The sequence below is a fragment of the Nuphar pumila genome, chromosome 12 (assembly GCF_984573655.1).
Source record: "Nuphar pumila chromosome 12, dmNupPumi1.hap1.1, whole genome shotgun sequence".
In the NCBI taxonomy this organism is placed as follows: Eukaryota; Viridiplantae; Streptophyta; class Magnoliopsida; order Nymphaeales; family Nymphaeaceae; genus Nuphar; species Nuphar pumila.
The window spans coordinates 100,801,184-100,945,362 of record NC_143260.1 but is presented as its reverse complement, the minus strand read 5'-3'; the positions used below and the strand labels follow the sequence as shown (position 1 = coordinate 100,945,362).

The 144,179-nt window shown below is 38.4% G+C and overlaps 4 protein-coding genes across 6 annotated transcripts; 2 read left to right on the top strand and 2 right to left on the bottom strand.

Annotated features, from left to right (window-relative positions):
* Window positions 1-1,995: 1,995 nt before the first annotated feature.
* LOC149821329 (uncharacterized) lies at window positions 1,996-5,426 on the top strand. The gene is made up of 3 exons (XM_089983504.1): window positions 1,996-2,314; window positions 4,393-4,609; window positions 4,701-5,426. The coding sequence occupies exons 1-3, from the start codon at window positions 2,138-2,140 to the stop codon at window positions 5,183-5,185; spliced, it is 879 nt and encodes a 292-aa protein (XP_089839630.1). The 5' UTR covers window positions 1,996-2,137; the 3' UTR covers window positions 5,186-5,426.
* Window positions 5,427-35,022: 29,596 nt separating this feature from the next.
* LOC149821328 (golgin candidate 6-like) lies at window positions 35,023-88,917 on the bottom strand. Its single transcript, XM_089983770.1, has 19 exons — window positions 88,447-88,917; window positions 86,342-86,397; window positions 84,803-84,930; window positions 84,666-84,718; window positions 79,229-79,375; window positions 79,046-79,119; window positions 78,891-78,960; window positions 59,342-59,395; window positions 59,158-59,253; window positions 49,970-50,020; window positions 49,811-49,900; window positions 49,532-49,645; window positions 49,386-49,457; window positions 41,340-41,525; window positions 39,057-39,160; window positions 38,641-38,689; window positions 37,709-37,774; window positions 35,968-36,753; window positions 35,023-35,661 (listed from the first exon to the last, which is right to left on the bottom strand). Exons 1-19 carry the CDS (start codon window positions 88,489-88,491, stop codon window positions 35,131-35,133), a joined length of 2,772 nt encoding a protein of 923 aa, XP_089839896.1. The 5' UTR covers window positions 88,492-88,917; the 3' UTR covers window positions 35,023-35,130.
* Window positions 88,918-100,568: 11,651 nt separating this feature from the next.
* On the top strand, window positions 100,569-102,399 carry LOC149821327 (heavy metal-associated isoprenylated plant protein 22-like). 2 transcript variants are annotated; one of them, XM_089983331.1, is made up of 3 exons: window positions 100,569-100,652; window positions 100,840-100,900; window positions 102,107-102,399. In XM_089983331.1, the coding sequence occupies exons 1-3, from the start codon at window positions 100,569-100,571 to the stop codon at window positions 102,397-102,399; spliced, it is 438 nt and encodes a 145-aa protein (XP_089839457.1). The 2 variants fall into 2 exon arrangements, with proteins under 2 accessions (XP_089839457.1, XP_089839456.1); XM_089983330.1 differs by having other exon boundaries at window positions 100,825-100,900.
* An 8,897-nt stretch (window positions 102,400-111,296) lies between these two features.
* Window positions 111,297-129,950, bottom strand: LOC149821326 (uncharacterized). 2 transcript variants are annotated; one of them, XM_089982334.1, is made up of 8 exons: window positions 129,513-129,950; window positions 128,459-128,507; window positions 127,965-128,022; window positions 127,062-127,156; window positions 126,861-126,964; window positions 119,336-119,464; window positions 113,445-115,433; window positions 111,297-111,504 (listed from the first exon to the last, which is right to left on the bottom strand). In XM_089982334.1, exons 1-7 carry the CDS (start codon window positions 129,656-129,658, stop codon window positions 113,465-113,467), a joined length of 2,550 nt encoding a protein of 849 aa, XP_089838460.1. In that variant the 5' UTR covers window positions 129,659-129,950; the 3' UTR covers window positions 111,297-111,504; window positions 113,445-113,464. The 2 variants fall into 2 exon arrangements, with proteins under 2 accessions (XP_089838460.1, XP_089838461.1); XM_089982335.1 differs by having other exon boundaries at window positions 129,552-129,932.
* Window positions 129,951-144,179: the final 14,229 nt, after the last annotated feature.

Below are 144,179 nucleotides of genomic sequence, written 5' to 3'. Positions count from 1 at the left end.
CGCTGTGGGATCTGATTTAGATTCAGATCCTAATCCATTCTCCAATAGTTGAATACGTGATCGGGTCAAACTTGATCCCACCAGTTTGCATCCCATAATCATGTTCGGAATCTGCCTCTCTCGTGGCCCCAGCTATCCAATAGTAAAAAAATATATACAAAAAATATGAACTATTAAGTGCAATTAGGGGTGTCAACGGGTTTGGATCGGACTCAGGTGAAACCAGACTTAGATCAGATTTTTGGGTATGGTATTGGGTCTAGACTTGAGTATAATCAGATTCACTATAAGAAAAACTATACCTGAACCTGATAAGAACTACATAAATCAAACTCGGATCATACCTGGTAAAACCATATTTTATATCATTTTTATATTAAAAAATTATGGGTCTTAATCTGAACTTGGGTCGGGTTTGGGCCTGGTATAAAATTTCACAAACTATACCCGAGCCCATGTATTAATGGGACCTTCGAATCCAGACTCGGGTCTTCTTATTTATCACCATACCAGGAACCTATAGAGTTTGGTTCAGGTCGGATCCGGGTAAACCAGGCCCGTTGACACCCGGAAGGTGGGGAGGCGGGGAGCGGAGGGACTCCGTCAAATTCGGCGGACGTGGACAATGGAGATGACATGCCTGACACGTCATCGCCTTTGGACCAAAACCTCTCGCCCACGAAAAACTATAATTCCCAAAAGAGCCCCCGCGTTTGCCGGGTAGGTCTTATCGCGAGTAAAGTTACATAAATACCCTCATTAAAGACAGAATTCCATCTGCGTCTCCGGCGGTTCCAATTCCAAGAGTGAACGCGATTTATTGGTTTGAGTTGGTTTAAGACTCGAAAGAGGCTATTAAATATACAATCTATTCGTTCAGTATTCAAGGACCAAATCTACCGATGATCAAGTTGTGAAGCTTGCATCTCCACCGTCAACTTGACTAGCGCCCTTGAAGATGTTTCAAGGATGCATATGCAGAAAGAGCAGTAGCTGGTAACATACTCAAAGACAGTTTCTATGCTTGGGAGCCTTGCAATGGGATGGAAACACCATTTATTGTTTGGCTAACTTGTGATGTTGAGAGATGGAGTTGCCAAAAACATCCTCTCATAGAAGGTGTTGAAATGTGGTGTTGGGTCCAAAAGCATTGTCTTATGTCATTGCTCACAAACAAGTATGAGAGCATAGTGAAAACTACAACACAAACTCCGATTCAAGGCTCCCAAACATGGCCTTATCAATTTAGTTTTTCATGGTTTCATAGTGCCTTCATGATATTTATTTCATGGTTCTTGGCAAACATACGACTGTAGTTATCCAGTCAAGGTTCGATTTTCATGGGTGTCGCCTCTTTGCACAAGCCAGGCCAATGCATATCATGAGCCCGGGGCAAGGGTCTTAGACTCAAAAGTTTTTAGGCTGCCGGCATGAGGCTGAGCCAGCACGATCATGTCTTAGTGCATGGCCTTGTAAGGGCACGTAGGGCATATAAAAAAAATGCAAGGGCAAGCAACGGACTTATACACGCGTCAGTTTTGGAATCCCTGAGGACAGTTTCCCTTATCCAACCCCAAGATCCTCGCCTATATAATGCCCGGGGGCTCCGTCGTCTTCCCCGTCCGTTGGGTTGCAGGTTTTCCGCCACCCTCTGGATCATCGCCATTTCCCTTCTTCTTCTTCTCCCCCAAAGAAAAACTTAGAAAAGCCCAAAAAAGAGAGAAAATTACAGGAGTTTTCCGCTACTTAGACGAATTAGGGTGTCTGAATTCTGTCTCTCTCCCTCTCTCGATCGATTTCCTGGAGGATTCGTAAAAGAATATTCCAAATTTCGATTTTTCCACCGTCTTTTGCCAAAAGAGGCGGAGGTGAATTAGGGTTTTCTCGTTTCGAGGGTGGAAATTTGATTTCTTGGCCTCTATATTCATCTGGGAGACGGAATTCTTCGGAGAAAGGAAGCGAGGGTTTCGTTTTGAGTTTTTGAGGAAGGAAGAGAGCGGGGGTTTCTTTTTGGGTAAAGCTGGGGACGTGGGACTACGGGAGGAGGGCCGCCTCTGGCGGAGGAGGGCGGAGGAATGAGGGAAGGGGTGGCGGAGCCGCCGGTGGCCGTCGCAGGCTTTGGAGCCTGGCGGGCGACATGCGGGTCGGGATGGACGGGCGGTGCGGCGACGGTTTCAGCCATGAAAGCGAGCACGACTTGGCGATCTTAGTGAGGGATTTCGTGGAGAACGCAAGCCCCGGGGCGGAGTCTTGGTGCAGCAGCGACAGTGATTCCGGATTCGTCGATCTCGCGCAGTGTGCGAAGAAGATCCGCGTGAGTCCTTCTAGCGCTGTTTTTTTTGTTTTGAATTTTAGGTGACGTTGTCTTTTGAAATCATGTGTTTCTTTCCTTTATTCAATTCAATTTATGAAACTTAAAAAGTAAGTCGATTTTAATGGTAAAACGTTTGTGTGGTGTGATCATCTTATGCATTTTGTTCCTCTAACCTTTTTGCGTGGTAAATTTTGTAATTTAATATCCGAAGATTATGATTGTTGTTGGTCTGAGGTAAGAAATGGTTTTCTTTAGATTTGCCATCTAAATGGTTTCGATAATTGTCCAATAATTTGGTGTCCTTGGCTTCAGGGGCGTAGCTAGGATTCATGTGAGGGGGGGGCAAACAGAGGTGTAGAAAGAAAAATGTATTTGTGTGATAGTCGGGGGTTCGGGGGCAGCGCCCCCGAAATTTTTTTTTTGAGATAAAATAAAAAATGGCTAAAATTATTAATAAAAATCTATTTCATATGGACAAATCAAACTATTTGCTGCAGTCAGGGCTGGGCTAAAAAATGGATAAAAATCTATTTCATATGAAATCAGGGCAGGGCTAGGACTGGGCTTTTAAAAAAAAAAAATTAACTGTTTGGGGAGGCAGGACTGGGCTACAGCCCAGTCCTGCCCCCCCCTAGCTACGCCCCTGCTTGGCTTGGTGATGATGATTGCATTTAAATCCCATGACTTAATTTTCCGATAAGTTGGGTTTTTTTGTTCGGTTCATTATTGCGTTGATTGCATTTGTATGTTTTATGAAGCACCTTTATGGTTGGTATTTAATGGATTATAAATGTTTGTTCACTATTATTAATTGTTGTTGTTATTGTTGTTACCGCTATCTGTTTGCCATGGTTAATTTAAAATATCAACTGCGGAAATTAGTTTGGGAACAAATCAGTAGTTTCTTCATGATTATGGCCTTCCTTACTTGGAAAGATGTATATTGAAATCTATGGAGTGATATTTTTTTTGAGAGTCTATGGCGTGATATAAATGAATTGACCATTAAATTTGGACTATCTGTTTCTTCCTTGTTTCATTAGGAGCACTGGGTTGCATTCATGAATTTAGGGATGACACAAGTATGTTGAAATCCAGGGGAAGTTGGGATTCTTTGTTGGGTGAATGGCATGTTCTAATTAGGAATACATCCAGAGACCACGTTACTAAATTGAAAATTTATGTCTCTTGAGTTGCTCTGTTGATATGGATGAAGTTTGTCAATGAAGGAAGCATTCATGAATTTAACATAGCCGTATAGTTTTGTTTAGACTAATAGAACTTGCATGATGTTTTGGGTAGGAGACTGGAGAGTCGTTTAGCACCACATTGGTAAATGAATGTTGTGTTCTCGTGTCATTCAGATTCAGAAGGAATATCAGGTATGAAGTGTGCCACCAAAAAGCGTCATTTGTCAATGCGGTGATAGTGGATTTGTAACCCCAATTTTCCAAGGAAGTTGGTTGCTTGCTATGTTGGCTGTGCATTCCTTAATTGCATAATCATGTGCTGTGAAATCTATGCGTCATGTCTGTCATTAACTTTTAAAGGATTCTTGGGGGAAAAGTTTGTCACCAAGTGGTCCATTGCATTGTGTGCTGCATTTATATAGAGAAGCAATCTCAAGATTAGTTGTGACTAAAAATTTTGCCTTTTCAGATGACTGAAGGGTGAAAGAGCATGGTTTTGGTCCCCCTGTATTTCTGTTCTCATGAGTCGCTCAGTTGTCTCTCAATAAAGCTCACGCAATGCATGTCTTTTCTTTTATTTGAGTCATTTTAGTTCCAACTAACCTTTTAATTACCAAGAGTAACAAGCTTTTGTGCCTTGGGATTTTAAATTAGTTGATGCATGGCTTTTAGAAAAATGTGGTTAGGGAAATTATTGGACCTCTTTGTTTTCTGTTTTCCAATGCGCGATGGAATGATCCTCCTCCTCCTCTTTGTAATGAGGATTGCAGAGTGCATTAGTTTAACAGTCTCTATCTGTCTCAAAAGTATTTGTGAAATGGATAACATGCTCCCCTTTGTAATATCGATTGCTGACTGCATTTTTTTTTACGTTGTGTATGATTGCAGTACTTGAGGCATTCAGCTGATCAGTCTGAAGATGATTTGTCAAAAACAACAAGTTTGCTCATTCTTTCTATTGGTGAGATAGAACTTCAGCATATGAAAGCCAGTCCATGCAATTGCAGCTGCATTCTTTGGTCACTCGTTAATCTTCTGAGACTTTCTGGGTATGATGCGGGTATATGTATTTCCAAATGGCAAGGCTCTGATAAAGTTCCTGGAGGTATAATTCTCTTCTCATGGACCACCTTTGATTCCCTCTACAATGATATTGGTTTTGATTTGCAGCATCCCCTCGGCACTTTTTTTTTCAGGCAGTCACGAATATATCGATGTGGTTTTAAATGGGAACACCAGGAGCTCTGAACGGATAATCATAGATATTGATTTTCGCAGCCACTTTGAGATTGCAAGAGCTGTTGAGTCATATGATACAATGTTGAATGCTCTCCCTGTGGTTTATGTTGGCACTCTCTCCAAGTTAAAACAGTTTCTCCATGTCATGGTTGATGCTGCAAAGTTCTCCTTAAAACAGAGTTCCATGCCTTTTCCACCTTGGAGGTCTCTTGCTTATCTTCAGTCAAAATGGCAGTTGGTGTATGAGAGAAAACTTCATCCCCATGACCGAATTGCTCGTGATTCATGCTTCCATGATAACCAGTGTGTGGAGCATCTGAGAAGGCTAAAGGTTTTTCTGCAATCAGAAGCAGAGGTAGAGCGTGTGTTCAAGCCTCTCATCAATGACAATAACCGGAGGCCGAAAATTGATGGCCGGAGGCATCCTGTTTATGTTTCCTGATGAATATACAGGTTTAGACATGATACACGTACAAATTAGTTTGTTTGTTTATTTGTTGAGAAGTGGTGGTTGGGGGATTTTTTCTGTGGAACGGATGCCCCCTGCCTCAAATAAGGCTTAATCCAAAAGCTAAAACAGACTAACTGATTGCCACTTATCGTGTGGAGTTGAGACATCATTTGTTTTTCCATTCAAACACCGAACAGGAGAAGCTATCCTGAAACCTGGAGTTCTGTTTTTCCCTCGTCTAATTTCAGTTGAGATGCGGCAGTAAGAATTTTGCTTGATCCTGCTGCGCGTTATTATTTACCATTAAAAGATTTTGGATGTATTCTTTTGAGGAAAGTTTGGCTCTGTCTATGAACGATGGAGTTGGATTTTTGGTTTGTTTGTATTTTTCATGATAGTGGAATGAATAAATGGTTTATACTTTTTTTGATGAACAGTGAAAAATGTTGCATGTGTTGTTCTTTTGTTGCTACACATTAACCTATCTTTTGATGTGATATTTACTTTGTCAATCTGCTGGCCAGAGGGTCAGAGACCTAGCTGCCCTGGCTCTGCCTGCCATATGTAAATGATCATTGTCCTAACAACGTAAAACTTCATATGGGCGTAATTGCCTCTTGCCCCAGAGAGCCACCGTGCTTGGGCTTGTGCAAAGAATGACGCCCATGGGTTTCTGCTGGAACCTTTCCCATGGTGGGTTGGAGGAAAACGAGTTCTGATTCCCTTCCCATCGAATGGAGCCTATGTTTATGACACAAATTCCCAGCAATTTCCACAACCAAACATTGCCTTTGAAAAGTTGTATATTTGATTTTTCTTTCCTTTACTTTTATATGGTATTGAAAAATTTGTTCATAAAGAATAAAGAAAGGTAATTCAACAATACTGGTTACCAAACTCTAGGTGGTGGGCTGGTCACATCCTACCCACTAGTCAAAAACTTCATCGATCTAGTTTTTGATGACTCTAAGCCACGTATATGGGCAGCCTGCTAAGATAGTGACTTTTATTTTATTTTTCGGATGATAGGGAGAATTTTAAGGAATAGAACATGGGCAAAAGTTTAGTTAGTTTAGCAATAATCTTGTTGGCCGTGAAGGAAGAAACAGTAATGGGCTCTCCTCCTGGTAAGTGCCCTAGCTCGCAAAAGACACCCACCAAGTTAGGATCGGGGTCAGTTAACAGCCCCCCCTCTTAGATGGAAAACCCAAGTAGACAATACACATGAGGACCTAAGGGTAGGCTTATCAACGGGTCGGGTTTACTCGAACCCAACCTGAACCAAACCCTATAGGGTCCGAGTATGCTGATAAATAAGAAGACCTGATTAAGACCTGGGTCTGGACCCGAAGGTCCGATTAATACATGGAGCTCGGTATAGTTTGTGAAATTTTATACCAAAACCAGGCCGGACCCGAATTTCGATTAAGACCTTCAATTTTTCAATGTAAAAATGATAAAAAAATATTATTTTATTGGGTATGGCCCAAGTCTGGTTCATGTAATTCTTATCAGGTCTACTTATGGTTTCTCTTATGGTGGGTCTGATTAGACCCAGGTCCAAACCCTATATTATACCCAAAAATGAGGGTCTGGTTTCACCTGGGTTCAAAGCAAACCTGTAACAACCCAAACCGGGGCCTCTCGAACCCGAGTTCATGGACGTTAATTCTTAGAGAAAAAATACCAAAACAACCTCAAAAACTCAACCATAAATTTTATATATATAACAAGGTCTCAATATCACTATAAAAAACATTTCACATCACATGTCAAACCATCTATATTTATTAACTAAAGAGATCAAATACATGCTTATAATAGAAAATGCATAAATAAAATGAAGTACTTCATAATACTTCAGGTCACTCGTAGCTGAGTCCAAGTTCACGAATTAAGTCCTCCTTTTCACAATGTTTTTTGATTCTATAGTCGTAACTAAGCGGGTATGAGTCTAAAACTTAGCAACATTTCTTCATTTACAAATATAAGACACATCTGTTACAACTGTACTGAGTTCTATGCTCCTAGTTTATGTTTAGTTCTTTAACTAGCACACATGTTGTTTACATATTTTATTACTTATTTTTATTTTTATTTTCTTACCTTTCCTGAAATCATCCTCATTCCTAGAATAAAAAATCACAATGTTGTACTCTACATTAATCAGCTATTTCGGAAATAACCTTCCGGGACGTAACAACCCATGTGGACAACTTCAGAGTCTACGATTGTTGGTCAGACATATGAACCACTTTACAACAACATAGTCCAAAATTGGTCCATACTACGGACTTTCAATCACTGTAACTTTGCTTATCTATTGCAAGGCAAAGAGCCCAATATGTATATCGATAGCTAGTTGAAGAGCCTGAAAAGCTATACTTACCCCATGGTGTTCGAGGAGCTATACCTGCCCCCAAGGTTTATGATTCATGATACTTCATATATGTGTCTAATAGGCTATATTTTTAATCCCTAAGGATTACCAAGCAACCACTTTGAGATTGCAAGAGTTGTTGAGTTATATGATGCGATGTTGAATGCTCTCCCTGTGGTTTATGTTGGCAATCTCTCAAAGTTAAAACAGTTTCTCCATGTCATGGTTGATGCTGCAAAGTTCTCCTTAAAGCAGAGTTCCATGCCTTTTCCACCTTGGAGGTCTCTTGCTTATCTTCAGTCAAAATGGCAATTGGTGTATGAGAGAAAACTTCATTCTGATGACCGAATTGCTTGTGGTTCATGCTTCCATGATAACTAGTGCGTGGAGCATCTGAGAAGGCTAAAGGTTTTTCTGCAATCAGAAGCAGAGGTAGAGCGTGTTCAAGCCTATCATCAATGACAATAACCGGAGGTCAAAAATTGATGGCTGGAGGCATCCTGTTTATGTTTCCTGATGAAGATACAGGTTTAGACATGGTACACGTATAAATTAGTTTGTTTGTTTATTTGTTGAGAAGTGGTGGCTGGGGGATTTTTTTTGTGGAACGGATGCTCCCTTCCTCAAATAAGGCTTAATCCAAAAGCTAAAACAGACTTACTGATTGCCATTTATCATGTGGAGTTAAAAAATCATTTGTTTTTTCATTCAAACACCGAACAACAGGAGAAGCTATCTTGAAACCCGGAGTTCTGTTTTTCCCTCGAAAAATTTCCCTTGTCTATTTTCAGTTGAGATGCCGCAGTAGAAATTTTGCTTGATCCTGCTGCGCATTGTTATTTACCATGAAAAGATTTTGGATGTATTCTTTTGAGGAAAGTTTGGCTCTATCTATGGTTGGTTCATGGTTGAGTGGATTTTTGGCTTGTTTGTATTTTTCATGATAGTGGAATGAATAAATGGTTTATACTTTTTTTGATGAACAGTGAAAAATGTTTCATGTGTTGTTCTTTTGTTGCTTCACATTAACCTATCTTTTGATGTGATATTTACTGTCAGTCTGCTGGCCAGCATTAAATGAGACCTCATCATTGATGCCATTCTAGGCTATTTGATTATACATTTGTTGTTGGATTTGGGTTCCCTCCATGTGGAGGACCCGGTCCAAGGAAGGTGAAGGGACACTTCACCATGCGTGTTTTTTTTTAGGCTTGAAAAAGGAGGAAAATAGCAAGAAGTGAGGGACTAAAATTGAAAAAGTGAAAAAGAAAGAAAAAGGTGAAAAGAGGGCATGGTGGTATGCTTGGGGAGTCCCTTTGGTTTTTTGCTCTTTGAAGAAAAGAGAGAGAAAGAAAGGGAAAAGGGTTTCTTCCTTTTGTTTTGTGTGGGGCTTCCACAAGATTGTGAGAAAGAGAGCGGGAGAGAAAGAGAAAGTAATAAGAAAAGCTTTGGTTGGTGTTCTTCATATTCTTTTTATTCTCTTCTTGTTTTGTAAATATTAGGGCAAGAGAAGGAGGACTTTTATTCTGGGAAGGTCATCACTATTGATTAGGTGATATTCTTTCACTTCCACCTTTTATTTGCTTTGATGTTTTTCTATTATGGTGATTTGTGGGCTTATTGCGGGTAGGCATTGTGTATGCCCATTTATAGTCATTCTTTATATCACATAGTGGAGTTGTTGGGTTGCTCTCAATCCCATGGTTTTTACTTCTCATTTTAGAGGATTTTTCACGTTAAAATAGGTGTGTACCTCTCTCTTATTGTGTTCTTTATTTTCTTTATTATCTCTTGCTCTTGTGAATCAAAGTATATATATTTTTGTGGTATCCCTTGGATGATAAGGGTTTTATTTTGGAGCTTGGGTGGAAGGAGTTATTCTATGTGTTATGTGCAAGACATAGAAGTGTTATTCTTTTAGGCACTTTGTTGTCATCGCCTCCGTTTGAAAAGTGGTTGCATTCGGTTTGCGCTTCTTTTTCTCAACATCAGTGGTATCAGAGCCTCAGGTTCAAGAATAGATATAAGCACAAGTCGGATGATTAGTTTGAATGACACAAATTATAATTTATAGAAGAACAAGATGAAAGATCTTTTGTTTATTAAGGCTATGCTTCTTCCTTTGTTTGCTACTCAAAAACCCGAATCTAAAAGTGATGAAGAATGAAAATTTGAGCATGAGCAAGTGTGTGGTTTTATTCGGCAATTCGTTGATAAGAATGTCTACAATCATATTCAACATGAGAATCATGTAAGGACATTGTGAACTAAGCTTGAAAATTTGTATGCTTCGAAGACCGACAACAACAAATTATATTTGCTTAGATGGATAATGCAACTCAAGCATAAAGAAGGGAGCTCTATAGCTGACCACTTGAATGAGTTTCAAGGGCTTATTAATCAGTTGTCTGACATGGATATTAAATTTGAAGATGAAGTTGTAGGGCTTTGGATGCTTGCTACTCTACAGGATTCATGGGAGACATTTAAGGTCCCACTTACAAACTCCGCTCCTAATGGTGTTGTTTCTATGAAGCTTGTTAAAGTCGATGTCCTCAATGAAGAGATGAGAAGAAAATCTCAAGGCTATTCTCCACAGTCAGAGGCATTTGTCACTGAGAATAGGGGAAGAAGTAAATTTAAGGGTGAGAAGGGTAGAGATAAAAGCCAAAGCAAATCAAGGATAAAATAAAAGAATATAGAGTGTCATCATTGCGAAAAAAAAGAGCACATTAAGAAATATTGTTTTCAGTTGAAGAGAGAGAACAAGAATTGTGAAAAGAAGAAGAATGAGAATGGTGATTGTGTCACCACGACTACTTCGACTGAGTTAGTTATTGTCTATGATGATGATGTGGTGAACTTGACTAGTCATGATACTAGTTGGGTGATAGACAGTGGTGCCTCTCTCCATGTTACTTCAAATAGAGAGTTCTTTGCTACTTATACTACAGGTGACTTTTGAGTGTTGAGAATGGGCAATGATGGTTTGTCTAAAGTTGTTGGTGTTGGTGATGTAAATTTGCAAACCACCAATAAAACTATGTTGATGCTTAAAGATATTAGGCATGTGTCAGATGTTCGCTTGAATTTAATTTCAGTGGAAAAGCTTGATGATGAAGGCTTTTGTAGTACATTCAATGATGGACAGTGGAAGCTCACTAGAGGCTCATTGGTTATTGCTCGTGGAAAGAAGTGCAACAATTTGTATGTTTTGCAAGTATTGATTTCAAAGGATATCGTGAATATAACTGAAAATGAGAATTCAGTTGAATTGTGGCACAAGAGGTTGAGTCATATGGGCAAAAAGGGCATTAAATGTTTGATAAAGAAGAATCTACTTCTTGGAGTGAAGAAAGAAAAGTTAAAAAGATGTATTCATTGCTTGGTTGAGAAACAAATGAGAGTATCTTTCAAGAGTCATCCTCCATCAAGAAAGAAGAAAATTTTAGAATTGGTTTACTCAGATGTATGTGGTCCTTTGAAAGAGAGTTCACTTGGAGGTGCACTTTATTTTGTGACTTTCATTGATGATCATTCAAGAAAGTTGTAGGTCTATGCTTTGAAGAGAAAAGACCAACTGTTTGATGCATTCAAGCAATTTCATGCTCTTGTTAAGAGACAGACAGAAAAAAAGTTGAAGTACATTCGAACTGACAATGGAGGTGAATATTTGGGACCATTTGATGAGTATTGTAAGATACATGGTATAAGGCATCAAAAGACTCCTCTTAAGACTCCTCAGTTGAATGGTGTAGCTGAGAGAATGAATAAAACTATTGTTGAAAGAGTTAGATATTTGTTGTCAGAGGCAAAGTTGTTAAGACCATTTTGGGGTGAAGCATTATGCACAGTGGCTCATGTTATTAACTTGTCTCATCATGTTCTTTTAGATGGTGATGTTTCTGACAGAGTTTGGTTTAGAAAAAATATTTTTTATGACCATTTACATGTTTTTGGGTGCAAAGCTTTTATGCATATTCCTAAAGATGAAAGGACAATGTTGGAAGTAAAGACATGACAGTGTATATTATTGGGATATGGTCAGGATGAGTTTGGGTACAGGTTGTATGATCCTATTGAAAAGAAGTTTGTCAGAAGCAGAGATGTTGTCTTTGTTAAAGACCAAATCATTGAAGGCATTAAAAAAGTGGTGAAGAAAAAATCTCAGAGCAGTGACAACTTGATTGATATAGATCTTGTTCCTTTGTTATCTTTTCCAAATTCAGTTGAAGATGTCACACATGAGGATATTGAAGATTCACAACAGAATGTTGACAGGTCAGATATGTCTGATGGTGATGATGTTGAGCAGCATGAGACAGATTCTTCTTCAGCTGCAGAGCTGCTTTGCAAATCTACTAGAGAGAGACAACCATCCACTAGATATCCTGCACATGAGTATGTCTTGTTGACTGATGGTGGAGAACCTGAGAGCTATGATGAAGCTATGCAAGATGTGCAGAAAGAGAAGTGGATTGAAGCAATGAAAGATGAGATGCAATCTATTTATGATAACCATACGTTTGAGCTTGTACAGTTGACTAAAGGTAAAAAGGCTTTGAAGAATCGTTGGGTTTTTAGAGTGAAGTGAGATGAGAACTCGTCACACTCACAATATAAAGCTAGGTTGGTTGTAAAAGGTTTTAGTCAGAAGAAAGGTGTTGATTTTGAAGAGATCTTCTCGCCAGTTGTTAAAATGTCTTCTATTAGAATTGCTTTGAGCTTGGCAGCAAGTCTTGATTTGGAAGTTGAACAGGTGGATATGAAGACATCCTTTCTCAATGGTGATCTTGAGGAAGAAATATACATGGTGCAACCTGAAGGGTTTGAGAAGAAAGGAAAGGAAAACTATGTTTGCAGATTAAGAAAGAGCTTGTATGGTTTGAAACAAGCTCTTAGACAGTGGTATAAAAAGTTTGAGTCTTTTATGGGGGAGCATGGCTACAAGAAGACTTCAGACCATTGTGTTTTTGTGAAGAAATTTTCAAATGATGATTTTGTCATTTTGTTGCTCTATGTTGATGACATGCTCATTGTAGGCAAGAACACTTCAAGAATTGGGTAAATCATTTGCCATGAAGGACTTGGGAGCCGCAAGTCAGATTTTGGGCACAAAGATTGTTTGTGATAGAAAGGTAAAGAAGTTATGGCTATCACAAGAGAAGTACATTAAGAAAGTACTTCAAATATTCAACATGGATAAGGTAAAGGCAATGAACACCCCACTTGGAGTACAGTTCAAGTTGAGTGTGAAGCAGAGTCCTTCTACAGATAAAGAGAAAGAGGATATGCAAAAGATTCTCTATGCTTCAGCAGTTAGCAGTTTAATGTATGCAATAGTGTGTACGAGGCCAGATATAGCTCATGCAGTTGGGGGTGTTAGCAAATTTCTCTCAAATCCTTGTAGAGAGCATTGGAATGCTGTGAAATAGATTTTGAGATATCTTTGAGGCACAAGCAATTTGTGTCTTTATTTTGGTGAGCAGAAACCTACTTTAGTCGGTTATACAGACTTAGATATGGTAGGTGATGTTGATTCTAGAAAGTCTATAACTGGATATTTGATTACTTCAGTAGGTGGTGCAGTATCTTGGCAGTCGAGACTTCAGAAATGTGTGGCACTATCGACTACATAGGCAGAGTTCATTGCAGTGACAGAGGCCAGTAAAGAGTTACTGTGGATGAAGAAATTTATGCAAGAACTTGGTTTTACTCAAGAGAAGTATGTTTTGTATTGTGACATCAAAGTGTGATTCATCTTGGCAAGAATTCTACTTTTCATGCAAGGTTGAAGCACATTGATGTGAGGTATCATTGGATACGTGATGTGTTAGATGCAAAGCCACTTGAGCTTGAGAAGATTCATACAAATGATAATGGTGCAGATATGATGACAAAGGAGTTGTCTCGTGGTAAGCTTGAAGTATGTTGCTCTATCGCCGATTTGGGGAAGTCCTCCACATAGTCGGTGAGGGGGAGATATGTTGGATTTGGGTTTCCTCCATGTGGAGGACCCGATCCAAGGAAGGTGAAGGGACACTTCACCATGCGTGTTTTTTTAAGGCTTAAAAAGGAAGAAAATAGTAATAAGTGAGAGACTAAAATTGAAAAAGTGAAAAAGAAAGAAAAAGGTGAAAAGAGGGCACGATGGTATGCTTGGGGAGTCCCTTTGGGTTTTGCTCTTCAAAGAAAAGAGAGAAAGAGAGAGAGGGTTTCTTCCTTTTGTTTTGTGTGAGGTTTCCACAAGATTGTGAGAAAGAGAGTGGGAGAGAAGGAGAAAGTAAGAAGAAAAGCTTTGGTTGGTGTTCTTCATCTTCGTTTTATTCTCTTATTGTTTTGTAAAGATTAGGGCAAGAGAAAAAAGGACTTTTGTTATGGGAAGGTCATCACTATTGATTAGGTGATATTCTTTCACTTCTACCTTTTATTTGCTTTGATATTTCTCTATTATGGTGATTTGTGGAGTTATTGTGGGAAGGCATTGTGTATGCCCATTTATAGTCGTTCTTTATATCACATAGTGGAGTTGTTAGGTTGCTCTCAACCTCGTGATTTTTACCTCTCATTTTGAGAGGATTTTTCACGTTAAAATTGGTGTGTGCCTCTCTCTTATTGTGTTATTTATTTTTTTTATTATCTTGCCCTTGTGAATCAAAGTATATATATTTTTGTGGTATCCCTTGGATAATAAGGGTTTTATTTTTGAGCTTAGGTGGAAGGAGTTATTTTATGTGTTATGTGCAAGACATAGAAGAGTTCTTCTTCTAGGTACTTTGTTGCCATCGCCTCTGTTTGGAAAGTGGTTGCATTCGGTTTGCACTTTTTTTTTCAACATTTGCGACAAAGAACTTTTGCTATTTATGCTAAGCATAACAGTATTAAACATTTAAATCTGCAAAATTTGACCCCACGTCCCTGGCAGGCACACTAGAGAAGAATTCCCCGCCTCTTTTTTTTATTAACGCGAAGAAACTGTCTCCAGGGTCAGAGACCTAGCTGCCCTGGCTCTGCCTGCCATATGTAAATGATCATTGTCCTAACAACGTAAAACTTCATATGGGCGTAATTGCCTCTTGCCCCAGAGAGCCACCGTGCTTGGGCTTGTGCAAAGAATGACGCCCATGGGTTTCTGCTGGAACCTTTCCCGTGGTGGGTTGGAGGAAAACGAGTTCTGATTCCCTTCCCATCGAATGGAGCCTATGTTTATGACACAAATTCCCAGCAATTTCCACAACCAAACATTGCCTTTGAAAAGTTGTATATTTGATTTTTCTTTCCTTTACTTTTATATGGTATTGGAAAATTTGTTCATAAAGAATAAAGAATGGTAATTCAACAATACTGGTTACCAAACTCTAGGTGGTGGGCTGGTCACATCCTACCCACTAGTCAAAAACTTCATCGATCTAGTTTTTGATGACTCTAAGCCACGTATATGGGCAGCCTGCTAAGATGGTGACTTTTATTTTATTTTTCGGATGATAGGGAGAATTTTAAGGAATAGAACATGGGCAAAAGTTTAGTTAGTTTAGCAATAATCTTGTTGGCCGTGAAGGAAGAAACAGTAATGGGCTCTCCTCCTGGATAGTAAACCTTGGGTAAGTGCCCTAGCTCGCAAAAGAAACCCACCCAGCAAGTTAGGATCGGGGTCAGTTAATGGCCCCCACTCTTAGATAGTAAACCCGAGTAGACAATAGACATGAGGACCTCAAGGATAGGCTTGTCAATGGGTCGGGTTTACTCAAACCCAACCTAAACCAAACCCTATAGGGTCAGCTGATAAATAAGAAGACCTGATTAAGACCTAGGTCTGGACCCGAAGATCCGATTAATACATGGAGCCCGATATAGTTTGTGAAATTGTATACCAAAACCAGGCCGGACCCAAATTCTGATTAAAAGCTGCAATTGTTCAATGTAAAAATGATAAAAAAAATATTATTTTATTAGGTATGGCCCAAGTCTGGTTCATGTAATTCTTATCAGGTCGTATGGTTTCTCTTATGGTGGGTCTGATTAGACTCGGGTCCAGACCCGATATTAATTATACCCAAAAATCAGGGCCAAGTCTGGTTTCACCTGGGTTCAAAGCAAACCTGTAACGACCCGAACCGGGGCCTCTCGATCCCGGGTTCATGAACATTAATTCTTAGAGGAAAAATACCAAAAGAACCTCGAAAACTCAACCATAATTTATATATATATATATATATATATATATATATATTACAAGGTCTCAATATCACTATAAAAAACATTCAACATCACATGTCAAACCATCTATATTCATTAACTGAAGAGATCAAATGCATGCTTATAATAGAAAATGCATAAGTAAAATGAAGTACTCTACAGCTTCAGGTTACCCATAGCTGAGTCCAAGTTCACGAATTAAGTGCTCCTTTTCATAGTGCTTTTTTATCTTACAATTGTAAATAAGAGGGGGCGAGTCTAAAACTTAGTAAAATTTCATTTACAAATATAAGACACATCTGTTACAATTGTAGTGAGTTCTACGCTCCTAGTTTAAATTTAGTTCTCTAACTAGCACACATGTTGTTTACATATTTTATCTAGCTTTTTTATCTTTTTTCTTACCTTTCCTGAAATCAGCCTCATTCCTAGAATATAAATTCTCAATGATATACTCTACATTAATCAGCTATTCCAAAAATAGCCTATTGGGGTATAACAACTCATATGAACAACTTTAGAGTCTACGATTGTTGGCCAAACATATGAACCACTCCATAACAACATAGTTCAAACTGGTCCATACTACAAACTTTCAATCGCTACAACTTTGTTTATCTATTGCAAGACGAAGAGCCCAGTATGTCTATCGATAGCTAGTTGAAGAGCCCGAAAAACTATATTTGCCCCTATGGTGTCCGAGGAGCTATGCTTGCTCCCAAGGTTTGTAATTCATGCTACTTCCTACGTATATTTAATAGGCTATATTTTTAACCCCTAAGAGTTACTAAAGAAATTCTCAAAATTTTCAGGCACAAACAAGGTACACACACCTCTAACAAAGCCTTAGACCATGTCCTTCCTAGTAGAGTTATTTATCACTCTATGTGTTATTACCCTAAGTGCATTTTTCTTTTTCTTTTTCTTTTTCTTTTTCTTTTTCTTTTTCTTTTTCTTTTTCTTTTTGGTGTTAATGTATTATATAATTTTAAATGTATGTTCACTAACTAATATTCAGCATGTAATAACATATACATGTCATAGTTTTAGCGTTAACAATCCATCACATAAACACATTATCAATTAATTGTGTCATGACACTTACAATACCCTCCCAAGGTAAAAGCGTAACATTCTTAGAATAAATCATTTTTCAAAGAACTTTGAAACTCTACTTCCGTTTCTCAAAGCATAGTATTAATTTGCACTTTCTACAACATATTACATGTATTCAATCATTGTTCTCATTTTCACAACAAACACAATCATGATACAAGTCATATCATCTGTTAACATTTACATGACATGATCAAGTACCAAAAAATAAACATGTAATATATACCACAATCTGCATGCATCTTATTAAAAGCATCATAAATATATATTCATAAGCATGCAATTCTATAAAACTATTCATACACATAAAATAATTAGTATACTTATAAAGTACATAAAATCACATAACAAGATGCATTTATGAAAAAACATGTATCTTATTTATCTAGGGAGTTATTTGCAAATGTTCACTTACTTCAAATAACCTAAATATCAAACTAAGGATCAACCTTAGTCTTTTTGCAAATCTTGATCTGAAACGAGCAGAAAATCCCAATAATCAATATCATTAAAGTCCCAAAATTACAAAAATACTCTTAAATTTGTTTGCCAAACTCTTAGAGTTTGTCATCTTCCCCTATGCCAATGGATCCTTCTCAATGAGAGAAGTTCAGAGGTCCAAAAATCACCTGAATCCGATATTAGGGTGAAGAGTTATGCTCAATTTACTGATTGGGCATAACAAGGGCAAACCAATTTTTTTACCTCTCAAACGAGTCTAGATCTGTACACCAGGATTCATGAGGGATCTTGCCAACCCTCTTGATCTGATTATCGAATTTCAGGTCAGATCTTACTCGGATTTGAATTATGTGTGTGTGTGTGTGTGTGTGTGTGTGTGAAATATATTTGGTCTCCTTGGCCAACTGGACCAGGTTGGCCTACTGGTAAGGGATAGTTTCCTTTTTATGAGAGGTTAGGGGTTCAAACCTTAACCACAACCTTTCATACTTTTATTTTTCTTTTTGATACTTTTGAATTCATTGATCCTAACCCAGACCCAACCTGATCTGGGCTCAGTTCTAAACTAAACTCAAATAAGTTTAGTCTGTGTTCCTTTCTCAATTTAAGCAGACTAGATCTATATCCAGTCTAATCTTTTTGGGTCCAAACCAGACCTGAAATAGAGGTCCAATCTTTGTTTCCTATTCAAGATTTGATTTGATTGATCCGAACCCAGTTCATATCAGGTTTGGTACCTAACAGACCAAAATCCGATCTAATATAGATTTGGATTTGGATTCGAATTGGATCCAAATCATACATAAATTTGGATATGGTCCAAATAAGGACCCGAACCCAGACCCGTCTTCTTGTAACAAGAAACCGAGACAACTATTGTCTCAATTTTTCTTCATAATATATATTTCAATATATATATTATCCAATATATCTATATGTTTTAAACCCATACCCGGTCCGAATTTTACCCAGACCAAGCTTGTTTGGGTTTACACCCAAACCGAGGGTCTTGACTGACTCGTTCTGGTTCAAACTCAGATCGAGTCAGTCCAAGGTCCTCATGAACCAAGACACAAAGAGAGATCTCAATCCCTCTCTCGTGTTAGATTGGACCCAGACCAAGTCGGTCTTCCCATCAAGATCGGGAGCATCAGACCATACTCGGTTTGATCTTGACCCACCTGAGCCGAGACAGAGAGTGTTATCTTGACCAGATCCAAACCAAGTCATTCTGTGAGTAGACCGAGATAGAGGTCTAACGTTCTCTGTCTCACACCATATATGACTGGACACCCAAACTGAGTCAGTCTGTCTGCATACTGAGATAGAGAGAGAAAGCCTTGACCAGACTCAGTTTGGTTCTTCACCCAGACTGAGTCGGTCAATAAACAAGCTAAGACAGAGAGCTTTCACTCTCAGTCTTGCCCTTTGTCTTGACTTAGAGAAGTTAGCTTTTTTGTCTCGCCCTGTGCCTGTGATCGAGCTCGTGAAACTAGGCTGAGTCAGTCTGAAAATTTCTAGCAGGGTTGAGACATGTCTTGTCCTTTCATACCCTACTTGGTCTGATTTACCCACATCAAGTCGGTCTAAGCCTACTGTCCACACCGAGACAGAGAGTTGTGTTTTCCCCTATTCCCAGTCGGGGTGTTGGCTAGCCAGGCTGAGACAGAGAGCCTTGGTTCTCCATCCCGACCTTCACCAGACCAGGCCAGCCTGGTGGCCTGCTCACAACCGGCCGAGACAAAGAAAACTGACTCTGCCTCACTCAACTGTGAGCAGGCCACTAGATCATTTCACTATTCTCATTTCAGAACATTACTTCTCATGCCCTACGAGGAGATCATGTCACTAGAGCTTTCACAACATAATGTGACGATGAGATCATTTCAATTTTGTCACATAAGTAGCTTGGCAATTTATATGTGCCTTTATCCTACAAGTCAATATTTGGTGCTATTGAAGGCATGAAACCATTGATTACAAATCACCTTCTTTCAAAAAAATTAGATTTTTTAAAATTTTATAGGTCAGACCTTATGGATGTGATTTACATGGTTTGTTTAATAGAAAATGAGTTTTGAATCATGTGGTAAACAAGTTTCTTGAAGGGCAACAGCCCATAATGCACTAAAATTTCACAATTCAGAAAATCATGATCAAAATAACACTATTCAATGTTTAATCCTTAACAAACCAACCATGCTGAACCCGTTTATTCAAAATAATAATTTTGCATGCCTTCGAATTGAGTCAATAAAGCTTAAACCTATGATTGCATAAGTACCAACAAATTTCCTATTGTATCCTACACTTCTCTAGCCTGAGATGGAAAAACCCTTGCCGATAATCCTGTTGGTCTACCTACTGCAACCAATGGAGTTGTTGAGTGCCGTTTCTACATAGAAAGAATTATTTGATGGCCAGGGGAAGCCATAGAGATAAACTTTTTAAACTGCTACTTAGCAGCAGTGAAAATATAATTGTCATGTTTTTATTAGCAAAATCTTGGCAAATATAAAATACATTAAAAAAATTGAGTTATAATGAAAAAGAACAAAAACTATCATATGCAAAAAAATAAAATAGACGACATTCTTATAAGTGGGTTCAAGAGAATGCCAACCATGGTCAGAAATTTCATTCCTAGTATGTTTCTCAGCAAGAGAAAATAGAGTGATAAGTTTATTTTTTCGCTCTTCTCAGTAAAGTATCTCAGAATCCAGCATACATGCATAGTTAAAAGTGAGTTTTGGTGCGCCTAACATGAGCACACCCATAATCAGTAAAAGGAATTTAGTTTCTAAGTGTCTGATTGCAGTACAGTTATAATCAGATAAGAACTAATTTGTGTGACAAAATTTTGCATACAGAGACGAGAAATTTGATGTGCCTACCGAATACTGAACTTTGGTATTCAAGGCTCCAGCCAACGAGAAACCAAAGAACACAAATATCTAAGGCAGTATCAATTCATATCTGGTATAATCTGGTTGAATTAACCACACTTTTCAAAAGCTAAGAGTCCTGTGATTACAAGTGAATAGTCAAGACTCATATCATAGTAGACAAAAATATTTGAAATTCTAAAAACAAACATATACATCTTACCAGACCATATTGATAAAAGCTAATATCAAAGAAAATTTGAAAGAACTGATGTTAATACAAGGATTTTAGAACACCCACCATAGTGACTCAAATGAGGATTCATATATACAAGGGTTTGTTGTCATTTCAGACGCATCGATTGAAACATAAAAAGAAAGACATACCTTCATAACTATTAAATCAAACTTATGTTAAAATTTAGAAGCGTAATTGATATAAGTTCATAACAGAAATTCTTTTCAGAGTCTATAAATTAGATTACAACCTCTGTTTTAAGATCTCAATCCCCAAATTCATCAAATAATAAACACAGCTTCATAACAGGTTGCATATCTTATTGCCAATAGAAATTAAAACACACTGCAGAGTTCAAATGCACAGGTCAGAGATTCTCATATTAAATATATATACAGAATATTTTCTAAAACAAAATACGCATATCAGAAATTGAAAATACTTCAGGATATTTCCAACGCACACACGTAGATCAGAGATCTAATCGTATTATCCAAAGACCAAAACGCAGATCAGAAGTCTGGACTTACTACAAAATTCCTTTCAATATTTGACATGCATATTAACCATATTTTTATTTCACAGTTAGCAGAAAAACAATTTCAAATCCAAAGCACGCCGATCAAGGTTTTTAATATATATTCCAAAGCTCAAAACCAGCAGATTAGGAATTTTGAACAGTCCAAGTTCACGCCTATAGGTCGTGAAGCAACACATTGCATGCATGGAATGAAATACACTACAAAAATCATAATAATCCTACATTTTTTGCATCTTGTTGTCATGATTTCGTGAAGCCCTTGCGGGAGTGCCTGCGTGAACCCTTTTTCTCAACCGTGAAGGAGAGAGATAAAATTTCGATGTCAAAGATCCAAATAAAGCATTTTGGATCCAGATTTTTCGGATAATAATTTTTGGGACCCAAACATCCGGTAAAATATTATGAATCTGAATACAATGCTATGGACTCCATATTAAATTTTTCTCCTCCAAGATTCAATTTAACCTTCGTGGATCCACATAATATTCTTTGGATCCAATATCAAATCTACTTATGATATCAAGGATATGAACAATTATCTGGAATCTACTATTAGATATCCAATTAAGATATTCAGGATCCAATATAAAAAATCCAAATAGGATATCCGGGATCAAATATCGAAGATCAAAATGGGATATCTGGGATCTTATATAGATCAAAATAAAATAAGTGAATATATTCTCGTACTACAATTTGGCCATGAAATTCAAGTCTATTTAGCCGATAAAATTTTTAAGTGTTACAGACAAGACCTAAACGAGCTAAATAAGATATGATAAAAACATTTATTTTTTAACCTTTAAAATCAAGCAAAATTTGAGCAAAATTTAAGTGAAATTTGAGCAAAAATTGGAGGCAAAATTCAAGTTATACAACATTAGATACGCCTCAAAATACTGAATTCAACGATATTTTATTTTCCTGAATTCGGGCTATAGTTGGCTCAAAAATCCTATTTTTTTCAAAAAAGGCCCATCTCGTTGGGACTAGGTTTGGGTTGGATCAGACCAGATCTGATTTGTATGATCCAAGTTAATATGGATCCGGATTCAGTCCAAGACCCATATTAATTAGGAGTTGATCAAGTTCAATATTCATATGAATATTGGATATGAATTTGGATATTAGATTCAGATCCAGACCCAAAATTCAAATCCAACAAAATTAAAGTTGTAAAATCAGTTTAAAGATTTAATTTGAAGATATTTAATGTTAAAAAGATTCCCAGAGGGATAAGGCGACCTCTAGAAAATTTTGGGTAATTATTAAATAATTAATTATTAATTATTTTAATATTTAAAAATTAATAAATTTTTAGATAATAGAGATTATGGTTTCTAGAGGGGATGTCACCCTCTAGAAGGATCCAATAGATAATTAGAAAAGAAAAAGAAAGTAAGTAAATAAAGAAGATAATGAAGCAAAAGGAAAGTGATAAAATTAAAAAAGTCAACACGAAATCTTGAGAGATAAGAGATAGACTCTCATATGGGAATTTTTATTTCTAGCCCATATGGGACTCCTTAGGCGAGGGGGGGGGGGGGCACTCTCTAGAGGCCTCCTTATTATAAAAACTCAAAAAAACAAAAAAAAAAGAGAGGAAGAGAGAGAGAAGAGAAGAAGGAGGAGGCACTTTCTTCCTCTCCGACCATCTGAGACTTTTTTCGATCATTTTTTAGTTTCGAAAAAGTTACAGGTTTCTCTTTTGATTCGGATGGGGAAAAAAGCCTAAATCAGATTTATGTGATATTTTTGAAGAAAACCATGAATCTGATTTGGTTTTTCATGTTTAACTTATGAAAAATCGATATATTCATGGATGGTAATGTGTATACATTTATATACATGTGCGTCAATGACTAAGTGTGTGTGTGTATATATATGATACTCGGTTAAGGTGGGATGCACTTGCGGTTTGGGCCAGATTTGACTCAAATCGAGCTTGCTGCAACATTCCACACACACACACACACACACACACACGCATATATATATATGGAGGGGGGGGGAGGGGGGTCTTCAACCAGGGTTAACCATAACTCGCGACGGGCTGGTTTGAATCAGGTCAGATCCAAACCAGGCCTGCTAGGCTGATTCACTCATAACAACATGGATTCTTTAAAAAAAAAAAGAATGTCATGCTGATTATAACATACATTGAAACAGAACTCATGTGTCACACTCCAATCGACTGCAGTTAGTTGGGGGTGAACTAAAACTAATATATATATATATATATATATATATATATATATATATATATATATATATATATATATATATATATATATATATATCACATGTCAAAGGCTTAAGTTTATACATGTTAATGTGTAAATTTTTTTACATACCAAACGCCTAGGTTATACATGTTAATGTGCAGACTTTTACATGTTAATTTCTTAGGTGTATACATGTTCAAATTGCAGCTTTCTACATGTTAGATATTTAGATTTACATGTACATGAGTATGTCCAGATTTACATGTTCATGTGTATGCATGTTAAATGTTCATATTTGTGTCCAGAATTACATATGTTAAATGTTCATGTTTATGTCAAGATTGACATATACTAAATGTCCATATTTATACATGTTTAATGTTTGGATTGATACATGTTTGATGTGCAGATTAATATGTTTCTGTTATGCATGTCTTCATGTGACTGTTGGGCATGTGTTTATGTGATTACCAAGCATGTGTTCATGGGACTTTTCAAGAGTCTTCAAATTTCCCTAAGATTTTAAGCTTTAGTGTTGCAACAAAGTACTACATATATGCATAAAATAAAGTGAGGCTACAGATGGTCATCGGTTAGGGCGGAGATGGTTTTACCTAAGCCCCAACCAATTCCGAATGAAGTCATAGTGTTGTCTCGTGTGCAAGGTAGCACAATTTCGAGCTCGATAATTATGTGTTATAGCCAAGTTGCTCGATTTTGACAAAAGTAATGGTTACATTCATGATCATGCAAATCTAACACAATAATAGCATAAATGTTCCTATTATGAACACTTGAATTTTTAAGTTGCTTACTGTTGCATCATCAATATGCATGCATGAATGAAATGCATGAGACAAAATATGATAACAAGATGTGTATTCCAAGCATGTGTTCATATGCATATGAAATTGTTATACATGTACATTTTTATTATGTATGCATGAATGTGAATTTGTGAGCATATTGATCGATTACATAAATTGCATGCTGATTGTAGTTTTTGCATGTGATGCATGGGTGGTCAAAAGGTGCACCATTGTAGGCCATGTGGGCCGCAAGCAGCTATTGCTCTAAGATTTATTGAATGCATTACAAAATCTATAAAAAATTATTAATTTTCTAAATTAATTACATTGTTAAATACTATAACAGGCCAAGGTCCCGTGTTGTGTTTTGCATATTGATTTGCAAAACGAATATTGTGTAAAGATTCATTCTTTTGATAAAAAGATAAAAGAAACCAAAATAGTGTAATTAATGTTTCTTTCTGGATGACCCTTTCACAATGTGGGAATCCTGGATGATAGTTTTGGAAAATTGTGTGGATACTAAACTCCGTGTGTGATTGTGCCCTTGAACCCGATATAGTGGTTCACCTCCCAGTCATGGTTTTAGAGAGTTTCTGCCACTTTGTCTGGGGGTAGTGTGTAGAAACAGTTGTTGTTATTGGTATACAAAGAAAGTGGCATCAATGAATGTTGATTTCCTTGGTGTCTTGGCATTAGATGTTGATTTCTAATATTTCGATGAATGATATTGATTTCTGATATCGGCCAAGGGCCAAGTTTAGAACCGAGTAATAAAATACAAATTGTGTGTTAACCCATAACTAGGAACTTAACTTGAACTTGAGAAATTTGTTGTGCCCGTTTTGAATATCCGCAGATTTTAATGGAAAGTAGAACTAAACTTGTGTGCATTTAATAGGGACATGCATATAAAGAAAACTCTAATAATAACTTAATAAGTTATTCAATTATGTGCACTGATATCATGCATATTTATTGTTCTGCATTAGTTCTTGTATATTTACCTATCCTTTTACATGTGATATATTGATTGTTGCATGATAATTGTTCTCAAATGCATGAATGGTTATTTGAATATTGAAATTGTTGTAGTTGTATTCCTCTAAAAATGTTACATGAATTTGATTTATGCTTTTCTTGTCTATTTGAATTTTTAAAGGAATTCGTACGCAGGATCTATGATTCTAACCCCGTATTTTTTATATTTTTCAAAGTCTCTAAATCCTAGTGATGAGACCAAGTACTATAGGGAGTCAATAAGGACTGCGTTACTGCTTTGACGTTTTACCCTGGGACAGTGTGGCTCTATTTTTATTAATATGCATTTGAATAGTGTTCTCAAACTCTAGTTAATGATGAATAAAGTAATTTTAGTTGGTTGATAGTTACTGTAAGATCCATAGTGGTGTGGATTGTGATTATGTCTGTAAGGCCCCGTGTAAAGCCCCAAAATTTTAACCCAGATTTATGTGGATTTTTTTTTATAACAGTGGAAAGAATAAGCAACATAGGGTTAACCATTTCGGAACATTGCTTTTGAGAGAAAACTCAACACATGTATTTAATTTTCTTATGATATGAATATTTAACTTACCATAAACTCAAGGAATCACTGGAACAGTAAATCAACAATCGTGATCCAATGCCTAATCCCACAACCGCTCATAAGTCTACTCGTTTACCTGAAAATGGTAAAAATTATAGGAATTAGACTATCACGTCTAAGTAGGAAAACTGTAACTCTTAATGTAGGTATGTCATGAATCTAGCATGTGATGTGGGTGTCAAAGGTGAATCTCAACATATGTCTAAACAAGTAAGCAGTTTATGCAAACTAAGCCAACATTCATATACATGAGTATGTAAACAGTTATACAACAACCATAACTGAGCAAGTAAGTATAGTGTGCAACATTAATAAGCAAAAGAAGTATGGTATGCACCAGTCATAATAATAACTGAGTGTAACATTAATCAGCAAGTGAGATGTGTATTGCAACAATCATAGCATTACCATGTACAACTCTCATATAGTTGTTCAACTACTTCATATCTACACATTTCACAATTTTATTTCATCATAAGCTCAGAATATAAAGCATGTTAAAGAACATGAACACATACCTCTGGTATTTTCACTCACTGTGATACCTAATTTCACTAAATTGTGTTTAAATTATCTTACCCCCGCGGGTACGCACGAGCACATGTGACCATCTTAGAAGAGAACGTTCGGGGGTATATTATTCAAGAGTATTTTATTAACCTGAACATTCTAACTGAGACTGAATCCCCAAGGGAGCGACTAATAGCCGAGAGAATCTCCCAAGGGCTCAACTCAAGACAAGATGCATCCCTAACTTCTGCAGAAGATATGGAACTACCACCTAGGACACATAGGTAGTCCTGGTCCCTAACTCCGAGGACGGGGACCAACGAGCCGCTTCACGCTCGAAACACAACACAAGTCCTCGAAGTTTTGTACCACCTACCCTCTCCAAGGTAAGCCTCAGAAACTTGTTTCATTGTTTATTTATTGTTCCGAAGTTCAGGGCATTTTCCCACTTTCTCTTACTACCTTAGCGGTTGATCACAACCTTAGTAATTTTACCAATGTTTATAAAACAGTCTCAATCATTTATAGTATTGATTTCATAAACCCACTTAAAATGTTTTTAATGCCTTTAAACCAGTCAAGCACCCAATATTTACACTTAAGTTTTCATCATTTGATTGCCATAGCACAAGCTAATAGTTTAAGTACCCGCATCGGGTAATCCATTCATATTGCCCCTTTTTGGCAACGCACATTTCTATATGTCACTAAGTGTGCCTTCATATATTTGAAACTAACATAACATTCTCATTCCTCAAACACAGATAACGTGCTGTATACGGCCAACTCACATCACAAATTGTCTGACAAAAAGCAGTGTAAGAATTTATGAGGAAAAAGCTTATTAGACTGCAGCATTTTTTCCCACAATATCATGCATACAACTTGTATAAGATTATACATGATTACATGTATTCAGATTTGATATCATTTGTTAAACCAACATTGAAACAAATTTGATATAGGCAGTAAAATGACATAGTTATCTTGGATATCAGTCAACATAATAATATAGAAATCCGATTTGATGACAAAACTCTAGATATCGTATAATCACATCTAATCACAGACAACCAACTAACAGGAAAACAAATTTGATACAATCCACGAAATTATCATATTACTCAAGTATTTAAACTGTCGACAGACCATCATATAAACCATAAGTTTCCATTGTTTTTATGTTTGTGGCATTTGCCATATTTAAAGCTCCTAAGTCAGATATGTATCCTCATTCAGGAGTTTTCCCTGGTCATCTACTTAGTGGGGTGTGCAAACTTCATGGCCATATTGTCCATAATGGACCAGACTCAACTTGCTAACATAAGCCAGTTTAAAATTTTCAGAATGAATAGACCCATTCGGCTAACAGAAATTCACCTAAAACATGATAAGTTTTACTAATGAGTCAAAACCCAGATTAGGCTAACAAGAGGTTACATAAACATGCTATGTACTACTAAATGAAACATACACAAAAGATCTACTAACAGATGTTAAAATGAACATACATGATACCGATGCACACCAGGCTAACAGCAGACCCATTTGGCTAACAGAGATTTACTTAACATAGTAGGATTGGCTAAATGAAACATACATAGGGTTTAATCCAGAATTTAAGTAAACATGCTAATGTACTGTTAAAGGAAGCAGATACAAAATCCGATAACATGATTTAACATAGGCATACTGTGTTTCTCAGCATAAATCAAACATGAATCTGCTAACATCAAGTATTCAACCGTAACCCCAACACAAGGCAATCAAACAGGTACATTTGATTCCAAGATTTCTTAACATCTGCCCCTAAGAGAAAAATCAAAATGCTCTCGTTTGGAAGTTCGAGAAAATACCAACACTCATTAATTGAATACAGTTGCAGGTCCTCCGAAAATCCCCAAACTTAACAAGATCGGTTGTGGTTTCTTTCCACAACACCAGAAATCCCCAATTTGCAAGATCAGTTGGGGTTTCTTTCCATAACACCAGAAATCCTCAAATTAGCAGATGGATTCGGGGTTTCTCAGATATCCAACATAGTATGCAAACCTAAACCCCACAAATCAAGAAATACTTCCATGGTTCTTACGGCTCAGATCTTGTAGCTATCGAAACCCTCAACTCAGATTTGGGTTCTCCGACAGCCAAGAATCGCGTCAAACACTCGGTTCCTTTTTCCGTGACAGACCCATTCACAAACCAATGTCATTCGATACCTACAGAAAAAGCACAGGATCCTACCTGTTTTCCGACGATTGAAGAACGAGATGGCTGACGCTGGCTATGCGAGAAATGCTCGGCCGAACTCTGTGGGTGTTGCCTTGACAACCAAGATCGAGAGCAGGGAGGTTGACGGTGACATTGGTTGTTGGCAATGGCGGCAACAGGTGGTCGAAAAGCTTGCCGACGACGATGCCCCTGTCAGCGTGCACGAAATTGAAAGAGAGGGGAGATCACGAGTGATAGAGGGAAAAGAAACTTCAGAATGAAGGGAGCAAGACCCCTCTTCATCCCCTTTTAACGAGAGGTGACCGGCTGTTACGCCCCCTCTTGAGACTCTTGAGTTGTAACGCAACCGGGTCTGGGTCCAACTCCGTGACCCGCTATTCAGGATCCAAATCCCAATTTGGATCTGGGTTGATTATGAGAGTGGATCCAAGTTGGTTCTCTAGGGCTGGATCCACAGAGAACGTGGGTCCAGGTCTGAAATGGATGGTGGATCCACAGGTTGGATGTATTTGGGTCCAACGTGGGTCCAAACCCAACGCACCCATATCTTTTTAATTGTATCCTTTTGGATCCGATACAGGATCTTGGACTCAAAATGCCTAAAATTTCTCAAAAATTTGGGTTATTACACCCTGAATCTCTGGGTATAGTTTTCACATTTGTTTAAAAAAAATTTAATTTTCAACGAGGATGAGTTGGGTCGTTACAGATAATATCCAGAGAACAACCGATTTCTGAAATTACGCAGAACCAGAGGCCTTTGTTTTGTAAAACAAAGGGTCAAAGTCAAAATAAATTAGTAAGATGAGGCGCAGATTTATAAAATTGCTAAAAAAAATTGTAAAAGGGAGCTCAATTAGGGTTTCCCCCTTTTCGAGAGAGAAGAGGGGTGCCAGCTTCTCCTTTTTAAAAACCCTCATTTTTATTTCTACATGTGAAAAGGGATCCTGATTAGGGTTTCACCCTTTTACGAGAAGGGAAAACAAAAAGAGGGAATGAGGGCAATGGTCATCGCCCTTTCTGCTGCCTTTGCCATGGATTCTGGCAACCGCCGCTCAACCAAAAAAGGGAAAATGCCAACCCCTCCCGATGGTCAATCGGCCAGAGCCCCGTTGTGGTCACTGCGATCGGAAACTTCAACGCCCTCTTTCTCCATTTTGTTGGCTTATTGCCGAAAGAGAACTTTTTGGGAAAAATCTCCACATTGGATCTCTTCAATTGTTTCTTCAAGTCGACGATCATCTTCTGTGAGGATCGTATGTCGTAACATGGGAGGAAGTACGAATTCTCTGCGACGAGCTTCTCCAGATCGGCGATGGTGATGGCGACAACCTCGAGCATGGGCTTCAACATCTCGGCTTTGTTGCCATCGGGTCTCGGCCAGCACTCACCGAGCCTGGACATGATGGACCGCTCAATGTTAGAGAGGCGACGGAGGGAGATGTGAATATTCTAGGATTTTTATGTATGTAACGCTTAGACCGCTCAACATTGATATCTTTGACACCATCTGTCAAAAGCTTTCTCACTTCCTTGCTTTATCTCACAGAAAGAAAATGGTAGCCAAAAATGCTAAATCGGATTCTCAAGAAAACTTTTGAGAGAGAAATCAAAGAGATTAATTGAGACATATTCTCTCAACTTTTCCTCCGAACACTCCTCCACAATGGACATCACCAAAAGTCATCCTCTATAACGCTATTGTATTCACCCCTCCAAAAACCCTGTGGAATCCTGGCGCCGACACACTGACCTTCTGCCTATCGGAGAGCGCAACTTCGGTGCTTGTGGCACACAAGAATGACTATGGAAGGGAGAACGACGTTGGTGTAGCCAAGACAGTCTGTCATCCCGACAAGATACATCTCTGGTAACCCTTCCTTTTTTGTGTGTGTTGGGTCATCCGCAGAGGGCAGAGTGAGGGTTAGTGTCACTCCCTTGCAGATGGGTTTCGTTGCTGGCCAGTGGTCGGTTGGCAACTGCTAAGGAGGGTCATCTTCCCTCAGTGGCGCGGTGGGCTGCCTCTTTTTCCCATTTTCAAACAAACGGAGCCCCAGTTGATGTTAAGGCAACTTGCATCAAGAGGCCAACAACATGCCTTGCGACAAGCTTCTCCAGACACAGATCGAACCTGCCGACGGTAGCCGAAAACTGTGTCGGAGGCAAGGATTTGTTCTGGATGGGGGACGACGATATCTGAGTCGTTGTCCGGTGAAAACTGTGGTCCATGAACGAGGCATAGTCTAGATCGAGGTAACAATTGACTTTCGATAAGAAATACTTGTTGAATTTAAGTTCACACTCCTAAGCACACATCTTAGGGTTGGGAAGGAGCCACGATGTTGCCTCCTCATTGTCGTTGTCATCCTGGCGTTTCTAGCACAGTTTACCTTCAGTAAGTCATTCAGATCAACGGCAGGTACGAGCAGGCTCTCCATTGCGATGGCCTTGAGGAGTTTAAAGAAAGACACCAATGGCAACCACTCGTGGCACCGGGCGAGCGAGTTGGTCGAGTGGATGTCATTGTCTTAGGCGACGCAGAGCACGACCACTTCAGTTTTGTTGGTGATGTTGGCGTGGACCTACTCACAAACTTCGCACGTCCAGACTCGCTCAAGGTAGGACGCCAGCCGGTTTGCCCCATGGACCTTGCCATCGCAGTCGAGGCAGAGGAAGGCCGAGTTTGCCCTACAAAAGAGCAGCGCCGACAAGGCCTTGCACATCCTTGTTGTCATGCTCCACCAGCCCCACCTCCCTCCCTGGCGAACCCTCTAGGTCTACTCTCGTCCTTCGATATGCGTTCTTGTGAGTGTTTTTCGGTGATTACCGCAACTACCATTTTTTGGTATCAAGGGCCTGGCCGCAGGACTCATCCAACAGATAAGAAGCCTTTGAACGTCGGGACCTTACACACCAAAAATTGCAGCTCTGATACCATTGATGGAAATAGGATCGTGGTGTGCGCAATAAAGGCTAGAGAAGAAGTGAGAAGGGTTGAGATTAATGACCTACTTCAGGGGAGATCCTTGATGTGTTTATCGAGAGCTTTATGTGTATCCCGTAGGGGTTGGAGTATTTATCCTTTCCTGAGTAGCCATTACCCAACCATAACCATTTTATAAAATCCAATGTAAAGAGAGTCCACCAATATCTTTGTGGTGCATATCTCAATGACCCACTACTTAAGTGGATCATTGGATTCCATGTAAGACTCATTGGCCACACCGGATCCAATAGTCCTAACCTTGATCTCCATGAGCCAACCCGTCGCCAACCGGTCTGGTGAGCCCACAGCCACTAGCTCGGATGTCTGCCTCGCCGGCAGAGCCACTTGAACCGGCAGGGGTGTGTAGACCTCCAAGCCTTTGCCTCCGGCACCAATGGGCGACACTTCTCCATCCACAACAGCAGCGATCATCACTTTCGCGTCTGCGAAGAAATTCGATGACGTGGGCAACAGAACTGACAGCCTCTCTGGGATTTTGGGTAGAATTTCTCCCCCTCCTCTAGCCGCATGGGTTGGATTTAGGGTTTTGAGGTTGTCGTCACTCCGAAAAGCTGAGAGTGGTCGGTGGTCCATCTTAAAGGGCTTCGACTGGGACGAGAGATACTGGATTCCGTCTGCCCTTGATATTTTTTGTGTTTCGATGAGATCTCGGCCGGTTTCCTGCGAGTGAGACACGAGACTCGTTCGAGATAGAGAGAGTCTCTACTTGACACGACTCTGATGTGATGGGCCAGGGATCCGAAGCAGTTTTGTGACACACTCAATTCAAGTAAAGAAAGAACAAGAACGGAAAAAAGGGAAAATGGCGTACAGACTTGGTTGTCTGATGATACTCTTTGTTCCGACCAAATTGTGACGGGTTTCGTTCAGCAATATATGGCTACCTCCATTTGGTCAACGACAAATTTAGGTTGGAAAGTCAATGGATCGGATGAAACCCGATACTTGACCCGAATAGTTGGATTAGGTAGCCAAATTCAAATCCTGTTAAAAATCTGAATATGAATCCGATTAAAACATGAATCCGACTAAGATCCGAATCCAATTAAGTATAAATATTGGGTTTTGGACTAGTCAGGTCTGGATTTGGTTCTTTCTCTTTCCATCTCACTCCAAATCCAAATCTGAATCTGATTATGTCAGATTGATTAAGGCGAATTACTAGATCCGACCTGAATCCAGCGGGTTGACATCCCTAGATCTTCAGGCAATGCCCGAGGCAAGGGCTGTCATCCCTAGATCTTCAGGCAATGCCCGAGGCAAGGGCTGTCACAAAGACATGCGGATACTAGGACTCGTGGTGTGGGTACGACTTGAAAGTTTGATTTTTTTTTTGAAAAAGCACACAAGGGCACCAAATTTTTAATCAATGAAAAATTTGACTTTTTAATATTATAAAATACATTCCTAATGAAATAATATTTAAAAATTAAAAATATTGAAATATTACGGATACATGTATGTGTCCATGTTGGAGTGTCCAGTTGTGTCACTAGAGACACACCATCAAAATAGCGAGCCCCCGTGACAGAGTGAAGGTCACGGATAGCAAATTTCAATTTAAAAAGTTGAAAATTCATTAAATACTGAATTTATCAATATACTGTTTGAAAGGTTTCACATTAACAAAGATGGCCGAAAAAAGGGCGTAAAAAATTTGGCAAACAGTATATGCTGTATGCAGGTTTAATTCAGTTTTAGTTTTATTAAATCAGGTGAAAAAAACCAGAGATGTATGTTTTTTTTTCTTACAAATCAAGTTTTAGTTAGGGATGGGGTGGGTGCGGGGGACAAACTCTCCACCCCGCTCCATCTCAAATTTTTGTCCTCTATCTCCTTCTCTATCCCTGTACGGGTTCTGATTTTCACTTCCATCATCGGTTCTTGTCCTCTACCCCCACCCCAAATGAAGCGGGTTCAAACAGATTTCCATTTTCTCCCGATCCACTGCAGTCCCTATGCCACTGGGCTAAACTCGTTTAGAGGAAGGAGAGGAGAGAAAGGAGTCAAGGAACTTAGGGAGGGATCTAAATATTATTTTATAAAATATTAAAGGTATATTAATAATTTTAATAACAGGGAGCAGGACAAGGCGGGGCGGGGTGGGGCGAGAGAAAGAGTAAGTCCATCCCTGACTCTATTCCCGGTCCATTCCTCATTTCATGTCCTCAATCCCCACCCCAAATGGGACGGATTCCAAAGGATCCCTGTTTTCCCCCGTCATGAGTTTCAATTTCAAGAATCATTGTGATCCAAACTCAAGATCCTGTCCAATTGGATCAATACTTCAGTTTTTTTGAAAAAAGTATTTAACATAAAATTTTGTATTGTGAACGTTTCTCTCACAAGAACACATTTTTTTTGCCATTTTTTTTTGAAAAAGATGGAGTTTCATTTGTTTTCTTTTTTCATTTTCAAAATTTTATAAAAAAAAAATGTGGTTTAAATCAATGTCAAAATCGGTTTGGGGTCTTAATGGATTTTCAAAATGATTCAGAGAATTGGCAGATTCTGAACCGAAACAAGTTGAATCGGTAACTTTTCACCACACGTGCCATTAAATAATAATAATAATAATAAATTATAAAAAATTTGAGCCCTTAAAATATTAAAAATAATTAAAACCGAATCGGCTCACTTCAGAGTCGATTCAATACAAATGGGCCGATTCAATATGAGAACATTGGTTTCGCGTACTGCTAAATATGGTCAGGACAAGTATGTTTTACACCAAGAAAAACAAATAATAGCAGAGAGCGGGAGTCATTCAAGTTTATCATCATTATCACCTCTCAAAAAAACAAAAAAGTTCATCGTTGATTTTGTTTAAGCTGGGGGTTCATGGGAGAATGGAAAACTTGGAGATAGAGCAAAGATGAAGTTGTAGTATCAAAAGGTGGTAACTCGATAAGGGCTGAGCCGGTTCGATGAACGGGTCCAAAATGCTGGCCTTTCTGTTGTCTGGTCCACTGGCTGCATGACTCAATGCTAGGGATGTAAACAGGTCAGACAGGTGGGATCTAGGGATTATCAAGTCCAATCTGATCGGGTTTGACCTAATCAGATTCAGAGTCCGGTGGAAAAAGAAAAAAACCCAAATTGGTTAATGTTTTTAGTCAGATTCGGGTTTTAAACGGATCTGAATTCAGGTTTAAATGTAAAACTAAATACCAAACTTAAATCCGATTATTAATCAGATTCAGATTTAACTATCGAATCCAACCAACTACTCGGATTCAAGTTGGATGTCAGGTTACGTCCGACCCATTGACATCCCTACACTGATGTACAGCCCCAAAAGTGGGATTCCGAGGCCATTAATATTTTTATTTATAGTAGAAATCCCAAGTACCCTTTGCTCATCAAGGAGTAAACTGAGCTTTGATCTCATGGTAAGGGCGATGGGTTTTGGACAGCGGATCAGGTGCAATCATATTGCACACTTTAGTATGCCGCTGCACGCAATCTGCCCTCCATCTTCTGTTGGGGCCGGCAGTTAACAGGCTGTACCCCAGAGACGGAGGGAGGTCAGGTGCAACAGCACACTCAAAGCGTGCAATATGATTGTACCTCATCCACCCTCAACCTTCTCGTGTGTGAGGTGGTTTTCTCCGGCTAACTAAAATAAAGATTGCATTTTTATTCTTGTGAAAAACAACACCCTAAGACATCTCCAAAATACAACTGATTAAACAGAAATAAGGCAAACAGAGATGCTGCCAGAGCTCATTCTTTGTCGTCTTCATCTTCTGGCAGTCCAGCCTCATCGCCGATCCCCTCCAGCAATGCATCAACCTCCTCCCCCAACTCTGTCAATCTTGCACTGAGCCTCTCCACCTTGCTTTGCTCTTGACCCAAGCACACGAGCAAGTCATTCAGTTCGGCCTCGCCCTCCCTCTCAGCTTCCTCCCGAGCCTCAGCACGGACCGCTTCCAAGTCAAGCAGCTCATGCCCCTTGCCGTTTCTCAGTGTCTTGGCTTCAGTTTCCAGATGGAAATTGGCCTGCTCCAAGCTGTTATATGCATCAGAGAGACTTTTAAGATCAGACTCTACTTTACCAACCATCTGCTTGTATGTTGATGCTTCTGTTTCGAATTTGGCCTTCTCTAAGGTAAGTGTCTCGATGCGCTGGCGTGATTCCATAAGCTCCCGTCGGAGGTTCTCCACCTGCACTCTCTCTCTACTGCTAGGCCCTTTCGTGCATCCGTTTGTCTTTGCCAAATCCTCAGCCAAAGCAGCATTGCGGCCGAGAAGATCCTTTGAGAACATCAAGAAATCATTAGTGAACAGTTCAGCTTATCTGCACAATGTTTTCCCAAGGGATTTTTTTCATTTGATTAAGAGCATCTAACACACTATCATAAAGTAGTTGCATCAACTTGAAAAAAACTGGGTTCTGCTTTTTTTAGCGAGAGGTTATAAATTTTCTCCCCCTTCCATTGGATGTCATTCATTTGAAGACAAGTATCCAAGTTGCATACTAGAGGTCAAATATAGAAGGATTCAGCATGACATATTTGCATAGTAGAGATCAAATATGAAAGGATTGAGCATGGCATGTACCTGCATTTCGTTACATTGCTTCTCCACAAATGACCTGAGCCTCACTACATAATCCCTATCACTTTCACCATTTTTCTGTTCCAACACTGCTGGCACAATTGCCACATTATTCTTAGGATGGCTAAAAACCTCCACAATGCTCACCCTTATACTTGAATCCAACTGTTTCACAAAGTTGACAAATGCAGGATCAAACACCAGATGCAAAAATGGATGGTCAAGATTCAAGCTGCCAGTGCTCTCTCTGCTATGATCATCATCTGGCATCTCATTAGTGCCAACAGCCTCTGGTGTGGTAGATCGAGCAAGTGGCTTCGAGAATCGTATTTTAGATGCTGCTGAGACAAATATTGGACTTTTTCTCAGTTCTTCAAATTTTAGAAAGTACGCAGTTAGCCCAACCCTTTGGCTAATGGCATCAACCACCATGAATGCATCCCTACAGTCATCACGACCTTTATTATATATCACACATTCACCCAACAGGATGGCTGCCAATCCATGAACAAAGATGCTCGTAGAAGGACTTGAGAGGAGCTCTATCAGATAAGTGAGATGTGCAGGAGAAGACAGAAAACAGTGGACTGCACTAGGGCAATCAGCTAACCAAATAATCAATAATCGCAAAATAATTGGTTGGATGTATATATCTCTGCCACCCATATCCTGTTCATTCTCTTTGTTTTTGATGGAGGATGAACGGGCCAAAGATTTGATGATTTGGTGCATAAGTGGCTCTGATGCTACTAGTGATGGAACTGAAGCTTGAAGTTCAATATGCAAAACCTGTGTAATGTGTTCAAGCATCTTTTGAGTGAAAGCATGAAGCTAAGCTTTATATACAGCATACACAAATAAACAGTAACGGCCAGGAAAGAAGAGTGATTGATAGAGCCAGATTTTAAAATTAAAAAACATGCATGTCTTCAAAAGATGTCCGAAGTAGCTCCCAAACAACAGTATATTCAAATGCATTAAGACCTTTCAGATCTCCAGCAGACATAAAATTGCTGATCTATTTCCCAGGACCAGGGCCTGCTAGAGTCTAATAGCTTAACATAGAGTGTGATGAAATTATGATTGAAAAATCAAAATCATTCCAGGCTAGCGTGAAATCTAGCATGAAAGTAATAAAATATAGATTCATGAATATCTAGAATTTTAAATCTCACTATAGTCCAAATAAAGAACGTCCAAAAACTTACTGCACATATAATCCATTTTTTGTTTCCCTCTCTGGATCTGGTTAATTTTAAATAATCAGCACTCTCAGAAACTTGACATCTATATTGATCTTTGGTTTCATAAAATGGTGAATGGAAGCCTGCCGCAAAACACAAAGCGGGAATTTCTAAAACAAAATCACCACCCTAACTCAACCTACATCAGTTGAACAATCCTGCTAACCAATGAAAAAAGCCAATCCACACTGTCATAGTCTGAATAGTTCATTATTTCAGAGAACAAAGTATCAACGAAATCTATATCGAAATGTTCACGGAAATGAAAGAGCAGTTCCACACTTGAATTCACTTAACTATTAAAGAAATCTATATAAAAACTTTCACAGAAATGAAAGAGCAGTTCTACACTTGAATTCACTTCTCCAATTCAAAAGGATGTTTTCATCTCCTTTTGAGAACTGAAGATTTTTATTGCCAACATTTTAACCAAAATGATCATATTAATTTCTATACAAGATCCAGAGTAAGAGGAAATACAGCTCTGATCAGACACATACCCGCTCCTTGCATTGCAAATTATCTTTAAGAAGATGAGAAAGAACACTAGCAGCCCTGCAACATGTCTGCAAGAAAAAGATGAAAGAATTTTTACATTTTTAGAGGAAATAAGACCTCTCAACAAAGGAAATTTAAACAGAACAAAAACACATATTACAACAGTTGATAAGGGGTCATCCCAAAATAAAACAGAACATGATATGGAGGCATAAGTTCATTAACTCAACTAGCTAATTCTCTTGTGGCCAATCTAGTCCAAACTTCAACCTCACATTTGTCTGTAGTTCAGACAAAAGCCCAATTTGGATGTTAGGCCAATATTTCTCATTTTACCTGAATGTTAGCACAGAAATTGACATTTTTTGAGAAAGAGTCATCACACACACACACACACACACACACACACACACACACACACACACATTTGTCTGTAGTTCAGACAAAAGACCAATTTGGATGTTAGGGCCAATATTTCTCATTGTATCTGAATGTTAGAACAGAAATTGACATTTTTTTAGAACACACACACGCAGCCACACTCACATGCACACACACACACAAACATGAAAATAATTTTCCTTAAGCATATAAAAAACACATTAAATTATTTAAAACACTAAGACATCTCGTCAAATTCACTACCAGGTTCAGAACTTCCTGTAAAGGTTTATAACATACAATATAACTCATGAAAACTTATTGGTAATACAAAGGCAGCATATAATTGCCTAGAAATGTAATCAGTTAAAAGGGAAGCAGGTGGTTGATTCTCCTTTTTTTTCCTTATTGGCCCAAACCCAGGTATGTCAGGTGCTGAACCAACACCTGCATTGTGCCACATAGACACGGATGTTTTGGGGCTGCAGAGGCACCCATATTACATAGTTGTACATTCAGTATCATGAAAAGTGAAATTTTTGCTAACCCTTACCTCAAGATCGTTCTCAGATTCACAGACTGTGAGGCCACGCAGCAACATGCTGTTCCAATCAAACAAATAATTTTTTCATAAAATTTACCAGGTAAAAGTAAAATTTATGCAGGTACCATCATCAAGCTGTAAGGTACAGACAGAGAAATGAGTTTGCAGGTATGCCGAGCGACATTGAAACACTGTCATGCATGACTTGACTGGTCATCGATTGAAAGTTCCTTCCAGCTCAAGACTCAGGCTGACTAACAAAACTATTACATTGGGTTGCCTGTGTGCTCTAACATATATACACTAGAAAAGTAAGGTGGATTAGCGATTTTTCTCTTTGTAACAAGTTAAAAAAAGCAATACTTGTTTAAGAAAAAAAAAGCAACTTGTAGCTACTTTCTTAGGGGAAAATTTTCAATGCTGACCTGCCAAATGGAATACGAACATCTTTGTCAAGTGAATCATGGGCACTAGTTGAAGGTAGAGGCATCATTGTGGATGTTAAAATTGCCTGGCCATCTGGATTCCTCTACTTCAAGAAATAAGCACAGGTCACATTACACATCTGAGAGTTAACTATAGTAATTAATAAGTTCTCCAAATAACACCAGTCAAAAACTGATCAAGTAAAAGAAATTTCAAGAAAGGAAAAAGGGAAAAAGAAAAGTAGGGATGACCCTTATCAAGAGTCATATCAAATGTATAACATATATAAAATTCAGTTACATAATGTAATAGTGAGCATATGCAGGGCTCATGTAAAATTAAAAGGAGAAAATCAAGTGAGATGCTCAAGACATGAAAACCAACTGCAAAATGCCTAGATAGGAAAGAATTCCCTTCAGTAAGAGTGAAAACTTAATTACAGGTAAAACTAAAAGCTATGTCACAGAGATACTCCAATTCACATCACTCTAGTGTCTTATCCACTCACATACTATTCTTAATAAAAATTCCTAAAAATGGTGAGTCTAGTACCCATTTTTGCAGTATCCTTGTGACGTAGACTAAAAGGTAGATGTCATCAATATTGATAACAGCTAATTCACTTTGTCATGCACAAAACGAAGTGACAAAACATGAGAACTTATCAAAACAATGTCAATATTTGCATGATTATTCTGAGGAAAGTTTAAAAACACAGGCTTGGAATTCAATTCAGCTGTTATTGAGTGATGACTCAATTCACTCGATGACTCAGCCAGGTCACATGAACCTTTTATGTCATGCTGCACGCACACACACAGTCCAAAGACTTGGAATACAATTGGGCTCTTATTGACTGATGACTCAATTGAGTCAACTAGTCGATGCAGCCAGGTCATGTTAACTTTTATCACACACACATTTCTATTTTGTGTAAGAAGTCTGTGCTGGTGTGTGTAAACATAGTGCACTATGTGCCAACACAATGACAGGCCAGATCAAACTTGACTTGGTGAGTCAACATGTTACTCTTTTGATAGAAACCTGGTCAACATACTGGGTTAATCATGTTAGTTATCCTATTTGACTCCAGGAATCACTAGGTGGACTTGACAGCTTTTCAAACTAATTCTAAGCACATACCCACATAACAAGAGGGTCCATTGGATCAATGTCAAGACAAGTTTAACATCTGCATGCTCAAAATTTTATGAATTTATGTAAGAATCATAAGTAAAGAATAAAGGTATTCCTAGATTTTAACAGAACAAAATTGAGAAAAAAAAAGCACATAAAAAGTCATTCTTAAAACAACTGTTAAGAGAATTAAAAATTACAAATGGAGGAAAGGTGGACAGCAAAAAGATTGAAAGAATTTGGCTAATGCACTCTGCCTTCATTCAAAACCCATTTTTTTTACATGCTTTTATTTGTGCAAATATTTGAAAGGTATGTCTGACTGAGCCTTCAATCCAAGGTTGCCAAACTAGGAAGTGGAAGCGGAAGACGATACGGGAAGCGAAAGTGAGAAGTGAGGCATTTTAAAATTTATAGGAAGCGGGAAGCGAAATATCAATTTGAAACCAAAATAAGCAATATGGTAACTGAATAGGAATCAAACAATAAACAAATAAAAACTAAAATAAAATTGATCAGTCTTATATTTCATGATTTTTCAGTAAAAGAGTTAATTTTTTGTTAAAATCTAACAATAATGGTTACCAATTTAGAGAAAATACATGGGAAGTGAGTGGAAGCGTGAGAGAAAATACATGAAAACATGAAAACATGAAAAGAAACATGAGAAAAGCATATAGGAAGCATAGTCATGCATGTGAGAAGCATAAAAGAAGCGTCGAGATTCCCATAAAGTTTCAGAAGCGAGGAGTATCGCGCTTCCAAAGCGAGTTTCCGGAAAGCGAGCTTCCCACCTATCTAAGAAGCTTCCGGTAACTCTGCTTCAATCAGACCAAATAGGATCTGATTTTGGACCCATCAGGGAGAAAGTGAATAAGTGGAGGCTAAACTACAAAGAAGCATCAAAGCTCATAAACTGATTTAATAAGCCTATCCTAGAATTCTGAAAAATCAAATGGTATTCAGGAATCCCAAGCACTCGGATCCCTACTTGGATGGCATTTCACAGCTCAAAAATGAACCTAACAACTAAGCATGAAGATGATTATATAGGCATAAAATTACCAACTCGTTGCATCAATTATCAGCAGTGAGCATCCTGACATCAAAGGAAGATATTATCTAAACAGAATGTTTGATATTACCTCGCAGACACATTTTAAGACATAGTCAGCTACCATTGATTCTTGAATATCAGATGTCTGTAACATGATCCGAAGAATGGCATTCAATGCAGGTTCTGCATGTGGCTCCTCCCCAATAAGTTTACTAGCAATTGTGGTAAGATTTTGCGGGTGTCTAGCAATCAAGTCACCAATGCACTGCATTGCCTGAAGAAAATGAAATATATTTAGCTACACAGCAGCTTAATAACCAGAGTAGGTTAACAGCAATTCGGAAAACAGGACTTCCAGGTTTAAAAAGAAAAAAGAAATCTTCAAGCGTTAACTCAAGAAAGCTAGAAACAAGTCCAGATGTCATAACTCATAAGCAGAAGACTGATACTTGAAGGAGACAGAAGATGCATTTTTAGGTTTGACCATGATATCAACTGTTATAGAAGAGCAACATGGAGCAATATTATATAATAGAAGACCAATAATTAATTGAGAACAATAAAGTTCATATAACAAAAACAAACAATTACTCTGTAGATTCTTAGCAAAAGAAAAGTACACTATAACACAAAAAGTACAATGCCTCTTTCAAATTTGCTTCAAAACATAGCATTCATGATTTCTTAATGAGACAACTATGACAGTCCTAACTGAAGTCATTTTAGCTACAAAAACAAATGTTTCGGCATAATCTATCCCGTATTCTTGTGCCTAACCCTTGACAACTAACCTGGGTTTGTACCTTTCCAGGATCCCATCACTCTTAGTTTTAACTTTATAAACTCATCTACAACCTATGGTTTTCTTATCCCTAGGCAAATCAGATATTTTTCAAGTCTTAGATTTTTCCAGTGCTCTTAATTCTTCAGATCTTATCCATTTTGGATATTTCTTTGCTTGTTTATATGAGGCAGGTTCAACATAGGACAAAAACTTAGCTAGGCAAACTCTATATTGCGAAGAAAATGATTCATATGAAACAAATCTATCAGGGGGTCTAGAGGTCTAATCTGATCTTCTAACTCCTAGGTGTTGGGTTTCTAAGGTGGTTTAGAGCACTTGGCTGTCTATCATTTTCACATCTTCTATATTGAATTACACTAGGTCTTTCTGATTCAATATTCTCACCATCTTGAAGATTGAGTTTAGGCTCTTCATTACTAACATTCTCAAATAAGGAGTCATCACTACTTTGAGGTAATAACTCAAGCAAGAAAAAATAATTACAGTCCTTCTTAGGCACATTTTGAAAAAAACTTTCATTTTCCAAAAAATAAACATTCATTGATAAATATAGTTCATCTTTTTTTGAATCAAAACATTTGAATCCTTTTTTAGTTTCCTAATATCCAAAAAATGCACACGGCATAGCTTTAGGAGAAAGTTTATCATTTTTATTAGTGAAAACCTATGTCACACAGACTCGGCTAGGGGGTCGACGCACCCGCGTCGACACGCCCTGACACGGGTGTGGACACAGGTGCGGTTTCAGACATGGGGCAAACTCAGTCAACAAGTGTAGGACTCGATCAACGCACCTGAGCCGAGTCTGTCTACTTTATAGACTCGGTCAACTTTGATCGAGTCTATATTCATCCAATTTTAAAAAGTAATTTGGACTCGGGTCGGGTCCGGACCCGACCCGGATCCAAAGCAGTCGAGCGGTCGGGCCCCGTCCCTTAAGAGGCGCAGGGGGAGGGGAATACCCCCCCCCCAAAAAAAAAAAAAAACTTTTTAAGGTTAGGTCTCTTCTCTCATCCGAGCTCCGACAGGCCACCGACAACCACCGTCGCCGGTGACCCTCTGCCATCGCCCCTCGAGCCTCCCTTTTCTCTCTCGTTTCCCGGCCACCCTTCGCCAACAACCCCCCTCTCGCTCGTCGTATTCCGACAGCCGACGCCAACATCCCTCGTGCGCCTCCCAACGTCGGCGACTCCCCTTTTTCTGGCCACCTCTCAGGTAATATCTCTCTCCCTCTAGTTGTCTTCTTCTTCTTCTTCTCTCTGTTTACGCAGAGGAGGGGCCGAGCCCCTCCCTGCCATCCTGTTTTCACAGGGGAGGGGTTGAGCCCCTCCCTGCTGCCTTGTTTCCATAGGGGAGGGGTCGAGCCCCTCCCTGCCTCCTTGTTCCTTTTGTACACAGGGGAGGAGCCGAGACCTCCCCTCTGCGTCGCTTCCCCCTCCCCTCTTCGTCCTCTCCTTCATTGCCAGCAGGCAGGGCCTGTCGGCCCTCCATATTGCAGGATAGGCAGGGGCTCGACCCCCCCCCCCCTTTCCTACACCCTTTGCTCGTAGAGGAGGGGCTCGGCCCCTCCCTACGCCTCTTATTCCACAGAGGAGGGGCTCGACCTGTGTCCAAAATAATTATAATTATATATATATATATATATATATATAGCTGAGTCCCCTTGTTCAAAATTTTTGAAATTGCGTCGAACTCGTACCTGCACCCGCACCCATGTGACATAGGTGAAAACAAAACACTTGCGTCCAAAAGGTCTTAATTTAAGATAATCAAGAGGTTTTAAAGAGTTTTTCATAGGGAAAAATATTTTTAAGCTTAGATGATAGAAATCTGTTTATAAGATATATTGCAGACAAATAAGCTTCAACCCAAAATTGGTTTTAAATATTTTTTAACAAAAGAATTCTAGTGGTCTCAATTATGTGCCTATGTTTTCGTTCAGCTAATCAATTTTGTTGAGGTGTATAAACACATGATCTTTGGTGTATAATCCAATTGTTTTCAAAATAAGTTTTGAAATCATTTGACATAAGCTCTCCCTCAGAGTTGGAGCGGAAGATAAAAATTTCAGTTTTAAATAGACTTTTTGACAAAGTTATGATATTTTCTAAAATTTTAGAAAACTTCATACTTGTGCATAAGAAAGTATAATCTAGTATAATCATCAACAAATATCATGTAACAAGAGTAAGCAACTTTAGATAAGATAGGGGAAGGTCCCCACACATCTGAGTGCACTAATTCAAACGGTTTAAAAGTAAAAAAAGTCTTTTTGGGAAAAGAAAGAGCTTTCATTTTGCCAAAAGCACAATCATCACAATGAAATTTTTCATTACAAAATTTGTTGCAATGAGGTACATGAGATAATTTTGATAAACTAGGATGTCCTCATCTTTGATGCTACAAAACTGTCTACATTTTTAACATTATAACAAAAAAATGTCTTTTGAAATAAGAAGATCCATGTAGTAGAGGTCCCCTTCTTTATGTTTTTCCCCAATTTGCTTTTCAAACTGAAGATCTTGCACATAACATTGCTTAGACGAGAAGGAGATACTGCACCCATGGTCGGTAATTTGAGAAACAAAGAGAAGGTTTAAACTTAATTTTGGAACAAATCTAACTTTTGGACTAGAAAATTTTGAAGTACTTTTGAAATTTTCAATGTTTTTATACTAAAAACATTATTTTGCGTTGAAGTAATACAACATTTGAAAAACGGATAAATGTGTGAAGTCATAAGAAATGAGGTTCTGGAATCTCAAAGCCAAGAAACATTACCCGAAGGTAAAGATGGGCGTCGTTCTCCGAATTGTCATCCATATGGTCGTCGTTCTCCGATTGTCAGATACATAAGGAGAACTTTAAACAAGGGAGTTTTTTTTTCTCATCTTCTGAGTTAAATTTAATTGCATATACTGACTCTGATTGGGGGAGGTGACCCAAATAATCGTCACTCCACTATAGGTTTTTGCATTTTTTTAGATGAATCCCTGATCTCATGGAGATGCAAGAAACAACATAAGGTGTCTCTATCATCCACAAAAGCAGAATATCGAGTCATGGCTTCTACAACCATGAAAATTGTGTGGATTCATCAACTACTACAAGACATAGGGATTCAAGTTCAAGGACCCACAAAGTTATGTTGTGATAATAAGAGTGCAATCTACATTGCTAAAAATCACATGTTTCATAAACGCACAAAGCATATTAAGATGGACTGCCACTACGTTAGAGAAGCATATTTGCAAAAAATTATAGATCTTCCTTACGTGACCTCGGAATATCAGTTGGCAGATTTCTTCACCAAAGCGCTATGCGAGACTAGATTCAACTTTCTTCTCGGCAAACTCTCGGTCATTGCGCCCTAAGTTTGAGGGAGGGTGTTAAATTGTATCTCCTTTTTTTGTATACATATATTTATATTTATATTTATATTTATATATATAAAGAGAGATACATATACGTATATGTATCATACATATAGATATATGTATCTATCATTATATATATAAATATATATTATTTTCACATCATGTAACCCCTAGGGGTATTTTTGTCTTTTCCCCTTTTTACACATATCCACATTAGTGAATATGTTGGTAACTTTTCTTTTCTTTTTTTTCCTTTATTTTTCCTTTTCTTTTCTCTTTTCCTTTTTTTCTTTTTTCCTTTTTCTTTTTCTTTTTTGTTGACTTAGTCAACTCTTTGGAGGGGGTCCAACACTAGACGTTGGACCCCTCCAACAGTTGGATTTCTAACCGTTGGAGGGGCTCCAACGTCTAGCGGGAGCCCCTCCAAAGCTTCCTCTCCATTATAAATAGGGAACAATTTTAGAAGTGCAATTGAGAAATATAGTCAGTCTAGTGAACCGTCTTCAATAATTAACCCTCGTAGAACCGAGAGAACAAGGGAAAATCCCAATAGATTCATTTCCTATGAGTCATTCTCACCCAAACATAGAGCATGTCTAAGTGCTATTCACTCATATAAAGAACCTAGAAATTTTGAAGAGGCTACACAAACCGCTAAGTGGAGAGAGACTATTGATAGTGAACTAAGAGCCCTTAAGAAAGCCAAAACCTGGGAAATTTAAGATTTACCTAAAGACAAGAAAGCAATAGAATGTAGATGGGTTTTTAAAGTTAAAACCAAGAGTGACGGATCACTCGAAAGATATAAAGCCCATTTGGTTGCCAAAGGGTATACTCAAGAGTATGGTATAGATTACGATGAAACTTTTGGTCCAGTAGCACGAATGGTAATTGTTAGATGTTTAATTACCATTGCTTAAATTAAAAATTGGAATATATATAAAATAGACGTTAAGAATGCCTTTTTAAATGGAGATTTACATGAAGAGGTCTATATGGATGTTCCTCCAGGAATGAATGTACCATATGGCAAAGCTCTTCGCTTACGAAAAACACTTTATGGGTTGAAACAAGCTCCTAAGGCTTGGTATGATCGATTTACCGAAGTAATGGTAAAAACTGGATTTACTTCTTGTTATACTGACACTGCCTTATTAGTTAAAAAATTCAATGCAGAAACTGTGATTTTGTTATTGTATGCTGACGATATGTTAATCACAGGAGATGATACTGTAGGGATTAAAAGTGTCAAGTCTACTCTAGCAAAAAGATTTGAAATGTCAGACTTAGGTTTTCTGGCCTATTTCTTAGGCATTGAAGTTGCCTACTCTTACAGAGGGTATTTTTTATCTCAAACCAAGCTGGCTTGCGAAGTCATTGACAGGTCAAGCATTACACATGATAAAATTTGTGAAGCACCAGAAATTGTAGGAACCTAGATGAAGATTGATGATGGGATTCATCTGAAAGATCATACTCCTTACAGACAACTCGCTGGCTCGCTAACATATCTTAGCATTACCAGGCCAGATATCTCTCATGTTGTACATGTCGCAAGCCAATTTCAACATGTTCGTACATCAATTCACATGAGTGTCGTTATTCGAATTATCAGATATGTAAAGGGGACGGTAAACAAGAGGGTATTCTTATCTTCATCATCTAAATTAAAATTGATTGCTTATACTGACTCTAATTGGGGAGGTGACACAAATAACCGTCACTCGACCACTGGTTTTTTTATTTTTTTAGGAGAATCTCTAATCTCTTGGAGATGCAAGAAACAACAAAAGGTGTCTTTGTCCTCTACCGAAGCTGAGTATCGAGCCATGGCATCTACAACCATGAAAATTGTATGGATTCGACGCTTACTGGAAGATATGAGAATCATTGTTCTAGGACCAACCAAGTTGTCTTGCGACAACAAAAGTGCAATATATATCGCCAAGAATCACACTTTTTATGAGCACACAAAGCATATTGAGATGGATTGTCATTATGTTAGAGAAGAATATTTGAAGGAGATCATCGATCTCCCGTATGTGACATCGGAGTATCAACTGACTGACTTCTTCACCAAGGCGCTCTGCTCTCCTAGATTTAATTTTCTTCTTGGCAAACTTGCGGTCATCACACTGTAAGTTTGAGGGGAGATGTTAAAATGTACTAACAATGTAAATCTCTCTCTCTCTCTCTCTCTCTATATATATATATATATATATATATATATATATATATATATATATTATCTTTTGTAAACCCAATAAAGGGTATTTTTGTCTTTTCCCTTTTGCGCATATTCCCCTTGGGATGTGCATGTAATTTTTCTCTAGTTTTTCTTTTTTATTATTTTATTTTTTTTCTTTGGTTTGACCTAGGAGGGACCCAATATGATCATTGGGCCCCTCCAACGATCACATTGGGGCCTCTCCAAGGCCCCTTTTGTGTGTGCTATATATAGGGGTTGTTACCCCTTTGTAATATCATTCCAAGAGCTTTTGCTCTATTGTTCTCAATAAAGATTCTTTATTTTTCTAAATGCCTTTGTGCATTTGTGTTTAAGTGTACCTTTGTGTACACATATTCAAGTGTTCTTCTAGGCGCCTACGTGCACATACCTCTTTGTGAAGTGGGCATTCCTCGTCGTCCTTGTCTCTTTGTAGACATTTTCACAACTAGTGGGCAGTCTAATATACTTGACTATCACTAGAGCTGATATCTCATATGCAGTCCATGAAATGAGCTAGTTTATGAGTGTGCCCATTTCAGTTCATTTTTGTTGTATGCTAAGAATAATTTGGCATGTGCAAGATACATTGCACTTTGGGATGTTTTTCTCAACATTATCCCTTACAAACATTAGAGCCTACTGTGACTCAAATTTTGGAGGATCGACTAAAGATCATTTCTCGAATACCGGATTTTGTGTTTTACTTGGGAGCTCTTTGATTTCTTAAAAAAACAAAAAACAGCAACAAGTTGCTTTGTCCACAGCAGAGGTAGAATATAGTCATGGCTCAAGTCACTGTAGAGATCAAGATGGCTCTTGGGAGAATTTGGTGTGGCAGTTTTTGAGAGGATATCCTTGTATTGTGATATGAATGCTATTTCTATTGCTAAAAATCAGAAATTTCACGAAAGAACAAAGCTGCATTGAAATTTATTCACTTTGCTAAAAGAGCCTATGAAGATGGGATCATATCATTGCAGCATGTGGACTTCAAAGGAGCAAATCACGTGTTTACTAAGAGTTTAGCTCTTCTACACTTTCAGTCACTTCACTCCAAACTTGGGATGATTTCGTTAAGCATCATCTCAAGTTTGAAGGGGAGTATTGAATATTGTAGTTTTCATAATATGAAATTGTACCATATGTGTCTTTAGTAGTGTGCTAACCTGTTTTTTATGTACATAAGATTATTTATGAGGGGGAATTTGTGTATTTTTTAGTTAGAGTCAAAAGTTTTTGTCTATTTATGCAACCATGAGGGTTCAACCTCCATAAAAGCGTATTCCTTCTTTCTTGGTAATGAAGTTTACTTTTCATCTCTCCTTTGGTGATCTCTCTTCTTGAGATAATGTGAGGTTCCTAGCTCTTGATAGATATTATGGCTTCCAAAGAGAACTGTTACAGCATCTCTAATGCATTATAGACATGAACCAAGAATTAGTAATTGGCTAGCCGTATCTGTGTCTATGCAAAGGAGCCACATTAGTTTTACTATGAAAATAAACATAAATATCCAAAGTAAGTTGTACAAAAATTTTGCCAAGAAAACTATAGTCTATTTAAGCCAGTATGAGGTGAAATACAATTGCCATACAAAAACTGAGTTTGTTCAAACAATTACCAGATTAGCAACAAGTATACTGCGACATCGATTAAAAAATGAACATGATAGCATGAGTTTGTCTGGTGCACAAAAATAAATTGTCAAAATCGTTTACTCACCAAAGAGCGAACTGCAACCGGAGCCCATCTGCTCTCAACTCCCAACATCAAAAGATGGTCCAAGATTTTGTTCTGGATAATTCAAAAAAGAAAATGAATGAAGCTTGTCCTCAACAACACAAAATTTAACAAATCATAAAGTGTACCTGTGCAAGGAATGTTTGATTCGATACTCTATTGGTATCTTTGACAGAATCTGCTTCAGGATCTCCCACCAGAAGCAATCCAAAGGTTTCTAACACACTGAGCAGGTTCACTGTCTACTGGCATGTTATTTATTGTACATAACAATGCAAAGCTTAATTAGTCACGCCAAGATATATCCCCATAGCATACCCTAATTTCCATCAAACAGCAAAAGACAATCTTCTACATTGACACATGAAACAATCCTAACCAGAAATGAGTGTAACTGCAATCCTTACCTTTTGCTGTGTGAAGCTGTAAGCGCTACCTTTCCGAAGCTTTAGAATTGATATCAGAGGTTCAATTCCCACAGTTTCCCTCAGTAGTATCTGCAATGAACTGCTATTACACTTCCTACTGTAGACACATAATGTGATCAATATATTGAATGTACAAACCTGATTGGATGCATTATTGCGAAGGAGATTGTTTAGTAACTCAATACAATCCTGTTTATCATTACAACCCAGTCAATCAGGAGGAACGAATTCATGAAATCCTGATGGGGAAAAGGAAAAGAAAACCAGAGGATAAAAGCAAGAAAAGAAAGGATAACGTGGAAATTATTTCAAACTACACCTTTGTAGGTCATGCCTAAAGCCAAGCCATCCATGAGAGACTAAAGTATAACAAGGAGGATAATTATATATGCTAGCAATCCATAACTGACCACTACTAATACACTCCAAGAAATGGTGGTAAGTCATTTAAAAAAATAGGGACAGCTGGTTTCCTTCAGGCATTAGGTGATATTATCATTATAGGAATATGTTAACTAAAACAATACCATGCAAGTACATGAAACAAAATTACTTTATCTATCTAATTTAAAGGCCTGATCAAAGAAAATGGCATTAAGGGGGTGGGCAATTTGTAAGACTCGTTTTAAAAAAAATGTTTGGATCCAGGTTGGATCTAACCGGATCCAGAAGGGAAGTCGACCCTGCTATCGACATCCCCCCTTCCCCCTCGTGATTTATTTAAACCCCCCACAAGGGGGTTTTCTTTTTAACACCCGACCTCTCTCTCTCTCTCTCTCTCTCTCTCTCTCTCTCTCTCTCTCTCTCTCTCTCTCTCTCTCTCCGGCACACCACAACCCTCTCATCTCTCTCTCTCGCACGTCGGCACACCCTGACCTTCTCATCTCTCTCTCTCGCATGCTGGCACACCCCGACCCTCTCCCCTCGTCTCTTCCCATCTCTCTCAACTCGACTCTCTTCCTCCCCAAATCTCTTTCTCTGATAACCTCGTCGGAGCTCGCTGCTCGTCGAAGCTCGTTGCTCGCCGGAGCACGCTGCTCACCTGGAGCCACCTCTACTCAGTGAGTTCTCCCTCCAACCTCCATAGCTTCCTCTCACCAAGAACCCCCTCGCCTGGAGTCACCCTCTCATAGGTATGTCGCCCTCCCTCTTTTCTCCCCCCTGTTTTATTTTTGTCGCCCGCAAACCAGAGCCACCAGCAGTGGTGGCTCTGGCTCGCTAGGATGGAGGGTATCAAGCACCCTCTCATCTTCTCTTTTCTTTCCTTGCCGACCAGGTGGGGGCGGTTGAAGCTGCAACCCACCCCCCTACTTTATTTCTCTCGCCGGCAACTCAGAGCCACCAACGGCGGTGGCTCTGGCTCGCCAGGATAGAGGGTGCCGAGCACCCTCTTATTTCCTCCTCTCTGGTGAAATCGACAATAGCCTCTGGCTGCTACCGTTTTTCCAAGAAGGAGCAGCCGAACGGAGGGCTTGATGCCTCTCCCTCCTGCCCCTCTGGTCGGATGGAGGGCAAACGCCACATGCGCTTGCCTCCTTTTTTATGGTAAGGCAGGCTGGGTAAGGCAAACCCCCCTCCCCTTGTCTGTCTCTCCCCTTCTTGCTGGGTTGGGCGAGTGGAGGGGTCGAGCCATCTCCACCCGACACCCGACCCTCTGTGTCGCTGCCCCAGGCTTCGGCAGTGGCAACAAGGCTGCCGTTGTGTCAGCCTGGGTTTGGTTTTTCGCCAGGGTGCCCCAAGTCAGGGTGCACCCTGGGGCTCAGGATGGGCTCGACTAGGTAGAGCCACTGAGCTACCATGACCCCTCTTTCTTCTGATCACAAACCCTCGTACGCAGCAGCGACAACTGTTGTTGCCTTGGGCTCAGCCAGAGACAAGTAGAGCTCGGGCCAACCGAGTTCAGCTCGGTCCCTAGTCGATTAAGGATCAAGACCGACTCGGTTAGAAAACGAGCCCAGCTCTGTAGTCGACCTAGCCCGTCTCGACCCGATCAACTCGAATTGGGTTTGGGTTCAACCCCTATAAAACAAACGGTGTTTATTTTGTTAAATTAAGTTTGTTACATCGTTTTATTCACAGTACGCTAAAAACTATTTTCAGCGCACCATTCGGCACAACGGATGAGACATGCTTACCAAGGCACGGGCCTTTAAGAACTTACGCTCAGAATCATCAGAGATTTGGACCATCTCCGAGGTAGGAGAAATTTGCATACGAGAACAAATGTCAGAATACTTCTAACTTATACGTATTATAATATATGTATATATATATATATATATATTTTTAACTCAAGGACACAGTTTTGTGTATTCTTGTCCATTTTAAATTACGCCATTTATTTTGTCGTCACGCTTTAATGTGCACAGGCTCCAACTTTATGTAATTTATTTAACTCGATGTGTGATTTCATACATTGAGCCCTGCTTTATGTCATTTACTTTGCCATCGAGCTATAATGTGTACAAGTTCTTGCGTACACAATTTATTTAGCCCGGATCGCTTACGTAATTTATTTAGCTCGATATGTGGTCTCAAACATCGGGTCTTGCTTTATGTCATTTACTTTGCAACCGCACTATAATCTGCGCAGGCTTATGCTTTACTATATATGTATTCTATATACATATATAATTTTATAAAGTATGTAGTTTTGCGTACTCTTGCCTACTTTAAAATTATGCTTGTATGTATTTAAAGACGCGGATTTGTGCAACCTCACCGAGTCTCGATTTTTAAAAGATTTCACATATGAGATTTCAAGCTCGTATTGTTCGTTGTCTCGAAAAGCAAAACAAGTGTTTTGTGTTTGCATATTCGCAACTAAGTTTTCTACTCGAACCAGCATAACGGAAAGGCTTCGACTAGGTGGTATGTACGTCTGGTCCGTCTTTTTGGTATCCTAAATGACTCGGATATTCCCCGAGCTAAAGCACTAGATTTTAAATTTTCTAAAAAATGTTAAGAGTTTTTTTCTGAGGAACCGATATCCTTCTCATCGTAGTGGTATTATCAGACATACACGACATGTTAGTACTAAGATGTTTGCACTCAAAGTTTATGGTAACCTCGTAGTGTGACAATGCACGATGATTAAAAGAAAATCACATAAATCATAAATGTTGATTATCGCCTTCACAGGCAAGATGCTCAATTTGGTTTAAAAGATCAGAGCATGTAAAACAGGTCGTAAGTTAAATAAAACCTGATATACCCATTTTTTTCTTTGGTTCCGTCAAAATAAAGGATGGGATGGTACAAAAACTCAAATGGACAACTTGTTAACTACGCTTCTCGAGTAGCAATGACTCAATGTCCCCGGTCATCAGAGTTAGGGGACTGAGCTGCCAAAAATTATCTTAGGTGGTAAATCCCATCGGTTTCGGCAGAAGTTCAAATGCATCCCTTACCATTTATGCCTCTGGGGAATTCTCTCTCAGTCACAGGCTGTCCCCTTAGGAGCAGACTCAGTTAGTTGTTTGAGGTATTAGAATACATAGAATAACAAACCCCCGAACAGTCTCAGTTAATTATAGAAACAAAATTACCATACTCATTTTACTTCTTCTAAAACTACACATTACGAAAGTAACAACACATATGTTACTCTTGTTCTGAATTTTGATATCTATGCACCTAGCAGATTTTTATAAGTCTGACCCGTTTTATGGGATACAGGTGATGATTAGGTTGATACAGCAGGCGATGAAACAATGATGTGATGATATCAAGATCCCACTCTTTCTCTGTTGTTTCACTCCTTAGCACGTTTCGTAATTTTGTATAAGGGTTTCTTTTAAAATACCTCCTTTGTGTAAACTTTAATTATCAAAAACCTTGTTTTGAATCTGTGATTTCAATGCTTGTATGGAGATACAAATTCATTGCGTAAAGGAAGGTTCGCCTGTAATGCGCCCAAGGTCTGTTGACTTGTTATTTCAAACATCATTTTTCATTGAACTACCATTTTAAACTCTAAAAAAGGTTTTAGGGCAAAGCTTTTAATTTTTTCCTAAAAAGTTTACAAGTTCGGGATTTTGGGGTGTTACACGATTGGTCAGATTTGGACCTCTTATCCAATCCAATGATACTTTTGGAGTTACACTTAATGGGTTCTTATCTTATCGCTCGCTTGCCAGTCGCGGAAGCTTGTAATCAGAGTGCAAGAGAGAAAGATAGAATAGAGGGAGAAGAATTGCAATCACAAGAAGCAATCACAACGAGGGTGAACAAAAGAAAGCTCAACGCATTTGATTCATTCACAATTTTAGCGTATAGGCCTCTTACAGTTCAAGTATACGGGCTGCCCCTTTGGGGTATTGATTCACCTAAACCGGGCAGTTTACATCAGACTCAACAAAAGCAAAACAGACTCTAGACGCAACTCTACAATGTAAGTCACAAGGGAACATGCTCCCTCCTTCAAATCATGTGTCGTCCTCGGCGCCATCTATTTCACGGTAAGCCCTGATTTCAATCGGGTAGCGGTTGTTCCTCCGAAAAGCTAGCTCCCACGTAGGTTCTATTGTTTCCTCCCACTACACTAGGTATTTCTTCGCTTCACCCAAGTAGTTGACCTTGTGGCGAAGGATCTGACTGAGGTTCTTCTCAACTCGTGTTGTCAGGGCCCTCTGCATGATGGAAGCGCATTGAAGCACACTACTTTTCGGATCTCCGTCATCTGTATGGAACTGTTTGAGGTTGCACATGTGGAACACCGGGTGCACTTTGAAATCTGAGGGCAACTCCAGCTTGTACGCCAGTTTGCCCACCTTCTTTGTGATAGTGAATGGTCCTTCATACTTTTTGATGAGTCTGCGGTGCCGCCCGCAGAAGATGCCTGTGCGACCAGGATAAAGCTTCACCAACACTTGGTCCCCAACTTGAAACCCAGCAGGCCGACGATGCTTGTTCACCCACTTCATTCTCTTTGCCGCTTTGTGTAGAAATGCCTTCGCCAACTCACTCTGCTCATGTCAGTCTCAAACAAACTGATAAGCGAATGATGACCTTCCCTTTTCTTGCGCGACAAGAGTGTGCGGAGTCAGCGGCTGCTACCCCGTGGCTATTTCAAACGGGTTGTAGCCTGAAGACTCGCTCTTCTGCATATTGTAACAAAATTGTGCCACGTCAAGAAGATTTACCCAATTTTTTTGATTGGCACTAACAAAGTGCCTAAGGTACTGCTCAAGTATCCCGTTGATGCGTTCTGTTTGCCCATCGGTCTGTGAATGAAAGCTTGTTAAAAATAGCAAATCAGAACCAAGTAGCCGAAATACTTCATGCTAGAACTTGTCCGTGAAGCGAGCATCGCGATCACTCACAATGCTCTTTGGTATGCCCCAGTGCTTCACCACATGCTTTACAAACAACTCTACAGGGCACTCCTCAGAAGCTGGGATTAAGGTGCAAACTTTGAAAAACGATCAACCGCTACTAGTATGGAGCTTGTGCCATCTACCTTCGACAGACTAATAATGAAGTCCATGGAGATGCTTTCCCAAGGACGTTCTGGAATCGGTAGAGGCTTAAGGAGTCCGGTTGTCTTTTGATTTGTCCCCTTGTCTTGCTGGAAGATGAGACACGTTCACACATACCCCCTCTATGTCGTCTCTCATCTGCGGCCAATAGTAGCCGCACTCAATAAGTGATAAGGTCTGCTCCTGACCAGGATGGTCGGCCCATAATGTATCATGACACTCTTTAAGCAATTCTCGACGGAGGCTTCTCCACCGCGGCACGAAAACGCGTATCCCTTTTGTCATGAGGAAGTCGTCCTGTAACCAAAATCACTGAGTTTTCCCTGCTTGCGCCAGAGAAACAAGGTGTTGTGTCATCATATCCTGTTGCGTACCTTCGTGGATGCGGCTCAGCAAAGCGCCCTTCAAATGTACTTCGGAAGGCTCCGCACAAGCAGCAGCCAGTTCAGCCCTGCAGCTCAAGGCGTCCGCAACTATATTGGTCTTCTCAACCTTGTACTCTAAGGCAAAGTCGAACTCAGTCAAAAACATCTGTCACCGAGGTAGTGCCGCAAGGTCCTGAGGCAATACATGATGGCTGTCATCTCACGTTCACGCACCGTGTAACGCCTATCTGCATCCTTTAGCTTACGACTCTCATATGTGATCGAATGGCCATCTTGCACAATAACTCCGCCGATGGCAAAGTCTGAGACGTCTGTGTGGACCTCAAAGAGTCTCAAGTGATCAGGCAGTCGCAACACTGGCTCCCTCACTAAGGCTTTCTTCAAGCCGTCGAAGGCATCTTGGCATGCTCCTATCCAGAGTCACACCTGATTCATCTTTAACAAGTCAGTGAGGGACGCATCAATGAGGGAGTAACCTTCAATGAATCGTCGATAATAATACGTCAACCTAAGGAATGACCGCAACTCTGGCACTTTGCTTGGCGAAACTCATTCCTGCATGGCTCTTATCTTTTGCCCATCCATGCGCAGCACACCACGCCCCATAACGTGGCCGAGAAATCTGATCTCCTCCTGACTGAAGAGGCACTTCTCTCATTTAACATAGAGGTCATTCACCTTTAGCACCTGAAACACTGTCCGCAAGTGCCCGACATGTTCCTCTATGTTACTGTTGTAGATCACGATGCCATCCAAGTAGACTACCACGAATTTGTCTAAGTAGGAGTAGAAAATCTGATTCATTAGGGTCGTGAACGTGGTTGGAGCATTCGTCAACCCGAATGGCATTATTAAGAATTCATAAGCACCATAGCGGGTGACGCAAGTTGTTTTCGGCTCGTCACCGTCTATAATCCTCATCTGCCAGTAACCCGATCTTAAGTCTAGCTTTGAAAAGTCTCGGGCATTGCCCAACTGATCGAACAAGTCCACTATTAGTGGCAACGAGTATTTGTTCTTTACCATAACCATGTTTAGCGCACGATAGTCCACGCATAACCGCTTGGAGCCATCATGTTTCATCTGAAATAAGACTGGTGCACCAAATGGTGCTTTTGATGGATGAACGATATCTGCATTCAACATCTCGTCCAGTTGCCTGCATAGTTCTTTTAGCTCATCTGGCCCCATTGCGGAAGGCTTCGCTCCTGAGGTCAACTCAATCTTATGGTCGACCTCACGTCTAGGTGGTAGACGTTTCTGCAGTTCTGAAGGCATCACCCCCGAAACTCCACCAACAGTGGGGCTAGGGTTGGCGGCACTGTTGCTTGCACCTTCCCTTCTTCTATGCGCACAACAACTAAGAATATCTGCTCCCCGCGCTTGACACCATTCTTCAACTGCATTGCCGATAACACTAAAGTCTTGCCTTCCTGAGTAAGGCATTAAACTGTATGTGACATGTGTGGCTTCATAATCGTCAATGAGTTAAAGTTTGGCAGCATTATCACATTCTGGCTGCGCAGAAACTTCATACCCAAAATCATCTTAAAATCGTCCAGGGGCACCACAGAGAAGTTGGCATTGTCGACCCAACTCCCAATTTGGATAGCCACATCCCTTGCTTCACCAAAGATGGGCTTGGCCTCAGAGTTCACCATTTTGATGGTCCTCTGCTTTGGCTCAGGCTTCATGCCTAACCACTCTGCCTCTTCTCGCAAGACGAAATTGTGTGTGGCCCCGGAGTCTACCATTGCTGAAGTATACTTTTCATTCAGAATGATTTTCAAGTACATGAGTTTCTTACTGACCTGCATGTTTTCAGCTGCGCAACGTCTATCTGCGTTAATCGATCGCATGGCCCCCATCCTTGGTTGCATGGTCTCAATATCATTGTATTCTGCCTGCGCCGCATTGGCTTACCCATCGTCCTTTACAAGCCGCTTCGGACACTGTCTGACGATATGCATCTGACACCATCCTGTAAGTCTGTCTTTGCACATTCCTCGGCATAAAGTAGTTACGCAATTCCATTTTGAAGTCGTCAAAGGTGTCTATCACACATTGACCCCTCTCCATGTCATTGTGCTTCCTCCACCAAGCGATAACATCTTCATCTTATAGAGTTGTTGCAGCCTTAATCTTGAAATCTTCGATCGTCATATTCTGAATATCCAAGTAGTCTTCTACTTAGAACAAGAAGTTTTCAATGGCCTTGTTGTCGCGAGAACCATTGAACTTTGATGGTCTTGGCACATCAATCCTTGATGGCCTCTCACCATTTCTCCCATTTAGGGTCACTGTCTGCTGCAATGTGCGGTTCTTCAACTGAAGCTCCCCTACTTCAGTCTGTAAGTAAGCCATTGTTGTCGTCAACGAAGTGATTTGTTCCACCAGTAAGATCACCTGCTCTTGCAGGCTCGTCACTACATCATTCAATCCACCGAATGATTCAACTGCGCGTGAAATCGCTTCTTCGTGCGAAGTCACATCTTCCACCAGCTTGTTGACAGTTGTAGTCATCTGCTCTTGGCCCCGAGGTGAACCCATCTCCTCAGCTTCGACAATTGTCTTGCCTTTAGTGTTACGCAAGTTTTGATAAGGCGCCACGATGTCTTGCACATAAATCGTAGTCTGTCGGCGCGTCTATCGACACAAACTCCGGAGTCCCTTCCCCAGCACGAGAAGGGGCTCTAGTACCACTTGTCACGGGCCTATTTCCTTCAATAGGCCAGCACGATGCGACGGTCCTTACTCACTACCGCAAGCCTACTTATCACTCGCTTGCCAATCGCGGAAGCTTGTAATCAGAGTGCAAGAGAGCAAGAGAGAATAGAAAGAGAAGAATTGCAATCACAACGAGGGTGAACAAAAGAAAGCTCAACGCATTTGATTCATTCACAATTTTAGCCCGTAGACCTCTTACAGTTCAAGTATACGAGCTACCCCTTCGGGGTATTGATTCACCTGAACCAAGCAGCTTACATCAGACTCAACAAAAGCAAAACAAACTCTAGACGCAACTTTAACATATAACTCACAAGGGAACAATTGGAGTCATTAATATATGTGCATCCATGTGAAATGGGCAACCTGCCAACCTGAGATTGAGGTTACTGCCACATTATGATCAAGACAAGGTGGCAATGGTATTTATTGGATGGCACTTGCCCTTAAAGAAGGCATGGTGAAGACAGGTGACCACTAACTTGTGTGGTTGGGCTGAAGCCACAGGAGCAAGATGAAGAAAGGAAATGGCCAAGCTGATTTTTGTGTGTACATAGACGTGTGTTTTTGTGTGTGTGTGAGAGAGAGAGAGAGAGTGAGATGCTAGGGGTGACAAGATTTTGAAGTAAAAACAATCACATAAGACCCAAAGTGTAAACTTAGAGCTTATCTGCAAATGAAACTTTTGAAACTGACTAGATGTATTAACTAAGACGATCACATCCATCTCTACCTGCACAACGACACCACCATCAGAGTAGCCTTCCTCTTTAATTATGCTAAAGATCTTTTCAAAGGCACCTTCAAAGACTACAATTTTTTGAATTTCCTGGAAACAAGAACAATAGCCAGTAACCTTTTCTTGAGATGCATTGAGCAAATATGCCATGCCTTATGAATAAGAATCAATAGCTCACCTCAGCTTCACGAGTTAGGCATGTTAGAAGTAACAAAGCTTCATTTCTTATGACCTATCAAGAGGACACATGATGTACCGGAAAGTTAGATACATTGTCAAAATGTTTCCATAAAATAAATCAACAAAAAAAATAAATTCAAGGTAACATTCATGAACTAAAAATAGCAAACCAGAAAACTTCCCTGATGGATCTTGCAAATAAACAACAAGAGTTGACTATAAATCATATAAAATGCAGTAGATCTAACAGTTGAGAACCACTGCATAAAGTTACCAGGATCACCAGCCCAAAGAATAATGCCACCCTCAATGGTCGATGAAAAGTAATATCCAGAAGTTCAATCAAAAGAAAAGGAGAAATGATTTATTGGGAAAACATTGATGAACAGGCTGCAACGATAGGAGCCTAAAATTGCAATCTGAAGATAGTAGATAAGTATACCAACCTAGTGTGAAGTGAAGATGCAAATGGAATTTGATTTGAACTTTTTTTATGATAAAAAAAACACCTGAATTCCCTACCATGGGTCGCAACCTCAAAAAAGAATAGCAGCAAGCATAATATTATGCCACTATTGGTCTATGAGCTCTGCTACTGTTAAGATCCTAGGCTTGATTGAGTCACTCATTTAATAAATTGCCCAAGCTCAAGCCTAAAATAAAGGATGTGTAAAAGCTTGGTGAACTCATTTTGAACTTGCCAATACTTAAGTATGTTTAACGATATTATTATCGTGTATATTACTAGTATTTATGTATATCGCAACCTATTTCCAATAAGTATTGTGGTTTGCTAATAATTAAATGAGATAAATTGAGTTCCTTTTGGTGTTTTAATAAAAAAATGTGTTATTTGTGGTGTTACTTTCTTTGGGTTGGCACAAGATGGTCATAAGTTGATCTCATTTTCGCTCTAGTTTATGAAAGGCTTGCACCCTGCCTTGAACTCAAACAACTAGGCTGAAGCCCAGGTCACTACTTCTGGTGACTGTTCATCGGACACACTTTTCTGTATCCTTTGATTTTCAAATAAATATGCACACACATCACGTGCATGTGTATGTACTTATGTCAAAACAGGCTTGAACAACCCAACTTCAGGCTCAGCTCAGTTTGAATGCACCCCTATGTCCCACACCATATTAACTAAACTGGGGACAGAAACATCCCTAACAATATAGAGACCCTGCAAAAGCATCTTTCTCCATTTTCCAGAAACCACCTCATGAGTTTGAATGTGCCCCTATGTCCCACAACATATTAACTAAACTGGGGACAGAAACGTCCCTAACAATATAGAGACCCTGCAGAAAGCATCTTTCTCCATTTTCCAGAAACCATCTCATCACTGCCAACACTAAGGCAATCAAGGACACTTCAAATAAGGCGGAAGTTGCTAACATCTGTTTCCGTCATAAGCACTTTGGTAATTTACTCTCAACAGTATTTTCATGAGTGCTTGAAGCATTGTGGAATTTTACAGCTGACTGTAGACCATCAAGATCTAATAAATACTGAACACAGTGATTTGACAGGATAGTGTCATGGCCAGCACCATGATTCAGCGACAATTTATTTCTATTCCAAATTCTCTTTGATGGTATATAATCCACATTTTCTCCATCTAACGTGCACATTCCATCCTTTGTTAAGTATGTCATCTACAGTTACCTTTCTCCTTTCCATTTATAAGCACCTCTGTCTGCTCCCTAAAACTCTACTTGCAAGTCAACATACACCAAACATCATCGTCCATAGCATTTGGATCATCTTAGCATCCAAAAGTTGTCACAGATTCGTCCTGCTAGTTAGCATTGAATATCCATAAGTTTTGTGATTATTCCCACATATCCAGTTCTTATCTTTACACATTTGTTGATGTACACAGCATATACATCCATAAATATGATCCTGACAGCATTAGGTCTACTAACGGTTAAACCAATGAGAGACAGGTCAAAATCTCATCCATTATCTTCATCTACCCTCTGGTCTAAGAAATATGATTTCACAACTTACACATTAAGGGCCCATTTGTTTCATTCTCCATGAAAGGGAAGGCCCTTTCATGGGAAATGGCATGCCTTTTGAAAAACTCCTGTCACGCTGGACTTTTCCCATGAAAACTTTCCCAGGGGAGGAGGCATGAAGGAAGTTTCAAATTAAAACTTCCCCAGATTGGGCCCCACACCTGCCATGCTGGACTTTTCCCTATAGCACATTTTGTGTTTGTTTCACTTAAGGTGGTGAGAAAGGATGAGGATCCCATGGTCAGATTGGATTTTTCCCATGAAAAAGGGCATCTTTCCCTTGCAAAAAACAGCCCCTAAACTTTTAAATGGAGTTGTCTTTCTCTTCAAAAGCCTCCAGTGACGAACACACAAAAACAAAGACACCTAACCATACTAACCAAATCGTGTACTTCCTGTTCCATCGGAATGTTCCTCTAGAACTCACTGAAGTTAGGAGACCAATCCCAAATAAAACATAGGCTGGTTCAACTTGGAAAAATGAAAAATAAAAAGGAAGAAAAGGAAAACCCACAAAGCAATCACGCAGCTAGTTTGGCAGAAAAAAACCCTCAAGCCAGGTACATATTGCATGAATAGATTGACAATTTATCACACAAGTATTTCATCTGGGTTCACATTGATTGGGTAAACCTGTCAAACCATCAGACAAAGGGGACAGAAGAGGATACCAGAGCAAACGGAGTTCTGCACCTTATCGCATATGATTAACTGCATCATTTTCTCATAGTGTGTTCAATTAACAAGACATCTCATGTCTAGGAAGAAGAAGACGACAAGTTGCAAAATTCTGTAACTGAATAATGTATGAAGATGTAATTTTCTCGGTCATGAAAAACGAAAATGTAGACTGACCCCACCACTGAGAAGATAAATCACAAAAAGGAAAAATCATTCCACTCATAAATTTAAGTAGTATATTAGGTTTTTGTAAAGTTCTCATCATATAGTTTGCAAGATTGACGATATAGATGTATCTTCATAGCCTTTTTAATAGAGAATGCATTCAAAAAAACAATTTCATTACACCAAATCTTTATATCTGATAAAGTCATATTTTACATTAACACAAATTAGATATAAAACTTGTTTCCCACTGAACAGACCTTTCTAATCACGTCTACAAGGTCTAATTAGGTTAAATAATACCTGCAACCATGTCTTTCTAGTAGAGAGCATTGTAAGCTTAAAGGTACAAAGATCCTCATTATATAGAGTGATTGGTTCGTGCAAACTAGGTTTGGTGCGGACAGCCATTCTAAACCCCCAAAATGACCTTCAACCATTAAAGGATTTCAGAAGAACCACTTAAGCTCTGTTGGCGCACAGGAGAAGAGACGGGAGATGGTATTTAATAAAGATTTAATAAATACCACCTACCTCCACAAGTGCTTGCGAACTCTGTTTTGGGAGAAGAGAATGGTGTTGAAGTGAAGATGGGTCATTTTCAGCTACATCCTCATAAAAATGTTATTGGCAATTCCAGCCTCATCTCCCATTGTCTTCTCCACTCTCATCACCCCTCTCATCTCCTCCCCAACACCGGCGCCCAATCAGAACCTTAAGATTTTTCTTGGAGTATCGGTGATATTTTACGAGCAAATATTTCCTCAAATCAGAAATCTGTGATCACGGCATGGGTCTTACGTCTTAATCCGATCTCCATTGAAAGTTTCAAAGCTCGGATCTTAGAACCAAGATGTTGAGATACTCATTTTAGGCCAAAACCCAACCTCCCCTCCCCTTAGGTTCGATGGTGGGTGGTCGGACTAGAGATTCTTGCACCTTGGGTCTCTGATCTAAGGATCTCCAGTCAAAATCGCTTGGATCTTAGATTCGAGGGATTCAAACGCATTCTAAATGACATAGAAGTCCATGATCTTGTCAAACCAAATAGGAAGTGAGGAAAAACGACCAAAGACTCAGCCAAAAAGGACTTTAGGAAAATGGTGGCATTAAATAGGAAAATGCAGTAGTTTGACAGTTATGTCTAGCACTTAACAGTGTAGTAGTCATTCATAAAAGCCATAAAGTCGAAAAAGATAACATGGTTCATGTTCACGAAATAAGAGAGAGAAATGATTTTGATTGAGGAACCACCGGTGGTTTGCTCATGATGCGTGCCTGGGCCTTGGGATCAGACAAGGTTCAAGTCAATGGTTAAGGTAGGCTAACTAGGGTAGACAGGGTAGTCAGGTTTTGTTTGGTTCAGATAGAGTCTGAGAGAAAAATCAGTTCTCTCAAATGGCTTCACATAAAATTATCAAATTTTAAGGGTAGACTCTAGATACGTAGAACTAGGTTCTGATTAAAATTCAGGTCTAAACTCCACGGGGTTTGGGAGATATAGGCTCGGGAAGTGATGTCAGGTTTCTGGGTTTATTGGTTCAAGTATGTGATTTTTCTTTGTCAGGGTTGGTAGAAAATTAAGTTCTCTCTACTGGGTTAACCTTAAATCATGAAATTTTAGGGGTAGGCAGGAGACACTTGGGAGAGTCTAGGGTTAAAATGTCAGCCCCAAAATCTACACGGTTTGAGAGATATGACTAACACAAGTCTGATGAAATTCTGTTGTTAGCAGCAAGCAGAATTTGGCCAGGTATGGCTTACTCTTGTAATATCATGTGTTTTTCTACTATGTTAAATTCAGAGATTTCAGAAAATTTGGCTAAGTGTTTTGGTAAAGTTGATAAAATCCTCGAGTTTAGGTACCGTCAGCTGAGTCTGGGCGTGGCCCAGGACCTATTGATAAGACCTAAACGAGCCAATTAAGATTTGGTAAAACTTTTTATTTTTGACCTTTAAAATCAAGCGAAATTCAGAAGCGAATTTCAGGTAATATATCATTAGATGCGTCTCAAAATTCTGAAAACATTGATATTTTGTTTTTCTGAATTCGAGCTACGATTGGCCCGAAAATCACATTTTTTTCAAAAATTACCTCCCTCGATGTGACCAGTTCTGGATTGGATCGGATCCGATTCGATCCGTTTGATCTAAGTTTATATGGATCTAGACCCAACCCAAGACCCATATTAATTAGGATCTGGTCCAATCTGTGATCCATATAGATATTGGATATGGATTTGGATCTTAGATCTGGATCCAAATCTGAAATCTAATTCCAACCAATTTAAAGTTTTAAATTCAATATAAAAGTTTAATTGAGTGAATTTCCAGGTTAAAAAGACTTCCAAAGGAGTGAGATACCCCTCTAGAACTTTCTGAAAAATTATTATTTAATAAATAATTAATTAAATATAAAAAATAATTAATTCCAAAATTTTATTTTTGATATGGCAGAGTTCTACATTTGTGGAACTCTACCTATTATTTAGGGATTCTAGAGGGGGGTGTTACCCACTAGAGCCCAAATGGGGTTAAAGTAAATAGTAAAAATAATAAAATAAAAAGGTAGCTAGAAAATGAGGAAAGGAGGTCAGAGATACAGTTCTACATTAATAGAACTCTATCCCTAACCAAATGGGAAGCTCTAGAGGAGCGTCACCCTCTAGAGGAGCCCAATCATTATTTAAGACACACAAAAAAAGTTAGAAGAAAGAAAGAAAGAGAGAAAAAATAAAGAGAGAGAGGGATAGAGAAACTCGTGGGAGAGGAGAGAAAGGGAAGGAAATAAGGAAGAAGAAGGATCTCTTTTCGTTCTAGGCATCCGACGATTTTTTTTTCTGCTCTTTTCCATCTCCGATCGAAGGTATGGGTTCCTCTTTTAATTCGAACGGGGAGAGAAAGTTTAAATCAGATTTATGTTAGGTTCTAGATGGAAACATAATAAATCTGATTTTTTTTACATGTTCAATCACATGCCTTGATGCATGATGGCATGAAACTTGGTTTTCATGAAAACATGGTTTGTTTCTCATGTTATTCATGTTCTACTACTGATTCTTTTGCAAGAGCATGTTGATCATATGTATATATATATGGGGGATTGATCGTGCATTGCTTGGCATGTCATGGTTTGATTTGGATCAGATCTGATCCAAACCAGACCTGACGCCGATTTCCAGCATGACTGAATGTGTTTTTTTTTTAAGATATCATATTGAATGTGTTTTAAGCTGACATATTGAATGTGTTTTTAAGGTTGTTATATTGGTTGTGTGTGTTTTTTAAAACTGTGATGATTTCGGACGACAGGTCGGACCCTAATACATGTATCGGGTGCTGAACAGATCCGAAAATGTATTGATTTTGAGGTCAGACCCGAATACATGTTGTATCGGGTGCTGAGCATACCCAGAAATATATTGATTTCGGGTGACTGGTCAGACCCAAATACACAATGTATCGGGTGCTGACCAGACCCAGAAATATATTGATTTTGGGTGATTGGTCAGACCCGAATACACGTTGTATCGGGTGCTGACCAAACCCAGAAATATTTTGATTTCGGGTGACTGGTTAGACCCGAATACACATTGTATCGAGGGCTGACCAGACCTAGACATATTTATTTCGGGTGACTAGTCAAACCCGAATACACGCTTATATTGATTTCGGGTGACTAGTCAGACCCGAATACACGGTATATCGAGTGCTGACCAGACTCAGAAATATATTGATTTTGGGTGACTGGTCAAACCCGAATACATGTTGTATCGGGTGTTGACCAAACCCAGAAATATATATTGATTTTGGGTGACTGGTCAAACCCGAATACACATTATATCGGGTGCTGACCAAACCCGAAAATGTGTTGATTCCGAGTAACTGGTCAAACCCGAATACACGATGTATCAGGTGCTGACCAGACCCAAAAATATATTGATTTCGGGTGACTGGTCAGACCCGAATACACACTGCATCAGGTGCTGACCAGACCCAAAAATGTGTCGATTTTGGGCGACTGGTCAAAGCCGAATACATGTTGTATCGGGTGCTGACCAAACCCATAACAGATGCAGTTTTCGAGTGACTGATCAGTCCTGAATACATACTTTATTGAGTGCTAACCAGACCCGAATAAATGCTGATAGGACTGGTTTACACGAGGATGTTGATATTTATGTTTGCAAGATTGTCATCAAGCTTTGTTTATATATGTGCAGAAAATCAGTGATGGTTCAAAATAATTTTGGAAATAACTATGCTTGAATAGTTGTATGCGTGTGTTATTTCCCTGCATAAATATGCTTAAGCAGAGTATTTCCAGCATGTTATTTCTTTGCAAAAATATGCATCAGCAGAGTATTTCTAGCATGTTGTTTTTCTGCATATATATGCATTAAACATGTGATTTATTCGGTTTTCGATGGGCTGTTGTAAGGCAGGCCAATGCTGCACATTTATGTGCAGCATTGTCCGTTGTCCACTGCCTTTGGGTTGCATGTTCTCTGCATAAGAAACATGCTGCCAACAGCATACTAATGGTGTCCTGTGCATCGTGGCATCCTAGATATGACTCGTGGTTATGTTTTGTATCATGAGCATGCCCAAATTTGTTACATGAATGACAAAAGTGTATGCACATGCAATTGAATATTATGTTCGCATAGTTATGCATATCATGAAAACAAAATTTTTGAAGTTATTTTGATGTTGCATTAACGTGATTATGTGTGTATTTGGATGTTATGCATACAATGAATCATGAAATAATGCATGTTGTAAGCATTTGTTAGCATGCATATGCAATTTGTGTTCTATGTACATTCTTATGATTTATGAATAAATGTGCATTTTAGACATGTTTCAATAGTTGTGTATGTGCATGTTCACTGAGAATCTTGCTTAAGATGCATCAGTGGTCAGATGTGAACCACTGTAGGCCATATGGGTCAGGAGCATGTGTTGCTCTAAGAATTGTGTTTATGCACTGCAAAATTTAGACTTGAAATTTTTGGCTTTCTAATTTAATTGCACTGTTAAAATTTATAACGGGTCAGGTCATGTGTTGGGTTGTGCATGTTGATTTGCAAAATGGTTTTTATACAAAGAACTTGACTTTTAATAAAAAGATAAAAGAGATAAATAATATAATTATTTTTTTCTTCTGGATATCCCTTTCGTAACGTGGGAATCCTGGATGGCGGTTTTGAGAAAACCGTGAGGATACTAAAACTCTGTGTGTGTTTGTGCCCCTGAACTCGATATGATGGTTCACCTTCCGACCACGATTTTAAGGAGTTTTTAGCCACTTTGTCTGGGGGTGGTGTTGTGATACAGCTGCTGTTATTGGTATACCAAGAAAGTGACATCAGTGGATGTTGATTTTCCTTGTATCCTAACATTATATGTTAATTGTGAAACTAAACTTGTGTGCATTTAATAGGTACATGCATGCATAAGAGAACTCTTAATAAATTTTCCATGCATGTATACTGGAATCATGCATAATTTACGGTTCTGCATTAGATCATGCATTCTTGTTTCTTTTTAATGTCAGAAATTGTTATAGCATAATAACGGCTTTCAAATGCTTGAATAGTAAATGGTTTATGAGATTGTTGTTGTTATATTTTCTCTAAATACATGCATGAATTTTATTTATGTTGTTTGCCTATTTGGATCTTTAGAGAAATTCGTATAAATAATCTATGATTCTTACCCAATACTTCGTATGTTTTTCACGGGACCTGGAGCTCAGTGATAAGGATGACTGCATCAGACAGTCTACCAGATCCTGTGACTGACTTCTGTTACTTTTGGACAGTGTGGCTCTAGGATTTTATACTTTACTTTAATTTTGTTTTCAGACTTTGATTATTGATGAATAAAGTTAATTATTTTGATTGGTTGGTTCAATGTAGAGATCGCTTGTGCTTTGGAATTTTGTTAAAAGTCTATGAGGCCCCAGATCCTTGGGTTTTGGTTTCTGCAATTGTTTTTAAAAAAAATCTACTTTTCAACGTGGATGAGTTGGGGTCGTTATAACTCCAGGTTAGGTAGATTCCACAGCACAACTTCGAAGGACCAGAGATGTCTACACCCATGTCTTTGAGAAGAATGCATATCCAAACAAGTTTCATTGTAGTAGTTGTCATAGCCCTTTATTCAGCTTCAGTAGAGGACAACGAGACTTTTTGTTGCTTCTTGCATCTCCATGCAATTAAAGAATCTCTTAAAAATATACAAAAACCAGTAGTTGAGATTCTATCAGGGTTACCTCATCAATCAGCATCAGTATAAGCACGTAAATTTAATGAGGATGAGGATAGAAATAGCCCCTTAGTGATGGTATATTTGATGTATCTGACGATTCATAGCACGACACTCATATGCACAGTTGTAGGAGCATTCTGAAACTGGCTAGCAGAGTGAACGGCATGCGCGATATCTGGTCGGGTAATAGACAGATAAGTGAGAGAACCAATGAGTTGCTTGTAGGGTACGGGATCTTCTAAAACAACTCCATCCTCCAGTCTTACTTTTGCATTGATCACTTTAGAAGTCTCCACCTTCTTGTCGTCTAAAATTCCAGATTTAGTATATATATCTGCAACAAGCTTCATTTGCGAAAGTATATACCCTCGAGGAGAATATGCAACTTCAATTCCTAGGAAGTATCTTAGGAATCCTAAATTAGACATATCAAAGGTATTTTTTAATATATTTTTAACATTACAAATACCAACTTGATCATTTCCTATAATAATTATATCATCGACATAAAGTAAAAGGACAACAATACTAGTTCCTACACTTTTCACAAAGAGAGCAGTGTCAGTATAGCATGAACGAAAACCCAGTTTAATCATGACGTCAGTAAATCTATCATACCAAGCCTTGGGAGTTTGCTTAAGACCATATAATGCTTTTAAAAGTTTAAGAGTTTGACCTTGTCCAATGTTAAAACCCGACGGAGGATCCATATATACTTCTTTATTTAGTTTTCCATTAAGAAAAAAAAATTTACATCTAATTAATATATTGACCATTTTTTAGTTGATGCTACAGCTATTAAGGTTCTAACACTAGTCATTCTAGCGACGGGTGCAAAGATTTCCTCATAATCAACACCGTATTCTTGTGAATATCCTTTAGCTACTAATCGGGCCTTATATCACTTTAAAGAACCATCACTTTTGGTCTTAACTTTAAAAAACTACTGGCATCCAATAGGGTTTTTGTTTAGAAAAAGTTTGAATATTTCCCAAGTGTTAGCTTTCTTAAGAGCATCTATTTCAATTTTCATGGCTTCAATCCAATCTGGTACATTTTTTACTTGATTATAGTGTGTTGGCTCATGATATGAGTGTAAAGTTATTAGACAAACCCGATAATTAGGTGTAAGTGATTCAGATGACACAAATCTATTTGGTGGAATGGATTCTCTAGTAGATCGCCTAAGAGAGGTTTCTTCGATAGATGTATTATTTTGAGAAAAAAAATTTAAAGCACTACTAGGTCTATCTTGTTTTCGGCGGGTATAAACTTGGAGATTTTTATCGACAATGTCATCACTACTTGGTGATGTTTCAATATTAGATACTTCATGATATGTATCATTCATTACTTCAAAATGATTCAAAGAATCATCATACGTATCTTTCATTGGGGAAAGATCATATAAAAACATATAGTCAATTTCATCTTTCTTGTCAAGATTTTCAAATTCATCTTCATATTCTAAGAAGGTTACATCTTTGGAGACAGAGTCTATTATTTTTATAATCAAAACATCTATATCATTTTTTATTTTCACCATATCCAAGGAAAATACATTCAATTGCCTTTGGAGATAACTTATCTCTTTTATGCAAAAGAACAAACCATTTGCACCCAAAAATACGAAAGCGATTGAAATCGGGTGTAATTTTAAAAAGTTTTTCATAAGGGGAGATATTTTTTAAATTTGAAGATGCATACGATTTATTAAATAAGTAGAAGTTAAAACAGCTTCGGTCCAAAAATTCTTATGAATATTTTTAGAAATAAGCAATGTTCTAGCGATTTCTACAATATGCCTATGTTTTCTTTCTGCTAGCCCATTTTGTTGTGAAGTTTTAGGACAAGACGTTTGGTGACAAATTCCAGTTTGCTTTAAATAGTCTTGAAATTCTCTAGAAAAGTATTATTCACCCAAATCAGATCTAAGAATAGATATGGTACTTTGAAATTGATTTTGAATTTTCATGTAAAATTCTTTAACTAAAGAAAAACTTTTGATTTTAGATTAAGCAAATAAATCCATACATATCTAGTAAAGTCATCAATGAATGTTACGTAATATGAATAACCCACCTTTAGATATCATGAGAGATGGACCCCACACATCCGAGTGCACCAATTCAAAAGGTCGTGTGATAATGAAAGTTATAGTTGGAAATGGAATAGACTTCATTTTTTCAAAAATGCAATCCTTGCAATTTATATCTTTTTCTTTACAAAATTTGTTTTCAAAAGGAAAAAATACATTTTTGAGTAACTTGGATGTCCAAGTCTTTTATGCCAAGTTTCAATATTTTTTTCTTGGACATAAGTACAAAAAAAGTTTGGAGGAAGAGTCAAGTGATCCATACAGTAGAGATCTCCCTTCCTATGGCCTCGTACAATCCGCTTCCCAAACTAAAGATATTGCACAAAGCAACCATTAGATGAGAAAGATACTTCACATCCATAGTCGGCAATTTGGGAAACCGTAAAAAGGTTTAGGTTTAATTTTGGAACTACTCTTACTTTTGGAACAAAAAAAATTTAAGAAATTTTAGAATCTAGTGTTCCTATACCTTTAACTTTTAGAAAAGTTTCATTGGTCGTAAAAACACAAGATATTTTTGAGTTGGTGCATACATCGATTAAAGCATTTTCATGAGTCATATGAAAAGATGTCCCAGAAACTAAGATCCAAGAATATGTATCGGGTGACGATGTAGAGGCAATAGTGGCACTCGATGTTGAGGAGGTAGCTTTGAGTATTTATTGTAGAGCCATGGATATTTGTCCAAGAGTTTCTTAAAGATCTTCGCTATTGCCTTCATCTTCTTTTGTAGTTGATTCTTCGACAAAAGCAACCTTAGGCTTGAAAATTTCACTTAATCTTGGGCAAGCGAGCTTAATAATGACCTGGCTCATAGCAATGATGACAAACAATCATCTTTCTACCTCTATTATAGTTTTCTTGTTTTCCAAAGTGCGGTAGTTTGTATTTTTAACATTATTATTGGGGTTTAGACACGACAAAAACTTCATCTATACTTTTACTCATGCAAGCCGAGTTTTTTCTTGAGTAATTTCGGATCTTCCATAGTCACCCATTTAGGCTTCAAAAGAGCCAACTCATCCCATAGAGGATTTAGAGCACTATAATAGTCTTGTATGCTCAAATCCCCTTGCTTAGTAGTTTTTACTTTCTCTTGCAAGAAGTATGCCCTTGCAAGATCTTTTTTGGTATACATACCCTTCATAAAAAACAAAGCTTCATTGGCTCTACGAAATTTAGCAATATTTGCACATACCTTAAGCTCTACTTTATTCATGAACCATGCAAGAATCTTTACATGGTTTCTCTCATAATCCTCCACCTTCCTTTGGTGTTCTTCAATGGCCTTGAGACGGGCATCTCCCTCAAGAGCCTTCTCTTGATTTTCTTCCATTTTGGTGAGCTTTAATTGAGGTTTCGAAATAGAACCCATTACATAACCCCAAAGTTGTTTTTCTTTGAAGTTATTCTCCATTATAGATGCCCACATAATATAGTTATTTCCATTGAACTTGAAGGATAGGTCGATCTTTGATTCCATCGCGGATGAGATATAGGTGGAAAGTGGAAGAGTGTAGTTGTAAAGCCCATTAAAAAAAAAATTGTCGGACACGTGTCAGACACGGGCCCTGCACGCATCAGACACGTGTCAAGGTTGGTCCGTTGTGTCGGACCCGGATCCGAGCTGGACTCGAGCCCGAACCCGGACCCGGCTTCTCGAACGATCGAGAAGCCTGTGACTTTAAAAAGTCACAGGCGTCTCGGGCGAGGGGCAAAAACGGTTGCCCCTTCTCTCTCCTCTGCTCCGTCTCTCTCTCGTTGTCGTCGGCAATTGGAGACGCCGGCGACCAACTCTATCCGGCCACCTCTTCTCTGAGTCAGGCATACCCCTCGACGACCTTCCTGTCACCAGCGACCAGAGCAGCCAGCGATCGTGCTGCCGACCTCCTGTCTGGTTGTCGGTTACGCCGGAGCCCCCGACGTCGAAGTTTTCAACCCTCGTTGCCTTCGTCATGGCTGTTGCAGACATCGACGACAGCCGTTGGCGACCTTCGACTGCCGACGACCGTCGCCACCACCTTCTCCCCCTTCTCTTGTCGTCGCCGACGGCCTCAGAGTTTCGGCAACCCCTGTTCCCGACGCCGAAGTCCCCGATCTCACCATTTCTCTTTCCCCCTTTCGTTCCCTGTGTCGCGGGACGCCGACGATCGAAGCCGACAGTGGCCCTCTAGTTTCGATGACCTCCGACTGTCGGCGATCGTCGCCATCTCCTCTCTTCTCCGACCTCCTGACGTCGGCGAACCCGAGAACTCCTTCTGTCTAGTCGTCGGCTGCGCCAGAGCCCCCTCTGACTGCCGGCCACCGTCGCTGGCCATCTCACTCTTCGAGCTGGTGTCAACAACCCGACGTCAGCCACCATCTGGTCCCTCTTGGCTGTGTTTCCCGACGATCGCCGCCGTCAGGCACCCTCTCCCCCGTTGTCGTGGTCTCCTAAGGTAAAACCCTCTTCTTCTTTTCCTTTGTGAGGGGTTGGTCGACAGGAGGCTCCATCCCCCTGTCGCTTTTGTTGTTCTTCGGCAGGGGGTTCTGCCCCCTGCCTATTGTGGTCTTCTGTCAGGGGGGCGAAGCTCTGTGTTTCTCGGTAGGGGCGAGGTCCCCCTACCTTTGTTTTGCTTTTCGACAGGGGGTTTCGCCCCCCTGCCTTCTTTCGTTGCCCGGCAGGGGGCGAGGCCCCCCTGCCTTTGCTTTTGTTTTTCGGCAGGGGGCGGAGCCCCTTGCTCTCCTGTTGCATCTCGTCAAGGGGTTCTGCCCCCTACTTCCTGCGTTTTGCCAGCAGGGGGTGAAGCTCCCCTTGCCTCCTTTGGTTTCCCAGCAGGGGGCGAAGCCCCCCTACTTTCCTGCTTTCGAGCAGGGAGCAAAGTCGCTCTCTGCATCTCGTTTGTTCTCCGACAAGGGGCTTCGCCCCCTTGCCTTGATCTTTCTGTCGACAGGGGCTCTCTGCCCCTGCTTGTCTCCTCCCCAGTAGGGGGGGTTGCGCCCCTGCCCTAGATCATGTTTCGACGGGGTTTTTCCCCCTGTCTTATTGAGGCAGGGAGCCTCTGCTCCCTCTCCTGCCTTTCTCTGTTCTGGCAGGCAGGGAGCCCCTACTCCCTGCCTCTGTTGCTTTTTGCCGAGCAGGGCTGAGGCCCCTGCCTCTGGCACTGCAACCTGCGAGAGGCCTTGCTGCCTCTGTTGCTTCTATGCAGAGAGCTGAGCTCCCTGTCTACTTTCGTGTTTGGGGTCCGGTACCACTGCAAGTCTTACTGGACCTGCTTCTCGTTTATATTACGGCATATACTAATGTTCTAAGCATCGCAGGTTGAACGGTAGATCCAGCTCGCCTTCGTGGCTCGAGTTTGCGTTTACCTACGCCGCAAGCGTACGAGAACCCACAACCCCTTAAGGCAGAGGATTCTTACGTAAAAGGACAATGAACGGATAAATGTTAAAATAAGAAAAGATAATTAAAAGATGACAATATATGTATACGTATAAAATATATAGATATGTCTTTACATTCAAGGACGTGGTTTCGCGATCCTTGTCCTCTTTACTTTCTCGCACTTTCCTTTCTGTTGCCGCCGCGCTATATGTGCCTGGCTTTTAATTCATGTCTTTACATTCAAGAATGTAGTTTCGCGATCCTTGTCCTTTTTACCTTTCTGTACTTTGCTTTGTTGTTGCCTCGCGCTTTATGCATCATGGAATTTACTTGTATGTCTTTTTACTCCAGGATGCAGTCCTGGTCCTCCTTTACGTTCCCGCACTTTACTTTCTGCATTTACCTCTGTTGCCCCGCGCTTTATGCGCCATGGCCTTACTACTTGCTTTTGCTCTTGGTACCTTACTTTCCTGTTGTTGTCGTACTTTTGTTGCACTTACTTTTTGTATGTGTTGCTCGTCCTTACTTTGATGTTGCACTTTGTGCATGTATTCTTATCTCTGTCGTATGCTCCTTTACTTGCTTACGCTTATCGTTTAATTGAGGTACAACTTCATGTCTCACGAATCATCTTTTGCACTTACTTAGTCAGGATAGGATTCCATACCTCGTGAGTTGCTTACGTAGTTGCCTGCTTGTGTGTTTCGGTGATCGAGATATGATTTCATACCTCGTGTGTAGCTCTAGCGTTCTACCCTCGCAGTGCAGCTTCGCACATCGAGTCTTGCCCCTCGATTTACCATTGTATTAGTATGTGCACGTGTTTGCCCCTTGTCAGCTTGCACTCCCTGAGTGCAGCTTCGAGTGTATAGTGTATACTATTTCGCTTATTTGTCTTAAAGGACACGATGCACACTTATGCACTTTGGTTCTCCAAAGAATGAACTTTTAAGCACCAACCTATTTTCGAAACGTATAGTTTTGCAACGCAGATTTCGAAAGCTTTTTATGAGATAATGGCTGAATCTCCCAAATTAATGCATTTGGGAGAAGTGTTCTACAAGTTCAGTTCGCGTATCCAATACGACTCGGATAACCCTGTTTAGGAGCATGTGCACGAGTTAGGCAAAGGTTCTACTAAGGAACCTGTTGGATAGTTGTAGCATCACCACTGATGCGAGACCTAGTCTCTAGGCCTTTTGGTCAACTAAGATAGTAGCGCTTTTCCTTTCTTCACGAGGGTATTGTTAATAGATTTCTTCTAAGAAATCCATGCCCCTCTCATCGTAGTTGTACTTTTGAACAGGTACGTTGCATACTATGATGAGTAGGATGAGAGGTCTATGTCTACCTCGAACATGCAATGGCATGTGTGTGAGATCACAAGAGTGATGTTTCTACCCTTACTATGGGGTTGACCCCTCTCATCATGGTTGTACTTTTGAACAGGTATGTTGCGTACTACGATGAGTAGGATGAGAGGTGTGTGGTTGCCTCGAACGCGCAATGGCGCGTGTAATTCACATAATGATAACTATGCGCCTTCACGAGCAAGATGCTCGACTGGGTCGAAAGACCAGAGCATATAGAATGGGACGGCGGTTAAGAAACCCCCCGTCGTGCTCGTTCGAGACGGTTCATCAAGAGAGAGAATGGATGGTACAAAACTCCGATGGACAGGCCATTAATGGCTATTACGGGCAAAAGTCTGACTTTCCCAGTCATCGGAGGTTAGGGAAATTACTTCAGGCCACTTCTGCAGAAGTTCGGATGCGCATCCATGGGCCTTTGTTTGCCTTTGGGGATTTACTCTCTTGGTCACTGGCCGTCCCCTTAGGAGCGGACTCAGTCAGTCATTCGGGGTATAATAAAATACATATCATAATGGACCCCCGAATCAATCTCGGTTGTTTCTACGTTTTTTGCCTTGTGCGTACCCACAACGGTCTGCTCATAATGAGACAAGATATAACTCGCACACATGATTATGAGATATGCGTGTTGTGACGTGAATTGATTGCTTGCTTGTTAGCTCGGTAGTTCGATACGCTACTCGTTGGGCTATGTACGCCTGTCAAGGCGTTACTCTAGTTGGTTAAACTGCTTACGCAGTTCTTTACTCAGTAATAACTAGCTTCTCATACTAGTCAATTACTTATAATACTAACATTATGTTAATTGTTACATTTTGTGATATAACTGCTACCGTATGATTATTTATCATGTGTAGCTTATGAATGACTTGTGATGCAATAGATTGTGCCTTACGATTAACGTAGTCACTTGCCGATAGATTGAGTCATCTAATGATAATTGTATATATTGTGAGGAACGTTATGAATGTTTGTTTTATTCAGTTGCTTTGTTTGACTGTTGGATAGAGTTAGCCACTCTTCACCTATAGTATCTGTTGGATTGCTACAGTTGTTTGTTTAGTACTATTGTCATCACTGCTCTTGTATGTAGTTGTTTGCTTTACTAGAGATTTGCTTACTCCACGGCACGTTTTGTCAGATCTGCTAGTCTTGCTTTTTTCTGCTTGATATAGCAATTATCTTGCTTATTGCAGTCTTTATTCTTTCTTGTCTTTTGCACCCCTACTAGTCTGTTGTGAGACTGACACATTTCATGGGCAGGTGGTGAACAGGTTATACAGCTTGCGATGACACGATGACGTGATGCGTTCAAGGCGAGACCCCTTTCCTGACGTTGCGCTCCTGAGGACATTTTGATAGATGTGGTATAAAGTTTCTTTGAAAATATCTTTTCTGATTAAAACTCTGGATTGCTAAAACTGTGTTACCAAAACGTTCTTCTTTTCATTTCAATAAAATATATATTCGAGTTGCAAATCGGTTTGTAAGGAGAAGTTTGTGTTTGCGTTGTAATGCGCCCAAGGTCTAGGGACTTGCTAGTTTAAACATGATTTTCCGCTGAACTCATGTTTCAAACTTTGATAAATAATCGATTTCAAAGCTTTCAACCTTTTTCATAAAAGGTTTCAGGTCCACGATTTTGGGGCGTTACAGTCGTCACGACTTTAGCTCCAAGAACTGTATGGCTCTGATACCATGTAATGAATTATGCAGAAATGTAGAACAAGAATGCTTAATGCATTCACAAGGTCCAATAATGGACAAGCACTAACCCACAAGAGGGAATATAAAAATAGTCCACTAAAGGACAATACAAGAGGCCTTCAAAAGGCTACACATAAAAAAATATAAGATCTTTATTGAATGGGAGCTCCAAAGCATAAGAATATAAGAGGGGGGAATCCCCTATTTATACAAAAAAGAAAGAGCAAAAAGGGAGCCATTGGAGGCTCCCACATATTGTCGTTGGGAGCCCTCAATGGTCATATTTATCACTGTTGGGGGTCCCAACGATTATATGTGGGACCCCCAGTGCTACAATAAAAAGCATTTTAAAAAAAAGATAAAAAATAAAATACAAAAAATATCCTATTTAATAAAAATAGTTGTTTCTAAAACAACTATGTAAAAAGACAGAAATATCCCTATCGGGTATATATATACATGTATTTTAACAGAAGACAGGCTGACTTACTCAGGTCTGGGTGACTTAGTGAAGGGCTACTACAGAAGGTTGGATGGGTTTGGTTGAGGTCGGTTCCACCGGTCCACAAAGGAGGTCAGCAAACAACTGTGACCTGGCTTGCACAATACAATCCAACAGATTCCCTCTCCATGCCCTTAACCCTATATCACATAAGTGTGGGTGCAACACGACAGTTTCAAAAAACTTGGGTTGGGTGTGGGGTTGTGTGTGTGTGTATATATATATATATATATATATATATCGTGTATGTGTACGCAGTTCAATATATTTATGTATATGCTATAACTAAAACTGAACTTGGTTAGGGTTAACTGAGTCCAGTTTTGAACAAAAATGGACCCTGGTGCGATTAGCCATACCTGACACTATGGAAGCCATGTCCAAGTGTCACACCACACGGACGCAAGTGCAACAGGGTGTGTTGATCTTTTAGAAGAGTCTGTGTTACATAGCCTGTATCATTCAAGGTAATTTCTTGCCGAGGGATTTTCACAGAGATTTTCAATAAGTGGTATATCTTGGCAAAATCTCGAAAGATTAACAAATGGAAAATATATAAATAATAAAAAATAAAGTATTACATTATTTTTCTTGAAAAGTATAAAGACACAAGTTTTAAAAGGCTTTAAAATATAAAAGAAACAAAAAAATAGAAAAAAAAGTGCTTAATATATAAAAACAATAAATTTCCCTGAAATATCATGAAAATATTGTGATATTATTCCAATATTTTCAAATTTTAGTGATATTTTCAAAATTTTGTGATATATTGCTGATAATATCAGCTTACTCTAAATCATCGATATTATCGTGGTATTTTCAAAATATTGGCAATATCAGTATCTATGTTCAATATCTATTAGCCTCTATAGAAGTGTCTGCGCATCAGCTTTTTGGCATTCCTAGTCAGCTCAGAAGTTGACGGGACAAGTTCAGCAAAAGCAATTACAGAAACAGCATGAACTAAGAAACTAGGCAAATGTCTGAGACCATCTACTGGAATTTACTTGCAAATTTGGTCCTCAATGCAACAAGATTGTCCATCATTTAAACTAATGAAACGTCAACCTACTCCTTTTGGAACAAATTAGAAGCATAAAGACACAAATAAAGAAACTAACTAAAAATATCCCTCATATTTATCTTAGAAATCGTAATGTGATGCATGAGGAGAACTAATTAACATCACCCACTGCAATAGCACCTAATTACATGCCTGGAAGAGAGGAAATAAGGATACAGATGGAAGAGATTAATTTCTTAAGGCAATAAAATTAAAGAGCAGATAATTTGATGTAAGAAAGATTTTAAAACACACTTTCAACATGAGAGAATGTATAGCCATAATTACCTCGCGATCCATCAGCATATCCATAAGCCTAGTGACCCCGCGAGGAGTGGCTAAAATTGCTTCCTGTAGCCTAAAAGGGAATTATATAATCAAACAGGCTTTCCTTCTATATCAAGGTTATAGCAGAAGTTTGTAACACAATTTATTTAAAGTACCTGTTTGGAGAGTTGGTCAACAGAGCTGTTAAAAGTTGTAGTGTGTAGTAACGAACATAGAAGTCATCTTCAGACTGCCAATACACCAAAAAGATCAACAAGTTATGTAACTATTTGCTCAGAGATTGGCATATCAGCCAAAAGCTACTGAAACATAGACCAGTACAATCAATGAATTCCCACCAACAAACTCAAAAGAAGAGAGATATTGTCAGACTCCCTTGAAAGAAGATCAGAGTTCATCAAAGCCGGTTGAACTTCATTCTTCAATCTGCCAGCTGGATCAACTGGGGTCAAGGCACTTATAAGGGTTTCCAGTGCACCTCGAACCTGCATGAAGACAGCTAAGAAATTTTTCAGCATGTGAAACATGGTGGGATGGGGATGGGTTGGTGGTGCTTCCCAGGAATATTTTCATTTTTCAAAAGTTAGACATTTACAGCAAAAGAAGCTTTCAAATTCTGATGAACAAAATGCTCCCTATTCATTTGATATAGATAACAATAAGGTAGATTAATTTTAAAAATATGCTTTTGCATTTGATTTACATTAACATACAAAAGAAAGAGTTACAGAGAAGGGCTGTGAGATGATAAGGCCACCACTACTAACAAAAACATGTGAAGTTCTCTTCTCTAACACGTATAATTAATGAGGACAATCCTGCCACCAAGCCTTTATGGATCCTTGAATAGAAGACACTCCGCAAAAAAACATCTGATCACGAGGACTGAACCCACGGTCTAAGGTTCATGCTTACCCAGTGATTACGTTTGAATTACAGTTGATACTTGCCAATCTTCAAATGAGACTAGTTATTTGCAAGCCAATTTACCTGTGCTTGTTTGTCAAAAAAACAGAAATAAAAAAAAGGAAAGTAAAGAACACCTTTGCTTGGAAGGATGTCAAATCGGTTTTCCATCTCTGTGCTCAATGTAAAGGCATGAGGCTTCTTTTGCGCAGGTCCTGATCAGAATGACTAGTGCTTCTCCTAAAGGATCTACTCTTAGGGACTTTGATGAAACAAATAAGGCAGAAGTAGATCAAAAGGCGGAGATGGTGAATTGGGTCATCTGCAATACCTTTGACTAGTGCAGAGCAAAGGATGCTACACTGACAAGGTAAACCTTCTAAATCTATCTATGTGCATAATTTGACAAAGACTCTGAGAAGTTGAGCCATGGAAGCTCCTAACAAGTAAAGACAATGAACTGAGCTGTTTTCCAAAAGCTTGAGATAGGCTTGTTAAAGTTCAGACCAGGCTCACTCTTTTACATAAACAAGCTGACACTGAGCATGCATGTAGGACCATTGCTTAAGCGAGCCGAGCGCAAGTGGTGTTCATGGGCTCCCTAAGCATGTTTAAGCTGGGATATTTGTTTCTAATATGAAAAGCTACAGAATATGGTTATACAAATCACATGGCATACAAGTAACAAAAAAAATCCTCAGTTAAGAGAATGGTTTTCACATGAGAGGTGGCGGGTTCAAATCTCACCTCCTGCCCAAATTACATTTTAACTTTAAAAGATACTAATTTTATACTATGTTCAAGTTAAATGAGCTCAAACTTGGTTCACGCAAACCCAGCTGAGCTCGTGTTCAAGTAGGCCTGTCTGCAACCCTACTAACAAGGACCTAGGTTGGCTGGGAGCTTAGCAAATTAACAATGGATTTGTGGGTGTAGAATTGATGTAATAAGAAACTCACGAAGCTCTTTGGTTTGTTTTTCAGGGTGAATGCATGTCTTCGCTCTTTCCTTCTGTAATCCTTCTCTCACTGAGGTTTCGTTTTATTTTGCATTCAAAATTAAAAATACTAAAAGAAACATTGGAAGGAAAATAATTGCATCCAATCACAACCTACAGAAGACTGGTTCAAGAACATTATTAAGATATTAATGTGTGTGTGTGTGAGAGAGAGAGAGAGAGACTCTTTGGCTGGAAGATACAAAGTCTACCGCTGAAATAACCTCCAAGTACAGCCATCTTCAGAAAATAATTGCACCCACAATGGTATTTTCATATGTATAACAACAACAACTACGCCTTCATCCCAAAACAATTGGGGTCGGCAATATGAACCAACAAAGAAAATCATTTTGTGTCTTCCACATGAATCCTTCTCCTCCAATCATTTATATCCAATGCCATGTCCTCGGTGAGGTTCAAAGCATTCATATCCTTTCCTATCATCTCCATCCAAGTCTTCCTAGGCCTACCCCGACCTCTTTTGACTAATATATTTTTCCATTTCTCCATCCTTCTAACTGGAGCATCATTAGGCCTTCGCCGAATATGTTCAAACCACCATAAACGATTCTCTCTCATCTTATTTTCAATGGGTGCAACGCCTACCTTCTTATGTATCTCCTCGTTCCGAATCTTATCTTTTATTGTATTTCCACACATCCATCTAAGCATACGCATCTCAGCTACACTCATTTTTTGAATATGATGTCTCTTGGCAGCCTGCCAACATTCCGTACCATATAGTAAAGCGGACCTAATAGTCGTCCTATAAAACTTTTCCTTCAACCGCAATGGCATTCTACGATCGCACAGCACTCCAGTTGCACTTTTTCATTTCATCCACCCAACCTTTATCCTATGATTTACATCTCCATCAATTTCTCCATACTTTTGAATGATAGATCCCAAATATTTGAAACAGTCATCCACCGGTATTTCTTGCTCACCAAGCTTCACTACACTCCCAGCACTACTTCGTTGCGTACTAAACCGGCATTCCATATATTTTGTCTTACTCTTACTCAATTTAAAACCTCTTGTTTCCAATGTCTGTCTCCATAATTCTAACTTAGCATTAACCCTAGCTCTAGACTCGTCAATCAAAACAATATCATCAGCAAACAACATACACCACGGCACATTTTCTTGAACTGATCTCGTAAGCTCATCCATCACTATAGCATATAGGAAAGGGCTTAAAGCAGATCCTTAATGTAACCCAACCGTTATAGAAAAATTGGTTGTCACCCCTCCACAAGTGCGGACATTGGTTATTATACTAATGTATTTGAGAAAAACACATTTTTTCATCATTGTCTACCAGAGAACGTCCCTAGGTACTCTATCGTATGCCTTCTCCAAATCAATAAAAACCATATGCAAATCTTTGTTCCTCTCTCTATTTCTCTCAATAAGTTGTCTAAGAAGATGTATAGCTTCTACAGTTGATCTTCCAGGCATAAAACCAAATTTATTCTCTGATATCATGACAACCTTCCTCAACCTAGACTCAATCACCCACTCCCAAAGTTTCATAGTATGACTCATGAGTTTTATACCACGATAGTTTGTGCAATCTTGTATATCACCATTATTCTTATATAGAGGCACCAAAGTAGTACTCTTCCTCCACTCATTAGGCATCTTATTTGTCCGTCAAATCTTGTTAAAAAGATTTGTCAACCATTCTAAACCTTTCTCTGCCAAGCATTTCCAAGCCTCGATAGGTATACCATCTGGGCCAACTGCCCTTCTTGATTTCATTTTCTTCAAAGTCTTTGCAATTTCTTTCTTTTGAATCTTGCACATGAAGTCACGATTCATCTCATGAAAATGAATGAACAAGTCGCCAAGATCCTGAGCATGACTTTCATTAAATAGCTTATCAAAATAATCTTTTCATCTCTCTTTATTCTCCTCATCTTTGACTAAAACCCTTTGTGTTTCATCTTTGATACATCTAACCATACCCAGATCCCTCGATTTTCTATCTCTCATCTTAGCAAGCCTATAAATATCTTTCTCGCCCTCTTTGGTATCCAACTTGTCATAAACCTCCTTATATACCTTATCCCTCGCATTTCGAACTACTTTTTTAGCTTCCTTCTTTGCTATCATATACTTCTTCAAATTCTCATTATCTCGACTCTTACTTAGATTTCTATAACACTCTCTTTTAACCTTAATAGCTAATTTGACATCCTCGTTCCACCATGATGTATCCTTACCTAGCGGTGCACCGCCTTTAGACTCACCCAATACCTCATTAGCCACCTTTCTCATGCCACCCGATATCTTATTCCACATTGATTCTGAATCCTCCTCGAGACACCAATCAACTTCCTTAACTACCTGCTCTACAAACATTCCTTGTTTAGCTCCTTTAAGTGCCCATCACTTAATTCTAGGATCTATCCTATGTTTATCCCTTTTGCGACATTGTCTAATTCTAAGATCTAAAATTAAGACTCTATGTTGTGTAACTACACTTTCTCCCGGTATAACCTTACAATCGATGCAATAACCCCTATCTCTCTTTCTAAGTAGGAAAAAATCTATCTAACTCGTATTAACCCCACTTTTAAATGTTATTAGGTGAGACTCCCTCTTCCTAAACCAAGTGTTTGCTAAGATCATATCATAGGACAAACCAAAATCTAAAATCCTTTCTCCACTTTCGTTTCTTTCTCCTATACCATAGCCTCCATGGATACTCTCAAATACATCCCTACTAATGCCTACATGTCCATTAAGGTCACCGCCGATGAAAAACTTTTCTCCATAAGATATCCCTTGTACTACTCCATCTAAATCTTTCCAAAATTGACGCTTAATGGAATCATCTAAACCTACTTGAGGTGCATAAACACTAATAATATTAATAATATACGTACCTAATACTAATTTAATAAGTAAAATCCTATCACCCTTCCTACAGCCCTCAACTACATTTTCTATAAACTCACGACTCATAACAATCCCTACTTCATTCCTATTTCTATTTATTTCTGTATACCAAATCTTATATCCCCAAGGTTCTATCACTTTTATTTTACCTTCTCACCTACCCATTTGGTCTCTTGTAGACATAAAATATCAATCTTTCTCCTACACATAACATCTACTAACTCTACCAACTTACCACTTAAAGACACTATGTTCCAAGTGGGTAACCTAATTTTATGGTCTTGGACTAACTTCTTTACCCCCACCCGTCCAACAAAGTGAGGGAACCCTTGCCTATTTGACACCACACCCGGGCACCGGTGTGACGCGTCGCTTCCGGGCACCGGTATTTTCATATGTATGTTTAATAATTTTTAAACACATCTGTTTCTGTTTGGTAGCATTCGTTTACATATTAAAGATTTTTTGGATCTTCGCTTTTTAGGTTTTTATTAAAATATCCTTTTGTCTCAGAAATCACCCAATGCATTTGACTACTAAGGTAATGGTGATTTTCAGCCATTTTGAGTGTTAAACAGAAAATTAGGGTTGTAAACAGATAATGCAAAGAATATTTGAGAGGGAAGTAAATTTCCCCTCTTCCTGTTACTGCAATAGATAAGCATCAACACGGGGTAATGCATTGTTGATTTTCTTCTTTCTACAAGTCAAAAACAAGAGGTGGATAAAAAGCAGGTGCATATATACATTAAATAATATACATAATGTACATGGAAAGTGTTACAGGAATTAGCTATATTTAAAAATAATTAGTTCCAAGTGTATAAACAGTATGCATGAGTTCTCAAGGAAAACATGTTAGCTATTGACACATGAATACATTTCAGAATGTTAAAGAAGAAAACTCAAATTAAAAGCACAAATAAGCATCCAGAAGTTTAAAAGAGATGAGAAAAACATACCATTTCGACATCATCACGCTCTTCCTTCAGAACAGATATAAGCACAGGGAATCCTGTATGCAAAAGGAATACCTCAGTTTTGTCCAGAATAAAATTTGTCTAAACAGATAAGCTCATAATAAGTAAAAATTACTCACCCATTGCTCCAAATGCCAACTGAGCTGTACGACTTTCCGACACTATAGACTGCAGTTCAGCCATGGCAGCATGCCTATCTTCTGCCAAAACACCATTACTTATCCGATCTAGACAACGCTCAACATATCTGCGGTTAAATAACATTTGTAGAGAATCAGCAAAAGCACAAATCAAGAAGCACTTAGGAGAATATATCGCAGTGGGCTTCTTCATAAAGCATAGCAATCCCTTCAAATTTCATGAATAACTAATAAAAATGAATTGTACTACTGGACACTAATGGAAATAACTTCCTACTTGATCTGACAATAACAAACAAAAACAAACATAAAATACACAGTAATTTCATCCTCATCAGTGAAAGATAATAAACTTCTATAGAGAATATGGTGAAGTATACAAAAACACAACTCCAGACCATAGTCAAAAATATCAATCTCAGCTATATCTCCGAAGGCTATTTCCGGTGATTGTATCGCCCCCAAAATCCTGGACTTGTAACTTTTTAAGAAAATTTTGGAAGCTTTGCAATCATTCCTTTTTTAGAGTTTAAAATAGCAGTTCAACGGAAAATGGTGTTTGAAAAGACAAGTCAACAGACCTTGGGCGCATTACAGGCGAACTTTCCTTTACACAACGGATTTGTAACTCTGTACATTCATTGAAACCAAATAGATTCAAAACGAGGTTTTAAAGTTTATACAAAAAGTGAATTTTCAAAAAGACCCTTATACCAAATTACAAAAATGTTCTCAGGAATGAAACATCAGGGAAAGATTCGCATCTTCATATCATCACATCATCGTGTCATCCCTTGTCGTTCCGACCTAATCATCACCTTGTTAAATTATGTATCGATATTTGTAATCTCATATATATATATAGAGAGAGAGAGAGATATATACATATGTACTATGTATATATGTATATGTATCTATATATATATATATGAATATATATTTTCTTATCCACCCGAAAAGGGTATTTCTGTAAATTCTTGTTTTACGCATATTCCATTTTGGAATATGCTTGTAACCTTTCTTTTTTTATTTTTCCCTTTTATTTTTCCTTTTACTTTTTCCTTTTTTTTTTCTTTTTTGTATTTTGTGCCACATAGGGAGGCTCCCCAAAGAGTCGTTGGGGGCTCCCAACGACTCTCTTGGGAGCCCCCTATGTGGCTCCTTTGCTTTCTTATAAATAGGGGATTCCCCCTCTTGTATTCTTCATGACTTTGAGTCAAAGCCCAAGTGCTCAATAAAGTGATTCCAATATTTTTTATGCCGTTGTGCATTTGTGAGTTGTGCTTTTGTGCACAAGTGTTCTAAAGTGTTCATATTGTGCATGTGTGCCGAGTTTATTATCAAGAATATTAAGGTCTTGATCTTAGTATCTTGTTGGAGATACTTTTACAGATGCAACATCAGAGTATTGCAAAAAATAAGAACCTTATCAGTCATAGAAAATGTATGCTATACAACCTCTGAAAACAATGCAAATTTTTCATAAACCCAAGAAATAAATAGCTCAGCAGGACTTGCCTATCATCCTTTGCAGCAGCTTGATCATCATTTCCGAAAACAAGCCCACCCACGCCCTGGGCAGGAATAAACTATCACATTCCAAAAACAAGAATATACAAACCAAACAAGCATAGTTCATCAATTATTTAAAAACACAATGAGGTATTATGAGAAAACAAGCCCTTTACAACTCTACAGAGACAATATTTCCAATCAATTTCCCTAAATACAATCAAGATGATGATTTCAACTGCTTCAGGAAAGAAAATCACATTCAAGCAAAAGAATATCGAACAATCTGAAAATAGAAAATCAAAAAGACTGAGAAAACTAGGGTCAGCTTTCATCCAATCTCCTGCAAAATCTTGCCCAGCATTTATCCACCACTTAAAGCATGAAAGCCAAGAACAATAGCCAGTGAGCCCAAAGCCCAAAGGTCACAACAGAACCAATGGAATAGACCATCTTTGAAAAAGACAATTGTGTAAGCTCCAATAGTGGTATTTTTTATGTGAGCAAAAAAAAAAAGACAAAAGTAACCAGCATATAGATGGCAATTAACAACATAAATGCATGAGGGAATAAAAATTCATCATTGAATTCATTTTTATATCTCAAAAGTAACCAAGGTGTTGCATAAAGGTGAAATGCTAAAAGAAAATTGAACCCTACTAATTAATTGCAATGCATCCAGAAACTATGAACCCAACTATCAACAAGCATACAATGACCCCAGAAACCAAAATTGATAGCAAATTTTTTCATAGAAAAGAGGAAGCTATATCACAATTCATCAGTAACAATTGTTAGAACTTAAATAGAGCAACAGCAAGCATCACTGGCTCCAAAAGATGAAGCTCTTACTAATCGAATGAGTCGATCATTATTAGATAATCTCAACCTTGAATAAGACAAAAAAAAATCTAATGCTAAAGATCACCTATGCAGATAGCTAGAAACTCAACAGCTATAACCCAGAGAAGGAAGATATTGGTCATAAAATTAATTTTCATCAAAAGTCAAATAGTAGTGTGCACATCATGGAAAGTTTTAGCTTTCCATGCTAAAACTAAACGGATAAAACTCACACAGGCCTTTTTTCGATTTGCAGAAACCAATAAGAATTTCCACAAATCAAGGAAAACTCTCTCTACGATAAAAATGGAGTTAAATTGAACTTCATCTTTTCAAAGTGAATGAGATACCGACATGGAAGCTTTCTAGATTTTCAGGTCTACCAAATACCTATGGCCAGAAGTAACCCAAAAAAATGCAATATAATATTAATAGAAGATTCCTTAGTTTTCAATACTAAATTAAATATAAGAAATATCAAATACAGTAAGATGTGATATGGAGGATAGTAAGGTGACCGAAGATGTAGTTCTGGACAGGAAGGAATGGAGAAGCAGCACTCCTAAAGCAAACCTCATGTAATTGGGATAAGGCTTGATGATGATCATGATGACAACGATGACAAGCAACATCAAATACAGTTAGCAAAGATGCATGCTGAAAATCTGAAATCCAAAGCGCTAAAACTCAGTTTCAACAATAGAGATCGTGGTTTGCTGGTCGTCTGTGTGTATACTAGTTCGAATTGGCTGACCACAAAAATAGCCAAACTACCTTTTCGTCTGTGTGTATACTAGTTCGAATTGGCTGACCACAATGTTCTCAGAACAGCATACCCGGCAGGTACCATAAGGGTGGTTTGCCGGTCGTTGATGACTAAGTCTCTGCTGACAATAACATAAGTTTAGCCGTTGGGTTTCATATGTTCGCGGGCATTGTCTCAAAGCATTGCGAGAGGTAACTCGGTTCGAGCCTAAGACCGATGTTCTATTTCCATATGATTCCGCACCCATGCATTTAAAGCACAATGGAACCAGATATCAACTTCATAGCTAAATGAAGCAAGAACCGGAGGTTTTTGCACAGAACTGCTTGAATAGGCTAATTCTGAACCGATTGAATCAATCCTTACATTGAATACATGTTCAAAACTATGATAAACCCACCGATAACTAAAGGATTACATCCAGACCTAGCTTTGGATCAAGCATAGCCAAGAATCCACAGAAGGCGAGCAAGCAAAATTTTCAAGTTATTACGAAAGCTACCTGTGCGACGGCATTGAGATTGATCCTTCCGAGCTTGAAATCCATGGCATTTGCTGATCCTTACAGAAACCAAAAAGAACCAGCGATTTCCCCGCACGAACTCTAACGCAAACGACTTCCGGGACGACGACTATTCACCGCACAAATTCAACAAACGATCAGAACGGAACTCAACCTCGATCGTCGAAAGCCTAAGGGAACGATCCCGCCCGGCCGTAAATCGCAACCAATCGAATCGGAAGAGGGAACTCCTTCGCGAACGGGATCCCCTTTCGAAGATCGCACTTCTCCTTCTCCGTTTCCTCTCGGATCGAAACACGCAGCGGTGCGCTAGGGGCGCGGGGTTCCTCCTGGCGAGGATTGGACGGAAACCGGCGGATCGCTTCGTCGCAGCGACCTGTGCAGAATCGAAGGATGGCCGGACCGGCGGTCTCGCACGTTATAAGAGATCGTGGTTACGTTTATTACGTCGTCTTTGATAGACGAACAGGAACGTGGTTTCGAAACCTGACGCCGTCCGGGTGTGCTCAGCTCGTAAAGAGATATTTCGAACTGGTAAAATAGGCTCGTTCGGACTGGTGAAATAGTAAGGGCGTCAAATGCTCGGGTTTGACTCAAGCCCACCCGTACCAAATCCTATAGGGTTAGGGTTTGGTGATAAACAAGGAGGTCCTATTAAAATTCAGGTCAAACTCAAAGGTCCCCATAATCTACGGAGTCGGGTATAGTTTGTAAAATTTCATACTAGAGTCGAGCATGCGAATAAGATCCTCTGTAACGACCCCAACTCATACCTATGAAAAAAATAATAATTTTTATTTTTTTTACAAGTGCGAAAACAATCTCAGAAACCCCTCTACAGTTAAACATCACCACCACCACAAGAGATCTTATACTCATCTTTCATACCAAACCTTAATCAAACCAAACTTTATTTATTCAAATGTAAAGAGTCTCAGACATAAGTAATTAAAAGTAAATGAAGCAAAAAGAAATAATCACGCCATCTCAAGAATTTGCCCTGCAATCGTGTAGTCTTTTCGTGACTCTTCTCAAAAACAAGTCATCCTCACTAAGCATCTGAGGCTACGAAAAACACAAAAAGTAGGGTATCAGAATCCAAAAAATCTTTAGTACGAATCTCTCTAAGGAATCAAACAAGTAAAAAAAATATAAATAAGATTCATTCAATATTTTAGATAAATACAATTATGAAAAAATCATAATTCAATTAATTATTCATACAATAGGAAACAATGATTAAGCACGAGAAAACATTTAATAACAACATGGATCACAATTTAAGCATTAAAGACATTTCACATGCATTAAGAAATAACATTATGCATTCACCAATATATAACAGTTAAGGGAACAAGTAAATATGCATGATCTAATGCATAACATGAATATGAATGATCTCAATGCAATGCATGAATAATTTATTATCTTAAATAAAGTTATCTTTCATATGCATGTCTCTATTATGATGCACGCATATTTAAGTTTCATTTTTTATTATTAGCATTGTCCACAGATACTCAAAATGAGTAAGAATTTATAATGTGAAGTAGGGTTTTCAGGGTAACTTAGCACACAAGTTGTATTTTATTTCTGCGTTTCAAACTTAGCTCTCGACCGATATCAGAAAACAACATCATTCATCAGAATATTAGAAATCAGCACCTAATGTTAGGACACCAGAAATATCAGCATCCACAAGTATCATTTTCTTGGTATACTAAAACAACAGTTGTGTCTACACATCATCTCCAGGCAAAGTGGCGAACTCTCCCGAAAACTGTGTCCAAGAGAAGAACCTCAATATCGGGTTTAGGGATAACAACAACGCACATAAAGTTTTAGTATTTTTATGTTTCTCCAAAACTGCAATATCCAAGATTCTCACACTAAAGAAGGGACACCAGAGAAACATAAATTACATTGTTCTTTACTTTCTTTTATCTTGTTATTACTTCATCTTTTTTACATTTAAAAATCAACATGTAAAATTAATAACATAAGTTTGCAAATCAACATGTTAAGCTTTTCACGGGACTACAACCCGTGGCAACATGAAACAATGCAATAAGACAATAATAACACATTTTGATTTTTGCAATGCATTTAACAACTAAAACAAATAGCAACACATGCTCAAGGCTCACACAGCCCAGGATGATCCATTTGATCATCAATGCATTCATATACAAAAATCATCAATCACATGCCACTATGCATTACTTTCATAAGTTTTTCAATGTACATTCATATATGCAAACTTTTAAGATGCACATGAAACAATAAATTCATAAAGCATATGCATGAGTGCACACGTATGCAGGTTAAGAACATGCTTCCAAATCAATACACATTCATATCTATAGCATAATTTCACTTAATGCAAGTATTCCTATCATATGCATGCTTCATCTCACAGGTTCATATCATATGCATGCTTTAACTTGCATGCTCATGTCACATACATGCTTTCATGCAATACACATATCAATCAAGCATGTAAACATTCAAGTGATGATGCACATGTCAAACACATCAGTTAAATGAGTGCATACACCAAGGTTACCTTGATTCAATATATCATATCAAGTACAAATGTCATTCATTAGCATGCATTTGAATACACTCGCTTACCAAAAAATTTAATTTAAAAAAAATGCACTACACGTTGTATTATATTTATTTATTTTACTATATTTATTTTTTTAATACACTTGACCCATTGAAATCTTACCCATTTATGTGTGGTGTGTGTGTGTGTGATTGTGTTTTAGAAGTTTGGAAGTACATACAGGTGTTGATACATTTAGGATTGTCATGATTATTTATTAGAGGTCATCACTAGTGCTAACAAAAAAATTTGAGCATAAATAGTGCTCACAACGATCAAAAGATCATTTCATCTTTAGGGAATGTAACTGGGGCTGGTGATACCTGAATTTCCAAATTGCTATCATAAGGTCTAATGGTAACACTTGCCTAGAACAATCAAACTGCGTCAATAGATAAATAAGAAGATCTGATGTACCTGAGAAATATACATACATCCATCAAAACAACCTTGTACATATCCAAATTAATACCTAGATCTTAGTAATATTGACCACAATAGTCATGATACTAAGTAATGATAATACAGTTGAAATGCTCCTTTAGAGCATGTTTATTTTTTGTTTTATTCAAAAAAAATTGTGGTCAGGTCTGGCCAGTTGAGCCAAGCTCAGTTGGTCTGGCTAATTAGACTGTGACCCAGACAAACAGTAGAAGACTTCTATTTTTTTAAAAAAAAAACCACCAGCCCAAGCCGAGTGTCTGGCTTGGCAGGTCTGCCAGGCCTGCACCAGCCCAACCACTCGACTGGGCTGAGCAGTACCCAGGTTGGTCCCTGTTGAGCCACCCGAACAAAGCAAAAACAAAAACAAAAACAAAGCCTACAATACACTGTTTGTTAGATACTTGTATATATATATATATATATATATATCGTTTTAAAGCTTTATGTGTTTATGTATATGCTCATGTACTAAATCATGTATGCACTAACTGGCTTGCCAAAACAGTGAAAAAAAATACGAACATGGATTCTTGCCTTCAGATTTCACATGATTCTAAGAAGTAAACTAAAGATATTGTTTAATACACTGATTTTATTACAAATCTAAAACCATGATTTCCATTTTGATTAAAGGGTTAGGCTTGCTCATAAATTATTTTAAAGCATTAATACACTAGATCGGCTGCGCATATGTATATATATATATATATATATATATATATATATATATATATATATATATATATATATATATATATATATATATATATATATATATATATATTCCCCAATTAAATTCTGAAAAAATGCAAATACATCAATTTAACCATGGATCTTAGAGTAAATATTCAGATTTATTCTCTTCTTTAGGCTTTTACTAAAACATTGCAAGGAATACAAATTCATGCTCTTTTTCTCACTCGAAACAAAAGAAAAACCCATACCATGAATCTAAAACAAAGAAAACAATGGTGGGAGGTGGATGGACTGAAAAAGATCAAATATCCTCATCTTCTTCCTCTTTTTGCCTCTCATTTTCTCACTTTCTCACTTTCTCTCTCTTTTTTTTTTCTCTTTCTCTTTTCTCTTTTTTTTTAAAGTCTTTTTATAGGCCCTATAGAGGAGGACACCCCCTTCTCTAGCCCATCTAAAAGGGCTGGAGAGAGAGAACTCTCATGAAAATAAAACTCTTTTATATGAGTTTTCTAAAAATTTTAAAACTTTCAATGTTTGACTTTTCAAAATTTTGTTTAAAAAGAACTCTTAGTCTTCTCAAACCTTCTTAGATGATTCTAGTTAAGTCTAGGGCCTCTACCAAGGGTCCTAAACAAACATAAAAATATAATTTCAGGATTATATTAAATTAATTAATATTTAATTTTAAATAAAATTTTAAAAGTTTCTAAAAATTACCAAATTAATGTGGGAGTCTTCTTAACATAAATAAACCCCAATTTAAAGGTTTTTTATGAATTTAAAGTTAGAAAAATAGTTGGGCATGGATTTGAATCCGGATCCAAGATCCAAAATGAAAATGGGTTTTGAGCTGGATCAAATCCAGATTAATATAGCTCTTGGATAGAGTCCAAACCCATACTAATTTGGAGCAAATCCATCATATTCGATTTGATCTAAGTCCGGATCCGAACCAATAAACTGCTCAATTTTTGAAAAAAATATGATTTTTGGGCCAATCGTAGCCCGAATCGAGAAAAATAAAATATCATTGCGCTCATAATTTTGAGACGCATCTAACGAAGTATAACTCAATTTTTGCTTCTAAAATTCATCAAAAAATAACCTTAATTTCGCTAAAAAATTAAAGATAAAAATAATTTTTTTCTCACATTTTGATTGGCTCGTTTAGACCTAGAAAATGAGACATGGGTCAAACCCAGTCTCAAAAAAATCGATCTAAAATCGAGGCTCAAACGATTTTTCTCTCAGACTTAACCAAATTTTTTGAAAAAATCTCAAAATGGCTAAGTATAAAAATACGCGATATTCCATCCTTAATTTCTGAACACTAGTCTCATCTCTCAAAATGGGGTTCCCAAACACTTGTGGGGTAGGTAGTATCAATTACACCCTCATTAAATATCATCTTACCAAACATAACCTTAACAAAATTCTATTTTTCTTTTCTATTTTCATCACCACTCTCACCCCTCTCATCTCCTTAATTTCCAACACCGGCTCCCAAACATGATTCCTCGTATTAATGTTAAGAAGATCAGTGAACCATGATTCCCTTTTGACGATGACATTTGAGATGGACCACGCTGTCATGAAAAGTACTAGCACACCAAAAGCTGTGAAACTCATCTTCTTTGCTAGCAAAACATGGAACACACTTACTGAGCATCTGGATGCCCCACTTTCGCAAGTTGGCCTGGGTATGCACTCTATCCAAAGGGAGGATCCAAGCAAATGTTTGAGAGTGAGACGAAGGATCCAAGCCGACTCAATCCGCCATGGGTTGGGTGTGGGTCAAAGTTTTATGCCTAGCCCCATTAGCTACCGGGCCAAAACCTGGCCCATTATATATGTAGGTCAGACCCAAGTTGACCAATATATGGGCTACGGGGCCCTGATGGTTTTGAGCATTCTATTAAATTTTTTAATAATATAAAAATTAAAGAAATTAACTAATTGCATAGTAACTTGATAACTATCGCTATTTACCTAATTAGTTGCATTATTTTTTTAAAAACTAGAAAGATATTTAGTTGGGTACATGAGAATTTGTTAATTATTATTATTTACTCAATTAGTTGTGCTAATTGTATAAGAATTAATTTACTAATTTTATTAAAAAATAACTTATAAATGGGCTTTGGTTGGGACGGGTCATGGATACTCTTCAAACCCCGAACCTGTTAAGAACCAGGTCAAAACCCGACCCGATTGCCACCCCTAGGCATGATACCTTATCACTCGCAACTACTGATGTTTTTAACTGAATCCTATTCTTTCAAAAAAAAAAAAACATGAAAAAAGTGAAATTAAATCAACGCTGAAAACAAGTAGGAAGTGGGCTTTTTAATAAGAGAATTAAGTTTCCCATATTTAGGAATTAGGTTTCTCAAAACTTCTTCTTATAAGGAAGTGAGGAGTTCTTCACTTCTAAAGATAGGTTTTCCATGCAGCAAGATGCTGATGGTAATTATAGGTCAAACATCATGCCCAGAAGGCTCTGCTCATCTAGTAAGGGCAACTTGTGAAAGTCACAACGTCACCAGTTCAAAACCCATGGTCGAAGCTGAGTGTACTCCCCAATGAGCAGGAAAGACCTCAAGGGTTTTACCAACCTAAACTATGGGTCAGACATCCAATCTGGATCTAACCCACTTGAAACCCTAATCCAAGCAATGATATGTTTAAGATCATGAATTCTTTAGCTTGCATCGTCATCATGTAAATCATGACAAAGTTTATGGTTTCGAATTCAAGATAGTAAGTGTTGAATTTTTAGGATCGGTGAGGGAGGAGAAACATAGGAAAAAAGTGAGAGAAGAAAATTCTGAAAACAGCCTGCTTCAGGAGGGATGATTCTTAGGTTATATTTTTACAGTGCAATGGGTTGAAGATTTATAGTCCTCTCATGAGTAGCCTTTTTTTTCAGCCTTAATTTGTTGTTTTCATGGAATTTTAATTCACACTTTGTGTTTTTTGTGAGTTAAGTGCCCACCATTTGTGCCTCATTGGATACCAGTTGTGAGATCGGTATGGCTACACTAGATCCGTTATCTAGATCTATCTTACTTGGCTACACTAGATCCGTTATCTAGATCTAACAGTAAGATAGCTGAATAATACAATTTCAGTCAAGTACCAATAACCCCAAAATTTCTGGTGATCTTCCAATGAAACCAGTAACACAAAGATGTCCGTTCGTAGAAGCACAGTTGCTTTTGCGTAAGATTGTTAGGTTACCATTTTCTCCCACCAAAATAGGTACAAACTTGAACCAAAAAAATTTGTTAGCCTTAATTTTGTCCTTCCAAAACAGGCAGAAAATTGAACAAAAAATTGACCTAATTATAAAGCTTGTACAATTCATGCAATGCCGTGAACATACTGTTTAAATTTGGGTTTGGTGATGTGAGATTTCACATGTTGAAAGAAACACTTTGATGTTAAGAGGTACATGCATACACACAAAAATATCGCGTATATGTGGGTCTCTCTCTCTCTCTCTCTCTCTCTCTATATATATATATATATATATATATATATATATATATATATATTAGGATAACTAAAATAGGTTTATTGGTATGAACCAAGATTTTTGTAGTTTTTTTTTTTTGAAAATTTCACCATATGGCTGTGATTTGAACACTTGGTTTTATAAAAATAGACTCTTGAAACATCCGATTACGATGTATAAGAAGGATCTTTTAAGGGCTGAAAATCAATGATTTAGAATTTTTATAAATATTAAAACATAAAAAATTGTGTTTCTTGATGATTACATTAATCCAACAATCAATTCCTAGCAAATGGATCATGCCGAATGCATCTCTAGGATAGATTTGCAAAAAAACCTATGAAAATCTTGATTTATACCAACAAACATATTTGGTTAGTAAACATATTTCTGTTTTTCATATATATATATATATATATATATATGAAATTCTCGATTCATACTACCAAACATATTTTGCTGGTAAACATATTTCAGTTACTTATAAATAAAGAAAGGGTAGCTGCATCTACTCTATGTGTGCATGTAGATAATTCTAGTTTATGTGGTCATAAACCATGTCAGAGTATATGGCCCTTTTAAACAGGTTTGGATCTCAGATACCCATATCAGATTGGACAAAATTTGTTAAATGTTTATATGGGTCCATGTAGATCCAAATAGTAGAACAAGTTTTTTCTTACACAAAAAAATAAAAAACTTAACAAGGAATTGGTAGTCAAATTTTGTTTGGTCCAAGCCTGACAAATTTCTGACCGGATATCGTTTGTCTGTCCATATCAGGTGAAGTCAATCAACATGTCCAGTACTTTGATAGGCTCGCTAGTTGCTAGTACATGTAGGTTGAGTTGCGTGGCTTGTGCACACACTTGCAGCTAGGCACCGAGACGAAATCTAATAATCAGACCAAGGAACTTGAAAGGCATTTGGGGACGCAAAATGCGCCACTTGTCCTAGGGATGCAAACGGGTTGGATCCAGGATACAAATTTTGACTGTTCTAGATCCGACTCCCCATGCATTTATCCGCTCCCTATCCGAACCATCTGCATCCCTAAGGGCACGTTTGAATCACCGTCCACAGGACACACCAAGCACGGTCCCCACGCAAATGTGGGATGCGGAAGCAATATTTGGTGCATTCCATGGACTGTTATTTGACGTCCCCCGCTTTGAAGCACGTGGATAGGACAAGACAGTAAATCCTATCCTATGCTGTCCGGGGATGTGCGTGAACGTTCTGGTGCATCCTGTTCATGAGTACCCGCGATTCAAACACGCCCAAAGTCGACTCGCACCCCTTCACCACCCCTGTCGGCACATTTTTTTACCGTTTTTAAAAAAAATTGCTAAGCATTTTCAGTTTTTCTTTTTGTGGATTTTGATAAAATGCGCTAAAAGAAAAATAAATTTTTGATCAAGTTCAACTTTACATTGATTTTCTCTAAAAATCACAAAATTTTAAGCGATTTCAAAAGAATTCGGTGAACGGGAGAGTGTTTATTAAATAAAAAAATCATTAATCTGTGCAGCATTTTTTGCCACTAAAAAATACAGGGCCCAGGTGAATTGGGCAAACACGTTTGGCATTTTAGGTGGTCGAATACATTGAAATAGGGGTGGCAATTTCTGACACGACCCGCCAACCCGCCTCTTAGGCAGGTTCGGGTTGGGCTTAAGCCAACCCGTTTAATAAACGGGTCGACCCGCGTAACCCGTTTATTAAACAGGTCGGGTTCGGGTTGGGGGTATGCCAACCCGCCAGCCCGTTTAATAAACGGGTTAGGCGGGTGGGTCAACCCGCCAACCCGTCTGCCAACCCGCCAAACCGACCTGCCAACCCGACCCGCCAACCTGAAAACCCGTTTACCCGACCCAACCCATTTATTAAATGGGTTGGCGGGTCGTGTCGGGTTACCCGTTTATTAAACGGGTCGGGTTCGGGTTGAGGTATGCTGACACGCCAACCCGCCAACCCGACCCGATTGCCACCCCTACATTGAAAGGTACCTCAACCCGATTACTGGATCTGCTCTCCAAAAGACCCGTGATGATGGTTCACCTTGGTGTCAGAGCACAAGATTTGAGGCTGGTCTCTCTCTCTCTCTAACTAAGTTCTTATAAACCACCGTGTGCATCTTGACCGTTAGAGGTTGGGAATTAGGAAGCTGTTTGGTCAGTATCACATTCATGCTTAGACAAGGACCTTACATGGATGGAATGGCATAAGGGTCATCTTCAAGAATCGCCTTGACCTAATTTCCCTTGATAATCTTCACAACTTTTGTTACTAATTGAGTCTACAGCATTAAGGTCTGTGTGGTATAAGTTTTAATGGGTAGCCCACAAGGGCTCGGCTCATCTGGTAGGGGCGACTTGTGAATGTCACCAAGCTAACGGGATGTCACAAGTTCGAAATCCCCGGGTGGCTTCCCTTGATACATGCTCAAAGCTGGGTGTACTCCCCAGTGGAGGGGATTAAGGGTTTTATCAACAGGAGGCCAGACAATGTGTGGTCGGTGATGTTTTTTTTTTTTTCTTGAATTATCCAAAAAAAAGTTTTAATGGGTAATCAATTCACAATACTCCTTTCCTTTGCAATCATGTAGGGATGAGCTCCATCTCATTTACTATTATATGACATATATGCATCACTTTGTAAAGCCACAATCACTATAATTTTCAAATAAGAGCAGAAATCACTCAATTCCAATTACCTAACTAAACCAATTAGGAAATGCATATATTTTCTGTTAAAAAAGCATATAGCTTGTTTGCAAATTGTGGAATTCACATCCCCAAAGGAGTTTGGCATAGTGGGATGGGGCCTAGGTCACGTGGCAGGTGGTCTAGGTTCAAATCTCATGGTTGTCACCCTTTGTGCAAGCCGAAGAGTGGCGACTCCCTGGGGTTAAGGGGTAAGCCCACAGAGTTTTACTCAGCCAGGACAATGACAGTAAGTACCGCAGGCAGACCCAGTGTGGCTAGGTCTCTGTTTCTCGGGGTGGTTTCTCCGTGAAAATATGAGTGAAATTCACATGGACCAATATGTTTTGACGTGAGGTAGGTTTAAGTTTAATAGAATGGGCAAGTTCGGCAAAATTGGAATCCAAAGACCTGTTAACTGATCCCTTATGTGCCCCAGCCAATTACATGACAGTATTCCTGTCCCAACAGCAATGGAATGCAGGGCCCACTCAAAATGCTGTCATGTGATTGGTTGAAGCCTGAAGGCACACAAAAGACTTGGGGGCACAACCAAGAAAAAATCAGCTAAGATTAGGAGTCTAGGAAATATAAAAATTTTCAGATTTTGTCGACTTTGCCAACATTACATTTCAATGGCACCAAAAACTATAATCTTTTCGGGATTGTGGTGCTCTTATTAGTAATAGGAAAATTAAAAATCCAGGAAATTGTAGAACTCATATCCCAAGAGAAGGAGCACTTCACTAATCAATCTCACTAGGATTAGAAGAGTTGTCTTATAAGGCAACTCATTGACCTTAATGAAGAGCATGACTTCGCTTAGTTTTTAATTGTAAGGTTAAGACAGTTTTGGCCTAAACCAAAAGTCTGATTGAATAATTTTTTTCTTTGATTTATCATGGGGAAGCCACCACTATGGTTGCCACCAAGGGTTTTGGTGCAATGAGATGAGGGGTTCAAATCCCATTGGCGTGAGGGGTGTTGATGCAATCCGATTATCTAGGAGAAAAGAGAAATAACTCGGTAAATGCAGAAAAATAAATGAGAAACAAGAAAATAAATGAATTTCATATTCTATTCAACTCTACCATCCGTTTACAGAGATCCCTCATCTATAGTAGATAAGTTTTCCTAATTCAAGTAAACTACCTCATCTAATGACCCTCTTAAAAGATAAACTTATACTAATATTATGAAATATAGATAGTGGATCTAATATATAAATCTAATATCTATTGCAAATGACTGAAAATGCAAAAATGATTCAAATAATAAAAATCTAAACTACAAATCAGATCCAAATGGATCTTTATGAACCCGGGTCTTCTAATCCACTCTTGCATCGACGGTAGATTTGGCAAGCATAAGTCCAGTGTGACCAAGTCTCTAAATTCAAGAGTGGTTTCTCTGTCCTTCATGGAAAGAAAAACACCACTATGGTTCGGACATCTTCATATGAGCCAATAGATGTCATATTGACCGTGGACCTGCTCTGCCTGTATGAGTACTCTCACTCGACGAGAGAGGATAGTTTTCGTGGCAAAGATCTCTTGACCACCTTTAACTTAATTCAATATTTTAATGTATAAGCTAAAGGACATGCTACATAGTTGTTGAACAAATGCAAAGGACTCAGGCAACACCAAGGTGTAGAAAAGGTGTAGAAAGTAAAAAAAAAAAACTGTTAATTAAGAAAATATAAAAACAACCTCTTGCTAAGATGATTGGGCACTAATTAACCATTATTTTATCCACCTCAAAAACCTACTTCAATCATTTCATACCAAGGCCGGTTGGGGTAATGGTGTGGGGCCTTGGCTGCGAGACGGGCAGTCAAGGTTCATTCGCAACATGGGTCCCGGGGCAGTATGGTAGGCTGAGCCAGCGTGATCAGGTCTTCTTGCCTGGTGCGGTTTTCTCAGGTTATAAATAAAAAAAGTCATTTCATACCCTTCCAATCTTAAATCTTGCCGTTCTCACCCGCACCCCAAAAGAAAAAGAAACCTCTCTCTCTCTCTAGATTTTTCTCTATTCCCTGTTCATGTTACACAGTCTTCAATGATTTGGTTGTATGTATATATTGCCTTCCTCTCATTCCTTTCTAATGTGTGAAGAAAGATAGAAAATGGGCGCCCTGGACTATCTGTCGGACCGTCTCTCCGAGTTCTGCACCATCACCTCCAACCGTAAGAAAAGAAGAACGATGCAGGTCTTTACTCTTCTAATTACCTCACAAATCTCCCTTTCTCTTCTGTTTCCTTTCATTTCTCCAAAAGAAAACAAAGGCCACCACCATCTCCCCATTTTCAAATTTCTCTAAAGCTTTGTCTTTTCTATTGCTGAACGTCTCTCATGTATCTCTCTCACTTTGCCTCCTGCAGACGGTGGAGCTCAAGGTTAGGCTGGACTGTGATGGCTGTGAAAGGAGAGTTAGACATGCAGTTGCAACAATGAAAGGTGCAACTCTCTTCCTTCCATATTGCCAAAATCTTTTGTTTGGGTCTGTCTAATTTGCCCCTTAAGTCTACTGTGAGACTTGCACGTACTTTAACCTTAAAACCACCTCACTCACTTGGGAGCTCATTAGTGTAAAATCCTCAACCCTCCATTGCTTACCAGGGAGTACACCCAGCTTCAGCCTTGGGACAAGGGAAGCGCAGAGGCGGGTTTCGACTTTGTCACGTCCCTTCAGCTGTTATTATACCTCCCAAGTGTTGGGTAGGTCTAAGTTGATCCATCCTGGTCTCTGTCTTCTTTCCTTTCATGACTTGGAGGGACGCCAAGGCGTGACCATGAGTCTATCCTTGATAACCAAACTATGGTTGCAGAAATGCTTCATGCACTGTGGAATTGTTAGGAGCATGTCTTGGTAGAGTTTGGTTCCATTCACCCCCCCCGTGTCATATCTTCATACCCCTCTCAAATCTTAATGACGCAAATTGTTTAGATTAAATTTGACCTTATAGATGGATTAAGCACAGTTGAATTAATAAGAATACCCTTGGGTAGTATTTTTCGATAAAAAAGTATGATTTTTTAAATCACAAAATTTTGTATTTTGTCAACCATTGATTTTTTTAATCATCAAAAAATACTAAGATTTTGGTTTTCTACATGTCGATCTTCACTAAATGAATGATGCCTACCTGAAGAGGGGTATGAAGATAGGGATGACATAGGGGACGAGTGTAGCGTATTTGTGTCTCAGTAATGTTGCTTGTTTAATGCAATATCTTTTCACTCCTTTTTCCTTTTGGTTGCCATGGTAATAATTCTGGCACATTTATTCATTCTTTTTGTGTCCATAAAACTTTCAAAAACGAGCTACATAAAACAGGGTGGTCGTGGGGACCCACCCGGAGTTTTCATAAAACAAAATCAAAGAGTATAAAATTCTACCTTCATTCAAAAGAGTTGATTATACAACAAAAAACAGCCATGATTGGTGCACACATGCGCGCGCAGAGACACATAAAATTCCTGCGTTGGTCACGATATGGTAACCGTAGATAGTCTGATGGAAGGTTGGGACTCCACCATGTATATGTAATTAACTTGCATGCTTATAGATTAATGATCATAATATAGAAAATATTCATTAATCTATTTTGTCCATGATGATCATCATGGGCTTTCTTTAATTTCTTTTGTTGATTGGCACAGGTGTGAAGTCTTATGATGTCATTAGGAAGCAGAACAGGGTGGTAGTCACGGGTTATGTGACCCCAAAGAAAGTAATCAAGAGGGTAAGGAGCACCGGCAAGAGGCCTGAGTTGTGGCCTTATGTGCCCTACAACTTGGTGCCCTACCCCTACACCGCCCAGGCATACGACAAGAAAGCCCCACCTGGGTTCGTCAAGAAGGTGGAGCAGGCTGTTGCCAGCCCTAACAACCCCCATGAGAAGTTGACCACCCTCTTTAGTGATGAGAACCCAAATGCATGCTCTATCATGTAAAACACATTAAAAGCTAGGATGCATCTCTCTCTCTCTCGCTCTCTCTCTCTCTCTTGGTAGTATCATATATGTGGTATGCAAGGTCAATGTTTTTAGTCCTAGTAGGCTCATCCCTTATTGAATACTAGAGAGAATTATGAGGTCAAGAGTGAATAGTTGTACGTTCAACTCATTCATCAAGATGTTGATGGTTTTGGTGCTATGAACCATATTTTATTGAATGCCTACGGATTAAGATACTTGGTTACTAAGAGAACTGAATCATTACTGCGAATTATAGGTTCTAAGTTAGTGGGCGATTAAGTGGCGTAGGATATAAAGACACAAGGGGAACTGATTTTTCTGTTAAGAAAATACCCGTCATGGGAGAAATGAAAATGCAGTGAATAATTGCTATTATTTCATTGTGATTTAGCTACCAATCGTCAAAGATTGATTTCAATATATCTAAACAAGTTAGCACTAACAAATGATGAAAAAAAACTCCAACCAAGCCACTAGAAGCACAAAAATGGGCAAAATGGTTCAAAATGCAATATAGTGATCATTTCAATGCCATGGGAGAGCTAATTAAAGCTAATAACTTGGATGTTCTTGAACCACACGGCTGTCCAAAAATTTTAGGCCTATAGGATAATGATCCATGGCATGACGCTTATGGCATCATAGTCACAGACTTGTTTCATAAATTTAAATTAAAAAAAATGCACATGATATGGATGTTATTCACATTCAGTGAGCAAAAATACGAACTAAATGCAGTCTAATTAGTTTTTTGAATAAAGAAGTATGCGGTGATCACTTTTGCCAATAAAAAAAATAATATATGATCATTTTTTTTTATATTTACAAGGAAAAACCACCCTCGGGATCAAAGACATCTGCCTGCCGTACTTACGATCACTGTATTAGCAGCATAAAACTCCATAGGCTTACCCTTGCCCCCAGGGAGTCTTCACACTCCGGCTTGAGGAAGGAATGATGCCCATCAGATTTGAACGTAAACCCTGCTTAGCAGCCTGGCCAAACCCCTTTAGAGAGAGAGAGAGAGAGAGAGAGAGAGAGGACACAATGCAAGTCCATCACTTTTTCATATTGTTATTTTAATAATAAAGTTTGTGATCGTAATTATTCTCAAGGCTACTATCAGCCGAAAGAAACCTACCATAGAAAACGACGTAACCTCCCTTTTGCCTAACATCTTGTTTCTGCTTTACTTATTTATCATGACAAAGAGAAATTATAAATTCAACTTGTAGCGATTTTCAAATGTATGCATCTTTTCTTCGTCCATAAATACCGACTATTATTATTATTAGAAGGCGTAATTGATTCCCCACCTCTTGTTTCCATGCCATTACATGGCTGTTCACAGGCCGGAACTGGTTTTGCAAAGTTTTTTTTTTAAAATTTATAACTGGAAGAAACTGGGGGCGAGGAGGGTCTCCAGCCCCTACTAAAGTTTTGAAAATTTGTATTATTTTATTATAAAAATTTATATTGCCTCTTTTATATTTTAGTTTTATATTTTATTTTTTTTATAAAATTTTGTTGCCCCTTTAAGCAAAATTTGGATATATTTTATTTTTATTATAAATTTGTTTGCCCCCTTTTAAGAAGGTTTTGAAAATTTTCATTATTTTATTATAAAAATTTATATTACCCCCTTTATATTTTATTTTATTATAATTTTTTTTGCCTCTCTTTAAGCAAAATCCTGGATATATTTTAGTTTTATATTTTATTTTATTATAAATATTTTTTTGCCCCCTTTAAGCAAAATCCTGAATCCGCCACTGCAGCCTGTCATACCTGCTGTCGTGGTCGCCTTGCCGGCAGCATAAAACTCTGAGGATAGGACCAAATTGCAGTGTAAAACTCTGAGGATGGTTCAGTTCTCTTCGGAACCATTGATCCACTTCAGAAGAGAACCGATCCATCCCCAAAAGTTGTAAATAAAGGATATTATATACCATATGACACGAGACAATGTAGTGTTACAGCTTCCCTATTCAAAAGAACAGGACTACTATGTTTGAAGTTCAAATGCAATTACTCGTTCAATTTGAACTTCAATGGGTGCATCAACCCCCATATACCCACTTATCCAGATAAGTAGGATCAGTTGGGTAATTGCATTTGTTAGTACAATGTAGGTTCCACTTTTATCCATATTAACCCTTGACAAACTGCATTAGAGGTACAATTGCCAGTTGTCGCTTTATCTTTCTTTACCACATAATAGGGCTCTCATGATTAAAAATTGAAAAATACTCATCATCCTCAAAAAAAGACAAAGGTAAAAGGTTTACTCTTAATAAGGAAGGCTATTATTGTAATTTAACTTGTGATTTAAACGACAATAGGACTTTGTTTGGCAGTTTTCAGAAAACAGAGGCCATATCTGAAATTTCAGGGAGGGTGTTACGTGTTCTCTCCCCCCCCCAAGAGGCATTTGCTACAGTGTATGTTGGGGGTCTGAATGAGCAGTAAGTATATAAGCATGTGGGGCTTGTATTCTTATGTGTGTCGGCATCACTTAGTAGACTTAAGTACCCTTTCTTATTATTCTTGTCATAAAATGATGGTTCAAAAAAATAACAAAAATGTCTTTCATTCAAAAAAAAAGAAAAACGATGGTTAAAAAAAAGAACAAAAATGTCCTTCATTTGGAAAGTCAAGAATGATGTTAACTCTTCAAAGTTCAAACAACAAAATGAACTTGAAACGCTTTCTCTTTCTTTTTAGTTTGAACTTTTTGTCGTCATCTTATTATTCTTCCTTCTCCGTGAAACATTGTAAAACCCTCTCTCTTCCTAAAGAAGAAATTAAAAGAGGCAAAGACCTGACAATCCGATGGTGATCGTCGTTCTCTTCCTGCTAGCAGTGGCCGAAATGCTTCTCTCATCCAGCGGGCAACCAACTGCGACGGCCCCTCCACCGCCATCGAGGGACACCTACAATAGAATCTTTCTCCAATACACATACAACAAAGTCTTTCAAAATACAATCCGTCTACCCTTACGTCGATAATACTTTCGATCAGGGCTATGCCTTCTAGGCCACCCTGACGCTACTCAACACAGGCATTTGCACCCTCAAGTCCTAACAGTCATTCGTCAAGTTCTGACACAGTAAGGCCCTCATCTCGACCTCCGGTGTCGTGCTCTCCGACAGGACCCACCTCCCCGCCAACATCGAGAATGACACGTTCCCCTCTGGCTTCTCTGTCATGGACCTCGCGATAAAATAAATGACAAATTGCTATACGATTTTCATAAATCGCTATATCGCTCGCTATATCGAGTAGTGATTTATGAAAATCGCATAGCGAAAAAAAATGACAAATCGTTAAATCGAATAGCGATTTATGAAAATCGCGTAGCGAAAACAACAAAAAATCGCTAAATCGAGTAGAGATTTATGAAAATCGCGTAAAAAAAAAACCCGCAAATCGCTACGTGATGTTCGTAAATCGCGTTGCGAAATAAAAAGCAAATCGCAATGCGATTTTAGTAAATCATGTAGCAAAAAAAATTAGCATTTTCCAAAATCATCGTTTTATGACACCAATAGCAGGAAAGGGTGTTACGAAAATCGCAAACAAGAGACAATCGAAGAAAACAATAAACAAGAACGATCAAACAAAACACGACACATATTTACGTGGAAAAACCTCCCCTCAAATCCGAGAGGGAGTAAAAAATCATAGCCGCCAGAGAAAAAACTTTATTGCTCTTTTTCGACAGTTACAAGAGGGAAGGAAAAAAAAAGAAATTATACAAGACCCCCCAAAAAAATTCTTTCGGGAGGCGCTGCCCCCCAGAGGTTCCGCCAAGGGTGGCTCCACTAACCCCCACCTACTGAACGCGCAACGAAACCCGTGCCAGGGGACCCCCCTCCTGTAAGAGAAAAAACTCTGAATCAAGCTCCATAACTCATCAAGTTGAATCATGCTACAGTCAGTCTGCAGGTCAGTCGGTACATGATAGAGCAGTGTAGGATTATCTTTGGATGTGCACAAAGGCAAAAAGAGAAAGAAGAGAGAGAGAGAGGGTTGATGTTCATGGCCTTCGTGAAGAGGATTCTTTTATCAAATAATCCTGCAGTGCACAGACTAAGTCTTAAATAACCGTCTCTAGGGTACTCAAATCTTTGCAACTGCTCATTTTTTAGAATTGTCATCTGGTAAAAAGAGTAGTTAAGTCTTTGCAACCTCACCAAACTTCGACACTAACTTATGACAAACGTAAAAATACAAGACTCACTTATTTACATATGCGACACTCATTGGGACCCGAAACATGCACGGTAGCAAACAGTGCTTCTTGGGGGGAAGATATAACCTGCTTCTAAAATTTCATATGCCCATTTTTATAATTAGAGACAACATGACCCCTAAATGGAATTTTCCCAACTAATAACCTTGACTCGAAGGATTACCTGCTGGCACGGGTCTACCGATGCACAGGAGCCGGGCTCCAGGCGGCTCGAGCCTGAACCAATAGTGTTCAGGCTCGGCTAGTGTCGAGTACCGAGCTTGGCTCGGTTTGGTTCGTAAGCTTGTTTAGAGCAGAAAAAATGCAGGTGGGATCAAAACATGGACAATCTGACTTGAGGAACCTTCGGTGGTGGAGTGGCGGAAGCCGTTGCATTGCTGCCTAGTCCTGCAGGTGGGATCAAAACATGGACAATCTGACTTGAGGATCCCTCGGTGGTGGGGGTGGAGTGGCGGAAGCCGTTGCATTGCTGCCTAGTCCTGCAGGTGGAGAGGGTAGAGTGGCGGATGCTAGATGCACAACGAAGCCAGTAGCGGTGACAACTGCCATGGCGGAACTTGAATGAGCAACCGGACGATTCGCAATCCTCCGTGGGGCAATTGACAATAAAGGAGAAGGAGACGAAGGGGTGAGATTTGGGAGTGACCGCTGAGGAGGGGTGGAAGCAAGGAGCCGCCTGAATGCTTTGTTGTCCCGTCGACGATTCCTGGGAAACCCTAGCGCCTAACAGTTGGGAAGAGTTGGCTGGAATGGATCTCCCGCTTCCTCGACCACCATGGCCACCATCAGATTTCCTAACTTTGCGGTAACAAAACCCCTCCTCTCTCCTTGCTACCGCGCAGGACCTCTCCCATTTCTAATGCTGGACGGAGGACATCCCCTCATCCCTTCTCGTCCACCCAACTCTTGCCCACCTTAACCACCGATGGCTTCAAATCCCAAGAGCTCCAAGCCATCTCAGCCACCTGCCCCAACTTCCTCCATCAAGAGAGAGAGAGGGTCGTTTCCTGGTGACAGAGAAGGTGGGACAGAGCTTTTAAAGAGATCAGAATATAGGAAAGAATCAGAATATAATTGTACTCCCATTGCTTGGTACACTGGGGATGGGATATCAAAAGATCTAAGGGGCTGTCCTACAGAGTACAGAGCTTGTTGGGAATGAAGGGCATTTAGGTGTGATGGAGTTGACCTCTTTGGGAAACTCCTTATCAACCAGTTTAGCAACAACGTACAACCATGACATGTTTTCGGACACCACAAACGAGTCCGAACCACCTGCTCTGCCTCGGACACATTTCCACCCAACCCTTAACTCTCTTTCTCTCTCTCTCTCTAGTCATATTCAAACCCCACCACACATTACTTGATGAAGATGTGCGTGGGCCCACTCATATTTATCAAGTCATGAGATGGCCGTTCTCAGTCCAGGCTCGATGCGGGCTCAACATGCAAAGAGAGGGAGTTCTGAAGAGGCTGGCGCCATGTGCGAGCGTGGTAGAGAGGAACCTTCCGGCGGATACTGTGAAGCCAGTGGAGTCGAGGGGTCAGAGTTGCAGAAAGAACGTTCGTTGCATAGGGTCTCCTCTCTCTAGGCTATGACGCTTCTATCTATAGATCGAAATGGGCACAACGCTTCGCCGCCGTCACGATCCACCACCGTCAAGTGAGAAAAGGGAAGGGAGAGCAAGAAAAGGAGAAAGGGGAAGAGACTCAAGAGAGAGGACGCCGACTTGGTCTGTCGGTGGTTGCCAATCGATTGGGGCTTCAGAGGGAGGGATTTCGACGAAGAAATCACTCTCAGAATCAGAGAGTGAGCTTAGAGAAACAAGAGAGATGAGAGAGAGAGCAGAGATAGAGACAGAATTTCAGACCTGTAGGCTCATCAAGCTTGGCTCATTTGCTCGGTCGAGCTTCAGAGCTCAGTTCAAGTTCGGCTCATATTGTGCACCCCTACCTGTAGGCGGCTTCCCAAATATGATGGGAGAGGGTAGGTTTCATCCAAACCCTAACCCTCTCCACCCTTCTCCCAAAACCATCGAGGGTGAGGGTATGATGGGTTTGGAACCAGTTTTCCTCAAATCTTCATTCCTCTTCTTATACAAAACTGGGCACCCAAACTCATTTTTGATCACTTGGACCCCCACTTTAACCTTTGGACTCCGTTTTGGCCCAAATACTCCTTTCAACTCATTTTAATCCTAACCCTAATCTAAATCATCCCGAATTGTCCCAAATCCCAAACCTTAGATTCAACTCACTAAAATTTAATCCAAATCTACTCTCATTACACCTGGATCTAACCTAAAAACCTAAACCCAACCCTTGATTCAAACTTAAACCCAAAATATGCATATGCCATAGACTCCAAATATTCATCAAAAATTGCAAAACAATGGTTAGAGCATTGGATTCACGCTGAGTATGGTGATGAATTTTGTATTCCAGAGTTTATAGGCCACCATGATCAAAATGCATTCTTTAATTAAATTAAAGCAATGGAGTGAACCTTCAAAGAAAATCAAATCCTAAAGCATCAAAAAGTCTTACTAGCCTTTATTGTATTTTATGAGATTGTTAGATGATGGTAGATGGATGTGCAACCCAACTTTGATAGTAGAGAAATAAACCAAGATCCAACGTGGATAGAGTTGAAGCAATTGATGCCGGTTAGGTTCATGGATCAACTACCTCTCACTTTTAGCCCAAAAGATATCCAAACACACTTAGATAATACTTTGTTAGAACTTACCCCAAATGATTCTTCGTTTAAATCCCTTCAAGACCTATATAAAGTCCCTAATCCAATTAAAGATAATTTGAATCCAAAATTTTTAATAGATTCAAACTTATTTTAGTGGATCCACTTGAACCCACCTTAGGTCCTAAAGATCAAACCCTAGACCCACTTGACTAAATCCAAAGTGAGCTTTCGCAAAACCTACTCGTACCCTACTATACCTAGGATTCAAATCCTGGTAATTAGATTCAAAATAGTCCTACACCTCTCTTGCCTAACACATCAAGAGTTTGCAAACGTTTATTAGAAATGTGAGCCAGTTTGAAATGCCAAATGCGAGTAGGCATTAGATGGCCAATTTACTGATATTCTAAAAAATGTAAAAACCATTTCACCTCCTACCCACTCCAATTATCAGTTTCGAAACACAGTCCTGTAACAAACAACTATCAATGTCAAATATGGCTATACAATTTAAATCTTGAGTTAGTTTGCTTATAAAGATTAAGTTGAACTTAATTTAAAAAATATACCTAACATTTGAAAGAATAAGCCGAGTCTGAACACCAACGGTACAGGCTTGGGCCAAGCCTGTACACCAGATTACTTCGACAAGCTAAGCTTGAACATATCACCCTGTGTTCGGTCAGACTAAGGTGGCCAGCGACCACCAATCGGCCTGAAATCCCTTGTGTGTGGCCGAGAGAGAGGGAAAAGCTTGCAGGTGGATGGCTACTGATCGTGTTCTAGCCAATAGTTGTCCATCCTCCGACCGGATGGAGATGAAAGGTGTTAGGGTCACGAGAGGATGGCAGATGGGTGTGGTGAGAGGCTGGCAGTGAGAATAAAAACAAATATCTATAATGAATTCAAACGGATTTTTTATGAACCCGGCTCGTCCGCTCAGCTCCTGCATCAACATGCTAATCATATCTTACACCATACACCAACTCTCAGTTGACACCCAAGTCTAAGGCGTGTGTATATTGGGTATGGATTTATTTACAAGAGTTATCTATGTTTTGATCACGTAACTAAAAGGGACTATATTTCAAGGCATGTTATTTTCTATTAAAATAAAACCTTATAACATTTAAAATACTAAAATAATGTTAAAATGTTATCCATACGTGTCAGTGTCCATGTCTAATCCAAGTGTGTCCGCTAGTGTAACTAAGGACACGTTACCAAAAGGGATGTCACTGTGACCTAGCTTAGAATCAAAGAGGAAGAAACAAATTAAAGCTGGATAGGTTTCCTAATGATCAATAGCCCTATAATTAATGGATGAGTATGCAACATAAATATTTAATTAGGCTATTAGCCAAGTAAAGATTCTTCAAGCCTGATGGGTGGGTTCCACATGATGACACATCACTGTTTCACCCCTGTTTTCGAATAGAAATGGCTGCCTTCACCTGATTTATTCTTCTCTCAATGAACCGCCTTTGCTGCTCCATTAACAGGCTTAACTGAACTTGGACAGGAATTCCTGATAAATCAGTCTAGCAGCTCTAGCTAGGCTATCCAGCAGAAGAAGTCCCACCAGCTCTCCCCTCGACCCAAGTGAAACATGCATGAAGAGTTGCATGCTTATTCTGTTCTTCCTGGCACAGTTGGGCCATCCTGGACTTAAACTAGAGGGCGAGAAACCCCGTCAACAAGTCAATCATCACACCTATGATCCAACCAATTGGGAGAGAATCAACAGAATGCTGCCAGTACTCTTAGTAAGCCTTTTAGTGAGGCAGGTATCAAGCAAGAAGGCGTTATGCGTCATCCCAGTGTGTATTCAGTAATCAACACAGTTTAGAAGTTCCCTGTCATAACTAATAATGCTTTTTACACTTCACACAAAACATGGTTATGAACAATGGATGCATCAAACCGCTTTTATTAAAATCTTTCCACTCTGATTTGAATACAATGGAAAAGGAATTATAGTCTAGAATACAATGTTGTGAAGTAGCAAGTTTAATTGGCACCATTATCGTCCTTCCAATCCTCTTCTCCTCTTCCTTTTAAGCTATCTTCATTTAGTAATTTACAATGTCAGCATTGTACTTACATGTCGCCCTCCACAGCTACCTGCAAGTCAAGAATGCATCAATAATATAAAGCTACTATATATATAAAGTACCTAAGGGAAAGTTCTGCATCGGAGAATAAGATATGGGATACTTTTCACAGTAAAATATGTCACAGATTTTAATCCAAGAGCAACAAGCAACGCCGACTCAAAGTTATACCCAGTTAAAAAACTGATTAAACAAAAACATACTGAGTTATTAGTGACATAAAAGTTCCCAAAAGAAAAAGCACATGACCTCAAGTTTGAGAGGCACAACTTTATGCAGGCAAGAAGCTCACAATTGAGAAAGGAAAGGGGATAATAAGATAAATGAACGATAAAGAGAAATCCTGATTAATCACAAGATGATATTCATGATTCATCTAGTTTTTTTATAACAACCCAATAAATGATGAAGCATATATTGGAACAACTCAGATTCCCTTGAAGTATAGATGGCAGTGGACCGGAGCGGGGGCGGGGGGACAAGGTCTCCACCCCCCCCGCCTGTCTCAAAATTCTGCCCTCCATCCCCGCACGGGTTTTGATTTTAACCGCCATCCCCGTTTCATGTCTTCCATCCCCGGTCCAAACGGGGCGAGCGAGGCGCCCCGTTTCCCCTCAGTCCACTGCCATCCCTAAAGAGTATTTTAGCATTTTACTAACGGGGATCGGGGACAGGGCAGGGCAAGGAGGGGCGGGGGAAAGCGTAAGTCCATCCCCGCATGGGTTTTGATTTTAACCTCCATCCCCGGTCCACTGCCAGGTCCACTGCCATCCCTACCCTGAAGTACAATGTCAGATGAGAAAACACATACAACAAGTTCCTGTAGATCATTGATCATGCAGCTAAGAGAAGGAAAAGAAAGACTCAATACATACTTTAGCAACCATGCATAATCAGGAAAACAAGAAAATGCACCACTAGTTTTGGGGACACAAAGGTCATTAACACATGAAAGAGAAAGAACAATACAAAATTCTAGCTATGAGGTGTCTCCATTCTTTTTAGAAGAATCCTTATGGCAGCCAATGCTGTAACAGGTCAAGGAAAATGAATTGGGAAAGATTTAATGTATCTATATATCTATGTATATATATAGTTCTAGGACTTCAACTGAAGTAGTAGCTCATCTTCATACTGTTCTGCCATCTCTATTTGTCTCTTCCTGTACACTTCTAGCATTCTTTGTTTCAACAATCTATCAGGCTGAAATCAGACATTAATATCCATGTTAAAGCCCCTCTGAGCAAACTCAAAGTACAGAAAGAGGAACTTTTGTTTTTTCCATAGTTCAAGGGCCTATTTCCATCATCTGATCCCACTGTTTGTTAACCTTATAAAAAAGTGATCCACTCATGAAGAACTTAGATAGCCCTGCCTCAGTCCTGTTTTCATGTAAATTACGAAATTTACAGGCATCTACTATAGTTAAGTCAAAAACTCCATAAATTGGAGGCTTCCATCTTCATGGGAATTAGGACCATAAAGATCAGGGTAGTTTCTTTCTTAGTAAGTTAGTAACCTTACAGACCTAATTAGCACCACACAAAGGACAAGCTCCTCCTGGTTTATTTGTTCCGCATAAATCATTTTTAGTAAGATAGCATAACTACAAATCCAACTATCTCACTCGGTCCCACTTATGTCTTAGTTCTTAATATTGGAATAAAATAGTTTTATGCTCAGAAGAACAAAGTTGAGCTCTTCCTTAGGAAGACAGCAATGAAAGCTTATGGAGTGATACTACAAAATGTTCAGACACAAATGAATAAATTAACAAATACTTGATAATTAATAATAGGTTCGAGAGATAGACATACTAATGCAGAAGATAATTCATTGCTCCTGGTACTAATATAGAATACTAATTAGCTCAAAAGAAATGATCTTAGCTACACGTTGCATTATGGAATTGATCAGGCTAGCAATTTTAGTCAGGTTGGAAATATTTACCTTTTGATCCTTCCAGAAGATCATTTGATTTCTTTACGAATATCTTCGATGTTTGAATTCCAGCCAGTTCCGCATAGAGTCCCATTTACTGTAAAGCTAATAAATCTAGCATTTCGTTTGTGATTCCCTTCACCAAAAATGAGCTTCTTTTCCACAGCACTGGCTAGCGCTCTACGCTTCATTCTTGACAAATATGGTGGAGAGACAACCACCGAGCTTCTACCAGGAACGCCAACTTCATCATCTGCATCTACACTCTGTATAGAGCATGCACTTTCATTCACCAATGTTTCTACATGAGCATCATTTCTGGGATGGCTCATTTCACTAGGGGTAAGTACACTGCTCTGCATGTTGTTGCCCCCAGATATTTTCTCATTCCATTTTGATTCCAGAGACAAATGTGGCCCCCTCAGCCTTTTTCTTAAAATAGAAGGCGTGCTTGTAAAAGTTTTGGCTGCCTCCTTCAATATAGATTCTGGGCTTCGTGGGACCAGATCAACACCTTTAAGAATTGAAGTCTTAACACCATAAATGGATGGGGCAACCATCTGCTGACTATAACCCCGCTGAATCAAAGGACTAAAGAGATCAAAACCTGTAGGCATCTCACAACTTGTTAACTGGGGGGACTTGTAACAAGAAAAAGTACATGGAGACTCAGCATGATCTGCAGATTCAACCGCTTTGTTGGTTTGATTGGCTTCATTATCACTTGGACATGGGAAACTAGAGGATGGAATCTCAGTATGAGATGTTGATTCAGAAATTCTGCAGGTTGGATTTACTTCACCATTTATTAAACATGACAATCCAGAAACTGGAATATCAGCATGATGTATTGATTCCAAAATTTTACTGGCTTGATTGGTGCCACCATTTTGCAGGTATGATAAACTAGAGGATGGAACCTCTACATTATTGTTTGATTCAGAAATCTTGGTTTCGGAACATGACAAAGTAGAGAATAGAATTGTAGCATGATTTGTTGCTGCATAATCATTGTTAGTTTGATTGATCTCACCACTTCTGAGATACTTCCCTGACTTGTTTCTTAAGCTTGATTTCTTGTAGCAGAGACCAAATTTAGACTTCTGAGGCCCTGGCTCAGGTAAACAGGATTGTTGGCTTTCCTCTGTAACACCTACAAAGGTATCTTTGCCAAGAAAAGCTGTTGTACATTGTTCTGAGTTGTGATCAGAACACGTTGAAGCAGAACACTCCAACTTGAGCTTGCTTTCATTCTCTGACCTAACTACATTTGCGGATTGGTCAACAGGTTGAATGATGATAGATACTGCCTGACCCAAACAGCAACTCTGTGTGTTTGAAGATTGCTTGCTTTCACACTCTGACCCAATTACATTTGCAGATTTGTCAGAAGGTTGAATGATGACAGATACTACCTGATCTACATGGAAACTCTCTGTGTTTGATTTTGTTGTTAAATCCTCACTAGCTAATACTGATACATCCTTCAAACCACTATTGGAACTTGAACCAGGAGCAGATAGTGGGTTTTCGTCTAGTTCTTCACGGGCAGGTCTTGCAACATCCTTGGAACAATCATTCACACCTAAAACACTAGCTGATACAGGTTTTGTATGTAATTCTTCCAAAGCTGATAGTACTATGTTGCTCGATCCATTACATCCATCTAATATCAGGGCCAACATTGGCTTTGTGCCAAAAACTTCACCAGTTGGTCGTGCTACAAACCCACTATGCTCACCTGACATGAGAACCGGTGGAGGTTTTGAGTTTAATACTTCACCAGGTAATCTTGATGCATCCTTAGATCCATTATGTATATCTGAAAAGGAAGCTGATAGGGGTTCTATGTTTAACTCCTCACCAGCCAGTGTTGCTACATCCTTGGACTCATTATATCCACCTGAAGTTGAAGCTGACAGGGATTCCCCAGCTAGGTAAAAATCAACCTTTTTCTTCAAGGAACTGTTCCAGTGATTCTTGATCGAGTTGTCAGTCCTGGATAAGCAAAGACATTAGCGAAACAAAAGAGATCCAAAATGGTCTATGGAAACGTAAAAGTATAATGCCAATGGCTTCTCTCAGACTCATATACTTGTCTATAGGTCAAAGACATACATGCTTGTGCCTAACATTTGCTAATATCTCAACATGTTTAACCTACCATCTAACATACAACATGATACATGATTCCTTTACCAAATCTATTACTGAACATGCTATGAACCACAGCAGGAATATGCAATCACGTGACATCCTCAGCAAGTCAAATGCTCGGCTAGTTTTCTAAAGCTGAAATGTTAATGTAATGCCCATAGATGGAATAAACAAATTAAAAAATAAAATTTTCCATATTTTTGTTCCCTGTGAAACACGACACATACTACCTATTCCACAGAAACACGCTTCCTTCCAGTTGCTGCAGAAATAGCACTCATGCAATTGTCCATACTACCCCTGCCTTAATCTGACTCAGATGAATGGACACAAAGTTACAGGTTTTGCTCATTTCATGATTCCCTGACTGCCATCCAAGCATTAGAATGCTGCCACATTGTCTTTATCTGGCTGACAAGCCTTTTCATATTTTATGGATGATTTTGTAAGAGCAAGCTCAATCTATCTGGTAAAATCAAAAGATGAAGTCTATTCCATATATCATGTTTTTGACAAGAATTTTGGTATTAGATTCTCTTTGGTAATTCAAGAGAAAATAGCATTCATCATCTATATGAGTACCACCAAATGTTTGACACTAAAGCTTAAAGCTAATGTCCTTACACCCCATAATAGAACAAACCACATAAAGGAAAATTGAGACCTCTTAGACATTAGTAACATGTCATCATTTTCAGCAAAATGGCCCAAAATAATAGTGGACTAGAAGTGCTTTTTCTGCTGCCTTTCTGATCAATAAAATGGCCTCTGACATTCATGGTGGTGTCTCCAAATTTGTCTTCAATCTACCATCTAATGTTCCTCCTAAAATCTCTGGTTGCATTGCACTAACCCCCTCAACACAAATCTATACTAGATTCACAAAGTATGTATTTATCAAGTACTTGCTTTCTCAGATAAGGTAAAAGGGTTGTGGACCTACTAGCAAAAGCAAGGGAGTTTTACATTTTCCCCAACCACTCCAATCAAACCCCTTAAGTTCTCTGAAGAGACCTTTCCTCAACAGAATTGAATAGAAAGTAAACAATGTATGCATACAGTTTTAATGGTTTTATTGTTATGTAGCAAATTGAGAATGGTAAACCATCAATCCAAGTAAAAAAAATCTGTAGAGGTTGTTGGAACTGTCATATGGAAATTCTAAGAATATATGTGCTGAACACTGAGAGGAGGATGTTTGGGAAATTAATCTAAGAGGATATCAAGTTATAAACGTCAATGAATGTAAACTTCAAGAGTAAGCCTGTGAATTCTTTTTGGTGACCTCATCAGACCTTTTTTCTGTATATTTGTTTTCCTTTGATGAATGCTTTTCTCTTTTATTAAAAAAGTGAGAAAACATTGCTACAAAGAAGAAGCTAAATGTAGCGTAGAAGACTTCTATCACCACCATCAGGATCAAGCTTGAAGTGATTGAGAAAAAAGGTGAAAGTTTATTATCAGTATACTCCTTAAGGAGAAAACATGTAACCATGCCCCTTACACTCACAAGCAGAAATTCAAGATTCGATATAATCTGAATTTCTTGATACCCCTGTTGTTCTTGGTTGCGAAGCTCCAAATGGTAAAAAATCTTCAATTTCATCCTTTATTTCTCTAAAAAAGACCAAAGATTGTGCATCTCTATTCTCCCATACTTTTTCATTTTGCAAGTTTCTTGCAAGTCTAAAAGGACATTTATTAATAACAGCTCTGACATTATTGCCACCATAAAAGAAGCTATTAAGACCCTTTAAGTGAAACATACTCATAATAAATCGGATAAGGACCACACAAAAGAACAAGACATGGAAGTTGGCATGCCAATACCAAAAAAGAAACCAGCTGAATGAAATCAAATGCCTAAGTTAAAATTCAATCCTGAAGCTTCTGTTAAAGGTGGAAAGCAAGCTGGGTAATGAATGGATAACATGGTAAAAAATATACACATTACGAAGATACTTTTGTTCCCCATAGGGAATCTTATTATTTTTCAATGTTTTTTTTCTTGAGGACCATGAGATAAGGTCAACATGGCATCATCACCAGCCTTACACGGGAAAGCAGAGATGAAAAAAAAATAGAATCAAGATTTATTCTTGAACTTATTTGTGGACAATACAATACTAGGACATAAGATGGAATAGACTCCAAGAAAATAAATCATACATACATATATATGTATTTATATGTAAGTATGTATGTATATATGTATATAAAATATGTTTGTATGTAACTTGTGGACAATACAATACTAGGACATAAGATGGAATAGACTCCAAGAAAATAAATCATACATACATATATATGTATTTATATGTAAGTATGTATGTATATATGTATATAAAATATGTTTGTATGTAGCAGCAGCCAGCAATAGAACCAACATTAGCATGGGTGAACTGAGCATTTTTGAGAACCTTAGATTCCTCATTTGTCTTGGCTTAGATGCTCACTAGATTTTTGTAATTTTATGTTGACTATATATCAGCTTAGCTTTGAGAAAAGAACTTTGATATTTTCTTCTAACAGGCTATCAATTTCAATGCACTTTGATCTTTCATGAATGCATAGGATCAAATGCTACAACTTGCCAGGAAACCTGAGATTTGCTTTAAACTATTAAGAGAAAACTTAAATAAATCATGGCCTTAACAAATATCTATGTGGACCCTGTGCTCAGCCATGTCTCTGCAAAGCTAGATTGCTTCTGCAATAGTATAATAGCCCAATGATGGTGATAAAATGTGATTACTTTTTCTAGATATAGTCCTATTTACAAGCGTTTCAAGATCTTGTGTATAGCTTCCACACAAGACAAGTGTAATGCAAGCATAAATTGGCTAATTACATTGATAACTTAGGCTGTGTTTGAGAGCTCAAATCTCAGATCCGAGGATCTGACGTGTCATGGGTTAGAGCTGATGTGGAGTGGGCCCCATGCTAAGATCCGAGTTCGTCAAACACGCTATCTGAAATCCTCACTTTTCAAGGATGTCAGATGTTGGGTGTAGGTCGGGTTAGAGATCCTCGGTTTAGAGAACTGTGGGTCCCAAAAGCACCCTTAGGCTTATGGTCTAGTAATGCTAGGTCATTAGATTAAAAACAATAAGATGCTTAATGCTAGAGAAGCTGACCTACATTATTGCCATAATAACGTGAGATCAGATTTTTCTCGTCCTATTTTCTCTCCTCTTTTCTCCATTCTATTATCTTTCTTACTCTTCTTGATTACTTGCAAAGAAACATAAGTTTAAAAATGAGAAAAAAGGACAAGCAACTTGCTCCAACACATGCTGAACAAGTAAAACACACAAATATCTCTGACAACATGGCAGAACTTATTTGCTTTATTAAATAATTAGGGACCTAATAAACTTATAGAGTTAAGAAATTAAGGTAATACCATGAATAAGAAACGTTACAATAACAAACCACCTTAACGTCTAAGGCAAGAATTGAAAGCGGATGAAGGAATAAGCTTATCCCCAAGATAATTAAAATTTCAATTCTAGGACCAAAAACTGTGATTTTGAAGGTATATCGGCAATCCATAGCCACTCGTATGCCCTTAAAAGAAGTAAAATAAGGAAATTATTCACATGAGAACTTCCAAAAACAAAATATAGTTTCATGCTGGTGCAGTTAAGAACAAAATGCTGTTACTCTATTAAAGCACAAACAGCAGCAGGTGAATCCATGAATAGTTCATCAATAATTTCATGTTGCAAATCTGACAGTACCTTCCAGGAATAACCTTTGCTATTTCAGCCCATTTATTTCCATGAATTCTATGGGCATGAATAAGTGCTAGCTCTTCCTCCTTTGTCCAAGCGTCCTTCTTTATAACAGGGTTCAAATGGTTATGCCACCTAAAATATAAATAAAGCACCCACTCAATGCAATACAACATTTTAAAAGGAGAAACCAACACTTGAAATTATTACAGGTATTGAATGCAGAAAGATTTCGTCATGAACAATTAAAAAAGACTTTCATACAGAATACTCAACCTGAAGAACTTCAACTACAGGCAATGGCTTTAACTTTCTATTGGTAGGCAAAATTCAAAGAGGGAAGCCATTACGGAATAAAATGTCTAGCCTGTAATGAAATGGTGGTCTTCCACAAAAGTGTGTGAATCTCTCAAAGAGTGTCTACTAGAGACACCACAAACACAACCCATAAAAGGGTATAAATGAAAGAACACAATAAAAATAATGAATCTTTATTTCTCACAAAATATGCTTAAGAAGCATTGATACATAGTTGAAGGGGATCACCCCTATTTATACAAAATGGGAGAGAGATGAAGGAGAGCTCATTTAGAGCTCTCCTTAGAGTCCAATGGCCTAGTTGGGACTTGACTAGTTTATAACATCTAGTTCAAACTGAACTAGATAATAAAACAGAAAAGAAAAGAAAATTAATAAAAATAAAATATATATAATAATAAAATAAAATAATATTATTATTATATATATATGTTACATTTTACATTTTAACACTCTCCCTCAAACTTACGGTACAAAGAGCGAAAGTTTGTTTAAGAGGAAGTAAAATCTGGGAGTAGAGAGAGGTTTGGTGAAGAAGTCTGCTAATTGATACTCTGATGTAACATATGGCAGATCAATGGTTCCACATAGATATTCCTCTCTGACATAGTGACAGTCCATCTCAATATGTTTGGTGCGTTCATAAAATGTTCAGTTGCTTGTAATATATATTGTACTCTTGTTGTCACAACACATAAGTGAAACTTATGTTGATTCAATTCCTATGTCGGCAAGCAGACGTCTGAGCCAAACTACTTTCATGGTCGTGGTTGTCATGGCTCGGTATTAAGTTTCGGTGAACGAGAGAGACCTTCTGTTGCTTTTTGCATCTTCACAAAATTAAGGATTCACCTAAGAAAATACGAAAACCAGTGGTTGAGTGTCCATTATTGGGATTACCTCCTCAATTTGCATTAGTATATGCAATTAAATCTAATGAAGATGATGCAGACAAGAAAATGTCTCGTGAAAGAGATGACTTAATGTATCTAATAATATGCAAAACTGCTCCCATGTGAACAGTGGTGGGAGCATGCTGAAACTGGCTATCTGTGTGTACAACGTGTGTTATGTCTAGTCTGGTAATACAAAGATAAGAAAGTGTTATGATAAGCTGTATGTAAGGAGTGAGATCATCAAGAGGTTCTGTATCGTCAATTCTCATTTTAACGTTGACAACTTCTGGAGTGTCCACTTTATTATCATCTTAATTTCAGACCTAAAAACAATATCAAAGACAAATTTAGATCGACATATCAAATACCCACGAGGAGAATAAGCAACTTCAATTCCTAAGAAATATCTTAATAAACCTACAACAGTCATTTTAAAATTGAGTTTTAAGGATTTTTTTTAATGTTTTCAACTCCCTGTTTATCGCCTGTGGTGATGATCATGTCATCCACATAGAAAATAAGAACTATAATCACTGTATCGGAATTCTTAATAAACAAAGCACTGTTAGTCAAATAGGATTGAAAACCAATATCAAACATAACATGACTAAACCTATTATACCAAGCTTTTGATGCTTGTTTAAGACTATAATTAGCTTTTTCTAAACGAAGAGCTTTACCCTTAGAAATACTAATACCAGGTGAGGCTTCCACGTACACTTCTTCAACTAGATTTTCATTGAAAAAAACATTTTTCATTTCCTAATGGAAGCCAAGGCTATTAATGTTCTGACAGTGGTCATACAAGCAACTGGGGCAAAAGTTTCTTCATAATCGATGTCATACTCCTGGGAGTACCCTTTGGCCACTAATCGGGCTTTATACCTTTCAAGAGTTTCATCACTCTTGGTTTTGACTTTGTAAACCCATCAACAACCTAGAGGAATATCTTGATCAGTCCAAGTGGTAGCCTTTTCTAATACATCAAATTCTGTCTTCATGGCTTCTACCTATTCTTTATGATTTTTGGCTTGAGAATATGATGATAGTTCAACATATGATTGTATTAATGCAATAATTGCCCTGTACGTGGGTGAAAATGATTTGTATGACACAAAATTTTCAGGAGATCTAGAAATTCAGGATGGTACTTTGAAATATTTTTCTAATGCACATGGGAGATTTGACTCTCTTCATCTTGAATATTGTAGACCAACATCCCTATGGGTTTGCTCTTCATTATCATCATTATGTTCAAAATCAATAGTACTTTGATCATTGCCAAAGTCACATTCATTAGATTTTTAAGTCAAATCTATTAAGAAAGAATATTAAGTGACTTCCTTAGGTTTTTCAAATTCAAAGAAACTTTCTTTCTCTAGGAAAGATACATTTATTGATACATATAATTTTTCATTTTGGAAATCAAAACACCTATAGCCTTTTTTATTATTGGCATATCCTAAAAAGGCACAGGAAATCGCACAAAAAGAGAGTTTATCATTCTTGTTAGTGAAAATAAAACACTTGCATCCAAAGACTCTTAATCTAGAATAATCAGAAGATAGGTTAACAAGTTTTTCAATTAGAGTTATATTTTTCAAAGAAGAAGATGACATTTGATTAATAAGATAAGTAGCATTTAGGACAACTTCTGCCCAAAATTCTTTTGGAACTTGATTTGCTATTAATAAAGTCCTAGTTGTTTCCATGATGTGTCGATGTTTACGTTCGACCAGTCCATTTTGTTGTGGTGTGTGTGGACAAGATCTTTGATGTGTGATGCCATATAAGTTGAGAAAGTCTTTGAATTATTTGGACATAAATTCTCTCCCTGAATCAGTGCAAAAAATGAAAATATCATTTTGAAATTTATTTTTAACCATGTTATGAAATGTTTAAAAGTGTGAAAAAACTTCAGATTTATACTTAAGTAAATCCAAGTATGGCTAGAAAAGTCATCGACAAAAATGACATAATATGCATATCCACATTTTGAAATAACTGGTGCATGACCCCAAACATCTGAATATACTAATTCAAGTGGTCTGGAAGAAACAAAAGTTCTATCATGAAATGGTAATTGTTTCATTTATCAAGAGTACAACCTTTACAAGTAAAACTTTCAGAATTACAAAATTTTTCTAAACTTGAAAAATGTTAGATTTTAGCCATATGAGGATGACCAAGTCTTTTGTGCCACAACTCCAACTCTATTTTCTGAACATTATAACAGAAAGCATTCTTAAGCAATTCCAAAAAATCCATGTAATAGAGTCCTCCTTCTCTATGACCTTCCCCAATCAGCTTCCCTGACTGGCGATCTTGTACCCAACAACTATGAGAAGAGAAGGAAATATTACATCTGTAATCAGATATTTGAGAAATAGATAAAAAATTTAAATTTAGTTTAGGAATATATCTAACTTCTGGAATAAAAAAATTTTGTTTTATGAAAATTTTCAAAATTTCATATTCCTTCTATTTCAAGAGAAGTTTCATCAGCTGTGAAAACTTTTGACAAACTTGACTTATTTTTAAAAAATTCGGATAAGCTATTGATATTTGGGGTCATATGAAAAGAAGCACCAAAGTCAAGAAGCTAAGAAAAGTTACCTAGATCGGAGAATAATAAAACACTTGCTCCAGTTGAGACTTTAGTTGAGAAGGATGCTCCTTTGAGAAGAGGTTGGAGAATCTCCATTAATTGAGCCATAGATACCGGTGCATCTTGGTCCTTTGATTCCGATCCAACAGATGCAACTTTTTGTTTTCTCTTCCTCTTAGCTCTCTTAGCTTAGGACACTGAGGCCTATAGTGCCCCAGTTCATGACAATGGTAGCAAATGACTTTTCTTTTGTCAAAATCACCATTTTGTCTATTGAAATGAGGTGGCCTATAAGAGCGTACATGGTTACCCGGTCTAAACACAGCTAGAACGAAATCATCTTCAGACTTTGGAGTATTCTTTTTAAGTCTGTTTTCCTCCATAGTCAGTTCTTTTATAGTATCAATGATAGAAGAAACCTTTTCTCGATGATGAAGAGCCAATTTGGTCGACTCAAATTCCGGTCTTAAACTGTTTATAAATTGATAAAAATGTTTCATATCGAGTTGCTTTTGGAGAAACTTGATGTCTTCGGAACAATACCATTTCAGCTCTAGAAGAGCCAATTCCTCCCAAAGTTCGAATATCTCATTGTAATATTCTCTAATAGTTTTATCCTTTTGAGTCATTGTCCGAACCTTGTCTTGAAAATTGCACACATGATCTTTAAGAGAATACATATTTTTAAGATATTCCCAAGCTTTATCGATATGCGTAAATTTAGCAAAGCTAGAGTATTTCTTAATGTTAACGCTATTAATTAGCCATGGCATAATTTTGGCGTGCCCTATCATCCACTATTTCCATTTTTTTCATAGGTCGCTAATGCCTTATTCTTCTCTCCTTCTGTGAGAGGTACTTCTTTGTCATTCTCAATTTTTGTGAGAATTTTGGTTCTGAATCAGAACCATCTACTATACCCCACAACCCTTTTCTCCAAATGTGGTGCTTCATGATTGAAGCCCACATGACATAATTGGTGTCATTTAACTTCATGGGTACGATGGTGATCTTATCATTGTCATCCATCTTTTACAAGGGTGAGAAAGAAGAAAAACATATGAGAGAAGAGAAAAGAGAGAAAGAGAAGGACAAGAGAGGAGTTCTGTAGCCAAACTTCCTCCAAATGCTTTCTTTCTTCAAAACAAGTCTCTTGAGTCATGAACAAGAGGATAAAACACCCTTTGCAAATGAGGCACGGGAAATGAGACGAGAAATCTTCAAGATCTAAGGTCTCCAAGGCTCTGATACCATGTAATAAAATGGTGGTTCTTCCACAAAAGCACGTGAATCTCTCAAAGAGTGTCTATTAGAAACACCTCAAACACAACCCATAAAAGGGTATAAATGAAAGAACACAATAAAAACAATGAATCTTTATTTCTCACAAAATATGCTTAAGAAACATTAATACATAGTTGAAGGGGATCACCCCTATTTATACAAAATGGGAGAGGGATTCCTTGAGAGTCGTTGGACCTAGTCCAATGGCTCTAATTATAGCTGTTGGACTAGGTCCAACGACACGACTATAATCTAGTCAAGTCCTAGTTGGGACTTGACTAGTTTAGAACATCTAGTTCAAACTGAACTAGATAATAAAACAAAAAAGAAAAGAAAATAATAAAAATAATATATATATATATATATATATATATATGTTACATTTTAACATAGCCTTATTAGCTTATTATCATTATACATTGATGGAGGGAATCTTAGATAACTTGGACCATCTTTCAGTTTCATTTGCTCAGAAAGGCAATAAAGATTTATATCAAGTTCGTTTAGTCAAGCCACATGCAGGCAGTACAAGTGCCTACTTTGAACCCATCTATCTGATCTATAGTTTGGATCAGCTCATCCAACAAGGGTCTAGTCTCGTGTATGCCAGAATCAACCTACCTCTACAGAGAAGTGAATTAGCTCATCCAGCAAGGTTCTAATCTAGTATATGTCTGAATCAAACCACTCTGTCGTCTGTAAAAAAGTACATAAATGAAGAGGAAAGAGAATATCTGAATTTTCTGTGCAGCATCATCAAAAGGCCTGACCTTGTAGGAATGGTTTCCTATTAGCGAGTAGAAATATTCCAATTTTCCCTTTCTTTTTCAGTAAAATAATTGTTTTTGACCTATTTTGCACAAATTTGAAGATTCAGTTTTCCACACATATGTATCACATACTAGATTGGTTTTCCATAAATATCACTATTCTGTAAAAAATTATCATCTATGGGTTGAAGTTGAACTATTTCCCATTTCTACTACATCTTTATTACAGGTTGATGATTATTTATATTAGGCTTTCTTAACCTATTTCCTGTTTAACACATTGGCTTATTCAAAATTGTTGTGTACTTGTCTCATGCAAGGGAAGTTAGAAAGTGGATCCTTCCATATATACTTGTATAGAGAGACCCTAATTAAGGTAATGTACTGCAATCCGATTATTGCTCTTATGTTGCATTATAAAAGTTGGTTCTCATCCAGCATCACCAGGGTGAGTACAAGGCAAACAAATAAATACAGAAGAAAGATTATCCAACTTAACAAAGTTCCTTTTTCCTTTTCTTTGACAGGCAAGCTGGGGGATAATCCCATGGGATTCACACCCAAGACCCCTGGGCTAGGAGACCTAATCATCCAGCTATCTCACTCAACCCCATCTAAACAAAGTTGCATAAGATATGGTATAGGAATCTCCACCTGAACGCTAAAATATCGCCCATTCTTTGACAGAATTTTTTATTGCACTACTCAGTCGCTAAATATTTCTTTCATAATGTCATAATGCAAGCATGTAGTGTTTAGTATTCATTACAAACAAATAAACATACATACATACATATATACCATTAAAAGGAATACGGAATATATGTATCATGAATTTTTTATAAATTTGTTGACAATGACAGCAATTCAAAGTTATTTAGACGCTATTTTGGAAGTGACAGTCAGAGGTCATCAGAGTGATAAGTGTGAAATCCCCACTTCCAAAACTGTTTGGAAGCCATGAAAAAGGGGAAAAGTAGGAACTGGCATGACCTTTGCCAATTCCAATTCCTCATTTCAGCTACCACCATGGTGAGGTGAATGCTACACCGGTTACACTCCCGATGGTCACACCGATGACCTTCTCAGTTCATTTATTAGGGTAAAAGGTGCATCCCAAACAATATAACTATGGAAGTGGGGAATCACTATTGGATTTTAAAGAGTGCTCCCAAACAACCTTGAGGATTTGCTAAATCCATGAGCATTATGGAATCTACTTTTTCAACCCCAAGAGGCAGTTTCCAAACAGAGCCTTAATGGAACTTGAAAATTGTTTCTCCCCAGCTACTGTTGTATGAAAAATGATGCTTACACCTGAACCAGTAAATATACATTCCAAAAGCAAAAACCATATACAAAAATCTCTCTTATCTATCATTTCCTCCCTCCCTCTTCAATTTTTTCTAATGTTATATTTTAGTTTTTTCAATTTCTTCCATTTCTATTTTTTTTTAGATAAAATGGTTTAAACGAAATGTATGTTAAGCAACAAATAAAGATGGAAATAAGACATGTCTGACCTAGGAGGGTGGGCACTTACTAGTGATAATAGAATGAAAGGAAAAAAGTTTATATAAATATATGAAATGAAAATAAATCCGTCCTAAGTCCACAACAATATAAGAATGTGTTTGCAGGCCCAGCTGCATTACCTCTCCCGACATTGCTTTCCTATACGGCCTGGCAAGGATTTGGCTATGACAGACCACTTAGCTGGCCCAAACTTTTCAACCAGTTTGATTATTATATCATCTTCCTGTGTACAAAATAAAAGATAGGAATAACTCACATTCAGAAACATAAAATTCAGATACTTATACGAACATCAAAAGATTGTTTGGCTAGTGTACAACCTCCTTGGTCCATGGCCCCTTCACCAATTCAGGGTTAAGAACCTTCTGCCATCGATGAAGACATTGCACTTCTGTCCTATCTGTGAAAAACTCAGCTGCATGCTCGCAAAATATGTACATGTCAGTCCCCAGTTTAATAAATTCTACAGAGACATAAGAACAGGGAGGAACTGAGTTTCTTATGCCATTAATTTTTTTTTGCAAAATTTCACATTAATCTAAACTTAAAACATTCAAAGCTTCAAGAATTTGAAAGATAATACATTCACAAAACATGGCAATATCTTGCTTTTCTGACCAAACAAAGAACACTAGATCTTGAGAACTGTTGGAATAAAGACCACACTTTTGTTTAGATAAATGTTTGACTCTTGGAGCTCAAATCATACATGCAGATTTTCCTACATAATTTGGAAAAACCCAGTGGCTCAAGCCAGGACAAGGTCCAAACATCAAACCCAGATGTTTTAACATTTTCAATATGTCACTGTATAACAAATCTTAGCCAAGACTCATCCTAGAACATTTGAACATTTTAGACTGCAAGTATGGACCTAGTCCGAACACGAACGTTAATATTCTCTAACTCACCAAGTTTTCGGCATGATCCAGTCACAACAAACCAAAAGAGAGATTACCTCTCGCTTGTAGCCTTGTTCAATGTAAACAAAAACTACAAAGTGACGAGTGAGAGGAGAAATGTGCCACTCTCTCTCTCTCAAGGAACATACTAGTTAAGTACACATTATGATGATAATGGATATTAACATGCCATCAAGTTCATATGTCAAAATATAGCAGAAATTTTCTTTCATGAATATGGAACATGTAGTCTACTACCAATAAAAAACTTAGCAAGAAGTAAAAATTAAGCTATAACCATAATGAGGAGGAGATAGAAACCTATTTTTTTCCAATTTTTTCCCTTGAAAGCTCCGACAGCATGGTGCAATGTTTCATCCTGTAGCATTAGCAAGATGTGAGTGAACTGAACATATTATTAAATGATGAAACATTATAAATGTTTAATTTAAAAGTGAATCATAGCCACACTAATGCAGCAGAATTTCACTTAAATGGTGAACAGAATTTTATCTTTATTGAAGCAGATGTTAGGCTTGACACATGCAGTGGCACATTCTTCAAATTCTTCATGCAGGTTTGAGGAAACAGAAAATTACTATGTTATAATAGAAAAATACATAACTAACCATTGAAACCATTTAAAATTAACATGTAGTTATTAAAAGAAGAACATACCAGTAACCATTGAAATCATTAAGAAATTGTCACATGAAAGCTTACCATTGAATATGAAAAATAAAATTGAGAAATAAAAGATACTGTCCATAGAGAACTGTACAAGTAATAGTTACACAGACCACCATTTTTCTTACCTCTTGTGGTGTCCAACCCCCCTTTGCTCTCCGAATTGGTCCACTTCTCCTGAATTAAAATTTCAACAGGCGTTAGTAAAAACTACATAAAGCAGCTAACCTCTTTAATCCAATAAAGCAAAGTAGACCAATCAATTGCACAAGATGACAAGGTCATCATCCAACAAAAAATTACAAAAGAAGATGGAAGAAAAAGTTGCACATTGGAGATGGAATGGTGAACATAACTCAAACTGCAAACAGAGCAGAATTTGACATTATTGCCTGAACTGAAAAAAAGGGTATTTTATGTTTGCAATCCAAATGGTATCATAATAAACAGTTCCAAGCCATTAGATACCACATTTATCAGAAGTTAAACAGTGCATTACCGCATTTTTCATAGATACAACATCGTACACTAGTTCTGCCTGTGCTGAAATTTTCAGCTGGCTATTTGAGACGACACAGTTACATTATATCCAGAATCTAAAGAACCAAATAGTCACTAATGTTAAGCAAGATGGGATATGAGGCAAATAATCAGTAAATCAATGAAACACTGACTGTTTCGGTTCAAACAAGGCAAAATAAAAATCGACGTAAAACTAACTCTTATTAGATACTACTAGAAAATTGTTCCTGCTCATCAGTGGCTAATGATGCAAGAGTCAATACATAATTGCAACTACTACTACCCCCATTTTTTTCATCGTACCGAACCCTAATCAGCTATTAAAGATAGAAATCATTGTCCGAATTGCGTTCCATGATGAACAATGATCTTCCTAACAACCTTCGACAAAAATATAAACCCAAAATATTCTTAATACTACAAAAACTCTAATCAGCTATCACAGCAAAGCAATTCCGCGCCCATATTTAAGGACCACTATCCGATCCCACAACTTCACATCAAAATCGATTTACAGCATCAAAAAATTAACACACGGAACAATTAACCAATCCAAAGCCATGAAAACCCCCCAAAACAACAAATAAAACAGAAATAACAATCGTAATCTCGAAGAACACCGATCCTAAAAGAGTGAAATCGACGAAACGAATCCTATACCGATGAGACGGAGACACGGACACAGGAGGGGTCGAGCACCTATCGGAATCCGACGAGACCGATACGGCAACGGACTGCTTGTTCTCTACGCAGTCGAGAACCTTCTCGGGCATCGCCATCGCCCCTCCCAGGAGCTCTCCGACCATCCCCCGCCCCCAAAAAGGAAACTCTCAGCCTCCGAAAAAACTCATAAATCCATCGAACCCTCCAATTCGGGAACGAAACCAATCTCGAACGCGGAAACACCGCTGGATTCAGATATCCCCCATCCGAAACTCCACAAATCCCACCCCAAACGATACGCAGGAAGAAAGAGAGCAAGGAAACCCGGAAAAAAACTCTAACCCTAGAACGAGAGGAGAATCACCACCGTCGGGACCTCTCATGGAGAGCAAAAATGGCGGGACGGGAGAGAGGAAAGGAAAACCCTAGAGAGAGAGAGAGAGGGCCGTTGTGGGTTCCTTTTACGAAAGGGAAACGTCTATCGCTAACGGCGCCGTTAGGAGACGTTCGGTCTGCGGCTTTGGAATCTTAACGGCTAGTGACGGTTTCCGTCGGGGAAAGTTTGAAACATCAAACGGCACTCTCTGTCACACGACGCACACACGCACGAAACTGAGGCGGTTGGGGATGTGAAAGGTCTGCGGACGATCCAGACCGTCCATCGTGGTCTCCCTCTCCCGGGATAGCAACGGTTGGGGAGGGTGCTTCACTTCTCCCCTCACGGTCAAGGACAGGAATGGCCGTTGACTGATCTATCTCCCATGCCCTTGACCTTGGGTCTATGCATTCAATTGAGATGACAGGATGTTAAATGTGAATTTAAATCCAATCTTGATGCATCCTTGTCCGATAATGGGCCCATCAAGCTGAGCACTTCAAACCCAATATGGATTCACTAACCCTAGACCCGAAACCAAAATTGTATGGTCCAAAACTGTCCATGTGGTCATTATGTGCATTAGCTTGCTTCCAAATAATGGTCCTATGGGAAACTTCCTTAGCTCCTCACCAACGCCTTTAAGGAAATATCAACAATTGGAAGTTTCTTTTTTATACATTTACGTGGATCACGTGCTCTCTTAATGAGGACTTGATTTACACCGTTAGATTTTTGTTAATCTAAAGGCCTATGTTCCTCACCATTTTATGGGTGGCATACTATAAACGTTTCAAATGTTGTAAAATATTTTGATGAAATTTTCATCAAATTATGTTAATGGTTTTGTATGTTAATATTTTGGGAATGTTGTTTTTAAACATATAATGACATCAAAACAATTTTAGCGATAATTAACTCACACTGATGCATTTTCATTGGGTCATCAATGCAGATTTAATGTAATACTAAAGATTGATCAATGATCATATTTAATCTGCCAAGCTAGACTCATTATCAAGGGAACTAAGTATGACACTTAAACAATATCTTAATTAGGTTACTCAAAACTTATCCTAGTTAGGTTTGTAAGTTGGTTGGGTAGACCTGATTTAGCATAAGGACCTTTCACACCGGCCTGGATCGCCCGAGTGGTGGCGGGCTTGGGGGAAAGGTGCTGACCCTGCCGTCCCATTTTTAACTCACACCAGGTATGCAGGTGACTTTCACTGGTGGGCTTTGTAAGCGCTTGGGTGTCGGTGACCCTACCCCGAGATTACCGGCCGGTGGAGAACTTCATCATCATTACAGAAAAAAATAATAATAATAAACATAAAGATCTTTCAAGCATATATACATATTATGTGAGAGGAACACTGAGAGAAGCAAATTTAGAATACAGGGGACAAGGGATTGCCATCTGTGCTGAGTATCAGATAATCTTCTTTCCTTGTTTCAATGACTGGGTCACTACTTAGGTTCAGTATAACAAGCAAGAAGATATCATTTTGGAAAATCCTAAAAGATTTGACAGTACAATTATAGTATTCAAGGCAATATAAATTTGGTAATATATGATCCTCCTACTATAAATTGCATCCCTTATTGCATGAAATGAAGGATCAGTTCATGTTAGGAGGATCTAGCTACCAAATTTAGGTTGCCCTGACTACTGTATGAGATTGCATGGTTGACACTCTACAGTCTTTCTTGGTGCAACAATACTAGACCATGAGTCAAGTCTGTCCAAAGCAAGGCTCAGATTACATTCAGGTGAGAGACACAACTTTCAGCCTCTTGGTTCAAACTAAAGCACCATGAAAGATCTGTACATTTGGCCAGGTCATGAGTCAAGTATTTTCGCCTGATGATCCAAATCGCTATCTGGCGATCAAAGAAGAAACCCTAAGGATGCTGCATCTTCGATTCTTACTAGTTTTTTTTTTCTCTTTCACGCTCTCGGAACACGTATCCATTGTGCATGAAGACCTACTGAGATCCATAGGCTGAAGCCCAGCTAGTGAGAAAGAGATGGCAAATTTGGACCTCTCCAAGCACATTGACTATGGATCTGTTATCCATAAATGTCTTGGTTGGCCGATATCCCTCTATTGGGAAATACAAGGCAATTAAAAAGAAAGTTCATCAATGATATTTGCTTCTCTTTCCATATTATAAAGTTCAAAGTAAAGTATTGGATGTAAATATGGTTAAGGTTCATGCCTGTTCTCTCACCTAAGCTTGAGAAGCTGTATATTTGCACGGTATATGAAATTGGTGTAGCCAAACCAGATAATTTTTCACATCATTCAACTTATTCTAAATTCAATATATTTGTTGTCGGTGTCTTGAATTCTAGACCCTTTCTGATCCATGACCTGATCCAAAAATATTTTGGTGACCGTACAATGGCATTTTCAATGGGGGCTTGTGGAGGTAGTAATGGCCCCAAGACCAAAGCCCACCACAAACCCCTTCAGGGCCTGTTCAGTGTTGTAATTTTCTCTTTTTGTACCGGTTAGGGTTTTATGCCCTTAGTCCATTTTGTAACCGTCTCCTTTTTGAGGATGAGTTTTGGTCCTATTGGGGATTAAGGTTTTGAGAGCTTTATATCTAGCATTTTTATTTCATTGCATTTGCTAGTGAATTTTTGCTCCTCTTTCGCCTGTGGATGTAAGGCCTCAGTGCCAAGTAAATCTTGTCTTCTCTTATTCTTTTCTACTCTTCATCTTTTGGTGTACTTTATTTCTGTATTGGTTTGCATAACATCAATTGTGTGATATTTTGAATATTCTAGATGCAAAGGAACTTGCATGGTAAAGAACAGAAAATGAACCATTACCAAGTCCAGTACCGACTCTCATTACCATTCATATTGGCAGGTATAATCGTCGAGCAAGATCCAAGAGCAACTCAATGACACCCCAACAATTTACACTTTCCTAATTTCTTAGTACAATATAGTTTATGAAATGCAATTTAGTAAAATTCATAAGATCAACTGATTAGCATTCAAATGAATGATAACAAAACAAATTCTGCATTGGGTCATTAATTTGTCTATTTAATCCATGTGATAGTTGTAGAGAGGCAGACAAGGAATAGTGTGGAAATTCTTGCATGAGAAGATCCACTTAAAGTCAAGAGAGTTGCATCATCAAGCTCTGTTTATTCATCATCATAAATGACCACGTGTATTAGACATCAAAATCGAGCAGAAATTAAATATAAATTTCAAATCATTATACCATTAAAACAAGTTTTGCAAATGAAACTCAGCATCAGAGTTGTAATGCACATGAACCTTCAACCTCCTTCCATTTTTGAGCAATTATTGATTTAATTAGTAAATCCAGAGATCCCCTGGTTGCTGCACGCACATATAATATAAGCTAAATTTCGACCCAGGACCACCACCTAGACCCACAGAATCTGCAGAATCCCACTCCTGCAAAGACCATGTTTTGTCATTTTCCTCCTTTGCTCTTCTTTTTTTTCTTAGTTAATAGGTATAGGTTCCAGCACTTGAAAGTAGGGATCTCATGGATAAACTGTAATAGACCATGAAATTTGAGCAATTCACAATGCCTTCCTACTTTCTAGAAACTGCTAGTATTTCTGTTAAATACAAGGTTTGTATTGTTTGAATAAAAGCAAGATAATGATACAGAACTGAAATGATCTTAATAAGAATCATGATACTAAAATCAGTTTCAGGATCACATAGATGTATATGAACACGAAGATCAATATCTGTAAGATCGGCAGAATGAATTTGGTTCAACCAGGTCCCCACAGCTAAAATCTTTCATAGGCACCATTAAATGAGACCTCTTCTTGCAGCCAATGTTCAACACACAGGGTCCAGAGTTTACCAACTCTGAAATTCAAGCATGCTGCCAACAATAGAAATGTTTATAAACATGCAATAGAATTTTAATAACCACATAAATGCTGCATGAAGGTAACAGTGTGTTATAATGTCCTATTGACAATTATTATTGTGCCATTCTCCTTCCAGCCATCCATACTCGCTGTGGATGTACCTCTGGGGAAGCTGTTGGCATTCTAAACATGAATTTACATATAAAGATACTTCATTCAAACAAAAGGAATCATTGACAAACATTTAAAATAAAGGAAAAGGCTAAAAATTTCCAAACACGAGAATATAAGAATAATAACAACAATAACAATATGAAAATATAAGCTCTCACACAGGAATTCATGATTTCTGTAGGATTATTTTGCTGCTACATAATACTATATGCTGCAAAAGATTCAGGATCAAGAGATATATTGCAAGAGTATCAGAATTTCCTCCATAATAAGTGTTCAATTTTTTCTTTAACCCATAACTTGGATCTGGCATTAAGGCCATGCTTGGGAGCCTCGGATCTTAGATCCAAGGATCTGATGTGGCTTGGGCAGCACTGTCATGGCATGGGCCCTACATCATGATCCAAGGTACTTTTCTTTGAGAACCACACCTTTTGAAGATTTTAGATTCACAACCATAAAGGAGAACCACTATTCTTAGCCCTGACCTGGGGGGCTCAGGCCATAAATCCTGGGTTCTTAAAATTGTGGATCTTAAAGAGGATCCCTCGGTTTTGAGAAATGAGGGTCTCAAACATGTTCTAAATGAAGTCCTCTTTGTAATATCTCATAATTTTTTCATAATTCTTAAACTCAAAAATATTCTTTTAATTAAATATTTATATTTAATATGACAAAATTGTAAAAAATATTCAAATATGAGCATGGGTCTGGACATGGTCTAGGGCCCATTGACAAGATCTATATATGGTAAAATAATCTGCGAATTTATTTATTTTTAACCTTTAAATTCGAGTGAAATTCAAGTTAAAATCATGTTAAATTCAAGAGCAAAATGAATTTAGGACCATAGTTAGATCTGTGTCTAATTGTAGATCTAATTTGTCGAATTCGGGTATGGGTTGGTCCAGAAAATGCATTTTTCTAAATTGATCGGCCTCTATTTTTGGGTCTTTTTCAGATTGGATCGGAGTCACACCGCTCCATTTACAATTGGGTTGATGTCCATATGGATCTAGACTTAGTCCAAGATGCATATTGACTAGTGCCACTAATGGACTGAAATCCAAATGAATTTGGATCATAGGTCCAACCCAGACCTATAATGCATAACTTTTTTAAAACAAAAAAGAATTTAAACAACAACAACAACAACTACGCCTTCATCCCAAAACAATTGGGGTCGGCAATAAGATTTGGAACGAGGAGATACGTAAGAAGGTAGGCGTTGCACCCAAAAAAGAATTTAAAACTTGAAGATAATATATATATATATATATATATATATATATATATATATATATATATAAAATGGTAGATATGATAGGGTAGAGTTCTACCCATAGTAGGACTCTACCTTGGAGTTATCTAGAAAAGAGGGGGGGTGGTCACCTCCTAGAGAGACCCACTCTATATAAAAGAGAGAAACAAGCTCTCTCTCAAATACAAGCAACAACTACGCCTTCATCCCAAAACAATTGGGGTCGGCGATATGAACCAGAAAAAAAAATCATTCTGGGTCTTCCACATGAATCCTTCTCCTCCAATCATTTCTATCCAATGCCATGTCCTCGGTGAGGTTCAAAGCATTCATATCATTTCCTATCATCTCAATCCATGTTTTCCTAGGCCTACTCCGACCTCTTTTAACTAATAGATTTTCCCATTTCTCCATCCTTCTAAATGGAGCATCATTAGGCCTTCGCCGAATATGTCCAAACCACCGTAAACGATTCTCTCTCATCTTATTTTCAATGGGTGCAACGCCTACCTTCTTACGTATCTCCTCGTTCCGAATCTTATCTTTTATTGTATTTCCACACATCGATCTAAGCATACGCATCTCAGCTACACTCATTTTTTGAATATAATGTCTCTTGGCAGCCCAACATTCCATACCATATAGTAAAGCAGGCCTAATAGTCCTATAAAACTTTTCCTTCAACCGCAATGGCATTCTACGATCGCACAACACTCCAGTTGCACTTTTTCATTTCATCCACCCAACCTTTATCCTATGATTTACATCTCCATCAATTTCTCCATACTTTTGAATGATAGATCCCAAATATTTGAAACAATCATCCACTAGTATTTCTTGCTCACCAAGCTTCACTACACTCCCATCACTACTTCGTTGCTTATTAAACTGACATTCCATATATTCTGTCTTACTCTTACTCAACTTAAAACCTCTTGCTTCCAATGTCTGTCTCCATAATTCTAACTTAGCATTAACCCCAGCTCTAGACTCATAAATCAAAACAATATCATCAACAAACAACATACACCACGGCACATTTTCTTGAATTGATCTCGTAAGCTCATCCATCACTATAGCAAATAAGAAAGGGCTTAAAGCAGATCCTTGATGTAACCCAACCGTTATAGGAAAATTGGTTGTCACCCCTCCACAAGTGCGGACATTGATTACTCTCTCTCAAATAGTGTGCTGAAAAAAAAAAATTAGAAAGAGAAAGAGAGAAGAAGAAGAAGCAACGTCTCCTCCTTCTTCCTCTAAGTTTTTCATAGATAAAAAAAATCAAGGTACGGGTTTTTCTTTATCTTTTCTTAAGTGAGAAAAGAAGCTTAGATTAAATCCAACATGGGTTTAATGGAAACACAGATTTCAATCCACAATATGTAAATCGTGTGGGGTTTTAAAACTGGTCGAGCCCGTTGTATTGTTTGGTTCAAATAGGGTTTTAAACACTTTGTTTTAATCTGTAGGATTTTCTTTATTCGGTGTATGTGAATTGACTCAAATGTTTTTTTTATTAACTGTGCATTCATAAGGGGTATTCTTGTTGGAATTTAATTCAGACTTGTAAAGTTGTTTTAGTCAACTGAATCTGCATTATTACCTGTGAAAAATGTGTATTCTTTTATTTTAATGTGTGTTTTGTTAAGTTTTAAATTATGTTCTGAAATCTGTCATGCCGCTGCTCATGTGTGTGTATATATATATATATATATATATATATATATATATATGTGCAGTGACAGCGACACCGTCATATCACTGCTCATATATGTGAAGCAATAGTATATGTATTGACAACATATCGCTGCTCATACATGTGCAGTGACAGCTTATACATTGACAGCGTATCACTGCTCATATATGTGCAACCACAGCATATATATTGACTGTGTATCGCTGTTCATACATGTGCAGTGACAGCTTATACAATGATAGCGTATCACTGCTCATATATGTGCAGTGACAGTAAACACACTGTCAGCATATCGCTGCCCATATATGTGCAGCGACGGCAATGTGTGATATGACTGCTATGAGTCAGTTCTGCTGGACCCGAATCTAGTCCAGTTTGAACAGATTCTGTGTGTGACATGTTGACTATTATGAATCAGTTCTACTGGTTCCGAATCTGGTCCAGATTTAGCAGATTCTATGTATGATCTAAATTCAGATCTGAATAGAAAAATATGAACCTACATATGCTTATGTATATGTCAAGAATCCCAAATTTTGGGGGTTGATTGGATATCATATACATAAATATATGGAATATCGGTTCAGTTACATGTATTTATGTCATAAATATATATATATATATATATATATATATATATATATATATATATATACCAACTCATATTTCAAAAGGAAAGACATTGTTGAGCGTGCTGAAATTTATCTATGCTGTTTCAAAGGTTCGATTTATAAAATTGTTGTTTCAGTGTAATGTGCACTCAACCATGTTAGTACGATTCAGATTCCGTGTCCATCCACTAAATCTAATATGTTTTAGCTAATGATTTAGGTATATGGAATGTCTGGTTTGGAAACTGATTTGAAAATTTGATATTCTTGAAGTTCTCGTGACCTGAATTTTTATTTAACCTGATAAAGATCTAATCTCTAATGAACTTGTAAGATTTGATTGGTTTTGCATATTTAATTAAATTTAAGAAGAACAGATGCTGAAACCGGTTGGTTTTAAAGGTTTGGGTTTTGACTAATGTGATGAATCTGATAAGATTGTATGAATATGCATTGTAAACATAAGTTTGTATATTTATGTGAGATTTGTGTTTACTGAAATTTTGCAATCTCATGAATTATTAATTGAATTGAATAGTGGTTGTGTGTGGTGTGAACCATTGATGGGCTTATGGAGGCCAGAAGCATGTGTTGTTCATGTGTTACTGAAACTGTTTATGCATTGCAAAATGATTTCTGGAATATTGGTTTTCCAAAATTAATTACACTGTTCAATTAATAGGGCAATGACTTAAATTTGTTATTGCATGCTAATTTGCATAATTGTTCTTATGTAAAGAACTCTTGATTGATTAATATAGTAAAATAGACAAAAAATGTTATGATATTCTTCTTTGATGTCCCTATGACACTGTGAGAATTTTGGATGGCGGTTGTAGGGAATTGTGAGGATATCAAACATCGTATGCAATTGTTGTCCCCAAGAACCCGATGTATAGTTCGTATTCCCGGTCACGGTTGTAAGGAACTTTCAACCATTTTTTTTAGGGGTATTGTTGCTTACTAGCTATAGTTATTGGTATATCAAGAAAGTGACATCAATGAATGATGATTTTCTTGATGTCCCGACATTAGGAGATGATTCTTAATATTTCGATTGATGGTGATGACTCCTGATATCGAACAGAGAACAAGTGTACAACCCAATAATTAAAATACAAATTGTGTTAAGCTATGACTGAGAACTACCTTGAACATCAGAAACTTTACCCGTTTTTTAGTATCCGCAGGTTTGTAAGAAAAGTAAAAATTAAATTTGTGTCATTTAATAAAAACATGTATGCAAAAGAAACTCTGATAATTAACTTAAGAAGTTATTCATGCATCTTTTAATGTTTAGCATTAATTTCATGCATCCCTAAATGTTTGGTATGTTTGATTTAGCATAAAATTGTTAAATGCTTGCTTAAACTGTTTAGATAGTAAGTTAGTTCTGATGATTTGTTGCCTGTGATTTTCTCTTAAACTTGTGTTTGATTTAATTTATGTTATTTCCTTACTGTTGGATTTTTAGAGGATCTCGTATGCAAACTTTGGTTCTTACATGTTTTCCAGGCTCTGAGGCTTAGTGATGAGAGAGACTGGCTGGTTGGAGGACTTGAGGTTTATGGTTTGGTAGCTTGGCTTCTAACGTGTGCAAGATTGGATAGAGTAGATTTGAATTTTTATGAACTTAATTGACATATTTGATTTAACAAATAAAGTTTAGTTCATGGTTTGAATTTACTCTATGTCTAAAATGATTGATGGATTGTGAATATCAAATCTGTGATGCGCCCTTGGTCCTTGAGAGGTTTTCCGCAACTGTTTAAAAAAAATTCTGCATTTTTCGAGGGTCAGTTTGGGGTCGTTACACTCTTGGTGCCTACACTGAAAGGTTCTTGATTTATAGATGCAAGATGATCCCTGAAGCACCCCCTGTTTTTCGTTAGGTCACCATTAGGACCCTCTAAAAATCATAGTTTTAGGTGTTTTATGCTTGATCTGAACCATTAGATTTTTTTATCATTGCTTACTAAAAAAAGAACATGTATTTGATTAAACATCTTTATGCTCAGAAGTATATTTTAAAGAGGTAAAAAAATCAACAGTTGATATTATAGTAAAATTTGATGATAAAATATTCACATTTTTACATCAAAGCAATTTGAAACAAAACTTGTTTCTTAATAAATAAGCAATGATAAACACATCTAACGGTTCAGATCGAGCATAAAACACCTCAAACAATGATTTTTAGAGGGCCCACAAACAAAAATGTATATATATATATATATATTCAATGTCCTTCACTTGTCTCTTTTCATATAGTGAGTGATTTTAGAAGGAAGTTTACGTGCTTATACTTTATTACATTATACTTTATTACATCATATGCATAGCCCATTTTACAATTATTAGCATTTGACAAACTCATCGCTTTTTGCTTGTCAGTTTAGACTTTAGACATGAATCTGTAAGGCATACATTTGAAACCTATGGTGCTTGGAAGCAAAAGCAGGTGCCAGTGTTGGATATGGATAAAGGGTGTCAAACATGGTCAAGAAATAAGAAACTTGATACATGGACAAAGCTGCACACACACATACACATGCAGTCATGCACAAAATGAGTACTCTCTCTCTCTCTCTCTTTGCATTTTGAAGTTAAATATCATAATTCTTTCTCTTGATACACACACGCATTATAATAATTTTTTCTAGAATCATACATTTGATTAAGATTACTAAATGATCCTTTTGTGACAAGAACCTCGAAAAATGCATAAATAGTACTTCCAACATTGTGGTATCTAGTGAATTAAGAAACTAGTCAAATCCTTGCCTTTTTGGGCATAAAACTAAGCAAAGTGAGTGAGAAAACTGTGTTAGTAAGCTAAAAAGTCTAGTGCCTACATCTCCTATATATGGCATAATGAATTTTACTTTCATTGAGAAACAATTCCAATAAGTCTGAAAGAAAAAATGATGCAACCAACTGTGTGGTTGGTTCGCAAATGCACCTAAACCTTGAATTCAAATGCGGAAGCGATTTGGGTTTCAAAACAGGATATAAATTTAAAAATAATTTCATACTTTTGCTGGTGAGGTTCGAATCAGGCCGGGCATGGACAGTTTGCTCGACATATATATATATATACACACACTATGACCCACAGCAAAACACCCCTTATATTCCTTCACCAACTTCCAACAAACTCCAATAACACAATCACGATGCACTTCGATAATATTTATCAACTTTTAATGAATACACAATGATCGAACATTTTCAGCAAACAAAACAACGCACAACAATTAATAGACGCGATTCAGCGGGGATTTCTCAAGATTGAAATAGTGGTCAGCAGACCCACTATTGACATTGCTTGGTGGGACGTCAAACACAACCAGCAACTAGATGGGGTTCAGCTGGCATATGCGCGCAGCAATCCAAGAGTAGGACATCAGCTGGGTCACTACTCGGCTAGGCATCCTGTAGGTCTGAACTGGTTAGGTTCAGTAGATGGCGAATGCAGCAAAACAAGAAAGGCCCACGCATATGGACGCTCCCTGCTGGGGTCTCGCTTAGACCCGGCAGAAAGGATCTGTGGTTAAACAGACAAGAATAAAATGCAGCTCAATTTTTTTTACCAAGATAAAATTTCTAGTGCGAGTCTTGGACAGTTAACCACAATTAGGAAATGTAAATGAACAACTAGCAAACAATTGAACTGTTTTTCAGACCTCAATTTTAACAACACACATTCAGCATGCTCAAGTTCGATTCCAAGGCAACACTTCAGCAAAAAAGTTTTGTTGTTCACATCCAACATGAACGGTTTATCAAATTTGATGGTTCATTCACATCCAACAAATCCAATATCGTTCCTACAGTATTCAATTCAGTAGAAACACGTTGCCAATGTTTTTAACATGTCCAGAATTACGAATGTAACAGATCCAACGACATTCACTAGTGGATAACAGGAAATATGGTGACAGCAAAAATGTTTACCAACAGCACATTCAAGAGAGTACTCATGAACAAAAGAAAATCTGTTAGCAATGCAACAGAGTTACGAACAGATTAAAAATCTGATTCAACACGGGACATAAAACTAGGAACAAGATTAATCATTCAAACTTTAGAAAAAAAATATTCGCAGCAACAAACAACTCCCTGGTTCATTTGGCAATCACCACCATTCAGCAGGGACTCTCGAACAGCAGTCCAGAAAGGGAAGAAACGGACGACAGCTACGCTGGACCTCGTCCTCGAAGCTTGATGGGTTGAGCAGCAACAAGCTGACTCTCGTACGGCAATGGTAGAAGGGACTGGGGGTCACACCCAACACGTCACTTCAGCGGCAGCTCCTCGAACTCAAGTCCCAAGCTTTTTTTCGCAAGCTTCACAAGCCCTCAAGTTCATGAGTTTAAACAGTGGTCTGGTTCAAAGTCCAGCCACAAAGTTAATGCACAAGCAGCTTCACAAGCTTTCACACCCAAATAGAATCGACAAGTTACAACCTTTTTTCACTCACAAGGTTCGGTCCTCACCCTTCAACCTCTCATGGACCAGACATCCTCCCCTTAGGGTTTCCCATTATTTTCATTTCAGATTTTTTTTTTCAGATGTCAAAAAGTCCCTACACCATTTTCTGGAACCCTTTTAAGGGAGGAAGATGAGAAGCATGGCTCTCATTGGCCATGTGGGAGGCCACCAATGAGGAGCCACTTTTTGAAATCTCGTCCCATTCTCCTCTTGACTGGCCAACAAGGAGCCAAGTTCAAGAGAAGGATGGGCCAAGTGTTAATATATATATATATATATATATATATATATATATATATATATATATATATATATATATATATATATATATATATATATATATAAACCAGAATACCCCGGTTATTTCAATTGTAATAGGCGTCAGCCTCTAATGGGCTGACTATGTTTTTTTGTTTTATTACTTTTTGTACCTTTTTACTTTTTGATAAAGTCATTGGGCAGCTCCAACTAGCTGTTGGAACTGCTCCTTGTGACCGTTGGGAGCAGCCCAACAGCTAGTTGGGCTGCTCCCTTGTGACTCCTTGTATTATAAATAGGCCTCTAAGGCCCATGTATTTTCAATGCTTCTAGAGAGCATTTCTATGCAATACAAGAATATTTTGACCCTTGTGTGGGTAGTGTGGCTTGATCAATAAGTATTTTTCTTGATTGATTGTGTTCTTGCAAAGTCCATAAGTGACGTCTTTTTATATTTGCTTCATTTCATTACATGGTATCAAAGCTTTAATGCTCTTGAGGTATTATTCATTCGGATAATATCAAGAAGAGGATCGTGAGCTTGGTGGAATATCGGTTCGTGGATCGTTGCATCGGGAAGCGCACTATCGAAGAGCTCCTCAACAAATCTTGTGTTGTCTTTCTCTCTCTCTGTCTCTCTCCTCTACTTATTCTAAAACATGGAGAATGAAAGAGAAGTGATCGCCTCCATTCCCGTGCGACTCAATGATACGAACTATGTGATGTGGGCATCCATAGTGAAATACAAAATATGGAAAAAGGGTCTATGGGGTTTGGTTGATGGTACCGAAAGAAAGCCTAAACTCATTCTTACCAAAATTGAGAATGGAAAGGAAGTAGCTCTTCAAGGAGAAGAAATGTCTAAGGCCGTCTCCGATTATGAAAAGAAATGAAAAGAGTGGATGGGCCATTCCAAGATAATTAGATGACTCATCAATAGTGTGGACATCCATAAGTGCTCTAGTTTAGCGAAATTTGATTTCGCTAGTAATGCATAAAAATATCTTAAAGATATATATAGTCTCAAGGATATTGCTCACATATGCAATGTGAAAAACAAAGTGAGAACTATGACCCAAAGAGAGATAAGAATTAGGGAATATTACAATACACTTTCTCTTCTTTGGGATGAATTGGCTCTTTTAGAGCCAAAATGACATTGCCCCAAGAGGTAAAACTCCGTGAAAAACAAATTAGAACGGAGCATTTCTACCAATTTGTTAATGGGTTTAGATCCGAATTTGAAGGGACCAAGTCGACCATCCTTTATAGAGAAGGTGTACCTACCATAGTTGAAACTCTTGAAGAGTTAACTATGAAAGAAAATAGGTTGAAAAAATCATCTACCTCAAAGGATGAAGAATTCATCTTTTCTATGTCAAAGCCCGGAAACCACACTAGGAGTTATAAACCTCCTCACTTTATAAAAAATGAAAATTGAAGAAATTCCAATGAGTATGGAAGAAGTCAAAACGATAAAAGAAGTGATAATGAATACAAAAAGGGTGACAAAATCATGTGTTACCATTGCTATGAACTGGGACACATCAAGCCATTTTGCCATAAAAGAAGGAAAGAAGATTAAAGAGATGACAAAAGGGTTGTTTCGGTGGGACCATCCTTTGAAAAAAATGGTGTAGACGACTTGAAATGCATCGACTCATTGTCTTTGGCGCAACCAATAGGGACACTTCAACAATGTTCAAAAATCAAGCTTCTTCCTTCTCGGGGGCGGTCGTATCCACAAGTGGTGACCCTGGTAAGACATATTGAATCCTTGACTCTGTTGCCTCTTTCTATATGACTCCAAATGAGTTCATATTATCTTAATGTCATACTAACTCAAATAACTCTTATGTTTCAACCGCCGATGAAACTTTCTTAAAAATTAAAAGTTTTGGGGTTTTAA

What these genes read in the sequence shown, in the direction of transcription:
- LOC149821329 (XM_089983504.1), top strand. Translation starts at nt 2,138, where the DNA reads ATGCGGGTCGGGATGGACGGGCGGTGCGGCGACGGTTTCAGCCATGAA. An exon ending in AGTGTGCGAAGAAGATCCGC is followed by an intron (nt 2,315 to 4,392) that starts GTGAGTCCTTCT and finishes GTATGATTGCAG; the next exon opens with TACTTGAGGCATTCAGCTGA. An exon ending in CTCTGATAAAGTTCCTGGAG is followed by an intron (nt 4,610 to 4,700) that starts GTATAATTCTCT and finishes TTTTTTTTTCAG; the next exon opens with GCAGTCACGAATATATCGAT.
- LOC149821326 (XM_089982334.1), bottom strand. Translation starts at nt 129,658, where the DNA reads ATGGTCGGAGAGCTCCTGGGAGGGGCGATGGCGATGCCCGAGAAGGTT. An exon ending in GGAAAGCAATGTCGGGAGAG is followed by an intron (nt 119,465 to 126,860) that starts GTAATGCAGCTG and finishes TTTATATTTTAG; the next exon opens with GTGGCATAACCATTTGAACC. An exon ending in GCAAAGGTTATTCCTGGAAG is followed by an intron (nt 115,434 to 119,335) that starts GTACTGTCAGAT and finishes TTGCTTATCCAG; the next exon opens with GACTGACAACTCGATCAAGA.
- LOC149821328 (XM_089983770.1), bottom strand. Translation starts at nt 88,491, where the DNA reads ATGGATTTCAAGCTCGGAAGGATCAATCTCAATGCCGTCGCACAG. An exon ending in GCTGCTGCAAAGGATGATAG is followed by an intron (nt 84,931 to 86,341) that starts GCAAGTCCTGCT and finishes ATTTAACCGCAG; the next exon opens with ATATGTTGAGCGTTGTCTAG. An exon ending in CTCTTCTTTTGAGTTTGTTG is followed by an intron (nt 79,120 to 79,228) that starts GTGGGAATTCAT and finishes GTGTATTGGCAG; the next exon opens with TCTGAAGATGACTTCTATGT.
- LOC149821327 (XM_089983330.1), top strand. Translation starts at nt 100,569, where the DNA reads ATGGGCGCCCTGGACTATCTGTCGGACCGTCTCTCCGAGTTCTGCACC. An exon ending in AGAAAAGAAGAACGATGCAG is followed by an intron (nt 100,653 to 100,824) that starts GTCTTTACTCTT and finishes TGCCTCCTGCAG; the next exon opens with ACGGTGGAGCTCAAGGTTAG. An exon ending in TGCAGTTGCAACAATGAAAG is followed by an intron (nt 100,901 to 102,106) that starts GTGCAACTCTCT and finishes TGATTGGCACAG; the next exon opens with GTGTGAAGTCTTATGATGTC.